The 119,500-nt window shown below is 39.1% G+C and overlaps 14 protein-coding genes, 1 non-coding gene and 1 pseudogene across 15 annotated transcripts; 5 read left to right on the top strand and 11 right to left on the bottom strand.

Annotated features, from left to right (window-relative positions):
* Positions 1-1,464: 1,464 nt before the first annotated feature.
* fer1l6 (fer-1 like family member 6) lies at positions 1,465-25,916 on the top strand. Its single transcript, XM_054615423.1, has 46 exons — positions 1,465-1,499; positions 2,546-2,631; positions 3,583-3,694; positions 3,956-4,010; positions 4,384-4,515; positions 4,618-4,680; positions 4,951-5,029; positions 5,148-5,304; positions 6,122-6,308; positions 7,113-7,214; positions 7,340-7,430; positions 7,603-7,720; positions 7,829-8,054; positions 8,722-8,830; positions 9,530-9,764; positions 10,750-10,870; positions 10,962-11,062; positions 11,949-12,051; positions 12,306-12,425; positions 12,811-12,963; positions 13,542-13,713; positions 14,197-14,321; positions 14,764-14,898; positions 15,014-15,163; positions 15,264-15,374; positions 15,820-15,880; positions 16,279-16,379; positions 16,645-16,870; positions 18,019-18,167; positions 18,261-18,383; positions 18,467-18,509; positions 19,115-19,159; positions 19,877-19,974; positions 20,123-20,251; positions 20,344-20,484; positions 20,702-20,829; positions 20,932-21,102; positions 22,293-22,447; positions 23,457-23,599; positions 24,023-24,111; positions 24,219-24,317; positions 24,514-24,634; positions 24,714-24,834; positions 24,922-25,079; positions 25,159-25,259; positions 25,736-25,916. The coding sequence occupies exons 1-46, from the start codon at positions 1,465-1,467 to the stop codon at positions 25,914-25,916; spliced, it is 5,661 nt and encodes a 1,886-aa protein (XP_054471398.1).
* A 2,021-nt stretch (positions 25,917-27,937) lies between these two features.
* si:ch211-67e16.4 (uncharacterized) lies at positions 27,938-37,493 on the bottom strand. The gene is made up of 10 exons (XM_054615602.1): positions 37,310-37,493; positions 34,785-35,268; positions 34,435-34,584; positions 33,331-33,581; positions 32,519-32,668; positions 32,055-32,142; positions 31,456-31,661; positions 30,475-30,561; positions 29,939-30,017; positions 27,938-29,567 (listed from the first exon to the last, which is right to left on the bottom strand). The coding sequence occupies exons 2-10, from the start codon at positions 35,227-35,229 to the stop codon at positions 29,275-29,277; spliced, it is 1,749 nt and encodes a 582-aa protein (XP_054471577.1). The 5' UTR covers positions 35,230-35,268; positions 37,310-37,493; the 3' UTR covers positions 27,938-29,274.
* A 2,410-nt stretch (positions 37,494-39,903) lies between these two features.
* LOC129104988 (uncharacterized protein KIAA2012) lies at positions 39,904-50,219 on the bottom strand. Its single transcript, XM_054615848.1, has 23 exons — positions 50,109-50,219; positions 49,661-49,792; positions 49,341-49,484; positions 48,504-48,693; positions 48,028-48,179; positions 47,699-47,891; positions 47,455-47,522; positions 47,159-47,369; positions 46,346-46,516; positions 45,501-45,671; positions 45,174-45,296; positions 44,951-45,025; positions 44,183-44,250; positions 43,773-43,845; positions 43,489-43,709; positions 43,007-43,140; positions 42,730-42,919; positions 42,424-42,578; positions 41,359-41,746; positions 40,885-41,093; positions 40,633-40,805; positions 40,247-40,466; positions 39,904-40,078 (listed from the first exon to the last, which is right to left on the bottom strand). The coding sequence occupies exons 1-23, from the start codon at positions 50,217-50,219 to the stop codon at positions 39,904-39,906; spliced, it is 3,747 nt and encodes a 1,248-aa protein (XP_054471823.1).
* trnar-ucu (transfer RNA arginine (anticodon UCU)) lies at positions 41,900-41,990 on the top strand. Its single transcript is given in 2 exon segments — positions 41,900-41,936; positions 41,955-41,990. It is a non-coding gene; the product is annotated as a tRNA-Arg (tRNA).
* A 2,519-nt stretch (positions 50,220-52,738) lies between the features above and the next one.
* LOC129104904 (trace amine-associated receptor 13c-like) lies at positions 52,739-54,912 on the top strand. The gene is made up of 2 exons (XM_054615769.1): positions 52,739-52,911; positions 54,093-54,912. Exons 1-2 carry the CDS (start codon positions 52,739-52,741, stop codon positions 54,910-54,912), a joined length of 993 nt encoding a protein of 330 aa, XP_054471744.1.
* Positions 54,913-57,227: 2,315 nt separating this feature from the next.
* Positions 57,228-59,068, bottom strand: LOC129104847 (trace amine-associated receptor 13c-like). The gene is made up of 2 exons (XM_054615706.1): positions 58,896-59,068; positions 57,228-58,047 (listed from the first exon to the last, which is right to left on the bottom strand). The coding sequence occupies exons 1-2, from the start codon at positions 59,066-59,068 to the stop codon at positions 57,228-57,230; spliced, it is 993 nt and encodes a 330-aa protein (XP_054471681.1).
* A 2,168-nt stretch (positions 59,069-61,236) lies between these two features.
* Positions 61,237-64,470, bottom strand: LOC129104822 (trace amine-associated receptor 13c-like). The gene is made up of 2 exons (XM_054615676.1): positions 64,301-64,470; positions 61,237-62,053 (listed from the first exon to the last, which is right to left on the bottom strand). Exons 1-2 carry the CDS (start codon positions 64,468-64,470, stop codon positions 61,237-61,239), a joined length of 987 nt encoding a protein of 328 aa, XP_054471651.1.
* An 8,442-nt stretch (positions 64,471-72,912) lies between these two features.
* LOC129104987 (alpha-tectorin-like) lies at positions 72,913-84,544 on the bottom strand. The gene is made up of 16 exons (XM_054615847.1): positions 84,535-84,544; positions 81,677-81,745; positions 80,602-80,699; positions 79,238-79,343; positions 78,960-79,089; positions 78,344-78,581; positions 77,775-77,931; positions 76,146-76,233; positions 75,961-76,023; positions 75,546-75,748; positions 75,133-75,267; positions 74,712-74,899; positions 74,258-74,412; positions 73,357-73,602; positions 73,102-73,264; positions 72,913-73,002 (listed from the first exon to the last, which is right to left on the bottom strand). The coding sequence occupies exons 1-16, from the start codon at positions 84,542-84,544 to the stop codon at positions 72,913-72,915; spliced, it is 2,139 nt and encodes a 712-aa protein (XP_054471822.1).
* A 779-nt stretch (positions 84,545-85,323) lies between these two features.
* Positions 85,324-86,558, bottom strand: LOC129104689 (trace amine-associated receptor 13c-like). Its single transcript, XM_054615492.1, has 2 exons — positions 86,395-86,558; positions 85,324-86,143 (listed from the first exon to the last, which is right to left on the bottom strand). Exons 1-2 carry the CDS (start codon positions 86,556-86,558, stop codon positions 85,324-85,326), a joined length of 984 nt encoding a protein of 327 aa, XP_054471467.1.
* Positions 86,559-88,664: 2,106 nt separating this feature from the next.
* LOC129104667 (trace amine-associated receptor 7e-like) lies at positions 88,665-89,897 on the bottom strand. The gene is made up of 2 exons (XM_054615462.1): positions 89,734-89,897; positions 88,665-89,484 (listed from the first exon to the last, which is right to left on the bottom strand). Exons 1-2 carry the CDS (start codon positions 89,895-89,897, stop codon positions 88,665-88,667), a joined length of 984 nt encoding a protein of 327 aa, XP_054471437.1.
* A 2,319-nt stretch (positions 89,898-92,216) lies between these two features.
* LOC129104695 (trace amine-associated receptor 13c-like) lies at positions 92,217-93,451 on the bottom strand. The gene is made up of 2 exons (XM_054615502.1): positions 93,288-93,451; positions 92,217-93,036 (listed from the first exon to the last, which is right to left on the bottom strand). Exons 1-2 carry the CDS (start codon positions 93,449-93,451, stop codon positions 92,217-92,219), a joined length of 984 nt encoding a protein of 327 aa, XP_054471477.1.
* Positions 93,452-97,441: 3,990 nt separating this feature from the next.
* LOC129104734 (trace amine-associated receptor 13c-like) lies at positions 97,442-98,676 on the bottom strand. The gene is made up of 2 exons (XM_054615553.1): positions 98,513-98,676; positions 97,442-98,261 (listed from the first exon to the last, which is right to left on the bottom strand). The coding sequence occupies exons 1-2, from the start codon at positions 98,674-98,676 to the stop codon at positions 97,442-97,444; spliced, it is 984 nt and encodes a 327-aa protein (XP_054471528.1).
* Positions 98,677-101,073: 2,397 nt separating this feature from the next.
* LOC129104681 (trace amine-associated receptor 13c-like) lies at positions 101,074-102,308 on the bottom strand. Its single transcript, XM_054615483.1, has 2 exons — positions 102,145-102,308; positions 101,074-101,893 (listed from the first exon to the last, which is right to left on the bottom strand). The coding sequence occupies exons 1-2, from the start codon at positions 102,306-102,308 to the stop codon at positions 101,074-101,076; spliced, it is 984 nt and encodes a 327-aa protein (XP_054471458.1).
* A 2,317-nt stretch (positions 102,309-104,625) lies between these two features.
* Positions 104,626-105,860, bottom strand: LOC129104461 (trace amine-associated receptor 13c-like). Its single transcript, XM_054615157.1, has 2 exons — positions 105,697-105,860; positions 104,626-105,445 (listed from the first exon to the last, which is right to left on the bottom strand). Exons 1-2 carry the CDS (start codon positions 105,858-105,860, stop codon positions 104,626-104,628), a joined length of 984 nt encoding a protein of 327 aa, XP_054471132.1.
* A 5,794-nt stretch (positions 105,861-111,654) lies between these two features.
* LOC129104460 (trace amine-associated receptor 13c-like) lies at positions 111,655-112,844 on the top strand. The gene is made up of 2 exons (XM_054615156.1): positions 111,655-111,827; positions 112,028-112,844. Exons 1-2 carry the CDS (start codon positions 111,655-111,657, stop codon positions 112,842-112,844), a joined length of 990 nt encoding a protein of 329 aa, XP_054471131.1.
* Positions 112,845-119,378: 6,534 nt separating this feature from the next.
* LOC129104985 (uncharacterized) overlaps positions 119,379-119,500 on the top strand; it is a 2,684-nt pseudogene continuing 2,562 nt past the window's right edge.

Raw genomic sequence — 119,500 nt, 5'->3', positions numbered from 1 at the left:
TACCAGAGGATTTTGTGATTTCATAACTAGTTTGAAAGCTAATCATGGTTCAAAATGCAACTAACCAAAGTCATGTGGAAACTTACAGTGACAGGGGTGTTGTAGTGTAGTAAGATTCTTTTTTTATGTCTGTAAACATATCTGCAGGGGATGTTCAATTGTTTACATTTTTCTGGCAAACAACCTCAGGTGTTTGTGTGAATAATGGCTGGTCAAAGACAGAAGTGATTTTTCTATTCCAACACAAAACCTCTTAAAAAACATCCCATCCCTCTATAGTATTAAGACTTGTCTACATACCAGCTGTTTCAGCTTCGTTTTTTAAGTTGTCTAACTCACAGATTTCAACTGATATTTTGTCAATACTCAACACAGTTTGCGTAACCAAGGGCAGATTATGAGCAAATTGGCCCTTGGGCACAGACTTTGAAGTTATTTAACATCTCTTAGTAGTTGTTTTGTCTCTTTTTGTAGTAATTTTGAGTTTGTTTGGCCCGTTTTTCATAGTCGTTGTGAGTCTATTTTTGTCTTTTTGCAGTCGATTTGCTCCTCTTAGTATTTTTTTGTGTCTCTTTGTAGTTTCGGACGGAGACGGACTAAAGCATTGTTGGTTTTAGTCTTGTCATGGGATTTTTTGATAATAACTAAGACAAAGAATATTGCCAGACTTATTACATCCTTAGTGCTGCTTCTTGTGTATAAGTATTGATCCAATACAGTAAATACCAGTAGCACTTTTAAAAAACTAAATACAAGCATCAGTCCACTCCGTCAACAATGCCATGTTCAACTTCAGTCATATCTGTCTACCGGTATACGTTATATTAAGTTTTAATGTTAAAGGAGTAAGATACTTCCATCATCACTCTCACCTGTAAACTGAACTGAAGGAGAAAACACTGCTGATTTGAAATCCTCTTTATAAAAACATTCTGGCTGTGGAGGCAGCATGAGTAAACAGTTATGTCTACAACTTCCATACGTGTGAATAGCTGTTACATAAAGCCATGAGGGTGGGTCGCTTTTCCTAAAACCACAAACTAGAACAACACTTAAAGAAAAATGAGCCGCTGGAACCACAGCAAGTTAAACATTGGGCCGAGATAGGATCAAAATATTTTCTTTAGAGGAAAGAGCTGAGCTGGACTGTCAGGTTTAAAGGATATTCAAGACTGGATCAAGTTAATTATGTGGGCGAAGGTGTGGAGGGTTTTTCCGTGAGGACGAGTTGAAGGATGTTTCGATAAGTCTTTATTGACAGTGAGTCATGTCAAATGATAAAGGCACAATCTTATATGTTAGTCCGAGCAGAAAGAGATGAGTAGGGAACAAATCCTCTGACATCTTCAAGCACTCAGAGGGTAGAAAGGAACCAGATGTGAGTTGTTTAGATGTAAAGTAAATGACCTGAACCCTCCTGGTGCCTGTAAGTAGAAAAAGAAAACTTATTTGGACTTCAGCAGAATGGATCCCACAGAAAGTCCTAGAACCAAGCAGCGGTGAGCAGTTTAAAGGATTTTTGTTTTGTAATATTTTGTTGCATCTTACTGACTTCTCTGAACAACTTCTGAGTAACATTTAGCGAATCCCTGCAGGATTTATTGTCAGTTAAATGAAATACTTTAAGATTTCAGTTGAAGTTTTATTTCTTCCTGTTCTCAGAAATCGATGGTGGAGGAAGAGTAACACAAAGTGAAAGATGTAAAAAAATATTCAAATAAACAAAAATATAAGAAAATATGGAAAATTTTAGACATGCAATTCTAATGGACACTTACGTTAACATTCTGTTTCACAATGTACTTTATACAATTCAATAAAGTACTTCTCATTAAAATCACAAACACACGGTCATGGTTTATGGCACATGTTACAAAAAAATATTAATTTCAATTGTATTAATCCCTTAAAATGTTTTTATAATAGTGTAATTAAAAAATAACTTAAAGGTTGGTTTTAGAAGGAATACTTGAAGGGAATTTAATCTAATTCATTTTTCCTTTCATGCATTTTTGAGGAGAAACGCTAATGCTTACTGCGACCATTCATAGGAGCAAAATAATTTTTCTGAATCAGAGTTAGTGATCCGAAAAAGTGAATAACATACATACAAACTGACTCAACAAAAAACAAAAAGACCAAAGTCATTTGTCTGGAACAACTCTGTATTATGACTGGGCGAAAATAATTCAAGATATTGATATTGATATTGTAGTGTTAAACAATAGCATAAGTAGCACATTTAAATGAATGCTGATATTGTTAGGCTATATGAGTAAGTTTAGAATTATTCAAATTGCTGATTCTTACAGAATAAAGCCAACATACAATGAATTGTAATTGATATCGGGTTTTTTAAGAGAAAAGTGTTGAATGCGCCAAGTTCTCCTCAATCACTTAAGAACAAATCTATTCGTCTGAGTGTTTCTTGCATGAGGCCCTTTGTTTCATTTAAGCGCTGTAGTTGTATTTATCTCACAGCAGAGAAAGGATTGAAAATATGATTTTCTGACAACTTAAAGTAATCTTCCTCTTCTGTGAGCAGAAAGGCTAAGTTGATGTTTGGCCTGAAAGGGAAGAAGAAGAAGAAAGTCAACACAGACCTGGTCCTGGCAAACAAGGGAGCTGTGGGTGAGGCCTGGAAAACAAACACACACACACACACACACACACACACACACACACACACACACACACACACACACACACACACACACACACACACACACACACACACACACACACACACACACACACACACACACACAATCTTGGTTATATTAACAATGAACAATAGAGTAAATATTCCTGTCATATCACTGTGGCTTAAACTAACCCTTGTCAAACAGTCACATGTTTAGAATGGTGTAACAGCAATTATGGGTCATTTCGAAATTAATTCACCACGGGACGTAATTGTCCCTGAGTGCTAATAAACACCTGTCAAATGATTTTAAAGTCATGTTCTCCTGCGGTTCATAGACTTTTTTTTGGACCTTTTTAAAGAATAAATTTAAGAAAAAAACGGCAAAAAAGATATTGTTGAATAAAGCCAATTGTTTGCCAAGATAATTTGTTAAAATGCATAAAACAATCTCACCGACCTTTCCCACTAATAGGAAGCTCAGAGTACATGAAGTTAGACAGGAACTTGATTTTTCTTGGCTACAAAATAAAGTCTTTTTTTAGACCTGAGAAAAGTTAACTGGAAACAAAAGCTGTGTCCAAAGAAAACATATTTTTCCATATTGCAAGGCCTGTCTCCAACAAAATGATGTTCCCATACAACAAAAACAACACTCTCAGTTATGACCTCCTCTCTACTTGAACTCAAAACTTACTTGTGATACATCAAAAGCAATCGCAAACATCATCAAATTTTGTGTTTTGAACTGTTTCAAACTGCGACAGTAATCTGGGAGAAAATATACTTCCCTCGAAGCGTAAATGAGAGTGGGCTCAGTGGTTACGGTTAGGGTTAGTCTCAAGGAAATGACTGCAAGTCAATGTAATGTCCCCAAAAATGACCAAATGAAAAGTTTGTGTGTGTTTGATGTGTGTTTGTTTGATGTGTGTGTGCAGACAGTGAGGCGGAGGGGCCTTCTGAAGCATCTGCCCTGCTGGAGGGAGAAAACCCTGAGGACCAACCAGAAACCTCTGCAGTCAGAACCAGAATAATACCCAACAATAAAAGGTATGAAGTATTCACATTACATCACTTTAATAGACAGTATAGTGTGGGAGCAGATACTGGATTTATTTTGGAAGCTAAACTGATATGGTTATGTACGTCTTCCAAAGCTCTCTATGCATTAGTGCCTCTTGGTGCAATTGAATACAAGCAGTAAAAGTAAAATATAGTATCTACCAGCATATCAGGATTCATTTGATTTGCTAAAAATAGATACACTGTTGGATCACATTGAGACACTGACCTGCAGTGAAACTTCCACAGGGCCAAACTGAAGACATGCATCCAGAAGAGTGAAGCGAAACCCCAGAGCTTCCAGGTAACAGCATACAAGGACACACAGTTATGGACTATATTTGGGTTGTATTATTATTTCAAATGTAAGATTAAACTTAAGCAATTCTCAGTGGAGCTAGGTGGAGTAGAAACAGCTCATCATGAAAGAAAAATGTAGAAATGATAAGAGAAAACTTGAAAACAAGTGACCATTTTAATGCATGAAGACAAACAGAAATAAAGACAAAACAGCACACATTTATGATGCACACAGTTGATGAAAGACATTCAAATATGTCAAAATATGAAGAACAAATGCATGTATATGTAAAGCATAATTGGCCTAATTGGGTATCATTTCTGATAATATCCTTTTTATCTGTGCAGTGGTATGTAACTTGTTGTCTTGCCTCTAGATTGCCATTAACATCACGGAGGCCAGGCAGCTGGTGGGAGAAAACATCGACCCCAGTGTGGTGATTGAGATCGGTGATGAGAAGAAGCAGACTTCGGTTAAAGAAGGGACCAATGCTCCCTTTTACAATGAGGTCAGAATGAATCCTGAATAACCTGGTTACTTTAATTACTGGATTGACCCCAATTTATTAATATGTGTCCAATTGTCCCTCTTCTCTTCTTCTTCCCATCAGTATTTCGTGTTTGACTTCTTTGCCTATAAAGATGTCTTTTTTGACAAAGTCATCAAGCTGACGGTGAGTAACAAACCCGATAAGATAAGATACGTTTAGATGTAATGTTTGTGATTAGTTAGACAAAAGGAGTTTTTTTCTATTTGTAATGATCTGTAAGTGAAATACATATTGTTTCCATAAAATGTCTGAATGTGTCATCTACAGTCATATTTAAAAAAATGGGAAATTAAACTAAATGTTTTGTTTGCTTTCATGGTCTTGTAGTTTTGGGTTGCCAGGTTCAGTTTCAAGCTTTCGCTCTGTCTCTTCTGCGTATCTCACTCTTTCCAGGTGATGCACTCCAAGATGCTGAGGAGTTTCTCTATTGGGTCCTTTAAGCTGGATGTGTGGACAGTCTACAAACAGCCAGGTAGCTCCGCCTCTTTGTGACATGTCTCTCAGTTTACCGAGAGAAAAGGTTAACAACAAGCGCATTCAGTGCTTCCCATCCAGAGCTCAATCAATTGTCTTATTTCTCGCTCCCTCAGGTCATCAGTTCACCAATAAGTGGGCAATGCTGACAAATCCTGGTGACATTAGCACTGGGGTCAAAGGTTATGTCAAGTGTGACATCAGCGTCTCAGCAAAGGGGGACGCCATACAGCCTGGACCAAAAGCGAGTGATGCTGAGGAGCAGATAGACAAGTATGATATCTTTCTTTTTCTCCTAAATTGTATTTTGCAGTGTTCCTGCTTTGTTAGACTAGTTAGGTGTTCTTGAAAAGGTAACAGAAACAGAAACAATATGGGGGAATTATGTAATAGTAGCTGCAAGGTAGATTCTGACATACAACATCAATAGCATCTTTTGGAACAGTATGCTTTCACCACTCAGTTTAAAATGTCCCACTGTCATTTTAAGCTTCAATTTCTCCTTCTTTGAGAAAAACTTAAATTAATTAAATTAAATTAATGGAGCAATATGGCCAAATAATAGAAGATAAAACAACAGACAACAGCACAGAATGGAAACAAAAAAAAACGGTTCTCACAGTAAGGAAAAAAGGGATTGCCTGTTCGACCAATCTTCCTTTTAAAATCCAAATCATTGTCCTTGTTAAACCGATATGTTTGGATAAATTCAGCAGCATCATAAAACTCAGCTTGAGTCTGTCCCTTAATTTCATTGTTTTTCCTCAAACCATCTAAAAAAGGCAGCCATTTGAGACGTTAACCTCCTAAAGTTAAAGTGATTAGTAACGTTTTAAAATGTTTTTCAATTTAATTTAAATATAGAATAAAAACTAAACTGACGATTAAAGAGATTGAATTTTAAGCAAGTAAAGTTCAGTGCAACCAATTTTACCAAGTTTTACCATGAAATAATCAGGTTAAAAAAATGAATCCTTGTTGGTGGAACCAGTCTTAAAGTCATTAGCCTGGCTTTAGACTTGCTGTAATTAGTTTTCTCTCAAGTTTTTGCTGATCAACCCTGGTTGATAAAAAGTCTTCTTTTCCTCAGGAACCTGCTGATACCAGAAGGTTTTCCCTCCGAGCGTCCCTGGGCTCGTTTCTTTGTGAAGGTGTATCGAGCTGAAGGCCTTCCACGGAACAACTCCAGCATCATGGCCAACGTCACCAAGGCCTTCATAGGAGACAACACCGCCCTCATAGACCCATATGTGGTGGTGGGCTTCTTCAAGCAAGTGGTGGGTTACAGATAGACTTTTAACATTTAGACATTTAAATATATGCTCATTTAAAAACTAATCGGGAAGCTGATCTGAAGCTAACAGCAGCTTGATTTTCCTGTTTTCTGCCACATAAATCACGTTTAAACTAAACATGGTTAATGTTTACATAGATGTCAGTTATTGAAATTGTCTACAAACACATCAACACTGCTCCCAGTAGACCACACACACACCAACACTATCAATTCACTCTTGCAACATCAATGTTTACGGAACTGTGCAATATCAATATTTTCTATATGCAATAACGTGAATTAAACAGTTAGTTTTAACTTATTATATTTTGTTTGCATATAATATTTTGCCTTTTAGTGTTTATTTATTTATTATATATAATTACTCCTTTCAACCCTGAGAAAAGCACAGATCTCATGTCCACTACTTATTTCACAATAAAAGCCCTAAACATACACACTGTAACTGTTCACAAGAGAGAAACTCAAATTCACTCAGAACATTTTGCTAAAAGGAAACTCAATAAAAGCCTGTGCAACAACCTTAACACTGATAATCTGGTCGCTTTCGGTCTATTACATGATTGTTTTATTTTATCTAATCCTCTTAATTATATAGACCTAAAATGCATCACTACTGCATTGTCGTTAGGAAAGGGACTTATTTTTATGACACTTTGTCTTCTTCGTTTTTTTAAATATCAGCTCCAAAACCATCTATTTGCTATAGTTCCACTTTCAGGCACTCATATTTAGCTTTTATTTAAAGTTGTTTAATTGAAGCCTGCATCCCTTTGCCTCTCAGGGTCGAACATCCACTCAGAAGTCCACAGCAGAGCCGGCGTGGAATGAGCAGATCGTCTTCATAGAGATGTTTCCCCCTCTGTGTCAGAGAATGAAGATCCAGGTCTGAGCGTTATTATTATGTGGGAGGTGGACAGACTGACAATCGTCAGATTACACCGCAAATTGTCTCTTATATGTAATCGTACAGGAATATTACAGCATGCTGACTTTTCTCCGCCTCCACAGGTCTGGGATGAGGGGAGCATGAGCGACGTTGCCATAGGAACCCATTACTTTGACTTGAGGCGCATCTCCAATGAACAGGATGGTGACAGAGGTGAGGAGAGACAAAGGGGGGAGGAAGGGAGCAGAGATCAAGTCATATAGAAAGACGGAAGACTTTAGGGGAATGAGAAATATTTAGAGGGGAAATAAGAATCATTGCGGTAATCGTTGGTTTAAACATGATGTTGTTTGTCTCGCTCCATCTTATTCTTTTCTTTCTCCAGGGTTTTTGCCAACTTTTGGTCCTGCATGGATCAACCTGTACGGCTCTGTGAGGAACGGATCCATCGGTGATGACACAGTGGAGCTCAATGAGGGCATCGGAGAGGGCGTGTCCTACAGGTCAATGTTGAATACATTCAATTATGAGGGAAGAAAATGACTTATTTAACTAAATTATCTAAGAACTTACCAACAATACCACACCAACTCATTTCTTGCTGGGGTCAGGGGTCGCGTCTACATGGAGCTGGCGGTGGAGATCCTATCAGGAGGATCGGGCTCGGAGTCCAAACTCAGCAGAGTGGTGAAACCGTTGAAAGATGCCAAAGCGGGAAAAGGTGGAGGGAAGGATGGTAAGACTCCTGCAGGAGGAGGAGGAGCAGCAGCAGGAGGAGCAGCTGATGATGACAAAGGAAAAGCTGCAGAAGTCCTGCCGGTGGAATCTCCTCCTGTGGTGAGAAGGGTTTTTATTTATTATTATTATATTCCTTTATTGATCCCCATGGGGGAAATTCGGGTGTTGCAGCAGCTCAAATACATAGAAAGATAATAAATACACATATTATACAATAAAATAAAAATAAAAAACAAGAATAAAAATAACATACAGTATATCCACATGGGGTGGGGGCTGGTCAGCATAATTTGAGTAACATCCTAAATATTCACCAACATAGAAACCTGATGTAGTATTTTATGAATACTACATGGTTTTGTCACGACAATTGGTTATACATATGACAAGTTTGTGCCTTTTTTGGGGGAAATTTGTAAGTGACTCTAAATACTACAAGACCCATTTTTATTCAAAGAATCAATTCTTTTTCATAATTTCTTACTGTTTGCACTGATGATTCTGAAGAGTTTTGCATCCATAGACATGCTGCAGTTGGTTCAAGTTGAGTTGATTCTGCAATTAATGTTGCATCGTTTGTTTCTGATTGCAGTGACAATCAAAGTTTTGTTACTATGCAATACATGCTGAAAATAATATCACTAAATCCCTCCTCATTCTTTAATAACACTCATCATTCTCAGGTCAGGGATGTTCCTCATTATGACGCACAAAAAAAAAAATCTTCGACACTACAGGTAAATTAATAAATGTTTTCTTTTTCCAGATGAATGCCGACAACAACGAGAGCTTTCTGCTCTTCGGGGCGGTATTGGAAGCCACCATGATTGACAGGAAGATCGGAGACAAGCCAATCAGCTTTGAGTTCTCCATGGGTGAGTCACTAAATAAACTGCTCTCACCCTTTCACCTCCTTCTCTTTACTCTTGTTGCTTTTAATAGAAACACCTCGTGCACTGAAGTAAATATTATACATAACGCTGTCTTTTGAAGAAATGTTCAGTTTCATATGTCTGATACATTTTTTGAGTTGTCTGTTATTTTGCCCACTTTGCAATTATCACTGAAGCCAAGAATAAAAGCACAGTTGAGTGGGTTTAATTCCTAAAACAAGTAAAATGTAAATAGTATGGGCTAAAAATATGTTAAAAATGTAAGTACTAATTATGCAGAATAGCCAATTTCAGAATATAGTAAATTGTATGTTATTGGAGTAGATTTGATGGACTTATTAGAGTGTATTTCACCTAATTTTGCAGCTAGTAATTGTGAGGTTAATTGTAAATCTTACATATACATTTTATTTATACACATTTATTTTATACTGCTTGTGGTAGATTTTGAATTATTATTGATACAATGATATTCAAATATATTTCTTGATAACATTTTGTCTTGCTATCTGAATCTGTACAGTAGCTGTAGTTATTAAATAATTGGAGTGCAGGAAAAGTTAAGTACATGTACCTTAAAGTTGTACTTAAGTACAGTACTTGATTAAATGTACTTGTTGTTTTCCTCTACTACTGTGATGCATAAAGAAACCCTCCTCCTCTCTCTGGTTCCTCCCTCAGGTAACTGTGGTAACGTCTTGGAGCCTCCAGAGAAACCCTCCGTCCCCGTCCCCAGTCCTGCTGTCAGGAGGAGAAGAGCGCTGGAGGTCCCAGACAGCGGTGACATCACCGGCTCCTCCTCTTCTCTCAGCACCTCCCCGACCTCCCCGCTCCTACCCAGAGACCTTCAGGACATGCCCTTCACCTCCAAGTCCACCACGCCTCCGCAGAAACCGCTCATCGTGGAAGGAAACAAGTTGAGTCGCTTTAATGTTTTTTGGGATTCTTGATGTTCTGTTGAGCCTTGAAGGATGTTTGATGTTCTTCTCCTTGTGTGTAAATGATGTACATTGTCTCAGACACTGCTGAAGGAATCACCTCATTTTTTAATGCAATAATTGGCCTTTTAATTGGCCTTTGCTCGGATCTAAAATGATATACCACTGTAGAATTAGGCTGATCTGCATCTACATAAATAAAACCTCATCTGGACTCACCTCTGCAAAGGTGTATCTTTTGAAGCCAGGAAAATACCAAGTGCAAGCAGGTGAACTTCTGTATGATTTAGACTGCATTGCAACTTGTGCTCCAGAACACTTTGCATGGCCTTCAAGCTACTTATAGTCTATAAGTAACATTTTAGCAGAAAAGTGGCCACTGTGACTACAAAATTACATTCTTGACCATTCTTGTAAAACAGTTAACCCAAGATCCACTTACTCACTTAAATTTTTTCAGGCACTTTCCACCACATACTCAAACATGCATTTTCCTGAGCCTTTCGAGGTATAATTAGAATTTCTTGAAGTTTGTTTTTTAGTTGAGAAAGTGTTGTCTATATTGCTCATGAATTCAATAATTTATTTTTTAAGTGTTATTTTGTTATTTTGAGAGTTACAATTTCAATGTAAGTGTTTAAATTCAACTTAAGTTATACAGCATTTAATAATTCGAACTAGATGACTGATGCCTGAAATCAAATCTAAATATTGAATATTATTGATTCCACTAGTTATCGCGACTCTTTTGCATTTAGTTATTAGCAGTCAGAGAAGGGAACAGAAGGGGATTTGCTCCTTTTCCTCAATTTATAGCTAGATGGTCAGTGATGTGATCATGGTGCTTTTGAGTTCCTGTGATGAGGAGCGTTCTTTCTAACTTTACAACATATTGCTCTTTATTGTTTTCTCGCAGTTAATTTTTGTTGATAACCGTGTTTGCATGTATGTGTGTGCATTCAGGTACTACATGTATCTTCCCCTGGAGAAGCAGAAGCCGTGCATCAATGTGCTGAGTCACTGGGAGAACAGAACCTACCGACTCTACAACTCTAACATGCTGGACAATATAGCTGTGCTGTTTGTATGTACACACTCATACTTCATTTGTATGTTCAGGAATTTTTAACAGTACAGTGACCAACTAAAAAAAACTAATACTTATTGTCTTTTAGGAGGAGGGTGTCGCCAGTGCAGCTGAGCTCCACAAGAAGTCAGATCCAGGGGCGGAGCAAATGCTCAAAACCATCCTCAAAGAATTCTGTATGGACGCCAGGTAATTCAGACGATCTAATCAGAACTTAATAACACTGTTTGTGTCTCCTAACAATGGTGGGAATGTCTTAACATCATTGCTTTAGGGGAGACACTACAGGCAAAAACATTTATTTTCATGCACTGGTCAATGTCGAGATTTTGGTCTATTTTGCTTCCATAACATGTCTTCTTTGAGACTTGTGGAAAGAAAACATCCAGAATACACATTCAGGTGTTCATTTTACTACTTTGTTTATTTGCGCTTGTAGATTTCTCCTAAATTCACCAAAAGTTACCATCAGATAATGCCTAATTTCCATATTAACACATAATATTTCCATGAACTAATACAAAATATAATTGATGTAAGTAATCAACAGGTGAAGTTTCATGGTGATATGTTTTTAGTTAATTTTGTTACCCTATTTACCTGAAGTGTCTTCAAATGTATGTAATTCAGCAATACATTTTGATTAAATCCTGATCGGGAAATCTCCACTTCAGTAGCACTTACATTCACCAAACTTTACAGTTCCATTCCGCTCTATATTCTGAAGGTTTTTACACAGGGTTTTGTTCATAAATCATTGATAGCCTGATTTATACAACATTTATTTTGTTACTAAAAACAGTTGATATATGGAGTGATACAAAGAGATATTCAAAATACTCTCTGTAGAAACCTTTGACTTAATGTCAGCAAATGCAAATTAGCACATATTTCATAAGATAATGCATCATTTGCATGTTTAAACGTAACATTTTAAGAAACTTAAATTGCCTAAATGAGATTTTTCAACTGGTGAAGTTTCATATAAGTTACATTTTATTACCCTATTCACCTGAAGTGTCTCCCCTTAAACACTGAAAAGGACTGATAGCCAAACTGTTCTCCGTGTCTGCAGGAGTTTCATAGCAGCAGCGGAGGCCAAGCTGAAGGCAGAGATAAAGTCGAGCTACCTGACACAGCTGGACAGGAAACGCCTCACCATGTGTAAACAGGAATTGGTGGGAAAATATGCTGAAACACACACAAACTCATAATTCTTCCCCGATACTTCTTTGCCATGAGGCCTTAGGCGAAGACCTGTCAAGTTAATTTATTCCTAGTTTTACAGTTCAGTGGATTTATGACTTTGTTATTAATTAGGACTGCCAATGTTTTTTAGTGCCAAATGTGAGACCTTTACAAAAAGAAATCTTTATGAAAGACAACAGTTCACTTAAAATGTGTTTTGTGTGTGTTTGTGTGTGTGTTGCAGGAGAGTATGATAGGAGAGGCCCAGTCGGTGGTAGAGAGGAAGAGAAAAGCTGGTGGTGTGAAAGAGATGCTGCAGCACGCAACAAAACTCACTCAGAAACTACGCTTCCTTGTGGAGGAGGTACGGGACTCAATGTGTGTGTGTGTGTGTGTGTGTGTGTGTGTGTGTGTGTGTGTGTGTGTGTGTGTGTGTGTGTGTGTGTGTGTGTGTGTGTGTGTGTGTGTGTGTGTGTGTGTGTGTGTGTGTGTGTTTTATGCATTAGGGCGGCTGTGGCTTCCTTGTGGATGGAGAGTCTGATGGTGGACTCATGGTAGCTGTGTGTGTGAATGGGTGAATGATATGTAATACACTACTGTGTGTGATGTCTGCTAAATGACTGTGTGTGTGTTTGATTCAAGTACATCCTAATAATTTGTGTGTAAAACATCCCTGTTTTTACTTATTCACCTTGTACATCCAACCTTTTCTGACACACACATGTGCACGCCTTCATCCTCTGCTGCAGCCCCAGCACATGGTGCCCGACGTGTTCGTGTGGTTACTAAGCAACAACAAGCGAGTTGCATACGCTCGGCTCCGTGCCAGAGACCTGCTGTACTCCAGCAGCAAGGAGGCCCGAGGAATCCACTGTGGCAAGATAATAACACTGTTCCTAAAGGTAAACACACACACCCATGACCTAACATTTTAATGTAGAATGAGTACAATTTTCCTAAAAAACTTAAATAACTTAAATAATCCTTCTCAATCATCACTTCCAGTTCTGGTGTCGTTGAGCCGGGGCCAATTTTGAATGTTGTGTTAAAGGGGACATAACATTAAAAAACTATTTTTCTTTGCTTGTGCACATACATTTGGGTATCCTCAACCTGTTAAATAAAACAAATCTGTCAGTATTTTTTGTTGTCTGACTAGATCCAAAAACATGTGATTCAACGAGCCAATCAGAGCAGACTGTACTTAAAGAGACAGGCACTAAAACAGAGCGTTTCAGACAGAGGGTGAATACAGGTATATTCAGAAAGACATTATGAGAAAAATAAGTGTCTTTTGAACATTGAAGTATTTAAACACCTTTTAGTAGAAATGTTAAAATACAAGAATGAACCTAAAAATTATTATAAAATGTCCCCTTTAATAGCAACCGACAAGCCCTACTCATTCTCCCTTTAAGTATTTCTTAATGTAGGAACACTGGCAGAGATAAACAGTTTGTATGTGTTTGAATGTGTGCAGCCTCCAGGGAAGCGTACTGCAGAATTGTCAGTCCAGGCGAAGGTGGATGTGTATCTGTGGTATGGAACCTGTTTGGACTCCGCCCACATGCTGGACGACCTACCTGCGGGGTTAAGTTCGGCCACAGGGGGCGCTGACGCCAGCTGCCCTCCAGCAAGTCTGCTCTGTGCGGGTAAAATATTTCATATCATGTATTTTCTTTTTGTATTCGTTATAGTATTGTGATTTTTATTTTTTTTTATATAGGTGGACACTTTAAATAAGCCCAGTGGGCTTTCTGCATCTTCCTGCACTGTAATATCATTTATCAATGTTATGTTTATTATATTTTTCAATTGTGCAAATAAACTAAACTAAACTAAACTAAACTAAACTAAACTAAACTAAAGAGACAGACAGACCATTACAATCCCTCCATGTTTCTGCCTATTTTTGGCATTTTGTCTTTGACCTTCACACATTGCAAACTGGCAACACAATGTCAACAAAATTATTAATACCTGCTACCAATTCTGTCTCTAGTATTTGCTTCTTGCATTTAAATCATACAATAACTATGGTAAGAGGAAAAATACGTGTTTGATATGTGTGTAATGTGATGCATTAAAGTCACCCTAAACTACATAATATGTTGCATGTTGGTCTGCGTCTCCAGAGCAGCATAAGTTCCAGCTGAGGTGCCACATGTATCAGGCTCGTGGTCTCATCGCTGCCGACAGCTCCGGCCTGTCGGACCCTTTTGCCCGAGTCACCTTTCTGTCACACAGCCAAACCACCAATGTAAGTGTTTGTTTGTGTTCCTCGAACGTCAGTAACGTTTCTATGGGATGCTGATGATTGTCGATGTGGTCAAACTGCAGCTTGTGCCTATAGTTTTACAAGATATTCTTCAATTCATGGAGACAAACAAAGAAAGGCCTCTGGAAATGTAGTGAGGAATGTTGACGCAGCTTATGGAGAAAGGTCAGAATGTAACCTGAGTGTTGATTTGTTAAATGGCACAAAAGAGTACTATAAGGATCATAATTAGTTAATAGTAGGACTTAATAGTTAGTTTATGGTCTTGTTAAAAGTTATTGTTTGATAAATGCTTTTAATTGCATCTTACAGCGAGTATGTTTATGTCTCCTGAGCTGGCACTGTCCAGGTCTTATTTGTGTCTTTTGTGTGTGTGTGTGTGTGTGTGTGTGTGTGTGTGTGTGTGTGTGTGTGTTGCTGTCAGGTGATCAGTCAGACTCTCAGTCCGACATGGAATCAGTGTTTGCTGATGAGCTGCCTTCTGATGAGTGGAGATCTGCAGCACATCCAGGAGGAACCGCCGCGCATTCTCATCGAGGTGTACGACGACGACGCTCTGGTAAAGCTACGTAGATGGATTTATTGATGAATGAATCCAGTAATGGTTTAATGTCTTAGATATTTTGTAGCTTGATAGACCTTGTGACCTCTTCTCTCTGGTTTACCGGCTGCAGGGTAAGGCGGAGTATCTGGGTGCCACAGTGGCGGTGCCCGAGGTCCGTTTGACCTCTGACCCCTACACTCCTCCAACCCTCAAGTACAGCCCGCTGCACTGCGGCAGCCAGCCGGGAGGAGACCTGCTGGCTGCGTTTGAACTGCTGCAGGTCAGTAGACGACCGTTTGGTTTTCCTCACGATGAGGCGGTGTGAAACCGGAATGAAGAATGTAGAATGACAAACACGTATCATTGTGATGAATGTGTAGATCCATGGAGAGTCTGGAGAGCAGAGTCTGCCGGCGTTGGAGAAACAGGAAGGAGGCATCTACACGGTTCCTGCCAACATCAGACCGGTTCTCAGCACCTACAGGCTGGAGGTATGGCTTCCTGTGTTTGTGTGTGTGTGTGTGTGTGTGTGTGTGTGTGTGTGTGTGTGTGTGTGTGTGTGTGTGTGTGTGTGTGTGTGTGTGTGTGTGTGTGTGTTAAAAACGATTTATTTGTGACCCAAAGTTTTTTTTCTGGAATAAAGTTTTGTTTCATCTGTTCCATAAAAAACACAAGTGCCTGTTTTTTTTTTTTCTCTTGAGAAGCTTTCATGCAGCAGTTATTAAAATAGAAATGGTTGTTTTATTTTTTGTATTATTTCTTTCAACATAGCAATTAAATTACACTTTTTGCCTTATAATCCAACCCAGGCACATTGCTATAATAAACCTCTGTGTGTGTGTGTGTGTGTGTGTGTGTGTGTGTGTGTGTGTGTGTGTGTGTGTGTGTGTGTGTGTGTGTGTGTGTGTGTGTGTGTGTGTGTGTTTTGTCCACCAGGTGTTATTTTGGGGTCTGAGGGAGCTGAAGAAGGTTCAGCTGCTGTCTGTTGATCGCCCACAGTACACACACACACACACACACAAACACATATAAACACACACACACACACACACACACACACACACACACACACACACACACACACATTTGTTTGACCAACAAAACACAGGTATCATCACACACAAGACTGTATGCTTACGGAGTTGTATTCCTATATCATTCCATAACAGTCCGAGATAAAATCCTGTATACTGTCCCATTATGATCCTCATTAAAATCCCCAAATATCACAAATACAGATTGTATAAATGCATAATCACTTTCTGTCCTTATACCCTTGGTTTTTATTCATATTCAGAACAAAGTGGAAGAAACCTCAGCAAGGATCCTTAATGGGAAACAGGATCCTAACATCCAGTTAAATTACTCATTAATCACTCCCCTCTCTCTTTCTCTAGGTCTTCATCGAGTGTGCAGGTAAAACATTGCGTTCCTCCGTCATTCAGAAGTACAAGTCCAACCCAAACTTCACCACGCTGGTGGATGCCATAGAGCTGGTAAGACCAATACAGCATTAATAGACCTTATTGATCACCTTGTGTCTGAATGAGAGCAAATTCCTGCAGGTTTTATAAATCTTATGCAAAGCTGATAGAGAGCATATTAATGCCCATGGTTTGGAATTAAATGTTCAATAAACACATGTCACAATGTATTTGCTCATGTAGTGGACTATATAACAATCCCTGGATGGAGTCTGACTGAATCAACACATTTATTGGATAATTAATGGAATTTTGAATCTTCTCTGCCGTCCTTTAGGAGTTACCAGAGAACGAACACCTCCACCCTCCTCTCAGCATCACCGTTGTGGACTGGCGGGCGTTTGGTCGCAGCACGTTGGTTGGAAACCACATCATCAACAACCTGAAGGCCTTCAAATACACTCCACCTCCGGCCCTGCCTGCTCCCATACAGACACACGAACCACCCAAAGTCACAGAGACGCCCGGACCTTCACTGCCACCAGAGCCACAAAGCACTGAGGGTAATACATGTGTGTGTCTGTGTGTGTGTGCTTTGCTATTATTAGTATGGCCAACAATTACTATCACATTTTCCTCCTGTTTCCACTTGTCCGCTGTCTATTGTTATGATTTGAAAGCAGACAAAAAGCTGCAGTAACATACAGTGATTTTACGGCCAGATTCAAAGCCATCTTTTCATATTTTTACATAAAATAAAATAAATTCAAAAACTCTTTTCAAACATACGATACAGTATACTTTCTCGTCCTTCATAGGAAAATTATCTTAGACTCAAATGCTGCATGCATGATAGTCATAATAAAAAAGAAACAGAGAAACAAAGGAACATGTATTAAAACACATCACAACCACACATTACACATTTTACACATATTAAATAAACACCAGTAAGAACAAGCAACATATTGCACACTTGAAGGAGATGTTCTTAGACACTAATATACCAGGTACTCAGAGCAAATAAACAATATAAGTATAAAGTAGTCCCTTCACTAGATATTTTTTTTTTGTCAGTATGCCTAAAATGATAATGATGATAATAGAGTGCTGCAGGAATGAGTCTTAAAACCCAGAACGAGTCAGCGTTATTGCACTTATTGCACACTGTGTGGCTTGATGTCAACGTGTTTTTGGTTAGAAGTCAGAATAAGGTCTGTGGTTAACACAAGCTCAAGAGATTTTAACGTTTTGTACTATGACATAGCAAAATGTCATTAAAAACCCCTCACGAATTTTGAAGCTTTTATGTTGCTGACAAATATCTAAAAGAGACCACAAAACTTCATCACGCCAACCAGTCATCATTGTGTTGACTCGTGCTCATGCTATCTCGATGCAGTTTGTTTATAGACTAACTTTTTAAGTTCTGCTGAATGCATTCATGCCCCAAAAGCCATTAAAGTGGGGTTCACATGTGAATATTATCTTGCTGAATAGTATCATAAACGTTTGTTTGCCACAGATCTTATTTTCATAATGCCATATTCCTAAATCCAATAGAAAAATTCTAATATTACTTTTTCGATAACTTCTGTGTTGGCCTTCAAAAACACGTCATCCCTGCAGAACTCAGTTAATAATCCTCCTATCCAGTGGCCCCACTGATCTTGTCTCACAGGAAGATCGATCTTTGTCTTTCGTCCAATAGGACTGTACCAATCCGCTGGAGACACCAGTTTGTCTGCAACACTAACAAATCAAGATTTCCTCATCACCGTGGAGGATGAAGCCCCGCCTCCACCTCCAGCCCCACCCACACCAAAGGAAGAACCCAGGAAGAAAAGGGTGAAAGCTGCTGCATTTATAACTAAATAAATAATTAGGTTCCTATGGATCCCATATATCAGTGTCTAACTATTCTTTGCACGTGCATGTATTTCTTAAATCCAGGACAGCCAGGCAAAGAGCACTCGTGGTCGTTCCACCAAGCGGAAGAAGAGGACCATCGCTGACGAATCAGCAGAGTGTGTCATCGACTGGTGGTCCAAATATTATGCATCTGTGGAGAAACAGGTAGATCTGATTCTTTGAGTCTTTTCTTCAAAAGATCTGAAACATATTTAAATTTGTTTTAACTTGAACCTGTTTTTTTCCAGGCCAAACAGGACGGCTCTCCATTCCCCGAGGTCTTTGATAAAGGTAAGAACTCCACTCATGTGACATTACATATGTTCTCTGAAAAAGTCATCTGCAATGATATTTAAAAACAAAGGTAATTTCTCTTTCATTTTGTCTCAACTGACCTTTTGTCCTGAATGCAAAAATGTGTTCTTGCTGGCCTGAGTTGCTTGAAAATCTCTCTTTGATCACTCATTAAAGAATCTGTTGTCATTGACTTGCAGTTATGGTTATTATGTTGAAGTCTTTGCGAACAGAAAATAATGATCTGATCAGGGAGTACAGTTTGCAACTATTTGATGCTTCAGCAATTGTCTGATTCCAGAAACATTACATTTAGTAAATGTCGAAATCTTGATAATAGCTGTATTAAAAGTCAGTATAGTGGATTAATGTCACAAAATAGGAATGAATTACCATAAAAAAGAGTCGGCGAAGAAAAATAAATTTGCTGTATTTGTATTATTCAGGTATTTTAGCGTGAATGGACATCTTGCAGAAACACATGTTACTTTTACTACAGATACTATCAATTTAAGTCTGATATAAATATGTGAGTAAAATGGTCTCAGGAAGGGTTATCCCATTATTTTCCCCACACACACGCACATTGTTGTGCATTGCAGCTTCGCCGTACCAGGGCTTGCTCAGCGATGGAATAGACTCCTTAGGTAAGGAACAAAGATGCTTAAAATGCAGCTAAAACAGTTGTGTCATTAAAGTTAGAGTGTGGGACTTTCACCTTTAAATAAACATCCGTTACATTCAATTATCAATAATAGAATTACTCTCACTGCCAGCAGGAGGAGACAAAAGTTACACTCTAGCTTTAAGGGACATAAAGCACGTTCAAGCCATTTCTACCCTTTGTTAAAGGAAATCTTTTGCTTGGTAACCTGTTTACTGAAAACTGGAAGCTGTGGTGACGGACTGCATCTTAATGGTTTTTGTGGTACTACCATGTAGATCATTTAGGATGCCTTGCAGCTACCACTGTTACCCTCCTGTGGTGGAGGCCACCTTATGATGGGGGATCAGTGTGGTTTTCTTTAATGTTCTGGTGGGCAGCATGTGAAATGTTTCTGGCAAATCCTCCGGTAAGGACAGAGAGATTTAAGTGGTAACAATTGACACATAACAGGGAAATCTTTCATTTTGTGTGTTTCTTCTGGTGGAGATGAGGGCGACTGGGTTTAAATGACAGACGTCACTCGTAGGTTTCTAAATGGCAGTTTGCAGCATGGCGTTTCTGGTGTGTTCCCCACTATTAAGCGCTTTGACAACACAATGCAAAAAAATAAATGTTTTTGCTTTCTCTTTACATCTATGCCACAGTGCTTTGTGTCAGTGTTGACCACTGAAAACATCTCTTGATTTTGTTCCATCAGTCAGCAGCGTCTCGGATGGAGACAAGAAGAAGAAACAGAAAGGAAAAGGAACCCTGGAAGCAAACCTCGGTCCGGCTGCTAAATTAGCCACACTCAAGGTACTCTGTGCACAAACACTGCAGGTTCAGTAAGACCACAGCAAGACTCTCTCTGAAAGAGCGCTCCAAGAATCAAAGAGTCAATCATGTTGTTGTTGAGTGAAGTATGGGATTCTCAAATGAGCATTAATTGATGATCTCTGTGCAGCTGTACAACAAGGAGCTGGAGGCAGAGTTTGGCCCTTTTGACGATTGGGTGAACACGTATGAGCTTTTCAGAGGGAAAGCCAACGAGGAAGAGGGGGCGACGGAGGAGAGATTCGTTGGCAAATTTAAGGTGAGACGTTAAAGGTTGAATGTCCTCTATGGGAACCACTGACATATCATCGCTATTGATCTAATCCACTGTGTGCGTTATCTTCTCTGCAGGGCCGGTTCTGCCTGTATAAACTGAATGAGAACAACGAAGAGGACTGGGACGAAGACACTGACATCGGGGACTTCAGAGTCAACAGAGGAATCCCTCCCAATGGACTGCTCCAAGTCCTCATAAGGGTTTACATCGTCTCTGTGCGTCCTCATTTCTAATGTTCTTTAGACGTTAAAAGTGTTTACTATGAATGTTCTTGCACAGCTGTTGAGGGCATCTCAGCATAAATGTACCTAATATGCAGTCTGAAGAATTAAGTCTGTTAATGTTACGGAAACCATGAAATCCCATACATACGGTTCAAATACAGAACCCTAAACTATATCAACATGTTAAAGTTCTCTCCTCCCCCTCCAGGCGTCTAACCTGCACCCGGCCGATCCAGACGGTAAGGCGGACCCTTACATTGTTCTCCGACTTGGCAAGGACGAAATCAAAGACCGAGACAACTACATCCCCAAACAGCTGAACCCTGTGTTTGGAAGGTGCTTGACCAGCTGACTATTTCTGTGTTTTAATTCCGAGCCCCGGTAGTTTCATGTTTTAAGCCTGACAAAGAGCTTCTCCTTTTTAAATCCTGATTCCAGATCTTTCGAGATGCAGGCTTCATTTCCCAAGGAGTCTCTGCTGTCGGTGGTGATCTACGACCACGACTTGGTTGGAGGTGACGACCTGATAGGAGAGACTCGCATTGACCTGGAGAACCGGTTCTACAGCCGACACAGAGCCACCTGTGGACTCCCTACGGAGTACAGCATGTGAGTCTGGGCTTCCTGCTGCTGCCTCTTTATTTATGGTTGAAAGACAAACTTAGAACAGCTATCGCTTTGCAGCAAATTTAACGGAGACCACTTCGTCATCTCTTGATGAAGTTGGAGAAAGGCTGAGGAGCAAGTCCATTTAAACACAAGCTTTACATAATGAAAATGAATCAAGTTTGCAAAACTAAGACTCTTTTCAGCTATTGATTGTAAAGAAACTATGGGTTTAACTACAGACTGGTTGGGCTGGGAACCAGGCAGCTAAACCACATTAGACCTCCACCCAAGGCAGAAAAAAGCAACAACATGTTTTGTTCGTAACTTTAATATGTCTAGTTTTTTAATGGATGGTTGGATACAAATATTTTACTATAAATTTATAATTTTTTTGGTATATGTTTGGATCCAAACCGAAAATTGTGAAAATGTAGGCTTCTCCAAAAGGGAAAACATCTGTCTCATCACATGAATCTCTAGAAATAATGATCACAGTGTCACCAGATTTAGACTGGATGTTCACAGACAGTAACTGAATACATTAAAGCAACTATTTCATCAAAACCTTCGGCCATCTATGAAATGCATTTACTTAATTTCATATGAATTACAGGCGGAAATTATTCAGGAAATAAAAAATCCAAAAAGTCTGTATATGTATGTCCGTCATTATTAAGATAAGGAGACCAGTTTCCAAAAAGTACTTTATATGTCCTGAAGTCTGCCATCTTATCGTATAAGTAATAATAGGACAGATGTGAAAATATAATTTAATTTAGAAACAGCTAGGCACCGTCAGATGTCGATCATGGTTAGCCTTAATCCTTTTCTACAAATCTTTTAGCATGACTTTTACAGATTAACTGAGAATCTAAAATGATCCCTAAATACTTATGTTACTTGTTCAATAAGGAGTTTGCCTTAATTCTAACATTCAAGGATGCTGTTGCAGGTTACTTACAACGTTTGTGATCCAGAGTTATGTTTTCCACTTGGTTCATTTAGGTTGAATACTCATCCTGCTGGTTGGAGTAACTCTTAATTAATACCCAGTTCATCTCTCTGCTCTTATTTGGTTCATTTTCATCTGATCAAACACGTTAAAGGAGGACAAACTTAAAACGTTGTCATTTCCATGATACTAAAACAGGTTACTGTGCCTCCTCTGCTGTTCCCTGTTTGTCTGGTAGTGACGGGTATAATGCCTGGAGAGACTGTCTGAAGCCGTCAGAGCTGCTGTCTAAACTGTGCAGAGACAACGGTCTGGACGAACCTCAGTTCAGACCAGGACGCATCACTGTGGCTGACAAAGTTTTCATTGGAAAGACGTGCTTTATGCACGAAGGTAAAGACGAGACAGACTGCTTATTGCTCTTGGTCTTGCTCCATTTAGCATTGATAAGCACCATATAAACATTTAATACATGCTTTATAACACACCATAAACGATGCAGACAAATGCACTGTTATTCTGAATAGTCATCTTTGTAGTTCAATGTCAGAGCCATTCTGTTTTAATGTTTCAAGCATAGAGCTGTCCTTCCGTTCTCAACTTTTTTATTGTCGTACCATTATATTATTTTTAGTTCATTTTAATAACATAATATACTATGACTTTTTATGACATAATATACTATGACTTTTTTCATGATTTCTTAATAAATACTATACTGACTTTATCATGAATTTTTACGACATACTATATTATGACTTATACATTACTTTTTATGACTTACTATACTTTGACTTTTTAAATCTTTTATGACATACTAAACTGTGACTTTTATTTTTACTTTTTATGACATACTATACTATGACTTTTTTATGACATACTATACTATGACCTTTTTCATGACCTTTTTATGACATACTATGCTATGAATTTTTATGACATACTATACTATGACTTTTTATGACTTATAATTCTATGACTTTTTACGACATAGTGTACTATGACTTTTTTCATAACCATTTTATGACATACTATACTATGACTTTTTTATAACATACTTTTGCTTTATTTACCGGTTGTCCGTCCCATTATTTTTAAGGCTTTATCTCAGGAACACCTGGAGTGACATCATTTTGCACAAACGTTCACTTGGACGCAATGATGAACTGACTAGTTTTTAATGGTCAAGATTACTGTTACCTCACAAAACACTTTTGTGGCCATAACTCAAGAAGTCTTGTGCTAATTCTGGAAATTTCACCGAAAATGTCTAAAGGGATAAAATGATGAATGGATGACTTTTTGGAGAGACATGGACGTTAAAAGCAACTGGTCGTCGGAGGCCTACTACCATGAGGTAGACCTACTTGATGATAATCTTGTGTTTTGTAACATGTCCCAGATGAGCCGTTGGAGTCCTATGAGCACTTGTCCCTGAGGATCCTGCATCGTTGGTCGGAGATCCCAGTTGTGGGATGCAAAATGGTACCAGAACACATTGAGACCAGAACTCTGTTCCACAAGGCTCGGCCTGGCATGGACCAGGTAATTTTCCACACTATACACTAATTATTTTTTTACAAAACTTTTCTTCAGACACTAGAAAATAATTTTGCCTTTGATTGTCTTCAATATTTCTATCTGTTCCATCAGCCTCAATCTTTCAAATTAAAAGCTTAATTTAAAAAAAATGAATCTGATACAAAAAATAAAAAAAGGAGATGAACAATATAGATTTAAAAAATGGTAGATTGACTTCAAACTCACTAATAAAATATTCTGCTTTTATTCTGAAAAACCGAGGCAAATACAATAATTCTAATAGTAGCAGAGCACAATTAGAGACAGAGAATGCTAATATTTTTATAGTTGTTCAGTAGCAACATTTCTCTTTGCAGAAGCTTCTTTTCAGCACCAACTCAAGACAGGAAACAGTTTTTGATTCTTCTCTTGTGTTTGTCTGTGAAGGGTCAGGTCCAGATGTGGATAGACATGTTCCCCATGGACTTACCTCACCCGGGACCTTCAGTGGACATTTCACCTCGTAAACCAAAAGGGTGATTGCTGTTTTCTCAGTACCTGGGGGTTAATCTTTTAAGCCTTCATTCAACAATATTTGTTTTTGAAAAAAGTGCGTCTAACACTCCAATGTGTGTTTATTCAGGTACGAGCTGCGTATCATCATCTGGAACACAGAGGATGTGATTCTGGAGGACAGCAGCTTCCTGACCGGTCAGCAGTCCAGTGATATCTACATCAAGGGGTATCTACAAGATCTATCTCTATCTGTTCCAAATGGAGATGTTTGGCAGACTCATAACTTGCTTTTAATTTGCCGATTCTAACTATTACATATTACCTTTTGCAAAAATAAGTTGTTGGCCTACTACTTTTCCCTTCGTTTTGATGTCGTTAAAAATCTCTATGTAAACACTGCCACTGTTGATCTTTCTCTGTAGCTGGTTGAAAGGTTTGGAGGATGACAAACAGGAGACGGACGTCCACTACAACTCTCTGACTGGAGAGGGAAACTTCAACTGGCGCTTTGTGTTCCCCTTCAGCTACCTGCCTGCTGAGAAGGTACCTGAACGCTGCTGAAATAAGTAAGACCTGCAAAACGATATCACATTTCCTATCTTTTCTTCTCTCTCTCTAACAGGTAATAGTGGTGAGGAAGAAAGAGCATATTTTCTCTCTGGATAAATCAGAGCAGAAGCTTCCTGCTATCCTCAGCCTGCAGGTCTGGGACTTCGAGACGCTCTCCTCTGACGACTTCCTCGGTAGGTGTGACTGCTTCTAAATGCGTTATCTGTGTTTCTATATTTGTATGTTTGACTAATACAGGTGTGTTTGTGTGTGTTGCGTAGGCACGGTGGAGTTGGACCTCCACTGTTTCCCCCGAGGGGCAAAAACGGCAAAGTCGTGCAAGATGGACATGATGACGGACGGGACGGAGAGGATCTCCATCTTCCAGCAGAAGCGAGCGAGAGGCTGGTGGCCCTTCATCAAGTCTGGAGAGCTGACGGTACGTACACCACACACTGTACAAACTAATTAGTTGAGACTTTTGATTGATAGGTGTGGGTGCTCTCTGTCTCTATCAGGGGAAAGTGGAGGCGGAGTTTCATCTTGTGATAGCTGAGGAGGCCGAGAAAAATCCTGTCGGCAAAGCCCGCAAGGAGCCGGAGCCGCTGCCAAAGCCAAAGTAAGAGTCTGGCATTACTCTCTCTGAACCAAATCAAGTCTGGTGTGTGAGTTCTCTTTTTATGGTGTGATCTTCAGAGGTAGGAGCTCATTAGATAAGATAATCCTTTATTAGTCCAATAGCGAAGAAAACAAGTACAAAAAACGAAAAATACAATATATATTTAGTTTGAAAGGTTTGATATACTGTATATTATGGCACATATGAGGTAGGAAATAGAAAGTCTTTCTATTGCACAGAGTATTTATATTGCTCATACAGACATTGATATTGATACTGATATTGCACATGAATGAATAAGTAATTTGCAGGGGTTTTATAAGGTTTGTGCTGTCTTTTGGGAGCAATCACGAGGCACAGTGTGGGCAAATGTGACTAAAAAGATGTTTAAAACCAGAAATAAACACTTCTGAAAATATGAATGCTGCTAAATGTACTCCTGAATAAAAGGACATAATTTCTCGCTTCTCTCACAGTCGTCCGGACACCTCCTTCTCGTGGTTCGTCAATCCATTCAAGTGTTTCTTCCACTTGGTGTGGCGGAACTACAAGAAGTACATCATCATCGCCCTGGTTGTCTTCATCACAATGCTGTTCCTCGCTCTGCTGTTCTACACGCTGCCGGGAGCAATTTCTCAGAGGATCGTCAGCGGATAACGCACAATCACAGAGAATCACACTGTAGTTCTGAACATCTACTCAAAGTCATGGATTGGATGGACTTTTAGATGATGCAATTTCCCCTCAATATGAACAGGAGGGATGAAGATAACTTATTTTGAAGGTTTCTACATATATATACACTTTAAAATAATGTTTATGTTTATAGGAGAATTAGTTTATTAAGTATAAGATTCTGAATGTTAAGGTGTTTTTATTTGAATGCATGAGTTTACAGTTGGTCTCCTGATCCGTATCAGGTGCTCTCTTTTTGTGTGTAGGGATAAGGTGTTTGTCAGTTTAAACGTGATGAAGATCCACCATGAAATGAAACATTGTCATGTATGCTCAATAAATAAGCGATATAAAAGTTTTAGCATGCAAGACTTTTTGGATTTCCTATAACTCTAGAGGGAACTAATTGTGATGTGCACTCTGTTCATCCAAAGCTATTATGAGACTCCATGACTTTTTTCGACATATTATTGTATGACTTTTTTTGACATACTATACTATGACTTTTAAAAAACTTTTTCGACATACAATACTATGACTGTTGTCAACGTACTATAATATGACTTTCTTTTTGACTTTTTTCGACATACTATAGTGACTTTTTTTCGACATACTATAGTGTGACTTTTTTTCGACATACTATAGTGTGACTATGGTGACTTCGGGAGCAACTTGGGGTTATAGTGTCTTTTTTGCCCAAGGACACATCGACTGACATACTATAGTGTGACTTTTTTTTTTCCACATACTATAGTGTGACTATAGTTTTTTCTATAGTGTGACATACTTCCACATACTATAGTGTGACTATAGTATAACTTTTTTTTTTTTCGACATACTATAGGTGACGACATACTTTTTTCCACATACTATAGTGTGACTTTTTTTCGACATACTATAGTGTGACTTTTTTCGACATACTATAGTGTGACTATAGTGTGACTTTTTTTTTTTCGACATACTATAGTATGACTTTTTTTTTTCTATACTATAGTGACGACATACTATAGTGTGACTTTTTTCGACATACTATAGTATGACTTTTTTCGACATACTATAGTGTGACTTTTTTTCGACATACTATAGTGTGACATACTGATAGTGTGACATACTATTTTTTCGACATACTATAGTATGACTTTTTGTGACTATTTTTCGACATACTATAGTGTGACTATTTTTTTCGACATACTATAGTGATGACTTTTTTTCGACATACTATAGTATGACTTTTTTTCCACATACTATAGTGTGACTTTTTTCGACATACTATAGTGTGACTTTTTTCGACATACTAGTGTGACTTTTTTTCGACATACTATAGTGTGACTTTTTTCCACATACTATAGTATGACTTTTTTCGACATACTAGTAGTATTCCACATACTATAGTATTTTTTCCACATACTATAGTGTGACTTTTTTTCGACATACTATAGTATGACTTTTTTCGACATACTATAGTGTGACTTTTTTTCGACATACTATAGTGTGACTTTTTTCGACATACTATAGTGTGACATTTTTTTCGACATACTATAGTGTGACTTTTTTTTTTTTTCCGACATTATAGTGTGACGACATACTATAGTGTGACTTTTTTCGACATACTATAGTGTGACTTTTTTCGACATACTATAGTGTGACTTTTTTTCGACATACTATAGTGTGACTTTTTTTTACTATCATGACTTTTTTTTTTTCCTATAGTGTGACTTTTTTCCGACATACTATAGTGTGACTTTTTTCCACAGGATGAGGACCGTCGATGTTGGCCCTCATCCCCTAAAGTGTAGGTGTACTATGAAGGAAGTGCTTTACTGCCAGTAGGACCAGGAGGGTTGATTAGAGCGACCAATAACTCTTTCAACGTACTGCAGTGTTGTCTTAACATACATAAAAAAAACTGAATTCATACTTTTAGTTTATTTTCATATTATCTGTAAAGGAAGAGTCAAGCTTTGTGAAAATAAAAGTTCAACACAGGGCTTATTTCAGCTGCATTTATTATAGCTTAACAGGTTACCAGGCTTCTCATTTGTATCTGGTGATTATCAATCTTCAGTTCATTCTTGCCCAACTACAAACATTGTATAATTGTTCTCGTCTGCAGCCTTGACATGTTTCTGGTAAACCACTGTTACAATTGGACAGCTCATTCTTTCCAATAATTAAAAGACAGTAACATGCACACTTAGAAAAATAATGATAAATTGTCCCTGTTGCAATGCATTTCTAGCCAATCAAACAAGGATTTCACTTTAAAATACATCAGCAGAGATCATGTACAGGGATAAAATATCCTTTTGAAGGTTTCTACATATGTACACATTCAATTCATTTACATGTTTTCTGTGTATAGAAAAATTGGTTTATTCTCAATGTTGTAATGTTTGTGTTTGAATGCATGAGTTTACAGTTGTTCTCCTTACAGTGGATGTTATGTGTAACTGATGTGTGCAGGCAGGAAAACCACCGTTTCGCCCGGCTTTATCTTAGATAAGGTGCTGGAAGTCTTAAAAAAGCTCAAACTGGTAGAATAGATATCCGCACACTTAAACCTACGCAGAGTACACTATATGTGTAACTGATGTGAAATGAGAGTAGGTGATCCATATCAGGTGCTGTCATTTTTTTGTCCGTACATATGGGTAGAGATAAAGTGCCTGTTAGTTTTACCTGATGAAAATTCACCGTGAATTAAGACATTGCCATCCATGCTCAGTAAAGAAGTGAATGAAATTTTAGCGTGCATGTTCTGCTGCTGAAGTTCAGTGTAAGACAAGCAAATCAGTAGGGCATTAAAGAACTTAATTTTCTTTTTTTTTATATATTTGAAGCTTCTATTGATGTTTCAAATTAAGCTTTGAAGGTCCGTCGTCATATTTAATATCATAATCAACCTTTCATTTTTTTCTTAAATTAATTTTCTTAAATGAATGTAAAGTCAGTGCCACTTAAATTTAAAAAAATTAAGCAGACTCTTTTGTTGAATAAAAACATGTTGTTAATTTTGGAAATTAACACAAATTTTCACTTTTCAAGCCCCCACTAGAATATAATTCTACAAAAAGTATAATACTACTCATAATGGTGGAGCTTAATATTTTTCTGCAACTGTGCAGAAATACAGGAATAGACAGAATAAAAAACGATGCGCAGCATCCAAATGTTGATTTAGAATTTGATTGATGACATAATGAATGAAGCTTCAAGCTATTAGGAACTGCCCTGCAAATCTGACTAAAAGTGTCAATGATTGTGTTTTTTTTTTTACCTTTCCTGAACAACAACATTGGCATATTTGACAAACACATTCTTAAAAATGATGTTAAACATCTCACTGCAAGATATCGTTGTCGGTCAGAGTGATACTGTGCTGCAATAGGCTGACCTGTGGGTAAGAAGAGGATGATGATGAGGATGATGATGATGATGATGATGATGATGATGATGTCACAGTGTGCTGATGTGGGGCGAAGTTGTGGCCTCGTATAAGCAGAGAGGAGGAGGAGGTGGAGGGTATGAAGGGTAGAGTGGCAGAGAGGCTGTTTGCTGCAGGCATGTTGTTGAGGAAGCTGTTGGACTGAGGCAGCGCTGAGCTCTGTCTCTGCTGACTGCTGGAGGTGGCAGCTGAAACACAAGTAGCAAGAGAGAAAACAATTGTTTTATATTACTTAAACGTAGATTGCCTTACACATTTCATACTCTTTCATTTATTACACCCAATGTCAAAAGGTGTCTAGTTTTTCATGTGAACATAACTTCTGAACAAATTTCCTAAATCGAAAAGATTGTGAATCAATATAGTTATTCAATGAAAACAACAGCCTCACTTATAGGTCAGGCTGTTATAGGCTGTGCATGTTGCCAAAGTGCTCTGCTTTGGAAACAGAATTCAAACCTGTGTGACTGAGGAACGATACAGGGAGGTGACAACTGGAACAGAACAGTTTAACAGAAACAGTTTGAAAAGCAGAAGTAAGTCAAAGGTCTCTTCTTACCACAAGTCACTCTGAACTGCTGATTCTGACTGCTGATAGGAAAGCCAGATTGAGAAAGTCCTGCAGCGCCACCTAGAGCCTAAGAATGGACAAGACAAAGAAGATAGGCTTATTGGCAACGAAGGTTCTTTCTATGTAAATTATACTTGTAGGTTAAAATGAGGTTTGTGGGTAGCAGCTTACTTGCTAATTAATCAAAACTAAAGCATGTAGCGGATACTGTGCACTAAAAGTGGGGATCTGCTTCTTCTCCTTTAGTGACAGTATTACTTACTAGGCCACTGACAAGCATAAGGTAAAGTCCCATAATTACAACTCTTACACAGAATTTGCTCAAATGAATCCCTGAATGCTTCATATAAAATCAAACAAAAACACATTTTCAAGTCAACTTCAACGAGAGTTCTGAGATCTAGAAATGTCAATCGCCTGAAGAGAAAACAAACGTATTAGGACACTCCCTCGTGTCAGGGACATTGTCTTACTCTACATCATATACTCTTCTCTGTGATAAAAAAGACAAAATCATTACTGACATGATCCTGGTCAATACAGGCCTGGAGTTTCCTTTTTGCCCTCCACCGGGCCACCCTCAGCCTGGTCTTCTCTCGACGCTCTCGCACCTTCAACACAACAAAACCATCATATTTTACATTAAATGTAGGCCACTGTAAGACGGCACTTTCATAGTAAATGTCACTTTAAGCTCTATAATCTTTAAACATTTGAATAAGTATATGACACAGATTATTATCAGAACAGACAGTTTCGATTCAGCTGTTATATTATATATAACAAGAAAATTCAGTTACCAAATGTATTGTTGAAATTGTTTTGGCCCCCAAAAAAAGAAGAATTAAATGATTAAAACGTTCATTGAGGGAGAATACTGCTGACACTTGGATTTTAGAATTTGTTTTCCAGTCCAGAAGAGTGTCAGTGACCCTCCATCATTACTGATCCACAATAATGTAAATGGTCTTTTTTTGGGGTTAAAGAAAAACTTTGGTATTGAAGAAGTTTAAACTGGGATTTGTTCATCTTATACACCACTAGTGCTAACCCTAGACTAGTTAGGCTTTGCTAAAGCAACATGCTGCCTGTTATTTCCAGCTTAGTAAAGACTGCATTATTGTGCACTTGACACTGACAGGAAAATGTTTCTATTTAATTCTGCACACAATCTAATGCTAAGCTTCCAGTTTATTTCTTCTATTCTTATTGAACTGATGCTCAGAGGGATCATTGTCTCTATCTGCCCTTTCAATTGTCGGTCTGATTAAACCACTTATGAGCGTTTTGTTCTTACTGTACAAAACAAACCATTCATTCAATACAACATATATTTGTAAAGGGGATTTACTACCACGCAAAAGCATGTAATACCAATTCAAAAATATTTACTAGTCATATAGGCCATCTAACTGTATCTTATCAAGCTGATTCCAAACTTTTGAACGATAGTGTATGTAGAATATGAAGGACAGAGTCTGCTATGAACACTACGGTTTACTAACCAGATCAGCCAGCAGCGGCTGAGGCAGCGTCTTCTCCAGCTCTCTGCGTCTGTTGATGCTCCGTCTGCGGAGCTCATTCCTTCGCAGCTTGTATTCTTCGTATAGACTGAGATCTTTATTCCAGGTCCGCACAGCCTGGCGAGGCGGGATGCCGGACGACAAAGACACCATCGAATGCAGGGAGGCCACCGGCTGAGGCATCAGATCTGAGGAGCACACACGGAGGGGTTTGCATTGGTGGGGCTGTTTTAACAAATGAAAGTCCAGACTAGAGGTAGATCAACATACTCAGGTTGCAGATCTAAAAAAATCAATGTTGGCCTCATCTTATTAAAGCCTAACTAGGGACAAGGACTGCAAATTAGCTTTGGCTTGGAGTCCTACATAGACTGCATCGGTTGCACTTTATTTAAATGCAACAATGCCTTCATGTGAATATCAAAGCAGTGATCAATACTGCTTGTTTGGCCAGGGGGAATACATAGGGGAACCACATAGTTTTAATCAATATTACAAATGCAGCTTTTACTACTAAACAAACCAAGCGTTCTACACTCAGAAGAGAACATCTGCACACACTGACACACAGATCTACTCACAGTTGCTTGGTCCGGCTGAGCTGAAGGCTGCAGTGTGATTTCTCTGGCTTACTGGAAGTGCTAAACCCTCTGTCATTGACCTTTGGGCCTGGAAAAACAGAACAAAGCATTAATTCTCTTCCACAGATTGTTCTGAACAGTTATTCAGTGCATTCCCCACATTATCACATGTTGTGATCAGGTATCTTATTTCCTTTAGTTTGATTTTCTATCCAAATCAAGAATTAATTCTGTCCGGTGGCTGCAAAGCACTCCCATGGGTGTAGACATGTATGAATCTCTGTTTGATCATTAAATGCTGGTGCAAAATGGTTGGTGCAGAAAGACAGAAACAATTTAAACTACCAAATAAACTGCGTAGACTCACTCTGATCTTTTTTTTTGCAAAACTAAAATATCTTCTGTCACAAGAACTCACGTGCTGACTTGGTATTGTCAGATTTGATATTCAGCTCGAGCCTTACCTCCGACTCTGGAAGATGATCCTGCTGCATCTGGCAGTCCAGCAGAAGGCCGGCCATCACCTCCTGCACTTCCTCTGGTTCCTCCTTGATACAGATCACCTCCTCTTCCTCCTGCTCCTCCTCCTCCTGGACCTCCAGCTTCACCTGCACCTTCACCATTGGATTATTATACAATTGTATATTTTAATTTAATTTATTATATATTATACTATATCATATTTGATTTTCTACATTATATTGCGGTATTATTTATTGTTCATTGCTGTAATATACAATATATTATGTTATACTATTTCACTACATTTCACCTTATGTTGTTATATCCCATACTATATTATATAATTGTATACTTTATCATACCATATTATGTTAATATGTTAATCTGTTTTATTTAGTTTATTTTCTGTTATAATTGTATATTAATACAGACAAACAAATAAAGTATCATGACTTAATCACAGCATATATTAGTCTGTTACTAGACTGTCTGTCCTCCTCTGGGGATCAGTAAAAGCTTATCTGAATGGAAAACTTTACAGAACACATTCTACCGTTCAGCTGACATGGGATCAGTTAACAATGACAGAAAAGAACAATGACAGAAAAGCAGCAAATCCTAATATTTGAAATGGTGAAAGAAAAAAATGTGGGGAATTTTTATTCAATAAATGACGCTTAATCAATTATTAATATTGTTGCCGTGTTCTTTGCTGTTGATTGAATACTACTATAATTTCAGCAAAATGTGTAACTAAATACAAAATCCTCTCTAAAAGCACTTTCTTGGCTTTTCTTTTGAAGTGTGTTGTCACCTGTGGAGCAGAGGAGGGCAGAGTGGAGCTATCGGCCTGGGTGGAAACGTCAGGGGACAGCGAGTCGGCTGACTGCTGCCCCGGATCCAGAGTGAGGGTCTGGACCGGAGAAGGGACCGGAGGAGGGACCGGAGGAGGGACCGAGTCAGCGTCCACGCCTTCAGTGTGTGGCCGCAGAGTGAAGGTCCACTCACAGTCGTCGTCCTGATCCTTGATCTGAGCTGTGTCTCGCTCTGCGGGACAGAACGAAACTGCACAAACACAGCGTGTTTAAAAGGATACGCTGAGACAACAATGATATGTTGTTAATGTGTTTGCAGCTGACTCTACAGTTTCCTGTTCACCATGCAGAGTAAGCCATCATTTCAAGGCCAAATCCAGCATCAATATTCTTGAGCTAAAACAGTTTTCCATTTTTTACACAAACAGATAAAACATTTGTGATTATTATATTCTATGCTAGAAGCACAGGTAAGCTGTGAAAACATTTAATAAATGATAAATGACCCATTAGCATTAGCTGTTGATGACTAGAGGCAGACGCTGACATGGATTTAGGAAGTGAACATTTTCCTGCATAAAACAAAGATTGACATTTAGATTTTTATGTATTTCCATCTAAGTCTTACTTAAGGGAGAGGTGGAAGAGCTACTCAGATCTTGAACTTATCCAAAAGTAGAAATACCACAGTGTAGAAATGCTCTATTACAAGTAAAATTATTGCATTCAAAATGTACAAAAGTATAAACATTAACATATACTTAAAGTGCCAAAAGTAAAAGTACTCCTTATGCAAAATGGTCCATTTCAGAATCATTTTAAATTATATTATTGGATTATAACCACTGATGGGTTAATGTGTACATCGGTTTAATGTAGAAGCTGGTAAAGGTGGAGCCAATTTTATCTGCTGGGTAACTTGTTAATTTCCCCCCCGAGATCAGTACAATTTGGTCTTAATCTATTGTATTACATCCAATTTATTTGTTGAATGTATTTTGTATTATTAATCTGAATCTGCAAAGAAGTAAAAAAAAGAAGTATAAAGTAGCAGAAAATAGGTTTGCTTGTACTTAAGCACAGTACTTGGAAAAACAATGTACCTGCACTTCCGTCCAGAGAATCTGTTTGTGTGTTCGCAGAGAGTGAGACGGGCAGCAGTAGGTCCGACGTGTCACAGCCGGCCACTCCCACATCTGAATTACTGGGCACTCTGAATGAATGCCTGCTCGTGCTGTGTGTAGTGGTGCATTCTGGGAGTGCAAAAACAAGAAGCAGTTAGACTATTTGGAGTGGACTATGGATGTACGATCATTATAAAAGAAACCTCTGTAAAACTATTGACGAGACATCTTGAACTGCAAACCAGGTCAATTATGAGTCTGCTATGATGAGTTTTTGACCTGTGCAGTATTTATGTGAAGCAGGAGTCGGTCATCTCCGTCGTCTCTACCTTGATTGCTTCCTGTCAGAGGCCCCTCAGAAGTCCTGGTCTGAGTCAAGCATGATGGGGAGGCCTCGGTGGAGGAAACACCTGCACCATCTCTCTGTGCTTGAAGAAAGGTGGACGGGTGGATGCGGACCAGAGCGGAGGCGGAGGCCGAGGCTCTCTGCTGCAGCTCCTCCTCCACTCCCTGCCTGTAGTACTTCAGCTTCAGCTCGGTGTAGCGCAGCTTGGCTCGGATGTTGTCGTTCTCCTTCTCTTTGTGGGCCTTTTCCCTTTGCAGCGACGCAATGTCCCTCTTCATCAGCGCCACTTGGGATTTCAGCTCCTCAAATTTGACTCCGACCACTTTGAGCATCTCGGCCAGCACCGTCTCCACTGCCCCGTTCACCGCTCGCTCCACCACGGCACCCATCTGGCCTCGGATCAGCGTCACGGCAATGCTGACATCCATTTTGAGAAGACCGCTGACAAGACCTCTTCAAAGTTTTACCTGCATGCACAATAACATCACAGTTTAGAAGTGCAATATAATAGTTATGCAGCTCTTTGACTTGTCGTTTTTCATTTCTCCATGCATCGGTGGAGTAAGCAGATTCAAACAACTCTTTGTCTACAACTATGTCACTCAATCCAACTGCCCACATAGAAAGAGAATAAAAACAATATTATAATACAGAGAAATAAAACACATCGTCTCAAGTTTTTGTTTAAGATTCTACATACAGAATTCAAAGAATACAGCAGCAACCAATAATTTGCAAGGTTAAGAAGAGCAGAGTGAAGTTGGTTGTTGTAATCAGAGTTTCTTTGTGTTTTTATAACACGCGTCGTCCGTTCATTCATTTTAATGTAGCCGTCAATCTGTTGTGCCCTGCTGGCTCTGAACTGTATTTATACAACTACTATCTCTTATAATATGGAGCTTTCTTCCTATTTTCATTCCAGAGCGTGGTTTTTCTATTTCATAGCATGCTTGCACAGGTTTCCTGCTCTCCAGCTTCAACCCATATCCTCACTCCTCTAAGTGCTATATTGAGCGTCCTGTGGAGGGAAATTAGATAAAATGCTGTCCATGTCAGACCTAATAAAACATCTTACTTCCTATCTCCAGGCCATGGTCAAGCCCTACACCCCCGCCCGACCACCTCGCTCTGCTGCCTCGGGGCGATTGGTTGCCCCGTCGCTCAGAGATCGACCCGGTCACAGCTTTTTACTGTCCTGGCCCCTCAGTGGTGGAATGAACTCCCCACTGACGTCAGGACAGCAGAGTCGCTGCCCATCTTTAGGCGCAGGCTGAAAACTCACTTAGCTCTTATTGTATTCGTATTAGTTTGTTGCACTTATTGTATTCATATTAGTTTGTTGCACTTATTGTATTTATATTAGATTTTTGGAGTTTGTTGCACTTATTGTATTTTATAGTTTGTTTCTGTACTTTTGCTCTGATTTATGCTCTTAGATGCTTGTTTAAGAAAGGAGATGCACTTATGACTTCTGGTGACTAGTAGTTCTCTTGAATACCTATGTTGAATACACTTCCTGTAAGTCGCTTTGGATAAAAGCGTCTGCTAAATGACTGTAATGTAATCTTAATACACCACAGACTCTAAGTACATACGACACCCAACCTTATGGAGGAAATAACAATGGTTAAATAAATGACAATGGCTTATAATAGAAACACGCTTTATAATGTGTTCAGTTCCTAATATACACCTGATTACAGCCAGAATAACAGGAAATATCAGATTTATACTCTGTATTATCTGCAATACAATAGTAATAATAGTTTCTGTCTGTATATATAATATTTCAGTTACTGTGGATTCTGTTTTTTATTTTTACTGATTCTTTACTGTTTTTTATTGCTCATTTGCTTATTTATAATACTCATTTTTGATCTTGTCTTTAACTATGTACATAAGACACACAACCTTATGGAGGAAATAACAATGGTTACATAAAAGACAATGGCTTATAATAGAAACACGCTTTATAATTGTTCAGTTCCTAATATACACCTGATTACATGGAATAACAGAAAATATCAGATTTATACTCTGTATTATCTGCAATACAATAGTTATAATAGTTTCTGTCTGTATATATAATATTTCAGTTACTGTGGATTCTTTACTGTTTTTTATTGCTCATTTGTACTTTATATTGTGTTATATATATATATATACATATATATATATATATATATATATATATATATATAAAATATATATATAATATAGAAAAAATATATATATATAAAACAGGTAAAAGGTGACACTTTGTATTTGGATCAGCTCTGAAAAAAAACAAAAAAACAAAACAATGTTATTGCTGCAAATCAAAACAAATGTACACAGGTTGTTGGAGGCTATACTCAGTCACATGACAGTGGTGACGTCACAGACTCGACTTGTAGTTCTAACTTGTAACTTGTAGTTCTAACACTCATAACAAATCAAAACAACCTGGAGTGACTCTCTCTCTCTCTCTACCTGACACATTCAGACCACGTTGGACGTTTGACTTACCACGTGTTCATGTGAGGGAAGTTATCTGGATGCTAATTGAGCTAAGCTAAGCTATGCTAAGCTAACGTTAGGTAGCCGCAGCGCTGGCTAGCTGTTGTTTAACGATGTTTAATGTTGTTTCTTCAACACCCAGATTGTAGTTTTATCCTAAAAGAAGAGTTCCTCTCGACAGAGGATATGTCCGAACAACAGTGTAGTTTCGCCATAATAACAGCTGACTTCCGGGTTAGGAAAGTGCTTCCGGGTTAGGAAAGTGCTTCCGGGTTGTCTGTCCGGGAGATGATCACTCTGTTAGGTTTTTGGTGACTTTTTTATTTCTTCTTCCGGTCTACATGATTTCTACATTGTAGATTAATATTGAAGACATCCAAACTATGGAAGTCTTCTTTTATATATATATAAATGTATGAATATGTATAAATGTATATGTATTATATATATATAAATGTATGTCTTCTTTTATACAGAACCAGTCAAAAGTTTGGACACACCTTCTCATTCAACTACTTTGAATAATCTAAAATATAAAACATATTCTGGTTTGTTGAGCATTTGTTTGTTTACCACATAATTCCACATGTGTTCCTTCATAGTTTGGATGTCTTCAATATTAATCTACAATGTAGAAAAAAAAAAAAAATAAAAAAAAAAAGATAAACCATTGAATGAGAAGGTGTGTCCAAACTTTTGACTGGTACTGTATAAAAGAAGACGTATATTTATATATATATATATATATAAAAGAAGACATACATTTATTTATATATACAAAAGAAGACATACATTTATATATATATATTTATATAAAAGAAGACATACATTTATATATATATATATAAAAGAAGACATACATTTATATATATACAAAAGAAGACATACATTTATATATATACAGTACCAGTCAAAAGTTTGGACACACCTTCTCATTCAACTACTTTGAAGAATCTGAAGAAAGATTAATATTAATCTACAATGTAGAAAAAAATAAAAAATAAAGAAAAACCATTGAATGAGAAGGTGTGTCCAAACTTTTGACTGGTGCTGTATATGTGTGTCCCTGGAGTCCTTGTGCTTTCTCGCTTCGCAGGTTCCCAGGAATCGGGGTTAAATTTGGACTGTCATCGCGCCACATGCTGAGGCCCTGCTGACACCCACTGCTACTACCACTATCATCATTAGTCGCATTACTATTATTATTCCCTGTACTATTACGCTTATTAACTTTGCTTCTACCCTGGAGTCTTTGTGCTTTCTCGCTTTGCAGGCTTCTATAAATCGGGGCTGTACCTGGACTGTGGTCGTGCCTCCTGCTGTGGTCCTGCTGACACCAACTGCTACTACCATTAATATTATTAGTCACATTACTATTACCTGTACCATTGAGGTACAATCTCTCCCTCCTTCTTTATGTATTAATCTCCTATTTATGCACATTACTGATTTTGCTTCTTCCCCGGAGTCCTTGTGCTTTCTCGCCTCGCAGGTTCCCAGGAATCGGGGTTAAATTTGGACTGTCATCGCGCCACATGCTGATGCCCTGCTGACACCCACTGCTACTACCACTATCATTATTAGTCGCATTACTATTATTATTCCCTGTACTATTACGCTTATTGACTTTGCTTCTACCCTGGAGTCTTTGTGCTTTCTCGCTTCGCAGGCTTCTATAAATCGTGGCTGTACCTGGACTGTGCTCATGCCTCCTGCTGTGGCCCTGCTGACACCAACTGCTACTACCATTATTATTATTAGTCACATTACTATTACCTGTACCATTACACATATTGGCTTTGCTTCCACCCTGAAGCCCTTTTGCTTTCTGGCCTCGCAGGTTTCCACGGACCGTTGTGGTCCCTGGACCGTGGTCGTGCCTCCTGCTCTGACCCTGCTGACACCCACTGCTACTTCGATTATTATTATTAGTCACGTTACTAATACTATTCCCTATATCATTATTTCAATTCTACTATAGTCATTGCTGCTTTTATCAGTATTCTTAATGTTTCCTTCATTACTCTGCTTACTACTCTGACTATATGAATCATTTATGTCATACATTGAATGTGTTTTGAATTTGTAATTTGTGATTCTGGGCTATACAACATAAACTGAATTCTTTCTTTATTCCATTCATTTTGTTGTTTAAATATTTATTTTCTGTTTTGTAGTTAGTCTTATAAACAATTCATTTATAAAGAACTTGATAATTAGATTTGTGTAAATTAAATAATAAGTCACCATTGATTATAATAACATTTTGAGTTTTGCCCTGGTGTTCCAAATTGGGTAGCATCCTAAATTTAATCTAATGTTCAATTCTGATGCTTAAACTAATTGTGTCTTATAGCTGAAGCTGAGTGCCAATATTTTTCTTCTCCCTTTTACGCTATTTCATGGGTTTATGATTCATAATTGAATATATGAATAATTGTCACATATTTTGTCATTAATGAATCACTAAATCTGCTACAAGCAACGACGCTACAGGATGGAGTATGGATGTGATTCTTGTCTCCCATTTGATTTGATGATTTTTAATATTAAGTGAACCAAAACAAATATCTTGCAACAAAAGTCATGTTTTCAAATGGAGGTTAAAGGTCAGGGGTGATTGTCTCAGCTTCAGTTGGATTTAGACCCAGTAGCTGTAACAAAGTGAAGTAAGAGTAGATCCACGGTCTGGAGATACCCTGAGTTTTCTCCAGACCTCCAGCCTCCAACACGAGACCCCTTTTAAAGGCCAACTGCTGGTGCAACAGCGCCATCTGTCTGCAGGAGGATAGATGAAAGAGAGACACAGAGAGAGGGAGAGCTGGTAAATGTATTTCTCATTTAATTTAAGTGTTTCTGAAACATTCTTCTGAAACATCTGAATGTTTAAAAATATTATGACATTTATAATAGTCCCAGTTTAAGGAGACAGACACATTTATATACCTTTCAAGCAGCACAGCCTGCAGCCTTGCCTCCTCTGCAGACCGCAAGGCGGCCTCCTCTTCTCTCCTCTTACGCTCCTCTTCTTTGATCCTCCTCTCCTCCTCCTCCTGCTCCTTCCTACAGAGGTACTCTATCCTCTCACCCTCATCCATCTCCTGTAGCTTCTTGCTCTCCTCCTCCTGCATCCTCTCCTCTTCCAGGCGCAGGCGCTCTAGTTCAGCTGGAGGGGACAAAATGTCATTTGTAATACATTTTTTTTTAAATGGTCAGACATTTCAACATTGCTAGATAATTAACATTTAACATGAGTTGGTTGTAAACTATATCTTCGGCTGACTTTTTTCATTCGAAAATCTTGGCCCTTTTTCTCCTCCTCTCACTCTCACCTTTCCTCCTCTGTTCTTCCTCCTCTCTCATCTTCTGGAGTCTCTCCATCTGTCGCCTCTTCTCCTCCTGCCTCCTCCTTTCTCTTTCTCTTTCCGCCTGTTCCCGCCTCCCTCGCTCCTGCTCCTCTTCCTCGAGTTTCCTCTTCTCCTGCTCCTCTGCCAGTTTCTTCAGCCTGGAGATGTTAAAATGAATATTCATGAAGTGGCTGTTGTTCTATTGTTTTAAGGACAGACTCTTTATAGTGTTAGTACCTGAGATTCTCAGCCCTCTTCCTCCTCTCCTCCTCCAGCTCGCTTCTCATCTTATCCTCTGTCTGCTCCCTTTCCTGCTGCTTCCTCTCCTCTTCCTCCCTCTCCCTCCTCTTCCTCTCCACCTCCTGCCTCCTTCTCTCTGCTCGCTGGGCCAAACGCAGAGCTGCAGCCTCCTCTTCATCCTCCTTAGTCCTTCTGGGTCTGTAGAACTAAAACACACACACACACACAGAGTCTAAATATGAACAATTACTTTTAATTATGATTTAATTGTGTCCTTTAAAGTGGTTGTCTTATTAGAATTATGGCACAATGCAATGTTTAACATATTAATTAAAATAAAGGGAACTCATTTATTTTGAAATATGAAGAACTATGGTATTATTGCATTACCAAAAATGATGTATTTATAATTAGACAGACCACTGATGTTATATCATTTAGACAGCGTTAGAAAGGTTACTTCCTACTAACCTCTGGCTTCACAGGGTTCAGCATCAGCTGTTCCTCCGTCACCATGATAGTTGAACATGACGACATGCGGCCATAAGATGAAGCGAGACCCATGGCGCTGGCAGGAGCTGCCTCCTCCTCCCAGGAAGAGGCAGCAGACCTCCTCCAGCTCCTCTGGTTGAGGCTGGATGCAGCAGCACTGGACCTGAGCGAGCTCACTGATCGGACGCTGCTGTGTTTGTCAGAAATGGTGTGAAGACCCTCTGTGTCCGTGTCCTCCTCTGAATTAGTTTTTGTATCGTTACTGTGACTTTGTGTTGCAGAGGATCTTTTGGAGTTTATTATGTGAGACTCCTCTTTCATTTCCTGGCTGATTTCCACCTCCTCTTTCTTTAGGGGGTCCTCTGAGAAAAAAGAGGAAAAGTGAAAAAGACAGGACAGGAATGCACAAAAAAAAAAGACATGCAACACATCGAAATAGACTTAACTGTTTCTAAAAAGATGGCTATATTTTGAGAAAATATGTGAAATGATTGGTTTGTACACACACACACACGCACGCGGCTCTGTAGCGCAATGGACAGCGCATTGGACTTCTAGCATTAACTGATCAAGCAATTCAAAGGTTGTGGGTTCGAGTCCCACCAGAGTCGATGATTGTTAATTATTTAAGAATTGTATTTGATGATATTGGAGTAAAGTTCGTTTAAAAAACATAATAAGAACGTTGTTAGAGGTGTGGCTCAGGGTCGTTCTTCATTCAGAATAATTAAATCCCCCCTAACAGTTTGTCATTTGGCTTAACCCAAATTTGCATCCAAAGGCTGTGCCATCGGTGTGTGAACTGTTCACACTATAGCCCTGATAGAGGGTGGCACCACCCTTGATTGACTTTTACTTTTAGTATTGGACACGAACATCGATCTCCTGGGTGAAAGTCCTGTGTTTGTTTGACCCATCTTCCTCCCCTCCTGCCTGCCCTGTGTGGACTTTATACTACATCAGCTGCTCTTACTGTCTAATAAATGATGCGGTTGGGTTTAAATTGCAGTTAGTTGCATACAGACGCTGAATGTTTGCAATGTCTTACCAACGACTAACTCTTTTTTCTTCATCCTTCCTCTCCTCCTCTTCCTCCCTGCAGACTTTTCATTCTGCCTCCCAACTTCTCCGCCCTCGTCTCTTTCCTCTTTCATCTTCACTTCTTCTCTCTCTCCTTCCTTGTCTGTCATCCTCTTTTTCTGAAGGACAAGAAAGTCATTGTAAAGCTGAATGGCATCTAATTTCATGCATTGCTTTAGATAAATACAGGTGTTCCTACTCGGTGTGTATTTAACACATTTAACAATACTTGACATGCTTTATACACAACAAATGTCAATGAACACTCACCACAGAAGGGAGAGCAGAATGAGTCTCTGCTGCCTCTTTGTTGATATGCTCCTCTGGTTTCTGGCTCCTGACTGATTGAGCATCACTTACACTTCCTGTCTTTTGCCTCTGTCGTTTTCCTTCTCCCCTCGTCCTTGATGACTTCTGTCCATCTGATGCTGCACTTTTCCCTGTTTTCATCTCCCTTTTCCTAAACAAATGGAGGACATGGGTATGGAAGAGTTTGTGCTGCTTGTTACTCACATTTTTTAAGAGTTTTTGAGTACTGGTAGTTCACCCTGTGGATGTTGTAGCTTCCTCAACGTTCTTCCTTTTTGTATTCTTCCTCCTTTTGTCCACAGCGTCCCCAGTTGGTACTTCATTCGGGCTGATGCTCTGATGGCTAAATGATACACCATCTTTAAACAGCAGCTTCTCTTAGGACAGACAGACAAACTCCAAAAACCTTTACCTTTCATTTATCTTTTGGGGAACAAGGCTGAGGGCTCAAGAGTTTAGACGATGGCCGGCAAGTCAATTCAGCTGACCAGATAAAACTGAAATAATTATCTGTGCTGCCGAAGAATAAAGGCTCAATGCTCACCTTGATTCTTAGTATTTAATACCAATAATGTTCTGAGAAGACTTGGTGTAGTCACTAACAAACACAAACCTTTAGGCTACATTTTTTTCGAGTTATCTGCTACTGAGAGAATCTGACACATTCATACATTTATGTCTTGATTAAAATACAGACAATTAGTTAAATATGAATAAAACCAACCCTGGCTGACGTGATCCAGACAAATGGCTACTCAGTCCTGTACTGCTCTGCTCTGCCTCTTCGTCCTCCTCTTCTGCCTCAGTGTGGCCTCCTCTTGCCTCTTCTTTCCCTTCCTGCTCCCTCAGAGGAGGCATCCTAATATTGTGTTTTGCGTCCTTTCCCAATATACCCGACACTGCCTCTGCACCCTTTGTTTTTTTCTTGGTCACAGCCGCTGTAACGACAAAAAAGATGTTTGGTTAAATTCATTCTAATTCTAATTATGTTAAAATAAGCAGCAGAGATTTACCTGGGTCTGTGTGGCTGCTGGGTGAGCATTCACCAGTCTCTGTTGATCTGTGAAGATCTAAGAGCTGGTTGGAGAACTAAATAAAAAAAAATAGTGAGACATATTGAGTAGACACTGTTGTGTAGATGCTCAAAAATCTGAATAATCAGATTTTGGAGTATTGGGTTCATTTGTCTTGACTAAGTATCTCAGTGTTTCGATTGAATACATAACATTAGCCATGTTTTAAGTGCTACTGTATTGGATCATCATAGTTTGACTAGAAAGTGACGCCAAGTGCTTCTGACAAAGTGATGAGATTGTGTTTGAATTTTCCACCTTTCCCCGATTTCGTGCTATGCTAGGCAAACACATGCTGAACAGTTTAACCTTTAAAGGTCATTCAAAAAACAACAAATCACCTTGTGCACAGACTGATGGTGCTGGATATCACCCACAGGAACATCTGCGTTCAGCTCCACCTCTCCCTCTGCATGAATCAATGAGCAGGCAATGGTTAGAGCAGGGAGCAAACACAGCAAAAATAATTCAAAACAGAAGAAAATAGCACAGCAAACAGGAAAAATGTTGGACAAAAAAGAACAAGCTGAGAATCCAAATCACACGTTTCTTGACAGTGTAGCTGCGATGAAAATGATACTGTTATAGTGTCTGCTGTCTTTAGGAGGGTAGATGTTTCTAGACTAACTGATATCTAACAACTAAATACTAAATACTACGAACAGATCAGCTCTGTAAAATTGTTGAAAAATTGCAAAGGGAATCTGATATATAATGCAACTAATAAAAAGGAATTATTGATTTATGTAAAATAGTCATGTACTCATGAGCCAATTTAAGCCCAATGACATGACATCCAAACCTAGGAAAAGCAGGTTGGAAGCTACGTGTGCATTTGCTCCACCTGTGCAAAGTCTATTTTTTTGGATTGACACTGGAAGTCCATCTCAATGAATCTTAAAAAACAAAGGACCTCAATGACATAAACCATGACACGGTTTCCATTGCAATCTATGCAGATGCAGAAGTACAGACTGAGACTGTTTCATAAGCATGAAGTACAAGCCAACAGAGAGACATGGAGAACTTGTTAAGATGGCATTTATGTCCAACTGCCACACATGACAAAATAACCAAATGTACAAATTACCACAATAATGTGTGCAGACCTATATGTGTGTTTTCAGGCTGCAGCACAATGACCCAGGGTAACTTCTCTCCTTCTGCAGACAAAACCTGGAGAGCTGAGAGACAGAAAGACTCAGTTATTGATAATTACTTATAATTACTTATTTAAACACATGTTGAAACCTATACGTCTCTCCTCAAGATAAAGTGTGCAGCTTTAAGAACTTTGAAGATGGGAGTTTTGTTGGCTCATTGACTGTTTACCTTGCTCCCGTGTATCACCATCAATATGAGATGGGTCCTGGCTGTTGTCGTACAGCGACAGTTGAATGATCTCCCCATCAGGACCCAAGATCAGACTGCCAACTGATTTGTCATTCTGCAAATCTGACAAAACACAGCAACTCAAAAAGGAGGTGAACCTGTAACCACATATGCATAGTAACATTTTAAAAAACGTTAACTTAATGGAAAGAGGAGGTTCATATCTGTTTTACTAAGAACTCCACTGTAGGTCAGGGGATTCATAGAACCCGTTAAGTAAGAACTTGTTAATTACATGTTGTATCACAGTAATTAAGCTTCCCATACCTCTCAGCTCCAGAGGCAGAATGCCCCTAACCACGCCTCTGTTAGCATCGCTGGATTCACAGGCATCCTGAAAGTCGGACAGTCGGTTCTGTAAGAAGGCCAAAGAGCTCTGTTTGCCCGGGCCTTTCCGTCCTGTGACCCAACCCAGCACTCCTACTGGAGGAGGAGGCTCTGAAGGAGAAGACAGTGTGACGGACATGAAGAACATGGTGAACTTTTGCAGAAAATACACTCTAACTGTAGTGCATCGCTTGGGATGTAGCCCAGTCGAGTTTGTGCTTTTCATGCAATACTCAAAACGTGCAGAAAACTTTGCAAAGGAATGTGTAATAGTATCATATTTGCTATTATATTTGTATTCATAGAATACATTGCTCTGGTTTATGCTTTTAGATGCTTGTTTAAGAAAGGAGATGCACTTATGACTTCTGGTGACTAGTAGTTCTCTTGAATACCTATGTTGAATACACTTATTGTGAGTCGCTTTGGATAAAAGCGTCTGCTAAATGACTGTAATGTAATGTAATGTAATGTATTTAGAAAATCGATCATATAAGGATTGTTTTTCAGGGGAGCTCAGTGGTAAAGTCTTGCTTTTGCACATGTAAGGTCCTGTGTTCTTTAAAAATATTTTAAAAGATCTTTAGAAAAAGAGACATTAATCACAAATCAAACAGCATGAGGACGAAAATAGAATAATAAAAACATGAATAACCGAAATCTTAACAAAACTAATGCTAAAAACTACATACTGCTTCATTGGAATTTAATTTTGGGATCTATAATAGCGCCATCTATCAATCTAGACAGCAGTGTAAAGTATACAGTATGTGTGTGTGCTGTACCTTCTCCTGGCTCCAGCAGAATCATAGAGCCTTTCTCAGAGGGTCCTCCTCCTCCTCCTCCTCCTCCTCCTCCTCCTCCTCCTCCTCCTCCTCCCTGCCCTACTATCTCTTTTTTATGATATTGTCTCTCTGATTTTCCTCCTCCTCCTCTTTGCTGCCCATTTATCTCTCCTGAAAGACAGAGGAAGATGTCCGTTTTTACAAAGTGGAGATTTTTACAACACTAAATTGGAAGAGATTCCACAACACTCACTTTCTTATGGAGAGAGTAGTTGTTATGTCTCCCAGTAACTGCAAGGTGTATCTTTTAGCGTCATTAGATATTTTCCATTCGTTCTAAACTGAGATTTTGGACACATGTAATTTTGTCTTCTATGAAATGTGGTACATTGCATTGTGGGATTTTTAGGCCTAATAACATTGCAAAACTATGAAAATAACTCAGGGTTGTAAAAAATAAGTGTCCATAATTCAAACTTCACACATGAGATTTATCCCAAAGTAAGAGCTCTGATTACACTTCCTCCTAATAGTAACGATGGTTACAAAATTGTAACCCTTGTTCTATAAGCACAGGCGGAGCTCTCTACTAGACACATGGTTAATGATGTCCTCCTATCATGAGCAAGCATTTGCCCAATGAAAATTTGGATAAGCATAGCCAGCCAATCAGGACGTGCCTACCTGAATATGTGCGGACCCCCCAGTATATAAAGCAGCATACACCACTGTCTGTGGTCATACGTGAACTATCCTATAATGGTATCTGTGTGTGTGTGTAGTCTTCCTAGAGTAGACGTGTGTCTTTGTTACCCTCCTTTCCTGGAAACAGCAGAGGGAGAATCAGAGGCTGCTGATGGAGTCTGTTCAGATTTTCTTGGGATTGAACGCTATCTGCCTTTGTTCTGGCATCCTGCTGGGTCTGAGCCTTGGTGGCCCACTCGGGTCCAACGGTATGACTCTCTGCTATGGGAGGTAAGCGCCTTGCATGTTGTTCATCAGTGCTGGGGCCCTCCCATCTTGACTGAAACATTCAATAGGGGCATGTCTGATATTTGGAAGTTTTGCTCTCAGAAAATGCAATGCCACATACTGTACTACTGTCTTACCCTGTCTGTATTCTCCAAACAGGGTCTATTAGAAACTGGATGTCCCACTGTCAGAGGAGGAAGGAGGCCTGTTTGTGGGGAAGACAAACAGAGCATCATGGTTATCAACATACACTGTAGAGGAGAACAGTTTTTAATTGACATACTGAAGAGGAAGGTGAGTACATGTCGATAACATGACTTACATTCAATCACATTGGTTTGGGACATATATTTTTGGGATCAAGACACTCCACACACACACCTTTCCTCACGTGTCTGTTCCCATTTATCAATCGTTCATAGTTGCCTTCATCATTGGTAGTTCCATTGTCTTGAATGGAACAGCCTTCATCATCTGTCATGTCTCGGACCCAGTTCATGTCTTGATGATGGAGCTCTCCTCCTATACTGTGGTGTTTTGTCTCAGTATGCTGCAGACTCATGTCTTCGCAAGTCTTGAGTTGGAAGGAAAGACATTTGGACAATACATTTCGCAACATAGCATCTTTAAATCAATTCACATACATTTTGAAAGTTAAAAAGGGCATTAATAAATGTCTATAGATATAACTTCAGTCAGTAGCATGTCACCTGAGGCTTCTCTGGTTCTTCAGGGGTCACTGCTACATAGTGTACCCAGGGCTGAGGCTCCGTCTGTGGAGTTGGAGTCCTGGAAGTGCAGGGTATCTGGACAAACAGATCCAGCCTGACCCTTTTCTTGTTGCCATGCTCCTCATCTTCATCTGCAGAGACGCTTAATTTCAAGATCTAAGCATACTGGTTAGCACTCAAAAAGTTTTGGAAGAGTTGACTTGGTCGCATTCATCCACTTGGTTAGTTTAATTTCAGTAAAAAGCAAAGCAGGATTGTAAACAAAAGCAACATGACTCCAAAGTGGCTTTTATAGATGGATTTTTGCATTACATGTTGCATATTTAGTTGTTTTTTACATCAATTTTTTTCTGTTTACTTTGCTCACAACAGCACTTAAAAGAGCCTCTTCTTTTTTTGGACTTTGAATCCCTACTTATATCAATTTGTATCAACCCATATGCCCTTTTTTATACCTTCAAGTTGATTCTCCAGTTGTGCAGTGCTTCTCTCTGCAGGAAGCCACTGGGGGTTCAACTGTGTGAGCATCTCTGGACGGGGCTGCCCTTGTGTCGTGGGCGACGCAGGACTGGGATGATGGAGGCCTGGAGCAAGAGGGGGAATGAGAGGAGGAAAGGAGAGCGGACCGAGTCTGGAGGTGGTGAACTGAGGGAAAACGAACATTAGACCTGCATGAGTGCATTTTTGGCCCCAAGAAGGGAAAGAACTCCAACACAATCTGACACATGCACAGGTCTAACATTTTATCGCCTTATGAAGCTTTTAGAGTTAATAAGCTAACAAACAAATGTCTATTTTCACATCCACGACACAAAGAGCAACATTATAATCCAATTATGGTTATGGTTCCAAACTGCTAGCAAAGGATGGAGACGTTTGTAAGAGGACTGACAAGTAAAAGTTGACTGTTCCATGTAGGAGAAAAAGTTTAGCTTGTTTGCTAAAAGAAAACATCCTGCTGCTGCTGGAAACAGGGTTGATAAGAGAACTGATACCAAACCATAAACATGTTGTAAATCCAAAACAATGAGCTAAAAGAGGCTGAAAAGCTTTTCAAAACTGAAAAGATGGGTGAAGATTTTCAGTAGATTGTCACTGTTGGCAACGTCTTACTCTATGTACTGTAATTCAATGTTCATATAAATTAATATTGATTAATGAAGCTTTACTTTTCCCAAATATATAAACAATTAATAATTTCAACTGGGCCCATATTATAATGAATTATAAAGTCACATGTCTGAATCGTTGACATACAGAATCTTTCTTTTGATGTAGGACGGGCCCTTTACCTGAGTGTTACTGTAGCTCAAGATGGCTGCCGATAACTCCTTGACGGTGCTCAGCTGTCCCACTTGTTGAGTGTACTGCCGAACAACCCTTTGCTTTCTGTCTCTGGTCTCTGAGTGAAAACTGGTTTCCATAGAAACCAAGTCCTGGAGAGAGGAAAAGGTCAACCTGAAAGCGCAACTCTTGGTTTCTGTTTGTTTAATGTAGCTCAATGAAGTTTTCAGAAGAGGCAGTTGTTTCTGTCTTATAAACTGTGCCTGGACAAATTTCCTTTGTAACTTTATGGCCATAACTGTGTATTGGCTTGCATACACACAGATACCTGGGAGTACAGGAGAAGTGGCCCTCTTCTGGTGCTGTAGGTCTTTGGAAGGGCTGACTCTGCCTCCACAAGCAGATGGCCGCTGTTGGACAGACGCAGCAGAGAGTCCTGAGACTTCCAGATGTAGTAATCCTGTTGGTTGATGGATCGGTTGTATTGATCATTCATTCATTCACTCTCTGCTTAGGTAGACATTTCTCCACAATATCATTAGATAACAAATAGTTGTTTGCTGCTATCTAAGTGCTCTGACTTTCAAATTTAGTTTGAAAGTCAGTTAGTTTGTTGTTTGACATAAATGTGAGATTGAAATGTAGATACATTGCATAACAAAGACAAAATATCAGCAACAAACAATCTGACCGGTATGAAACTTATGCAAGTTATGTCATTGCTAATGTATTCAAACATTAGAACTGATACTATTGCAGCCTTTGCGAGTGTATACCTGAGGTGTGAAGCAGACATCCAGCCGTCCGTCATGTCTCCCCCTGTTTCCATTGGACGAGACGAATAGACCACACCCCCGACTCAGCAGGGACAGAGGCAAATCCTTCATGGTGTCTTATCGTCCTGGAGGATGGCCGAGTCAAGGAGGACAAGGCAATTAGGTTATTCCTCAGATTTCAAGTTAAGAAAGGTAATGGTGATAGTTTTATTTTAAACTGAATTGATTTGGTAAAACTAAACTTGACTATTTTGGTTAAGTTCGGTTTTCTTTTCTTTCTGAGTTTGTGTTGTGTTTGTGTTATTGTGTTTGGGTTCAGATATGCATGTAAATTAAGGGCTCTTAATTGCCTGTAGCTGTGAGTTAAATCTTTTGAAGTATGTGTTGGTTCTGTGAGAGGCCGGAGTTGTATCCTGCTTCTAGAAGGCCACTGCAACCATAGATGATGCATACATGTTGAGCATAGCTATGGATTTAATTCCAGTGAAATGCATTTCTTATTCACATGTTTTGTGAATGTTGAGCTATATGAATAAAGCTTATTCTCGCTGTTACTCTTGATGTTCTATCTTGTTATCCATAAAAAAGCGTTTTTCACTGGACTGCGACTACGATAAGAGCTTACCTTTAATGGACTCTGGGAACAAATAAAGTTTAAGATAGAAAAAGCATTTGGCACGAATGCTGAACTATACTATAACATGAACAATATTGCCTTTATGCAGAAACTGTATATAAAGCAGATAGCACATGGAACACAGGAGGCAAACTTCCAATACAATGTATTGAATATACATCAGAATAAAATGTAATTCCTCAATCACCAACATTAGAAGGAACAGTGAGAAGGTCAAGGATTAGAGCCCTAAAAAAAAACCTAGAAAGAATTGCATTGAAAAAAGTAAATTAAGTAAGGAAGGGAGATTCAAATTTTGTGTGTCGTTATATTTGGTTAACCTTTATTTAACTCCCTGCCAAATCTTCCTTATCCTGATCTTGTTTAACAGCCGAAATACGCAATAAAGAGACAAAAAACTGGACGTACCTGCTGTCTCCCTTAGAAAGACTGCCCTATGTGTGTATGTGTGTGTGTGTGTGTGTGTTAAATCCCTGTTGCTAGGTTGAGTCGGTACTTTGTGTTTCTGTTGCCTTGGCTGCACTGACATATATTAGAACACACACACACACACACACACACACACACACACACACACACACACACACACACACACACACACACACACACACACACACACACACACACACACACACACACACACACACACACACAATAAAGGAAAATAAGACTTTTAAATGTTGCCTCCAGCCTGGGTAACACAGTATACTAACACACAGTACTCCGAGAACACCTCATACAAACCAGGGCCTTTTTAAAATCTGCGGTGACAATAATTCTGTTGGTCTTCACCAATGCTTCATGTAGCATTGGTGTGTTCACCAGTGTAACCCTGACAAAAGGGTTACAATTATTAAAATTAAAATTAAGTCCCAATAAAATTAAAATAAAAAAGTATTTCGTTTAACAGCATGTGGCTGCTTACAGCACCCATAATCTACATTTCAGAGTAGATACTGCTATCTGCTGGCTGTAAGTAGTATCACTTTGGAGTTACTTAAAATGAGAGCAGGGGAGCTTTTCAATAACTTAGAGACACAGACATTTCACATGATATCTGAACAAATGCAGTTTAAAAAAGAGAAAGTTGTTTTATTGGTATAAATATTTGTGTAATATTGCATTATTATTTATTATGCAGTACTTGCCCTTCTCAAAACCTCATTTGCTGTCTGCCAAATCGTAATAATTACGCAACTATCTACTGCTGCAACTTTTGTTCTGACCAGAGTTGTCAAGTCTGCATTTATGATAAACAGAAGTAAGAGGTATTTCGATCAGCTGCATTTAAGCCCTTCCTTTTGGTCCAAAACCTCAGAAATTCCTTAAAGGTCAGACTGGTTGTGGCAAGGGAAAACTGAGATGGTGGGATGCTTGGGTAGTCTGATTAATTCCAATAGCCCGCTGCAGATATTCTTGACCTTGAATGCCAGAGCCTGCATAGCTTGGTGCTTGGTGCACTACCTAGCTCTAGTTCCTAATGAAGTGTGGGAGTGGGCCAGTCTAAGATACCATGATCTGAACAGAAAACAGCAAGCCTGGAGTCAGAGCAGGGTAGTTGTTGAGATTTCTGAAAAGTTGTTTTCATTCATTTAAACTGTACATTTAACTGCTAGGTACTGTAACATTCATGGTTTGTGGTAAAGTAACGTTTGCACTCATTCGGTAGTTGCTTATCAACAATAATATTTTTAAATAAAGATGCAGCATTTTGCGAAACATGCTCTGATCGTGTCTGATCAGGGCCTAAAACTGCCTTGATGTAATTTATAATTTCAGATTTTTGTTAAAACTTAAAAAAATTCTCAACAGAGTTGATGTTCAATCTGGTTCAACTTGCTCTGAATGTATTTCATTATCAAATCACTCTCTTGTTTGTTCGGTCATGGGAATAGAGGGAGGGGCGAGATAATATCGGCTTTATGACCGGGAACTTTATTCAGAAAGCTGCCAGAGCTCAGCAGCCTCTTGTCTCCCTTTCTCCTCTCTGATGATGGAGACACTGGAAGGAGCTGAACTCTGCTTTCCACATCTACTCAACACCTCCTGCAAGAAGCCAACGCAGCATCGGGCTGAGACCATATTCCTTTACATCCTTCTGTCTTGCATAACTTTGCTCACTGTGGCTCTCAACCTGCTGGTCATCATCTCTATCTCCCACTTCAGGCATAAAAGATAAACTTACAAGCATATCATAGAATATTCGTTACTTCAATATCAAGCACTTCATTTTACAAGAGTTAGGGGAAATGGAGATATCGTTACATTAACGCATTTATTTTTAGATGATATGTTCAAACTTTTTATTGTACTGCATTCAGCACAAAATATACGTGATTATTAGCACTTTTATTACTATAATTGTGCAACCATGCATGTGTATGCATTAATGATATTAATGTTGGAATCCAAGCTAGTGCATGCGCTCTGACCTCCTCCTCTACCACAGACAAACATGGAGCAGTATACAAAAATGGTATTTACTGCATCTGTTGTCATGTCCAGGCCATTCATGAGGACATCCTGGTTATTTTTATTAATGTTTGTATTTGCACATAAAAACATATATAAAAAGACAGTAGGCAAAAAAAAATTGAGGAGAGGTTAGAAGTCAAAAATGTCTAATGAGGATATCTTCCCTGATAGATATCAATAGTCATACTTTAAAAAAGAAAAGAAAACGGTTAGAAATATAATCAGTGAAAAAATTGATAGAAATGTTCAATATACATAGAACTTTATGTTTACAAGTTAAGATACACAGAGCCATATGTGTTATAAATATTTGCTTATTTGAAAATATTACTGCATGTTCTGTATGCATTGTATCTGGTCATATTTAGTTGACAGGACCATTCATAATATATATATTATAATGTTTTTTGTGAATTCTACAATTGCTTTATATTATAATATGTTCAGTGAGTCATGTCCAGGCCATTCATGAGGACATCTTGGCTATTTTTATTAGGCTTTATTTGCACATAAATATATATAAAAAGACAGTAGGCAAAAAAAAACGAGCATTGAGCAGGAGAGGTTGGAAGTCAAAAATGGCTTATGAGGATATCTTCCCTGTTAGATATCAATAGTCATACTTTAAAAGAGAAAAGAAAATAATTTAAAATATAATCAGTGGTAAAACATTTATAGCAATGTACGATTTACATAGAAGATTTGTTAGAAATATTTGCTTATTTGAAAATATAACTGCATATTCTGCATTGCATTGTATCTGGTCATATTAAGTTTACATGACCATTCATACTTTATATTATTAAGTTTTTGTGAATTCTATAATTGCTACATATGATATTATTTTAAATGATGTTATTCTTCCTCTCCAGGCAGCTCCACAGCCCGACCAACCTCCTCCTCCTCTCCCTGGCTGTCTCAGACCTCCTCGTCGGCCTCCTGCTGATGCCGGTACAAATCCTCCTTTTAGGGGGTTGCTGGTTTCTGGGGAGCCTGATATGTGGACTGTTTTACTACGCCTCTTTTATCCTTACATCTGTCTCAGTAGGCAACATGGTGCTCATATCAGTTGACCGATATGTGGCCATTTGTGACCCTCTACATTATTCCACCAAAGTCACACAAAGAAGAGTTAAAATCTGCGTTTGCCTGTGTTGGATTTGTTCTGTTTTCTATAATGGTGTGATTCTGACTGACTTCTTGAAACATCCAGATAGATATAATTCCTGCTATGGAGAGTGTATAGTTGTTATCAACTTCATAACAGGAGCTGTGGATGTGTCGATGACCTTTGTTGGCCCCATTGCTGTCATCATAGTTCTGTACATGAGAGTGTTTGTGGTGGCTGTGTCTCAGGCTCGAGCCATGCGCTCTCATATTACAGCTGTTAAACTTCAGGGTTCGGTTAAAGTTACCGCCAAGAAATCGGAGCGAAAAGCAGCCAGGACTCTTGGCATCGTCGTGGTTGTGTTTCTAATATGTTTCTGTCCTTATTTTTATCCCTCTTTTGCGAGCCAGGAGATGTCAACCAGTGTGGCGTTTTCAATTTTTGGGGTCTGGTTACTTTATTGTAACTCCTGTCTAAATCCAGTGGTATATGCTTTTTTCTACCCCTGGTTTAGGAGATCTATTAAACTAATTGTTACTCTTCAGATACTGCAGCATGACTCATGTGATGCCAACATACTGTAGGGATGGATGTAGAGTGAATAAAATGATGGAAATGTGTTTTTGTTGCAACTTCTCCACCCACTAAATGCTGATGGAACAAAGGACAACAAAGAAAAACAAAGTAAATTAAAACACTAACTGACTGAAGAGTCTGCTCTTAATTAAGCTATATTTAAGCACAGAACCTTTATCAGGGTGTTTTATCTGCTAAATAAAGATCAGATTCTTCCAGCAGGTCGCTTTGCCCCAAAGACTTTTCTGTTTTTTAACAAAATAGAAATATTGTGTATGTCTTTGGGTGACTGAATTCAACAACCGTATATCAGGAAAATCATTTCAACACCCTGAACTTGCAAAAAAAAAAACTCAAGCAAAGACACTGTTTCATCTTGTTTTTTGTCAATTGTTTCAAAATCATCAAGCACCGTTAAAGTGTAAAAAATAAAGAAATAAATATGTGACACACTGCAATGAAATTAAAGCATAACACTTTGAATTGATTATGTCATTTTTTTATTGATTGAAATGATGATTACCTAATAATTAATATATCATTTTATATGAACTAATGAGCAGATAAGGAATACATTATAATGTAAAAACAGTCATGTAAGTATATTATCATGCTGATAACACACATACTGAGAGCCTGACCAGGCAAACTCTCGTTCTAGAGATAAATCTCGAACTTAGATAAATAAATTAATTCTATTCACCTGTCAAACGTTCTCTTCTTAAATGAGATCCAGAGTCGTGGATGCTACTGTTTGTCTGGATCATTTTAGAAGCAATCAGTCTGATTGATGTTGACATATAGCAGGCTGCATAGGGATTTATAAAAATAAATTGCTCAATGGCAGGCGTTTGCAAGTTTTTATGAATCAAAATATTTTTTGGCGTACGATTTTGTGCATTTCCTCATATGAACGTATGCAAACATTAGAGTGGATCCTATGCCCTGTTTTATGAATGAGACCCTGAGTATCCAAGAAGAGACAATGTTCTGCTTTAATCCAGGTGTTCACTGGATCAAATGTGTCCACAAACAGTTGCAGCCTGTTGCGGCTCTGGTTGGCCGTCATTTACAGTGTAACACACTTTCTATTCATATTTGTGTATAAATGTTTTGCAGTTTGTATAATGAAAACTGCTGGGCATTAGTAAGCTATTAAAAAACATTCTTGTGGCAATTGCTATGGACTAATAATTGTCTTTTAGTTCTAGAAAACACCTGGAAATTTTATCATTGAGGCATTCAGGAGTTCAATAAGTCAATGATCCTAATTCAGTGTTTCGTCTTTAGAAGTTGTCATGACATTTAGAGTAATGATCCATTAGAACAGAACTTAATTGTCAAAAAACTGGAAAATTGTTTGTTTACCAAAACATTAAAAGAAAAAAAAATGTACCACTGAGATGAAAAATAAATAAAATAAATACAAATTAATTATAGAATACACTACAGTACAAATGTTAACTTAAAGACAAAGTATGAGACTTTGGAACACAACACAAAATACTGTTTCACATAATAACACTTAATTAAACTGATATAAATAAATATCTTCGGCCCTTTTATGTAGAACGAGAGTTTGCCTGGTCAGGCTCTCAGTATGTGTTATCAGCAGGATAATATACTTACATGATTGTTTTTACATTATAATGTATTCCTTATCTGCTTATTAGTTCATATAAAATTACATATCAATTATTATCACAGAAAATGATCTGATAATTCTGTCATTAATTATTAGGTAATCATCATTTCAATCGATAAAAAAATGACATAATCAATTCAAAGTGGTATGCTTTATTTTCATTGCAGTGTATCACATATTTATTTAATTATTTTTTATGGGTTTACCCATATCACTAACGGTGCTTGATGATTTTGAAGCAATTGACAAAAAACAAGATGAAACAGTGTCTTTGCTTGAGATTTCTCTCTGTTTGTAACAGGATTTAAAGATGTGGTGTTTTAAAGAAAATGAGTCACATAAATATGGAGTATAATATATAGCATTAGCCATGTTTAGCAAACTTCAACAACATGAAGAGAAAACAACTACTTTTTTTCAAAGAGATACACAATATTTTTAACAAAACAGTGGTGAAAACAATCTGCTGGAAGAATCTGATCTTTATTTAGCAGATAAAACACCCTGATAAAGGTTCTGTGCTTAAATATAGCTTAATTAAGAGCAGACTCTTCAGTCAGTTAGTGTTTTAATTTACTTTGTTTTTATTTTTTGTCCTTTGTTCCCTCAGCATTTAGTTGGCTGGAGAAGTTGCAACAAAAACACATTTCCATCATTTTATTCACTCTACATCCATCCCTACAGTATGTTGGCATCACATGAGTCATGCTGCAGTATCTGAAGAGTAACAATTAGTTTAATAGATCTCCTAAACCAGGGGTAGAAAAAAGCATATACCACTGGATTTAGACAGGAGTTACAATAAAGTAACCAGACCCCAAACATGGAAAACGCCACACTGGTCGACATCTCCTGGCTCGCAAAAGATGGATAATAATAAGGACAGAAACATATTAGAAACACAACCACGACGATGCCAAGAGTCCTGGCTGCTTTTCTCTCCGATTTCTTGGCGGTAACTTTAACCGAACCCTGAAGTTTAACAGCTGTAATATGAGAGCGCATGGCTCGAGCCTGAGACACAGCCACCTCAAACACTCTCATGTACAGAACTATGATGACAGCAATGGGGCCAACAAAGGTCATCGAGATATCAACAACTCCTGTATTGAAGTTGATAACAACTATACACTCTCCATAGCAGGAATTATATCTATCTGGATGTTTCAAGAAGTTAGTCAGAATCACACCATTATAGAAAACAGAGCAAATCCAACACAGGCAAACGCAGATTTTAACTCTTCTTTGTGTGATTTTGGTGGAATAATGTAGAGGGTCACAAATGGCCACATATCGGTCAACTGATATGAGCACCATGTTTCCTACTGAGACAGATGTAAGGATAAAAGAGGGGTAGTAAAACAGTCCACATATCAGGCTCCCCAGAAACCAGCAACCCCCTAAAAGGAAGATTTGTACCGGCATCAGCAGGAGGCCGACGAGGAAATCTGAGACAGCCAGGGAGAGGAGGAGGAGGTTGGTTGGGCTGTGGAGCTGCCTGGAGAGGAAAAATAACATAATTGAAGAGAATATCATATTTAGCAATTGCAGAAGTCACAAAAACATTATAATATAGTATTAATGGTCAAGTAAACAAAATATGACGGGATACAATGCATATAGAACATGCAGTTATATTTTCAAATAAGCAAATATTTATAAAGCATATGGCTCTGTGTAGCTTTACAATATTATATATTAAACATTTCTATCATGTCCTCATGAAAGGCCATGACAACAGATGCAGTAAATTTTTGTATAATGCTGTATTATTGTCTGTAGTAGAGGAGGAGATCAGAGTGATTGTAGTCGCTTCGATTACAACATTAATATTATTAATGCATACACTGATGGTTGCACAGTTAACAATTATACTAGTAGGGCGGCTGTGGCGTAGTGGAGAGCAAGGTAGTTCTCCAATCAGAGGGTCGGTGGTTCGATACCCGGCTTCGGCAGTCGATATGTCCTTGGGCAAGACACTTAACCCCAAGTTGCTCCCGGTGTGGACTGGATGTTGCATGAATGTTAGTTAGAGTCTGATGGTGGCACCTTGCATGGTAGCCTGTCATCAGTGTGTGAATGGGTGAATGATATGTAATACACTACTGATTGTAAGTCACTTTGGATAAAAGCGTCTGCTAAATGACTGTAATGTAATGTAATGTAGTAAAAGTGCAATTATTCATTTGTATTTTATGCTGGATGAAATACAATTAAATAGTTTGAACATCGAATCTCAAAAACCTGCGTTAATGTAACAATATCTCTTTTTCTTTAACTAAACTGAAGTGCTTGATATTGAGATAAAGAAAATGATGTGATATGGTTGTAAGTTTAAGTTTATGCCTGAAGTGGGAGATAGAGATGATGACCAGCAGGTTGAGAGCCACAGTGAGCAGAGAGATGCAAGACAGAAGGATGTAAAGGAATATGGTCTCAGCCCGATGCTGCGTTGGCTTCTTGCAGGAGGTGTTGAGTAGATGTGGAAAGCAGAGTTCAGCTCCTTCCAGTGTCTCCATCATCAGAGAGGAGAAAGGGAGACGAGAGGCTGCTGAGCTCTGGCAGCTTTCTGAATAAAGTTCCCGGTCATATAGCCGATATTATCTCGCCCCTCCCTCTATTCCCATGACCGAACAAACAAGAGATTGATTTGATAATGAAATACATTCAGAGCAAGTTGAACTCTGTTGAGAATTTTTTTAAGTTTTAACAAAAATCAGAAATTATAGATTACATCAAAGCAGTTTTAGGCCCTGATCAGACACGATCAGAGCATGTTTCGCAAAATGCTGCATCTTTATTTAAAAATATTATTGTTGATAAGCAATTACCAAATGAATGCAAACGTTGGTTTAACACAAACCATGAATGTTACAGTACCTAGCAGTTAAATGTACAGTTTAAATGAATGAAAAACAACTTTTCAGAAATCTCAACAACTACCCTACTCTGCTTCCAGGCTTGCTGTTTTCTGTTCACATCACGGTATCTTAGACTGGCCCACTCCAGTGCTTCACTAGGAACTAGAGCTAGGTAACTAACCCCTTCTGTGCTGTTTGGTAGTGTTTGGTATTACAGGTATGAAGTTTGGAAATAGCAAAGTTCGGAAATAAAGCTAGTGACAGCTCTCACACAATCACTCCATACATTGGATCCATTCTAATGTTTGCATACGTAAATATGAAGAAATGCACCAAAACACACGCCAAAAAATATTCTGATTCAGAAAAACTTGCAAATGTCTTTCATTGAGCAATTTACTTTTATAAATCCAAATGCAACCTGCAATATGTTAACGTGCTTCTAAATGATCGAGATAAACAGCAGTATCCAACACACTGGATCTCATTTAAGAAGAGAAAGTTTGACAGGTGAATACAATTTATTTATCTATTCAAGTTTGTAATGAACTTGGCCGTTATTATGATTAGGGCTCATCAAGAGGATATGGAATGATTGTGTAAGAGCTGTGACTGCCTTTATATCCGAACTTTACTTAGTTACACAATCCTTATGTGCAGGTGGTGAAGATTTACCAGGTGAGGTGACTGGAAAATCAGAGTGTGTGTCACCATGGTTACTCCAGTAAGCTTTGATACTTGCATTTGATAGCTGTTATCGGTTTGTCTGTGCACAGTATGCTATATCTGTCCCTGAATAAACCATAAATGAATCAATTAAGTCATTCTCACTGCAGTAATTTCACTCACACAAAAACTAATATTGTTATTGGTGACATATGAACAGTATTAGGTGATTATTGAAACAATGCAAGTGAGAATTAGTGTACGCTGCAGGTCCTCAATCTGAACTGAGTTTGGGCAGGCATTCCTAAAGGACACATATATTGGTATATATTTGTTGGAAGACAATTTCTGGTTTCAGTTATTCTAATGGATTGACTGGAGCCAAATCACAGAGAATATACATGTGGTATAAAAGTATTAAAGAATCAAGTTCTTTAAAAGTTTTGTGACTTTAGGTCGCTTTAATTCAGCATATTGACAACATCCAGGAAATTAATTTCCCCCTTCAGAGAAAAATAATGGTTTTGGTCTCCCCATCACTGTCATTCTCTCCAATATGTCAGCCATTTTTAGCAGTTGCTTTAACTAAATGATTGAATGTGACAACTAAAATATGAGATTGCATGGCACAACCTAAAACATTATGACAATAATAGGGCCAAATAATGTCCCAACATGACAACAGCCCTTTAACATAATTAATTACAGCACTCTCCATAATAGCAATTATAATTGTCTTCTTGTTTAAAAAAATCCCTTGGCATCCGAGAAAATCTGTGAAAAGCAGAAAATATCCAACACAGACAAATGCAGAGACTAACTCTTTTCAGAGTGACTTGGAATAAACATTCCAAGTCATTTAAACACTCATGTTTAAATGACTGTGTTTGTGTTCTTGTTTAAATTATTATTACCAAAGTATTTTAATCACAATCTACAAGACCAGTTGAGGTTTCACATAAAGATGTTAGTGGAAATATAAATACATCAGGGATGAAAATTGATTGCAGAATGTTTGGTAGACCCAAGATTAATATAGATAAGAATACAATTAAAGGACAACTTTCTTCACTTGATCCAAGAACAACACAATCTATAACATTTCTCTCTTTCATAAATAACATCTCAGTTTTAAGACAATATTTAAACACCCCTGTGTGTCAGAGTATGTTAGCATCACAGGAGCCAGGCTTCAGAATCTGAAATGTCAGGATGAGCTTGATGGATTTTCTGAACCAGGGGTAGCAAAAGGCGTAGATGACGGGGTTCAAACAGGAGTTAAAATGTGTCAGCCAAATCTCAAATGCAGCAGAAGAAGCATCAACTGAAGTTTCTTCGCCTGCCATCGTGGGGAAATAGTATGGACAGAAACAAAATAGAAAGACAAGGATAACAAAACCAAGAGTTCTAGCTGCTTTCATCTCTGTTTTTTTCACAGTTACACTCCTCGATCGTTGGACTGTTGAAGCAATATGAGATCGCATGGCTCGAGCTTGAGACACAGCCACCACAAACACTCTCATGTACAGAACTATGATGACCAGAATGGGTATAGTAAAAGTGACAATGAGGTCAACAACTCCTGCAATATAATTAATGACAACCACACACTCCCCTAAACAGGAGTTAGACCTGCCCGGTTTATACAGGTGATCATGTAGAAGTAAAATCCTGTAGATAACTGACCAAATCCAACACAAACAAACACAGTTTTGTACTCTTCTCTTAGTGACTTTGGTCGGGTAATGCAGCGGGTCACAAATAGCGATATAGCGGTCAACTGATATGAGCACCATATTGGCTACCGATGCAGATGTGATAATGTAGTCTACAAAATAATACAGCGTGCACAGAATGTCACCGAGAAACCAGCAGGCATCTATGTAGATTATTTCAACGGGCATCAGCAGGAGGCCCACGAGGAGGTCTGCGATGGCTAGAGAGAGGATGAGGAGGTTGGTGGGGCTGTGGAGCTTCCTGGAGAGGAAGAATAACATCACTGGAAATATTACAATATAAAGCAATTGTAGAATTCACAAAACTTTATAATATAAAGTATGAATGGTCAAATAAATATGACCAGATACAATGCATACATAATATGAAGTTATATTTCCACTTATGGCTCCTTGTATCTTAACTTGTAAACATAAAGTTCTCTGTAAAATTAACATTTCTTTTACCTTCTACCTTTTTCTTTTCTCATTTTAAGTATGACTCATGATATCTAATAGGGAAGGTATCCTCATTAGACATTTTTGACTTCTAACTCTCCTCTCCTCACCTTTTTTTATTACATCAGAATAACATCATTTAACATATAATTATATGTGGCAATGCAAAAGTCATAAAAACATTATAATCTGTAAAAGTATGAATGGTCAAAAAACTAAATTTGACCAGATACAATGCTATATAGAACATGAAGTAATATTTTCAAATAAGCAAATATTTATCACACTTAAGGCTCTGTGTAGCTTAACTTAAATTGTACATCACTCTCCATTTTTAGCAGTTGCTTTAACTAAATGATTGAATGTGACAACTAAAATATGAGATTGCATGGCACAACCTAAAACATTATGACAATAATAGGGCCAAATAATGTCCCAACATGACAACAGCTCCTTTAACATAATTAATTACAGCTACACACTCTCCATAATAGCAATTATAATTGTCTTCTTGTTTAAAAAAATCCCTCGGCATCCGAGAAAATCTGTGAAAAGCAGAAAATATCCAACACAGACAAATGCAGAGACTAACTCTTTTCAGAGTGACTTGGAATAAACATTCCAAGTCATTTAAACACTCATGTTTAAATGACTGTGTTTGTGTTCTTGTTTAAATTATTATTACCAAAAGTATTTTAATCACAATCTACAAGATGCACATTCTAACTCTCCTCTCCTCACTTTTTTTTATTACATCAGAATAACATCATTTAACATATAATTATATGTGGTAATGCAAAAGTCATAAAAACATTATAATCTGTAAAAGTATGAATGGTCAAAAAACTAAATTTGACCAGATACAATGCTATATAGAACATGAAGTAATATTTTCAAATAAGCAAATATTTATCACACTTAAGGCTCTGTGTAGCTTAACTTAAATTGTACATCACTCTCCATGTTTAGCAGTTGCTTTAACTAAATGATTGAATGTGACAACTAAAATATGAGATTGCATGGCACAACCTAAACAAACCATTATGACAATAATAGGGCCAAATAATGTCCCAACATGACAACAGCTCCTTTAACATAATTAATTACAGCTACACACTCTCCATAATAGCAATTATAATTGTCTTCTTGTTTAAAAAAATCCCTCGGCATCCGAGAAAATCTGTGAAAAGCAGAAAATATCAAACACAGACAAATGCAGAGACTAACTCTTTTCAGAGTGACTTGGAATAAACATTCCTGTCACATTCCTGAAATTGCATGGCACAACCTAAAACATTATGACAATAGGCTCTGTGTAGCTTAACTTAAATTCACTCTCTGTTATTTAACTGTTTTTTTTTTTTCGTTTTAAGTATTACTATTGATATCTAACAGGGCAGGTATCCACATAAGACTTTTTTGCCTACTGTCTTTTTATATATATGTATTTATGTACAAATAAAAAGATTAATAAAAATAACCAGGATGTCTTCATGAATGGCCTGGACATGACAACAAATGCAGTAAATAAAAATGTTGTACACTGCTGTATGTTTGTCAGTGGTAGAATAGGAGGTCAGAGTGCATGCAGTAGCTTTGATAACAACATTAATATTGCTATAAATAGACTAATGGTTGCACAGTTAACAATTATAGTAATAAAAAGACAATTATGCACGTGTATTTTATGCTGGATGCAATACAATTAAATTGTTTGGACAGCTAATCCCCAAAAATGCGTTAATGTAACAAAATCTCTGTTGACCTAACTTTTGTGCTTGAAATTGAGGTAAAGAATATTCTATGATATGATGAATGTCATCACTACACGTACTTTAATCATAAAGCCATTAAAAAAAGTAATACAGTTCTTTAAATGTATTGCACCGATGTGTCTGAATGCAAGAGGGAAAAGGCAAAAAAAAAACATTGTTTTTATCACACTGTAAATCAATGTCAAACAACCACAACATAGTTCCAGTGTCCACGATAAAAACAATTTTTCTCATTGTTCAGGTTATTTCATAACATTTTAGATTATTTTATGAACCTGAAGTGGGAGATGGAGATGATGACCAGCAGGTTAAGAGCGACAGTGAGCAGAGAGACGAAAGACAGCAGAACAGAGATCATCATGACCTCAGTGTGTGGATGTGTAGGCTTCCTGCAGGAGGAGTTAAGATGTGGAATGCAGAGTTGAGCTTCTCTCAGGGTCTCCATCGTCAGAAAAGAGAAGCTGCTGAACCCTGGCAGCTTTCTAACCAGAACTTTCTGTTGCACTGTTCTTTTATCACTTCCCTCCTTCTCCACGCTACAGCTAATGTTTTCATATAGCTTGGGAATGATTTCCCTCGTCCCACAATTTTTACATCATACCGTTTAATTTATCTCTTTATTTCTCTATCTCAACAGTTTCTGAGTTATTTCCTAAAGTAATATTCATCAGTTTCTTGGCCCTGGAGGCAGAAATCCATAACAACCTTAACATTGCATACATTTCATATATTATTACGAACCAAAACTATGAGGTAAAAGACACCGAAATGCTCTTTAGAGATGGGGGGATGTAGAGTCCGTTGAGTATTCTCACTGGTTTCGTCACTAAAAGCTTCACATAACACATAGGAATGGAATCAAGTGTTCATATAAAACATGTTATAAGCGGTTCCCCGAATGATGTCTGTAGTTTGGAGAACAGGAACTGGTTGGACAAAGAAGAGGATCTGATGGTCCAACTTGTTTTGTCTTTCTGTTTGGTCTTGCAAGTTTTCCTGTGTTGCTGTTGAGTTTAATTACTTCCTCAACAATGGGGCCATGTTAGACTGCTGCCTGTATGTAGCTGGCAGACTAAAAACAATTTGAGTTTTTTGCCCTGATTCAACTCATATCTTGTTACCTTTTTCAAACATAGGGATAAAGCCTGGGGCAAATTTGGCTCGACTAAAGACTCTGCTGACTGGGAAGCCCACAGATATTTGAGGAACTTATACAAGACCAAAACAAGGAATGCAAAATCAGACTACTATAAAGCCTTTCTCAGGACTTTCATAACCCTGAAGTGATTTCGAATCCACTGAGCCGTATTCTCAATAAAACGAATAAAAGCGTCATAATCCAGATAACAATTAATAATAAAATGATTTCTGATTCTTTGCTTAATTCCCATAACTTAAATGAATATTAATCTTCTATTTGTAGTTCCCAATATTTTCATTCCTATGGAATGGCTGTGCCTACTGATTTCATCTTGCTATTTTTAAGTCAAGAGTTAGAGGTATTGCTGGTCCAGATGGATGGAAGCCAAATGTGTTAAACTTGCTGATCATGTATTAATGTATCCTCTTGCAGATTTATTTATTTATTCTCCATATACCTGTTCAATTCCCCCATATGGAACTGTGTCAGAGTTACCCTCTTTCAAAGTTGGAGATCCATCTGATGTGAATAATTATCGACCAACCTCTATTGTTTGGACTATTGCTAATATCTTATTTAACATCCTCCAATATTTGTCAGGTATTACAATCCTTAATCTTTTGTCACCTGCAAAAATGTCCAGTCATTTAGTCAGCAGCAGCAAAGGAAATAAGTAAATAGACTACAACTAGTTCAAAACAGAGCTGTCAGATTTGCACTCCAGTGCTCAATATGATTAAATAAAGCATATATGCACTCTCTTCTGTCATGGTTCTCAATCCAAATGAAACTCCACTATAACCTTCTCATGCAACAGATATAAACATCACACATGCTTGCTCAGGTCACATGATACCTCAAACCCGAAGAACAAACCTCATGAAACGCACGGTTATCTACTGTTCAATAATAACTTGGAACTCAATACCTCCTCATTAAACTTATATAGTTGACAAACTTTTCATTTTGAAAACAATTAAGGCTCATCTAAGGCCACTGACCTTATGACTAGAACTCTACACTATATTGACTTTGTAGACTCCTCATCCTACTTTGAAGAAGTTATGGTGGCATAATGTATAAGGTTGGTTCTGATACTATAAATCCTAGTCTCTGACTGTACTTTGTATGTGACTTTACAATTTGGTCTATGCTGACTGTACTGTGTTAACTGTATGTTTTACATCATGTTTAATATAAATTGTGATTTGTCCTCTTTGTGGACCCCCAGAAAGATTAGCGGCCGCCAAGGCGACAGCTAATGGAGATCCAGTTAATAAACAATTTAGGAAAATAAACAAATGTTGCCAGGTTTCAGCTGGAACTTCTATAGTTGGAAAAATGAAATATTTCTGGTAACTCCAACTTGGAAATACGACTCAGAGGATTAACATTTGTTTCCCACTCAGTTTGTCATAATAAAAGTTTGAGCGATATGATGTGAAAGCAGAATTAGGTTTGCACTAGATTAGACACTGACACTAGTGACCTGACAGCTACAACAACCCGTAAACTAATTTCCTGCAGTTGTGGTGTGAGCAAATTATCATCTTACAAAATGTAATATTTCCCAAATCACATTTTCATGATTACGAGATTAAAAGTGCTGCTCGAGTATAAAGAATGTCTTAACAACAAGGATGGTTTTTTTCCCGATGATTAGGCCTCCACAGCTAGGTAACAAATGCATATACACTGGGTTTAATGTCACAGAATTAATAAATTAATTGCTTTGCTGTTTTTATGTTATGTTATCAAGTATTTGTATAAGCACAGTACATTCACCAATAAAAAATATCCTTTTTGTTTCTCAGAATTATAAAAATATTGCATTTTTTTCTGTGATTTGGGTGATCAAATCCTTTCGATGTTCATGTGTCGGGGTTTCAAAACAAAAGTTTAGTCATGAAAGAAGAAATAATCTCAGTAAAAAACAACAACAACAACCTCTGTTTACTTTGAATCGTTGGTCTATTTCGCAATGATTGCACCATGTGTTGATGTTAGGAGCTTTTTTTGTTTTTTTCATCTCACAGTCACACCTCTGATTGCTCTGATGTCATCATGCGACACTAATGAATGCAGGTGTGAAAATTGTCAGAGAGTTGCTTAGCCCATTGGGTCTTAATAACACCATGTGTGTGTTTGTGTGTCATGACCATAACAACGAGACCAAGCTCTGAAGATTTGTACAGAGAACGGATATTTTCCAGACTGAAACAAACACGCTGTGATGACCCCTCCTCTCCACTAGGGCTCTGTGTCCTGTTTGCTGGCTCTTCTTCGTATTTCAGGATGTTGTTGTTTGATTTGAGGCTCTCTCTTCCTTGTCTGACACGGCTGCTGTTTGGTTTTGTTTGCCCCACACATGCTGACATTACTGATTACTGACTCCCCATGTTTGTTTAGTTAAATTACGATTATTCTTTAAGTAAATGTGGTTATTTATTACGTTTACCTCGTGGTCTCCTATTTATGTTGCAGCCTTTGAGCCGGGTTGTAACACACGCGTAAGATTGCATATGGACATGACATTGTCTCATTTCCTATTCCTTGATCAACAATTTAAAATGATTATTATCATATGAGCATTGATTACATTTAGTTTCAGCTCCAGTGTGGGATCGCACACGGCCACAACAAATACTCTCATATACAGAACTATGATGACAACTACATCAACAGGCCCTGTAAGGTCGACCAAACACTAGCCATTGAAGGAATTATGCTCACTGTATTGCAGGAATACTCACTGCACTACACATAGTACTGCAATGATACTCACTGTACTGAATTAAAACAAACAATTTGTTATGATTTAAAAAGTTTTGTCAATATTAACAGATTAGATGATGTTCTTAAGGGCGGCATATGATCCCAGTCTACACTACCGTGGGTTATGCTGTGTTTCACATAATATAGAGGAGTTAGAGAGTTCTGGAAAGCAGAGTTCAACTCTCTCAAACTGCATCACTGGACAGACGAGACGGGGAGAAGCCGCTTAGCTCGTGCAGCGTTCTCACCAAATGTTTCAGTCACACAGCTTATCTACCCATCTACATTTAATGATGTAACACATTGAAATTTTGTCACATAATTTGAGCAGACTTTGCCAGCACAGTAATGTAAACGAGTTGAGATAAGTTTGATAATGATGAGTTAAACCGACAAGGCAGGTCTGAGATATCTAAAAATGGCAACGCATGGTTCACACTCAAACATTCATAAATTAGCTGCAATTGGCTCCAGATGCTGTAGCAGGATACAATGCATCCACAATCACTTGACATAAGGGGTTAGAATCTAACATTTTTGGTTCTTCTACAAGAGCGTCTGATACAGGCTTGGGAGTCATGTAAATATACAAATAAATACCCATGTTTACAATCATGCTCAAAAGTATTTATGAACTAGAAAGGCTGATCAAGATACACTTGTTTAAATGCTAATAAAAATAAAAACAATGTGTGAATAATGCCTTGTTCACATTATTTTTCCAGAATTTGTAGAACAGGCAAAACCCGTGTCATTATTTCACCTTGTATTTAACTAGCAAGGACCACACCATCAACGGAATGTGTTTTACAATGTATTAGTGAAACATGAATGGAGGGCGAGGCTTGAACATGAACTTCGTCTTTTCGGTCAAATGAGTTGGGGGGGGAACTTTGTCGGGGAATCCGCCGTGGTGACCGGGCAAAACGAACCCCCCAAAATCCCCAATTACTTGAGATAGGATTGAGCTGATTGGAGATCCTTGAGATTTGAGTGGATGTAGAGGTGGTACGCTTGAGAGGACCTGCGTCTCATGATTTGGATGAGGTGTTCTGGAATGCCATTACATGAGGCTGAGGTAGTAAGGCTACGATCCTAATGGAGTGTCCGGAGAAAAGGGCTGGAGAAATAACGGACGAGGAGAGAATGTCGTAGAAGTTCTGATGGAACCAGAATCTAGTAGCTACTTGGCCGCATTCTATGATGAAGAGTGGATCTGTAAGCTCTGGGATTTCCAGAACTGCAAGTAGCTTAAAGGGTCTTGAATGGCTCAGCTGTGACTTCATTTTGAGGTAAAAGACTAATGTGGGTTGGCCTACTTGATTAGTTTTTGTTCACTTTGAGTAGAATGTCATGGTGTCTTCTCAGAAATAAGATAAGTCAGATATGCAGGCGTGGCAGCATGAGTCGAAAAGAAGGGTTTAGGCAGTAAACTCGGAGCATCTGTGGAAACCAAAAAAGGCCGGGGAGAAGATAGCTTCTAGGGTTAAGGTAATGTGAGGATTGCTGTCCAGAGCGGATAGTGAGGATGCAGACGGACAGTAAATCAAAAGTGAGGTGAAAGCTACGAGGATTTTGTTTGTGCTGTTTCCACAAAAGATCTTTAAGAAGTTTGTTGAAGCTTATTGAGGATGATTTGAGGCCAGGCATTGGTCGCTGGTTAAGAGTCTGGAGAAGAAGCTTACCCTGCTAAGGTACACTTTGATGGTAGGCGTTTTGATGGCCATCACAGAATGAGCTATGGTAACAAGAAAGGTCATGGAGACCAGGTTGAACAACGGGAATGTTATGTTGTATTGGTCGTGGAAGTACTGGAAGCGAGGATCGAGTTTCGTGAGCTGATGATCAGAGGTAAAAGGGTGGATATTACAGGTTGAACGTCAGTGCCGAATATGGAACAACAAAAACAACAAAAAAGTAATATTTCCAAATCTCATCATGATTACAAGATTGGGAGTGCTGCTCGACCATAAAGAATGTCTTAACAACAAGGATGTTTTTTTCAGATGATTAGGCCTCTACAGCTACGTAAGAATGTACATTTAGTGTGTTTAATGTCACAGATTGTATAAAATCATTGAGTTGCTGTTTTTATGTTATGTTATCACATGTTGTCTTTTTTCTTTTTCAGAATTATACTAATATTGTGTTGTCTGTGATTTGGCTGATCAGATCCTTTAAATGAAGATCATATGTGTTCATGTGTCGAGGTTGCATCACAAAAGTTTAGTCATGAAAGATGAAATAATTTCAGTAAAAAACAACAACAACCTCTGTTTACTTTGAATCGTTGGTCTATTCAACAATATTTACATAATGTGTTGATGTTAAGAGCTTTTTTCGTCTCACAGTCACACCTCTAATTGCTCTGATGTCACCATGTGACACTAATGAATGCAGGTGTGAAAATTGTCTTTGCCAGAGAGGCACACAGCGACAGTTAATGGGCTACACGCCGAGAGTTGTTCAGCCCATTGGGTCTTAATAACATCATGTGTGTTTTTGTGTGTCATGTCCATAACAACAAGACCAAACTCTGAAGATTTGTTAAGTGAACAGTTATTTTCCAAACTAACACAAACACGCCTAATTGTGTATAACTATAAAAACACAAAACTCATGTAATATTCCCATACATTTTTTTATTTCTTGTACACTATCATAATAAAGGTAGTTAAAGCATACAGCATATTTTTGTTTTGTTGAGGCCACAGACCTGTGTGTGTTTTAATGTCAATTAGTTCCCACATTGATTGCAGGACCTTGCAATTTTGTCCAAACCTGGTCAGAACAATGTGGAAGTCCAGTTAAGTCCTTTAAGGGATCTAACAATCACAACAAAAGTCTACAGGAACATGGTAGGACTGTCACCCTCCCTCTCCAAATTGATAAAGTTAATGGTTTTGCTTGCTCCAGGTGCTGCTAATCAACGTGTACCCCTCCAATGATGTAGCAATCATTTTCACCAATTCAGGGGAATAAACCCTAGAAGACGAAACAAGACTTAAGAAATTTAAGGCTGGATAAAGATCAGTGTGTCCGTCTGGTTATTACAATTACATGTGCTGGTATAGATTCAAAGCAATGATAAGCAATCCCAGACTCATAATCAGCGCCAAAGCAGGAATCATTTTGAGTCTTGAGCTTGTTGGTCAGCGGAATCTCGATGGAAACCTAGGAAGGTAACAAAATCCAAGTCGTGGTTAGTTGTTAATTCCTATATAATACATATGTGTCTTCTCCAAAATAGGAGCAAAATAAACAAATATGGAATGAAAAGCAGGAACAAAAAAGTTTCTTTGTTTGTATGATTTCTAAGGTCTTTGGTTTGTTGGTAATTTCCATCATCTAGTCATCTGCCACGACTCAAGCCAAACTTTCACTTGTCTTGATTTTTTTCATAGCTTACTCTTATAAACAATTGAACATAGTGGTGTGCTAGATGTCTTTTTTTCCCATTTTGCTCACTCAGGGTACGTTTACTGAGCACATATGCTCATTTAGCAGTGGCTTATTGGGGCTGGTTTATTCACTTTTAAGACTCCAGACATTTTGTCTTATGGGGGTTCCTGTCCAAAATTGAACCCAATCAAATCAACTTAATTTGAAAATGTTCTGTTAAGTTTTTGCAGTTTGCCTTTTGTGTGTTTGGCAGTAAACATCTACTGTAAAAAAAAGATAATGAAGATGCCAAGTCGTCATGACTGCAAAAACTAGGCATATAAATGTCACATTGTTTCTTTACATGTGCATGATATGTCTCATTGTTGTGGTAGCACTATCATGAACTTTTTACTTTTCTCTTTAAATCGCAGTTTTTTGGGGAGTAACCTGGATGTACACTTTTCTATGTGCCATGCTATAATTGGTGCACTCTGGACATGGAGGGGTGCCTCCCTTTCTTGCTTGTCCTAATTGAAAGAGCAGGTGTGTGTGATGCAGTGGATATAGAAGACTGAATGCATGTTTAACTTATGGAACCTTCACCTGTTCCCAATAACCCTTAATGGTTACAGAAAGTGAGTAATGCTGTCAAAAGGAAGGCCTTGTGAGTATTCGGTTGTTTCCCCTTCATAAACCACTTAGACCACCCAAATTAAATATAGAGAATATATCTGCAACTACATTGTACACTTGAATTTGGGTACCATCTGTGCCAATAGAAATGATTTTAGGTAATTGTAAAGCTCATTTTGTTATTGTTAATTCCATCTAAAAACAACTCTTTTCAGCTTTGTTTAGAAAAACCAATGAACCAGACCTCTATACATGTTCCCATTCAAACGACTTTTGTTTTTACGTGGAAGGCTGAGGACAGGCTCTTAGATGCTGTAGGAGAAGAGTGTGCAAATTCTCCTCCATACCATGCAAATTAATAGTGACGTGTGGAATTGACCCAGAAATGATTCAGAGACAGTGGAGTAGCTATTAGAAGGGTTGATATGCCCTAGAACGTAACCTTTGAACACAAAACAGCTAGGGTAAGACATGGTTTATGGTTATGAACCTGTAAAGTGAACTCAATTTTTTTCTATCCTTTCACTGCTGGTTCCCTGAGTTTTGGTTGTCGAGTGATATGGTTTATACTGTTAAAATCTGTGGAGCTTTAGCATGTTGTTAATCCTCTAGTATCTTGGTGTTTGAGTTGAGTTTTGTTTTGCACATCTTTTCTTTTCTTTATTAATACACACATGATACTTTAATAATATAGTTGTTTTAACATACTCTTATTTGTTTATTTATATATTTATATTTTTTGCCCCAATCAATCACCTAGCCAAATTCCTTGTATGTGTATCATACTTGTTAATAAACAGCTTCTGATTCTGATTCTGGTTTTGGCAAAAATGGGCTTTTAGCCGAGCTTCTTCCTGTTATGTGGGTGTTTAGGATGAATATGTTGCTACATGTTTAACACGTCCTTATCTGTTGGTTGTTGCGATTTGCACGTAGGTGAGGTGCACTTACCTACTAAGTCCAGGCCATGCTGATGAAGGCAGGGTTTTCATCCTCATATGTTGACATGGCAGATCTACGCCTCCTCCCAGCCTGGTTGCACAGCTGTGAAGAAGATAAAGGACAGAAAAATAAACATTCTTACAAATTTACGTTTATGTTTATTTGTGGATTTACGTGAATATATTCAGGATCTGGGCATACCGGGGCACAGGCATTACTCTGCGTCACACAAAGCTCTACTTTGCAATGCAAGTAGACTCCACCAGTTTTGCCAGAGAACTGGAATGTGTTGAAAGAGAAGTAGTTGGACGTTCCCAGTCCATTTCCCTCCACCTTCACCGTCTGGTCAGCAGGGTTAGGGCAGCTATTCAAACATTAGAAAGCAGACATGTAAGGGACTTGCCAAAAACAACAAAAAAGAGGTTTAATCGGAAAGATCATCTCTGTGTGGCTAACCCTTCGATGATGAGGTCATATCTCAGGCCTCCAATTGGCGAAGGCTGATCGGTGGCCCAGCAGGCGTCAGTCACAACAAGGACCATATTTTCATTCAGCCCATCCGTCTTAAGCTCCACCCAGATTTTCTGGTCCAGTTTGATGTCGGTGCTTGGCTGGATGGCAATCATACGGTCAGCGTTGGTGTAGGCCTTCATGGTCAGATTGTAATTCCATTCTCCAGAAGTCATGTTCTGGATCACAGAGCTGCAAAGCAAAGATACTTCCTAACTATACAAGCACTCTGACTGCGTTTTAGATAGCAAACGTTGTAGATAGAACCTGGCTCTGTTTTAGTACCACCTCGGTTGTGGGTCCAAGCAAACTGGGCCGATACTAGATGGCGGATTTAAAGCACTGCAGAGCACTGATTGGTCAGAGGGATTCGTGACTAGAATTGTCACTAGAATTGTTACATCCTGCACATTCCACCTATTTATAAGTAGCCAAGGTACCATCAATTGCAACCGCATTTTATTTTTGACTTGACATAGATTTAAAAAAATGTCATCCCCCCAAAACTACAATGTACACTACGCTGTATAACCAACAAAGTGCAGACATTCCTCTGTTTGGTTGCCAATGAAAGCATTTAGCGAGGGTCCCGTTGAAGATGATGTCAAGGCAGTTTCATGTAGTGATGCTAGAAAGGTCAGCTCAGAATCCTGCCTACACTGAGGGGGTACTATCTGCAGTGGAAAACGAACAAAAAGGACTTGGTACCAAAAAGGAAATCGAGTCGAGCTGAGCCGTTGCTTACTGTTTAAACACGGCTAAAAAAACAAGTGAAGCTCAGTCAGCCTCCTCTTGGTATCAAAAATATGACAACTCTGTAGCTACACACTGTTCTCCCACCACACACCTGTGTTTGATTTTAATGGCCAAGGTCGTGACATCCGGCTGATTGTAATGACAGGAGAAGTCAATACGCACTGGGCTGTGACGGTTGATCAGGCCAGACGTGGAGATGTTCCGTGTCATGATGGTGTTCTTGTAGATAATTTCACTGTTGTTTGCCTAAATGGTCACATGCAGACAGATATTGTCAATGCACATTCAGGTGCAGCTAACAGTGCATTCAATTTTAGATTCTACTCAATGAATATGAAAGTTTTAGGCTGCAACATTTGATGTACGGTATAAAATGCAACAATAGACACATTTTACTAGATCACCAACTTTTTAAAAAAATGGGGCCATAAGTCAATCCTACAGTGCGCTTACCACACCCCTGCAGAATGATGAAAAACAGTACATCTCTAGTGTAAAAGGGATTTGGCTGCTTCTTGAGAGAAAAATGAATAGAAGGTACCAACCGTGACCACTGTACCACAAGTGTTGCTGCCATTGTAGTTGAACATCACCATGTGGGTCAGGTTGTCCATTTCAGCTTTGCAGGCCTGGTCATTGAGGTGTAAGACAGAATAATCGATGCTCTTGTCCTCCAATAGACAATTAGCCAGAATTACTGAAGCAGAACTCTGCTGGCAGACCGTCGGCTCACCTAAACACCCGTTACAAAAAATTAGCCTTTTCCAGACAACATGCAACAGCACAGATGAGGATGAGGCAATCATAAATGCAACATTGAAAGACATCTTTTAGGAATTTTCATAGTTTCTTAAAGGACAGTTTTTCCATAAATCTGAAACAGCTCACCCTTTGAAAAATCCCTCAAGCCTAAAATGAAATAGCAATTGAGACAATTGTGACTGCATTGTGTCCTAGCTGACTCACCAAGTGTGCCTGTCGATCTGTACTTGGAGGCAAAAATGGCCCGACAGAGGCAGCTGGGTTCCCCAACATTGCGCTCACCACAGAACTCATGAGCACTGCAGAACCTGTCCTTACAGAAGGTCCGAGGGACAGCAGCTGAAAACACACATCAAGACAACCTGCCGGTAAGAAAACAATGCCTTCCAATTTTAATATGATTCTTCCATACAACTGACTGGTATCAAACAAAGAAATCGGCCACTTTTTTAAGCATACATGACTTGATAAGATCCCCTGAAATTTGCATAAAAACAATATCTACCCTAAAGATTCATAAAAATGTGCCTAAAAAGATATAGTAATAGATAATTGATTTGTTTATTCAGGTCATCTTGAACATAACCAAAGATAATAATAATAAAAGACAGACTTACGGCAGCTGGTCGTTGTCCTCCAACTCTCCATCGTAATATTGCTGTGGAGGCTGCAGGCCCTGGCGTAGGCCTCCAGGAACTGGCACTTGAGACCATCCACTGCAGGGTATTTGCACAAAGTGTTAGTGCAGGCAGTTATGAAGGGCTCTGGGTTGATGTGCTCATTGCAAGCAGTGAAGGGAGCCTGCTTCAGGAGATTACACCTGTTTAAGTGAAAATGTGGCATGGAAGTTTAGTCATCAAGGACAGTAAGGCACATGTTTAACAGAATCGACAAGATAAAATTGGTTGAGGTGTAAAAGTTCAAAATGTATCCCTGGTTAGAAGGCACCACCAAATGATAAATGTGGTGAGCGTGCCATAGAGGTTAATAAAGCCTGCTTATAAGTCAAAATTGAGTTTAATTTGTGTTTACCATTCAGTTGTAGTGTTGCAGTTGATTGTACTGTCAGCAGCGTCATCATACTCTGTCTCACAGCTATGGGACAACAAACAGCAAAAGTCTGTTCAACAACTCAATAATTAAACTCCAGTATATTTGAAACCAATTCAATCAAAATAGAAGTAGTAGTCAATTACATATTGTGTTTGAGGTCTTACCCGGTAGACCAGTGTCCAGTAACCCTCTCGTCATTCAAAGAACTCGTGGAATTGCCACATAAACCATCCACGGCTGCTTCACTTGGTCCTGGCCGGTTTAAGAAGAGAATGTGTGACAGATCAATAAACTTTTACACTGGACAAGCACAACAGCACACTTAAGGTAGCTTTGGCGGCTGTGGCACATGAGGTAGAGCGCTTGACCCGCAACCACAAGGTCGGTGGTTCAAACCCCTCCACAGGCAACATGCCGAGGTGTCCTTGAGCGAGACACCTAACCCCAAAATTGCTCCCCGGGCGCTTCATTGCAGCCCACTGCTCCTCTGGGATGGGTCAAATCCAGAGAACTGAATTTCCCCATTGTGGGACTAATAAAGGCTTACTTATTATTATTATTTATTTAATGGTTTTAATTTAAGATTAGGTCTACTAGTAGGGTGAGTACATCAATACCTAAAGTAGTTACATTACAGATCTTGTTTTGGTTAGCAATATTGGAATCTATAGAATTAATACCAAAAAATAAAGTAACTAAGGGGCCCTCTCAAATTACTTCATAGTTCAGATAATAAACACAAACATTTGAAGCACAGTTTTGTAATTTGATAAGCATGTAATAAGTAATAAGCAGAAATATAAAAGATAGACTTTACGTTTGGAAATAAATTAAGTGGTAATAGAAATGTATTCAGAAGGAGCCCATCTATCATACATTTACCTGCTACATAAAGATACATGGCTATTCCCTATATGTTACTATATTTCCCGCTTTTAGTAATAATATAATCAATTTGGTCCATTTCTACTTACATTACACATAAATATCATCATACTTTTGAATCACTACTTGAAAGTCTATTTGTATGCAGATGATACCATCTTGAATGTCTCTGGCTCTGCTGCAAACCATGCTGTCTCTGGCTCTGCTGTCATCTTTCTTTGAGGCTTTACAATTATCACTTCCTAATCACAGACTAGTTTTACATTCAAATAAGACCAAGTTCATGGTATTCTCTACATCCAAGAGTGTCTCTAAATGTCGAGCAATTCAAATTTTAAATGATACCCATATCATTCTTGCTGGTTCATACAGAGACTTATAAATTTCGACTTGACAGCAGACTGTGATTCTAGATTAATGTTTTACATTTGATTGAAGATCAAAGTAAGCTTTCTGCTCTATTTATCATTATTTAAGTGTTGTGTTTTATCACTAAATTCCTTACACATCAGTGCTCTCTGTAGCACAAAGGTGGATTAGAGTAGAATAAATAATCATCTTGTGATATTTATCTATAATGCTACCACACAATTCTGCTCTCATTCACATAATTCTTGTAACTACTTAATCCTAGATATAACATATGTATCCACAAATCTTGGCAGACAGTGTTTTATGACTCTTGATGAATGCTGTTGTCCTGGGTTTTTTGTGTTCTTTTTCTGGTTGGTTGTCTGATTATGTTATGTTGTTCTAAGGTATATCAGATCAGAAGTCTGGTAAACCATTTTTTAAAGTCTCTACGCAATCATTTTCTCTTCTGTGGGTATTACTTATGAACAGATGAAAAAGGTTTTGTCAAGATAATCTTAAATAAAAATGCCTTTAGGTTTAATTTTTTTTTGTACCTGTCGTGTGGATTAATGTGGTATAGCCATCAAAGAGGACAGAAACAGTGTAGTTGGAGGCTGACATCTTAGCAGTGACTCCTGTCTGGTCCCTTGAGAGCTCCACACCATGGACCACCTGAGCTGTGGCGTTGAGCATCAGCACTTTGTCATTCAGCTTTATCACAGCGGATGAGCAAAGCGAAAGAAGAAACACTTACTCAAACACCACAAAGACACAAATTAGTCATCATATTTTTTGGAACAAATGTTGCTTCACATCATAAAGCATTTGGTCTGCCATCAAGAGGTTGAACATAAGAAATCCTTTGTTATTGGCCTTGTGCGGTCCAATTTAAGGTTCACTATCAGTGTTGGAAAAAGAGTTGGAGAGAGTAGCAAAGCTACAATATACTGTGTTACAAAAGTCAAAGTCCTGCATTCCAAATGTTATTAGTAAACGTGCAAAGGTATTGGCATTAAAATATATCAAAAGTACCAAAAATAAAAGTACTAATAATTAAGATGAGTAAGATCAGCAAATGATGAGATCTACATTACTCCAGAAATTGTGGCAGTGGGTAACATACCTTAACCCTGCCACCTTGTTCCAGGGAAATCTGAACACCTGGACCCTCCAGCATCACACGATCCAAAAAACTAACATCTTTACGTCGTCTTTCCTGGAAAACCCCCAGCATCCGCAAGCCTGGGAACGATAAGGACCCCATCAGAGTGTAACCACACCGGTCCGGGACAGAGTGAACTCTGCCAACGAAATCGATGACAGTAGAGCCGGTCACAGAGCACATGGCGTTCAACACGCAACTACACGAGGAGGGGAGAGACGGATACAACAGAAAATAAATGTATTAGCGTTTGGTTAAGACTGAAACACTTGAAGGACTCAAGAGTAAAAAACAAATCTGAACAAAATTATAAAAATAAAGGAGAAATGCAAAGACATTTCATATAAAGTCAATGCAAAGAACGTTAGTTATAAACCATTACTCCAGATGCTATGAGTATTGGCATATTCCTCTAAGAGCACTTTGGTTTATACCCAAAGCGCCTGGGCAGTATTGATAATACGTTCCTTTGTGCCATGCCCAGGCCTCTCTTACATCCGCACTTGCGACATATAAGTGCTTTTGTTCTGTAATTTTTGAGGGAAATTTTCTTTGTTTAATTTCTTCAAATACTTACACCCCATTGCCTTGGCAACGCTCCATGGGACCACAATCACTGACGGCAGTAGCGACTCCGCTCACATCACAGGTTACAGTAGAGCATATATTTGGGTCACTCACTGTCGTATTTGTCTTATAAACAAAGCCTAGGAGTTAAGAAAAATGAGCTTAAAATGTACGACTTTACTCGTAGATCTTTTAACTGTAAACCAATTAAATAACAGCTATTCAATGTATTCCAATTTTGCTTTTTAAGACAAAATTTGCACTTTAGGAACCACTGCATTTACTTACCTGAGAGTCTGCATCCGCTTACATCTGTGATTACGCCATTGATTGTATCAGCTGTCTGGAATTTCTGTTTAGAAACTGTAAGACCATCGACTTGTGCATCAGCCTCCTGGAAATTGCCAGAAAAACATAATAACTGTGTAAAACTATTGTGTAATGGTTGTACTCATGAATCAAGGTTCATGAGTCCAAAATGAACAGTCCCATCCTAAATAAAACTTGTGTCCAGAATCAAAAAGCATCTAAGTTGTGCCGACAATGGTCCTTAGATGGAAAGGTTTTTACATTGTGTCATGTTTTGCATGTGAAATAAATGAATTATTTTGCAACTGAGGAGTCTCCTCTGCTTCTTTTATCAGTGTGATATTCCCTACTTTATGTGGATTGCCTGAGTGCCTTGTAATCGACCAGTGTGGGATACTGATTGAGCTGCTGAATTGGGACGCAGCTTTTGATCTTCCTCATTATCCTCCGACTCACATCACACTTTCCAAAATACATCCGTCAAATCATTCATATTTATCTTAATAGTATACTTACAACATCAACATTTTGGTACCCAGAATATGTCCTGATTGCCAAAATTGCTTGTGTCCCAAAGTTGCCAAGTTCAATTTGTTCAATCTGACAACAGATAATGGATACAAAGACACAGACTTTGAAATATCACTTTGCATGTTTTATTCATTTAACATGAAAGTAACATTTGTCAATAATAAAACTGAAAAACACTCACTTGGGATTGTTGACTGTCTTTTAAAGTTATTATGTTGACACATTTCCCAGCATTCTTAAGGTTTGGCAGAAGTGTATGAACCCCAGATCCAGTGGGTATGTGTTTAGTAAGTACTGCCAGGTTACCTCTGTCAGCTGTCCCTCCAGACATCAAAATACAGTCATTTTTGATTCCAGGTTTGTATAAACCATTGAAGCAAACTGCAAATCTGTTTGTATCAAAGGCCAGCTGTTAAAAAATCACAGAGACCATTGGTGGATTAATTAAGTTTCAGGGCCCCCCCGTGGCCTTCACCTACAAAATCATTTTTTTGTCTTTGCGTCTTATTTTCTATTGTTTAACAAAAGTGAAGATGTTAGATCATTGTTTTATATTTGTACGTTACATTGTGGCTTGAGTATGTGCACATCCCCCCAAGGTGTGACCTTTTCACTCGACTCCACCCCCTGCACATGCAATTTACCCATCGGCAGAAAGAGATATATCTTGGTCACATTTTGCAACTCATGACTCACTGGTGTAGCGTAAACATCGTCATTTTCTAGTCCATGCCAGTTCCCACGTACTGAGTCTTGTTATCAATGCATTGGAAAAGACCAAACACAAAGTTTAAGGCATTTATATTACTCACATAGACTCTGTCATATTTCTGCCCATAATAGGTGATGGGGCAGGACGTAATGTTCATCTCTCCAGAACTGGTAAATGTCTGGTTTGTTGCATCAGTACCTGAATATACGGAGACACATTGCACACAAGTTAACATTTTGTGTAAGTTTGTTATAGTTATATGCATAAATGTCCCTTTAATTTGAAAAAAAAAAGATCCTATCTCCATGAGAATATCTATACCAACCAGGGTGTTTACATTGGCAGTGCATGTGCTGCAATTGCAATGGGGAGAGAGCAGACCCAACAACAAAGGTATGTGCATATATAAATAAAGCAAACCTTTGCCTTGGTATTCCCCTGTGTTTGAAGAAAATTTCACATCATTATTCAAAGGTTGTCATTTGTTGTATCAACGCTCATAAAACGCAGACCCATCTCCATTATGTTTTTTTGTGTGTAAAATATAATTTCTAACAAAAGTAAATGCTTAGTACTTACTACGCTTAATTATTATTATTTTTTTAATTAAATAAGCAATTTCTTGTTTTCTTAATTTTTTTGTCATATTCAATGATGATTGCTGGAAAAATAAATGCATGTTGATGTCCAATGTGAAGTCTCTATTTGATCATAGGAAAAGACGGTATATACGGTATATAGTTTAGGTTCAAAATTTGCCAAAACTGCTATTTGCTGAGCAAATATGGAAGCCAAGCAAGGAGTCATGCCTTTTGAACATAAAAGCGACTGACTAGGAACCTTCATCATAGCGTGCACTGTGGCCCGTCGTAATTACCTTATGGCACTGGATACCAGTCTCATATTTGCTACATATGCAGCTAGAGTCGGCAATTGGTTAGCTTAGCTTTGCATAAAGACTGGGAAGATGGTGAAACAGAATCTGGCTACTTGTACCTCTAGAGCTCACTTTATTAAAATGTCACATTGCCATTTTAATTGGAGGGATGTGCCAAACAATTTCTTGGAAGCGCACAATAACTCCTTCTGTCCATATTTGTACTAGCCATACAACTAAATAGATGCAGGGTGAATAAAGTCAGGGAGGCTGTGTTTGAGTTGTGAAGCCTTCTTACCTTCCAGCAGGCTGAGTGCAATCAGGTAAATTATGAAGCAGAACATGTTGGCGGTCCTCTGACTGGGACCTGAAACACAGATGGAGTGGACAAAATTTAAACTTATACGTACAGATAATGTTCTAAGTTCTCTCAAGCTAAATATGTAGGCAATATTCAAATTAGATTGTTTTCTTCTCACTTACTCTTTGAACTTAAAATAAGAAAGCATTTATTTAAATATCTTCTTTACGTCAAGGGTCATATGTATTGTTATATGTGCGTTTGCATTGTGAATAAATTCATCACATTATACTCTTTAGAATAGCTTTAAGAAAATTTCTCAAAAATACTTTAGTCTCAAACCAGTTAAAATAACTTACATGTTTAATTTCCTTTCTGTGTATACATTCTTATTTTTAGTAGATTCTGTATTGCTGTTTATCTTTGTATTTTGTTTTAAGAATTTTTTTTTATTTTTTGTCAAAATTCAGCTACACTAAGAGCCGTTGCATGTGTCTGAAAAATTACAATTTGTGAAGACAAGATGCGAGCCAAAATGTTCGAGCTTTCCTTACCCCGTGTTTAAGGAGAAGTTTCTCTTGGATGCTTCAGTGCTCAGACTGTCTGCCTTGCTTCTCTGTTGGGAGGACACTGCACCCTCTCTATATTTATAATCATCGTCCAGAATCCTGTTGACTCGCCCGGCACAGTGAAAGAATTACCATTCCTGTAACCAGTTGTCCTCTTCAAACTGGCTTCTGTCACGAAACATTCCAGTTTCCAAATACTCTGTAATTAACTGAGAGATACTGATGCAGACTGTGATAACTACCTGAGTGCAACAACATATTTGCCTTATTTAGCATGTGTTAGAATCTGTTATTTATCCACTTTATCAATACGTTGTCTGTTGTAACTGATCGTGAGTAAGTTTACCCCAAAATCAAAAAAATATATTTGTCCTTTTACCTGTGGTTTTTCAGGTGTATGTTCATGCAACTCAAGACAAGTTCATGTGGGTTATCTTAAGTAACCAGGTTTTTATTTTTTCTATTCGAGAGAAGGCTGACACCTCTACAGCCAATATTTCTAACACTAGGCATCTCACACCAAAACAAATCTAGAATGATAAAAAGCACTAAAGGGGTAAGGAAAAATATGTATTTTTGATTTTGAGGTGAACTGTCCCTTTAAAGAGCCTTATATTTATTGAAAATCATAAAACATAAATTAGATAATAGATAATACAGAACTGTTATGGCCTCTGTGTGAACTTTTGCCAATGTATTAATTAGTAATTGTTGGTTAAAGGTTGGGTTTAGGGTCAAATAGGTTTATTTGGTTTGAAATAATAAGTCTGTGTTATGTCTATATTTAGTTTTGAAGTACACATTGCATGTGTGATATATGTAACTGGTTGGACATGTGGCGTGTTTAAATAAGTTCACAAACAAAGGAAAAACATCCTAAAGCTAAACAGTGCAGATCTAACCAAGAGAGATGTGGTCTGGAATGTTACAGTGCAGGAAAGAGTTTGACAGTTCTATTGCTGAGGTTTTACCTCCAGGGAAGAATAGACAGATGTAAAGGCCAGGTGTGGCCAGTCAGTCACAGACTGAAGACCAAACAATAGCAGTACCAGTTTTAGAGAATTACATCACGTCACATAAGAACGCACAAACACACATGGAGCTCAAATTCCAGTTAAATTGACATAATTGCAAACAATTTTCATGGATGCATTGAGCTACTTTTGACTCAGTAGGACTGACATTCCTGTTTTCCACAATCCTTTTAAAACTGAACTTTACATTGGGACATGGAAGGAGAGCTCAAAGTTAACATTCTATGCAAAAGAGCATCAGTTCTACTTCGAGCTTACTCCAGATGTCTGAGCTCATCACCCTTTATCTAAGGCTGAGCCCAGCCACCCTACGAAGGAAAAAGCTAATTTCAGCTGATTGTATCAGCGATCTAATTTTTCTGTCACTACTCAAAGCTTATGACCGTAGCTGAGGATCAGAATGTAGATAGACTGGTAAATCAAGAGCTTTGTATTTTAGGCAGAGCTCCCTCTTCACCACAGCGGTCCAGCACAACACCTGCATCACCGCAGACGTCGCACCAAACTGATGGTCCATATTCCCACTACACATATACTATATATATATATATATATATATATATATATATATATATATAGTTTTTTGGGGGAAAAACAATAGAACAGAACAACATAGTCACAAAACAGCATTTAATTTTCTTCATTTTAATGTGCAACATGTCAGTATTTTCAGTTTTTAACTATATTTTGCCAAGCTGTTCCAACTATCGAGTTTGCTCCAGTGACTAACTTGTAATTGGAAACAATAAAACCTCGATGAAAAACCAAAGTCAGTCATGGTGTTCCACAAGGGACTGTGCTAGGACACATTTTAATCACCATATACTGTACATGCTTCCTTTAGGGAATATTATCAAAAAACACTCTATAAACTTTCATTGTTATGCAGATGATACCAAATTATAGCTATCGATTAAGCCAGATGAAGTCAACCAGTTTGCTAAACTTCAAGCTTATCTTAAGGACATAAAAACTTTGATGACCTTCAACGTCCTGATGTTAAACTCAGACAAAACTGAAGTTATTCTGCTAGGCAAAGAACACCTCAGAAATCAATTATCTAATAATATAGTTTCTTTAGATGGCATTGCGCTGGCATCCAGCACTACCGTAAAGAACCTGGGGGTTATCTTTGATCAGGATCTGTCCTTTAACTCCCAGAAAAATACATTTCAAGGACTACCTTTTTTCACCTACGTGCACATTACTGACTTTTCTTCTTCCCAATAGTCTTTGTGCTTTTTCGACTCACAGGTTTCCATGAATCGTGGTTAAATGTGGACCCTAGTTATGCTGTCACCTACTGCTACTACCATTATTATTATTAGTCACATTACTATTACTATTCCCTATACCATTACTGCTCTTATCATTGTTATTATTCTATGATATTCATTGCTGCTGTTATTATTAGTAGTCTTGATTTTTTCCACCATTATTCTGCTTACTACACTTATTATATAAATCACTTATCTCATATGCATTGTGTGTTTTGTAACTCTGTTATGTTGTTCATTCTGTACACATGACATCTTTTGCATGTCTGTCCATCCTGGGAGAAGGATCCCTCCTCTTTCGCTCTCCCTCATAGGTTTCTTCTTTTTTTCCTCCACGTTAAAGAGTTTTTTTACTGGAGTTTTTTGTGCCGATTTGAGGGTCCTGGGACAAAGGATGTCATACATTACATTATACATTACAGTCATTTAGCAGACGCTTCTATCCAAAGCAACTTACAATAAGTGTATTCAACATAGGTATTCAAGAGAACTACTAGTCACCAGAAGTCATAAGTGCATCTCCTTTCTTAAACAAGCATCTAAGAGCATAAACAAGTGCAAAAGGACAGTGCAGAAACAAACTACGAATACAATAAGTGCTAAGTGGAAGGCTCAGGGTAGTACTTCTTGAAATATGTGCACAGATTGCAAAGGCGTCTCAGACAAATTTGAAGTTTGTGATTTTGAGCGATACAAAATAAATGTAATTCAAATGAATCCAATCTTGACAATGAGTTGTATTGATGTTACTCATAAGTCTGTCTCTACAGTATATTAGCATCACAAGAGCCTGGCTGAAGTACCTTAAGGGTGACTATGAGTTTAATAGATTTTCTAAACCAGGGGTAAAAGAAGGCATAGATCACTGGGTTAAGACAGGAGTTGAAAAGCAGCAGCCATACTTGAAAGTTTGAGGATAAACTACTGTCTTCAATAACCTCACCTGTAAAGGATGGAGAGTAATATGGACAAAAACATATCAGAAACACAACCACAACAACACCAAGAGTCCTGGCTGCTTTCATCTCAGATTTCTTAGCAGTTACACCCACTTTACGCTGTACTGTGAGTGCTGCTTTGTGGAAGCGCATGGCTTGAGCCTGAGACACCGCCACCACAAATATTTTTATGTATAGAACTATGATGACAGTAATGGGGCCAATAAAGGTAAAGACAAAGTCGACAGATCCTGTGATGTGGTTAAGAAAACCTGCACACTCTCCGTAGCAGGAATTATGCAAATTACGTTGTTTCAGAAAGTCCATCAAAATGAGGAAATTGTAAAATACAGAGTAAATCCAACACAAACAAACACATATTTTGGTTCTGTCTAGAGTAACTCTGGTGTCGTAACGTAGAGGGTCACAAATAGCCAAATAACGATCAACGGATATGAGCACCATATTTCCAACCGAAGAAGAAGTAATGATGAAATTTATATTATTATACAGGAAACACATGAAGTCACCAAGGAACCAACAATTCTCTGTTAAAAGCATTTCAACAGGCATCAGCAGGAGGCCAACAAGGAAATCTGAGACAGCCAAAGAGAGGATGAGGAGGTTGGTGGGGCTGTGGAGCTGCCTGGAGAGGAAGAATATTAACACTTTTTAGATTTTTAACAATGGAAGCTTGTCACTAACATCAATGAATGCATTCTTGAGAACATGCTCTAAATATTTTGTCACGTAACATTATATTTGAATACATAATATTTTAAAGTTAGGGTTTTTAAAACAAAGTTATATTATTAACTAGAATATTCACATTTCAAGGAAGATATTCATGTAAATTGTCAGAAAATGAATAAATTTATGCTGATAGTTAATATCTGCCTGAAGTGGGAGATAGAGATGATGACCAGCAGGTTGAGAGCTGCAGTGAGCAGAGAGATGAAAGACAATAGAAGGTTAATGAGCATGCCGTCGGACTGAGGTTTCCTGCAGGAAGTGTTGAGGAGCAGTGGAAAGCAGAGTTCAGCTCCTCCTGGAGTCTCCATTTTAGGAGAGAGGGGGTGAGAAGTTGCTGAGTTCTGGGAGCTCTTAGACTATAGCTCTCTGATAAACAGCTGATTCATCTCTCCTACTACTCCAGTGTCTTATCTCCAACAGAGACTAAAGTCCCTCCGCTGTACTTTGCTTCATGTCGTCATCTTCATCTCAGTCTTCATCACTTCCCTTCATCTCTCACTTAGCATATTCTGTCTCTCATTGTTAATTATGTCATCAACTCAATAACAACTTTAGCTATCTTGATTAGGGTTACCACTTCATCCCTGCTCGTAAAGGAGATTTGTTGTACATTTTAGACTACTGATTGTAGGGAAATGTAATATGGAAAACAATAGGTTAAAATCATGTCCGTGGGTATTAGTAGAAATTATTTGTCAGACAGTAATACATGGGAATCAGGTTAAATGTTGACATGAATGATCCACAGTACAATCTTAAGATACAGAAAAAGGCTAAAATGATCACAAAACCTCTGAAAATGAACATTGACAATGTTTAATTAGAGAATTCAGATATAATATCAATAATAATAATAAAACATGAATATTTACTTTCATTAAATAGTTCTCAAAGTCACTTGACATGGTAAAGACAGAAACAATAAAAGCGATAACAATTTAAAAAAGGCAGAGGGATGACAAAATACAAATACAAAACAAAAACAATAAAAACATACATCACTAGCATCACAGTTTGAACGCTGATTTAAATAGATGAGTTTTAAGTGCAGTTTTGAAAGTGGCGAGTGACTGGGAATGTCTGAGGTGTTAGGGTAGAGAGTTCCAGAGCGAGGGGCCAGCAATGGAAAAGGCCCTGTCCGTCCAGGTCCGGTGCTTGGACTGAGTAGGGAGGGGTGTCGGTGCCGTCGGTGGATCTGAGGTTGCGGGTTGGAATGTGTCGGTGCAGGAGGTCCAAAAGGTATGAAGGGATCAGGTTGTAAAGGCTGTGTATGTAATGAGGAGACTTTTTAACTGTATTCTTTGTTGTATTTGGAGCCAGTGGAGGTTTTGAAGGACTTGGATGATGTGATCTCTAGTGCGGGAGTGGGAGAGAGTAGGGTTAAGATTTTCCTTTTTGATAGCGCTTATAGTTAGGGCTGGCTGAGGTTTGCCTTGGTCCAGCCCCTAAATATGCTTCTATAGGCCTAGACTGCCGGGGTCTACATAGGATACACTGAGCTCCTCTCTCCTCTTCTCTCTCTCTCTATCTTTATGTATTCATGTCCCATTTATGCACATTAATTACTTTACTTCTTCCCCAGAGTCTTTGTCCTTTCTTGCCCCACAGGTTTCCATTAATCGTGGTTATATGTGGACCGTTGTCGTGCCTCCTGCTGTGGCCCTGCTGACACCAACTGCTGCTTCCATTATTATTATTAGTCACATTACTATTACTATTCCCTATACCATTACTGCTCTTATCATTATTAATATTCTACAAATACATTGCTGCTGTTATTATTATAAGTCTTAATTATTTACATCCTTATTCTTCTTACTACTCTTATTATATGAAAAGTTATGTCATATACATTTAATGTTTTGTAACTCTGTTATGTTGTTCATTCTGTACACATGACATCTATTGCATGTCTGTCCATCCTGGGAGAAGGATCCCTCATCTTTCGCTCTCCCTCATAGGTTTCTTCTTTTTTTCCCCTCCCCGTTAAAGAGTTTTTTTACTTGAGTTTTTTGTGCCGATGTGAGGGTCCTGGGACAAAGGATGTCATACATTACATTATACATTACAGTCATTTAGCAGACGCTTCTATCCAAAGCGACTTACAATAAGTGTATTCAACATAGGTATTCAAGAGAACTACTAGTCACCAGAAGTCATAAGTGCATCTCCTTTCTTAAACAAGCATCTAAGAGCATAAACAAGTGCAAAAGTACAGTACAGAAACAAACTACGAATACAATAAGTGCTAAGTGGAAGGCTCAGGGTAGTACTTCTTGAAATATGTGCACAGATTGCAAAGGCGTCTCAGGCAAATTTTGAAGTTTGTGATTTTGAGCTATACAAAATAAATGTAATTCAAATGAATCCAATCTTGACAATGAGTTGTATTGATGTTACTCATAAGTCTGTCTCTACAGTATATTAGCATCACAAGAGCCTGGCTGAAGTATCTTAAGGGTGACTATGAGTTTAATAGATTTTCTAAACCAGGGGTAAAAGAAGGCATAGATCACTGGGTTAAGACAGGAGTTGAAATACAGCAGCCATACTTGAAAGTTTGAGGATAAACTACTGTCTTCAATAACCTCACCTGTAAAGGATGGAGAGTAATATGGACAAAAACATATCAGAAACACAACCACAACAACACCAAGAGTCCTGGCTGCTTTCATCTCAGATTTCTTAGCAGTTACACCCACTTTAAGCTGTACTGTGAGTGCTGCTATGTGGAAGCGCATGGCTTGAGCCTGAGACACCGCCACCACAAATATTTTTATGTATAGAACTATGATGACAGTAATGGGGCCAATAAAGGTAAAGACAAAGTCGACAGATCCTGTGATGTGGTTAAGAAAACCTGCACACTCTCCGTAGCAGGAATTATGCAAATTGAGTTGTTTCAGATGGTCCATCAAAATGAGGAAATTGTAAAATACAGAGTAAATCCAACACAAACAAACACATATTTTGGTTCTGTCTAGAGTAACTCTGGTGTCGTAACGTAGAGGGTCACAAATAGCCAAATAACGATCAACTGATATGAGCACCATATTTCCAACCGAAGAAGAAGTAATGATGAAATTTATAATATGATACAGGGCACATATGAGGTCACCGAGGAACCAACAATTCTCTGTTGAAAGTATTTCAACAGGCATCAGCAGGAGGCCAACCAGGAAATCTGAGACAGCCAAAGAGAGGATGAGGAGGTTGGTGGGGCTGTGGAGCTGCCTGGAGAGGAAGAATATTAACACTTTTTAGATTTTTAACAATGGAAGCTTGTTAGTAACATCAATGAATGCATTCTTGAGAACATGCTCTACATATTTTGTCACTAACATTAGATTTGAACAAGTAATATATCAAGTTAGATTTTTTAAAACAAAGTTATATTATTAACTAGAACATTCACATGTCAAGGAAGACATTCATGTCAATTGTCAGAAAATGTATTAATTTAAGTTGAGATTAAATCTCTGCCTGAAGTGGGAGATAGAGATGATGACCAGCAGGTTGAGAGCTGCAGTGAGCAGAGAGATGAAAGACAGCAGAAGGTTAATGAGCATGCCGTCGGACTGAGGTTTCCTGCAGGAAGTGTTGAGGAGCAGTGGAAAGCAGAGTTCAGCTCCTCCTGGAGTCTCCATTTTAGGAGAGAGGGGGTGAGAAGTTGCTGAGTTCTGGGAGCTCTTAGACTATAGCTCTCTGATAAACAGCTGATTCAACTCTCCTACCACTATAATGTTTTATCTCCAACAGAGACTAAAGTCCCTCCCCTCTACTTTGCTTCATGTCGTCATCTTCATCTCAGTCTTCATCACTTCCCTTCATCTCTCACTTAGCATATTCTGTCTCTCATTGTTAATTATGTCATCAACTCAAGAACAACTTTAGCTATCTTGATAAGGACTACCACTTCATCCTTTCTGGTAAAAGAGATTTGTTGTACATTTTAGCCTACTGATTGTAGGGAAATGTAATGTCACCTTTCTGACGGGGAAGGGAAAGGAAGCTAGTGCGGGAGGTGGAGTGGTACCAACTAGATATAGTTAGGTGGGCTCAGCTTAAAGCACAGCCATGTCCATACGTAGGGTTTAACTGTAGAAATACAGAGGGGGTATGCCAGCCTGAAAACAATTTGATTTCCCTGATCTGAATTTGTGCATATTCAAATATTTGAAGAAAAAAACAATATGCATAACAATAGGTTAAAATCATGTCCGTGGGTATTAATAGAAATTATCTGTCAGACAGTAATACATAGGAATCAGGTTAAATATTGACATGAATGATCCACAGTACAATCTTAAGATACAGAAAAAGGCTAAAATGATCACAAAACCTCTGAAAATGAATATTGACAATGTTTAATTAGAGAATTCAGATATAATATCAATAATAATAATAAAACATTAATATTTACTTTCATTAAATAGTTCTCAAAGTCACTTGACATGGTAAAGACAGAAACAATAAAAGCGATAACAATTTAAAAAAGGCAGAGGGATGACAAAATACAAATACAAAACAAAAACAATAAAAACATACATCACTAGCATCACAGTTTGAACGCTGATTTAAATAGATGAGTTTTAAGTGCAGTTTTGAAAGTGGCGAGTGACTGGGAATGTCTGAGGTGTTAGGGTAGAGAGTTCCAGAGCGAGGGGCCAGCAATGGAAAAGGCCCTGTCCGTCCAGGTCCGGTGCTTGGACTGAGTAGGGAGGGGTGTCGGTGCCGTCGGTGGATCTGAGGTTGCGGGTTGGAGTGTTTCAGTGCAGGAGGTCCAAAAGGTATGAAGGGATCAGGTTGTAAAGGCTGTGTATGTAATGAGGAGACTTTTTAACTGTATTCTTTGTTGTATTTGGAGCCAGTGGAGGTTTTGAAGGACTTGGATGATGTGATCTCTAGTGCGGGAGTGGGAGAGAGTAGGGTTAAGATTTTCCTTTTTGATAGCGCTTATAGTTAGGGCTGGCTGAGGTTTGCCTTGGTCCAGCCCCTAAATATGCTTCTATAGGCCTAGACTGCCGGGGTCTACATAGGATACACTGAGCTCCTCTCTCCTCTTCTCTCTCTCTCTATCTTTATGTATTCATGTCCCATTTATGCACATTAATTACTTTACTTCTTCCCCAGAGTCTTTGTCCTTTCTTGCCCCACAGGTTTCCATTAATCGTGGTTATATGTGGACCGTTGTCGTGCCTCCTGCTGTGGCCCTGCTGACACCAACTGCTGCTTCCATTATTATTATTAGTCACATTACTATTACTATTCCCTATACCATTACTGCTCTTATCATTATTAATATTCTACAAATACATTGCTGCTGTTATTATTATAAGTCTTAATTATTTACATCCTTATTCTTCTTACTACTCTTATTATATGAAAAAGTTATGTCATATACATTTAATGTTTTGTAACTCTGTTATGTTGTTCATTCTGTACACATGACATCTATTGCATGTCTGTCCATCCTGGGAGAAGGATCCCTCCTCTTTCGCTCTCCCTCATAGGTTTCTTCTTTTTTTCCCCTCCCCGTTAAAGAGTTTTTTTACTTGAGTTTTTTGTGCCGATGTGAGGGTCCTGGGACAAAGGATGTCATACATTACATTATACATTACAGTCATTTAGCAGACGCTTCTATCCAAAGCGACTTACAATAAGTGTATTCAACATAGGTATTCAAGAGAACTACTAGTCACCAGAAGTCATAAGTGCATCTCCTTTCTTAAACAAGCATCTAAGAGCATAAACAAGTGCAAAAGTACAGTGCAGAAACAAACTACGAATACAATAAGTGCTAAGTGGAAGGCTCAGGGTAGTACTTCTTGAAATATGTGCACAGATTGCAAAGGCGTCTCAGGCAAATTTTGAAGTTTGTGATTTTGAGCTATACAAAATAAATGTAATTCAAATGAATCCAATCTTGACAATGAGTTGTATTGATGTTACTCATAAGTCTGTCTCTACAGTATATTAGCATCACAAGAGCCTGGCTGAAGTATCTTAAGGGTGACTATGAGTTTAATAGATTTTCTAAACCAGGGGTAAAAGAAGGCATAGATCACTGGGTTAAGACAGGAGTTGAAAAACAGCAGCCATACTTGAAAGTTTGAGGATAAACTACTGTCTTCAATAACCTCACCTGTAAAGGATGGAGAGTAATATGGACAAAAACATATCAGAAACACAACCACAACAACACCAAGAGTCCTGGCTGCTTTCATCTCAGATTTCTTAGCAGTTACACCCACTTTACGCTGTACTGTGAGTGCTGCTATGTGGAAGCGCATGGCTTGAGCCTGAGACACCGCCACCACAAATATTTTTATGTATAGAACTATGATGACAGTAATGGGGCCAATAAAGGTAAAGACAAAGTCGACAGATCCTGTGATGTGGTTAAGAAAACCTGCACACTCTCCGTAGCAGGAATTATGCAAATTGAGTTGTTTCAGATGGTCCATCAAAATGAGGAAATTGTAAAATACAGAGTAAATCCAACACAAACAAACACATATTTTGGTTCTGTCTAGAGTAACTCTGGTGTCGTAACGTAGAGGGTCACAAATAGCCAAATAACGATCAACTGATATGAGCACCATATTTCCAACCGAAGAAGAAGTAATGATGAAATTGATTATATAATACAGAGCACACATATGGTCACCCAGGAACCAACAATTCTCTGTTAAAAGAATTTCAACAGGCATCAGCAGGAGGCCAACGAGGAAATCTGAGACAGCCAAAGAGAGGATGAGGAGGTTGGTGGGGCTGTGGAGCTGCCTGGAGAGGAAGAATATTAACACTTTTTAGATTTTTAACAATGGAAGCTTGTTAGTAACATCAATGAATGCATTCTTGAGAACATGCTCTAAATATTTTGTCACGTAACATTATATTTGAATACATAATATTTTAAAGTTAGGGTTTTTAAAACAAAGTTATATTATTAACTAGAATATTCACATTTCAAGGAAGATATTCATGTAAATTGTCAGAAAATGTATTAATTTAAGTTGAGATTAAATCTCTGCCTGAAGTGGGAGATAGAGATGATGACCAGCAGGTTGAGAGCTGCAGTGATCAGAGAGATGAAAGACAGCAGAAGGTTAATGAGCATGCCGTCGGACTGAGGTTTCCTGCAGGAAGTGTTGAGGAGCAGTGGAAAGCAGAGTTCAGCTCCTCCTGGAGTCTCCATTTTAGGAGAGAGGGGGTGAGAAGTTGCTGAGTTCTGGGAGCTCTTAGACTATAGCTCTCTGATAAACAGCTGATTCATCTCTCCTACTACTCCAGTGTCTTATCTCCAACAGAGACTAAAGTCCCTCCCCTCTACTTTGCTTCATGTCGTCATCTTCATCTCAGTCTTCATCACTTCCCTTCATCTCTCACTTAGCATATTCTGTCTCTCATTGTTAATTATGTCATCAACTCAATAACAACTTTAGCTATCTTGATAAGGACTACCACTTCATCCTTTCTGGTAAAGGAGATTTGTTGTACATTTTAGCCTACTAATTGTAGGGAAATGTAATGTCACCTTTCTGACGGGGAAGGGAAAGGAAGCTAGTGCGGGAGGTGGAGTGGTACCAACTAGATATAGTTAGGTGGGCTCAGCTTAAAGCACAGCCATGTCCATACGTAGGGTTTAACTGTAGAAATACAGATGGGGTATGCCAGCCTGAAAACAATTTGATTTCCCTGATCTGAATTTGTGCATATTCAAATATTTGAAGAAAAAAACAATATGCATAACAATAGGTTAAAATCATGTCCGTGGGTATTAATAGAAATGATCTGTCAGACAGTAATACATGGGAATCAGGTTAAATATTGACATGAATGATCCACAGTACAATCTTAAGATACAGAAAAAGGCTAAAATGATCACAAAACCTCTGAAAATGAATATTGACAATGTTTAATTAGAGAATTCAGATATAATATCAATAATAACAATAAAACATTAATATTTAATTTCATTAAATAGTTCTCAAAGTCACCTGACATGGTAAAGACAGAAACAATAAAAGCGATAACAATTTAAAAAAGGCAGAGGGATGACAAAATACAAATACAAAACAAAAACAATAAAAACATACATCACTAGCATCACAGTTTGAACGCTGATTTAAATAGAGTTTTAAGTGCAGTTTTGAAAGTGGCGAGTGACTGGGAATGTCTGAGGTGTTAGGGTAGAGAGTTCCAGAGCGAGGGGCCACCAATGGAAAAGGCCCTGTCCGTCCAGGTCCGGTGCTTGGACTGAGTAGGGAGGGGTGTCGGTGCCGTCGGTGGATCTGAGGTTGCGGTTGGAGTGTTTCAGTGCAGGAGGTCCAACGGGTATGAAGGGATCAGGTTGTAAAGGCTGTGTATGTAATGAGGATAATTTTGAACTGCATTCTTTGTTGTATTGGGAGCCAGTGAAGGTTTTGAAGGACTGAGGCTGATGTGATCTCTAGTGCGGTAGTGGGAGAGCAGATGGGTAGCAGAGTTTTGGATCTATTGTAGTCTGTTGATGATTTTGGTGAATGTGCTGTACAGGGGGCTGTTGCAGTAGTCCAGTCGAGAGAGGTGATAAAGGCATGGATGGGCAATGTTTTTTTTGATGAAAGAAGGGTGGTTCTTGTGATGTGGTTGATGTGGCATTCAAAGGAGAGGATGAGATCAAAAATGACACCAAAGTTACCGATATGTGTGGAAACAGGAACAGTCGTGGCATCGATGCACATGGAGAAGTTGTGTTGGGATTTGTAGTGATTTGCGGCCGATGATGAGGATTTCAGATTTTTCGCTGTTGGGTTTGAGAAAGTTGGCTTGCATCTAGATCTTTATATCTATGAGGCAGTTGATGATGGTGGAGTGGGTGGCGGGAGTGACGGATTTGGTCGAGATGTAGAGTTGGGTGTCATCAGCATAGCAGGGGAAATGGAGACCATGGTGGCGTATGATGTTACCAAGGGGGAGCAGGTAGAGGATGAAGAGGAGGGGACCTAGTACCGAGCCTTGGGGGACACCTTGGGAGACTGGGGCTGTGTCAGAGTTGAACTGTTGGTGGTCGGAGAGGTATGATTTCAACCAGAAGAGGGCTGTGCCAGTGATATAGAGGGAGGACTCAAGACGGTAGAGGAGGATGGAGTGGTTGATGGTGTCAAACGCTGCACTCAAGTCGAGTAGTATTAGGATGTTGAGGGATCTGAGGAGACGGGTAAGTTGGTGACTTTATATAGGGCGGTTCCTGTGCTGTGATAAGATTTGAATCCCGATTGAAATGGTTCTAGTTGGTTGTAGTCCAGGTGAGCTTTGAGTTGGTAAGCAACGGTGCGTTTCAGTAATTTAGACAGAAAAGGGAGATTGAAGATGGGTCTGTAATTGTTGTCATACCCAAAGCTTATGACCGTAGCTGAGGATCAGAATGTAGATGTACTGGTAAATCAAGAGCTTTGTATTTTAGGCAGAGCTCCCTCTTCACCACAGCGGTCCAGCACAACACCTGCATCACCGCAGACGTCGCACCAAACTGACAGTCCATATTCCCGCAACATATATATACTGTATATACCACTTTTTAACTATATTTTGCCTAGTTGTTCCATATATCGAGTTTGCTCCAGTGACGTAAACGTAAACAATGAAACCTCGATGAAAAACCAAAGTCAGTCATGGTGTTCCACAAGGGTCTGTACTTGGACAAATTTTATTGACCATATACATGCTTCCTTTAGGGAATATTATCATAAAACACTCCATAAACTTTCATTGTTATGCAGATGATACCAAATTATAGCTATTGATCAAGCCAGATGAAACCAACCAGTTTGCTAAACTTCAAGCATGTCTTAAGGACATACAAATCTAGATGACCTTCAACTTCCTTATGTTAAACTAAAACAAAACGTTAATTCTGCTAGGCAAAGAATGCCTCCAAAATCAATAATCTAACAATATAGTTTCTCTAAATGGCATTGCGCTGGTATCCAGCACTACGGTAAATAACCTCGTAGTAATCCTTGATCAGGATATGTCCTTTAACTCACAGAAAAAAAGACATTTCAAAGACTGCCTTTTTTCACCTACTTAACATTTCGCAAATCACGCAAATCTGGCTCAAAATGATTCAGAAAAACTAGTTAATGCATTTTTTACTTCTAGACTAGATTACTGCAGTTCCTTATTATCAGGCTGCCTTCCTAATCCTTCTCCCCACCTTCAAAGTGCTATTTGGCCAGGTACTGTCTTATCTAAAGGAACTTTCATATTTCCCAACTAGAGAGCTGCGCTCCCTGAATGCAGGGTTACTTGCGGTTACTAGACTCTCAAAAAGTAGGAAGGGATCCAAAACCTTCAGTTATCATGCTCCTCTTTTGTGGAACCAGCTACCAGCTTCAGTCGGGGGGGCGGACACACTGATGAATTTTAAGAGTAGGCTCAAGATTTTCCTTTTTGATAGCGCTTATAGTTAGGGCTGGCTGAGGTTTGCCTTGGTCCAGCCCCTAAATATGCTTCTATAGGCCTAGACTGCCTGGGGAACTACCTAGGATACACTGAGCTCCTCTCTCCTCTTCTCTCTCTCCATCTTTATGTATTCATGTGCCATTTATGCACATAACTGACTTTGCTTCTTCCGAAGAGTCTTTGTGCTTTCTTGCCTCAGAGATTTCCATGAATCGTGGTTATATCTGGACCGTGGTCGAACCTCCTTCCGTGGCCCCAATGACACCCATTGCTACTACCATTATTATTATTAGTCACATTACTATTACTATTCCCTATACCATTACTGCTCTTGTCATTATTATTATTCTATGATATACATTGCTGCTGTTATTATTAGTTATAATTATTCTGCTTACAAGTCTTATTTTATGAATAATTGATATACTTTGGATTGATTATTTTTTTACTCTGTTATGTTGTTCATTCTGTACACATGTCATCTATTGCATTTCTGTCCATCCTGGTAGAAAGACCCCTCCTCTGTTACTCTCCCTAATAGGTTTCTTCCTTTTTTTTTAGGGGAGTTTTTTGTGCTGATTTGACGGTCCTGGGAGAGAGGATGTCGTATGTGCACATTTTGCAAAGGCCTCTGAGGCAAATTTCTAATCTGTGATTTTGGGCTATACAAGATTCATTTTAAAGAAATTGAACTAAATTTTGACAATAAGTTGTATTGATGTTACTCATAAGTCTGTCTCTACAGTATATTAGCATCACAAGAGCCTGGCTTAAGTATCTTAAGGGTGACTATGCGTTTAATAGATTTTCTAAACCAGGGGTAAAAGAAGGCATAGATCACTGGGTTAAGACAGGAGTTGAAATACAGCAGCCATACTTGAAAGTTTGAGGATAAACTACTGTCTTCAATAACCTCACCTGTAAAGGATGGAGAGTAATATGGACAAAAACATATCAGAAACACAACCACAACAACACCAAGAGTCCTGGCTGCTTTCATCTCAGATTTCTTAGCAGTTACACCCACTTTACGCTGTACTGTGAGTGCTGCTTTGTGGAAGCGCATGGCTTGAGCCTGAGACACCGCCACCACAAATATTTTTATATATAGAACTATGATGACAGTAATGGGGCCAATAAAGGTAAAGACAAAGTCGACAGATCCTGTGATGTGGTTAAGAAAAACTACACAATTTCCGTAGCAGGAATTATGCAAATTAAGTTGGTTCAGAAGGTCCATCAAAATGAGACAATTGTAAAATACAGAGTAAATCCAACACAAACAAACACATATTTTGGTTCTGTCTAGAGTAACTCTGGTGTCGTAACGTAGAGGGTCACAAATAGCCAAATAACGATCAACTGATATGAGCACCATATTTCCAACCGAAGAAGAAGTAATGATGAAATTTATAATATGATACAGGGCACATATGAGGTCACCGAGGAACCAACAATTCTCTGTTGAAAGTATTTCAACAGGCATCAGCAGGAGGCCAACGAGGAAATCTGAGACAGCCAAAGAGAGGATGAGGAGGTTGGTGGGGCTGTGGAGCTGCCTGGAGAGGAAGAATATTAACACTTTTTAGATTTTTAACAATGGAAGCTTGTTAGTTACATCAATGAATGCATTCTTGAGAACATGCTCTAAATATTTTGTCACACAACATTATATTTGTAGACATATTATTTTCAAGTCAGGATTTTTAAAAGAAAGTTATATTATTAACTAGAACATTCACATTTCAAGGAAGACATTCATGTAAATTGTCAGAAAATGAATTAATTCATGATAAGAGGTAATCTCTGCCTGAAGTGGGAGATAGAGATGATGACCAGCAGGTTGAGAGCTGCAGTGAGCAGAGAGATGAAAGACAATAGAAGGTTAATGAGCATGCCGTCGGACTGAGGTTTCCTGCAGGAAGTGTTGAGGAGCAGTGGAAAGCAGAGTTCAGCTCCTCCTGGAGTCTCCATTTTAGGAGAGAGGGGTGAGAAGTTGCTGAGTTCTGGGAGCTCTTAGACTATAGCTCTCTGATAAACAGCTGATTCATCTCTCCTACCACTATAATGTTTTATCTCCAACAGAGACTAAAGTCCCTCCGCTGTACTTTGCTTCATGTCGTCATCTTCATCTCAGTCTTCATCACTTCCCTTCATCTCTCACTTAGCATATTCTGTCTCTCATTGTTAATTATGTCATCAACTCAAGAACAACTTTAGCTATCTTGATTAGGGTTACCACTTCATCCCTGCTCGTAAAGGAGATTTGTTGTACATTTTAGACTACTGATTGTAGGGAAATGTAATATGGAAAACAATAGGTTAAAATCATGTCCGTGGGTATTAGTAGAAATTATTTGTCAGACAGTAATACATGGGAATCAGGTTAAATGTTGACATGAATGATCCACAGTACAATCTTAAGATACAGAAAAAGGCTAAAATTACATTACAAACAATTTGACGCTTTTATCCCGACTTACAATCAGTAGTATATTACATATCATTCACCCATTCACACACTGATGACAGGCTACCATGCAAGGTGCCACCATCAGACTCTAGCTAACATTCATGCAACATCCAGTCCACACCGATGGCAAGCCTTCGGGAGCAACTGTTAAGTGTCTTGCCCAAGGACACATCGACTGCCAAAGCCAGGTATTGAACCACCGATCCTCTGATTGGAGAACAACCTTGCTCTCCATACGAAAAAGCCACCCACCTAAAATGATCACAAAACCTCTGAAAATGAATATTGACAATGTTTAATTAGAGAATTCAGATATAATATCAATAATAATAATAAAACATTAATATTTAATTTCATTAAATAGTTCTCAAAGTCACTTGACATGGTAAAGACAGAAACAATAAAAGCGATAACAATTTAAAAAAGGCAGAGGGATGACATTTTAACAGCAATATACAAAACAAAAACAATAAAAACATACATCACTAGCATCACAGTTTGAACGCTGATTTAAATAGATGAGTTTTAAGTGCAGTTTTGAAAGTGGCGAGTGACTGGGAATGTCTGAGGTGTTAGGGTAGAGAGTTCCAGAGCGATGGGCCAGCAATGGAAAAGGCCCTGTCCGTCCAGGTCCGGTGCTTGGACTGAGTAGGGAGGGGTGTCGGTGCCGTCGGTGGATCTGAGGTTGCGGGTTGGAATGTGTCGGTGCAGGAGGTCCAAAAGGTATGAAGGGATCAGGTTGTAAAGGCTGTGTATGTAATGAGGAGACTTTTGAACTGTATTCTTTGTTGTATTTGGAGCCAGTGGAGGTTTTGAAGGACTTGGATGATGTGATCTCTAGTGCGGGAGTGGGAGAGAGTAGGGTTAAGATTTTCCTTTTTGATAGCGCTTATAGTTAGGGCTGGCTGAGGTTTGCCTTGGTCCAGCCCCTAAATATGCTTCTATAGGCCTAGACTGCCGGGGTCTACATAGGATACACTGAGCTCCTCTCTCCTCTTCTCTCTCTCTCTATCTTTATTTATTCATGTCCCATTTATGCACATTAATTACTTTACTTCTTCCCCAGAGTCTTTGTCCTTTCTTGCCCCACAGGTTTCCATTAATCGTGGTTATATGTGGACCGTTGTCGTGCCTCCTGCTGTGGCCCTGCTGACACCAACTGCTGCTTCCATTATTATTATTAGTCACATTACTATTACTATTCCCTATACCATTACTGCTCTTATCATTATTAATATTCTACAAATACATTGCTGCTGTTATTATTATAAGTCTTAATTATTTACATCCTTATTCTTCTTACTACTCTTATTATATGAAAAAGTTATGTCATATACATTTAATGTTTTGTAACTCTGTTATGTTGTTCATTCTGTACACATGACATCTATTGCATGTCTGTCCATCCTGGGAGAAGGATCCCTCATCTTTCGCTCTCCCTCATAGGTTTCTTCTTTTTTCCCCTCCCCGTTAAAGAGTTTTTTTACTTGAGTTTTTTGTGCCGATGTGAGGGTCCTGGGACAAAGGCTGTCATACATTACATTATACATTACAGTCATTTAGCAGACGCTTCTATCCAAAGCGACTTACAATAAGTGTATTCAACATAGGTATTCAAGAGAACTACTAGTCACCAGAAGTCATAAGTGCATCTCCTTTCTTAAACAAGCATCTAAGAGCATAAACAAGTGCAAAAGTACAGTACAGAAACAAACTACGAATACAATAAGTGCTAAGTGGAAGGCTCAGGGTAGTACTTCTTGAAATATGTGCACAGATTGCAAAGGCGTCTCAGGCAAATTTTGAAGTTTGTGATTTTGAGCTATACAAAATAAATGTAATTCAAATGAATCCAATCTTGACAATGAGTTGTATTGATGTTACTCATAAGTCTGTCTCTACAGTATATTAGCATCACAAGAGCCTGGCTGAAGTATCTTAAGGGTGACTATGAGTTTAATAGATTTTCTAAACCAGGGGTAAAAGAAGGCATAGATCACTGGGTTAAGACAGGAGTTGAAAAACAGCAGCCATACTTGAAAGTTTGAGGATAAACTACTGTCTTCAATAACCTCACCTGTAAAGGATGGAGAGTAATATGGACAAAAACATATCAGAAACACAACCACAACAACACCAAGAGTCCTGGCTGCTTTCATCTCAGATTTCTTAGCAGTTACACCCACTTTACGCTGTACTGTGAGTGCTGCTATGTGGAAGCGCATGGCTTGAGCCTGAGACACCGCCACCACAAATATTTTTATGTATAGAACTATGATGACAGTAATGGGGCCAATAAAGGTAAAGACAAAGTCGACAGATCCTGTGATGTGGTTAAGAAAACCTGCACACTCTCCGTAGCAGGAATTATGCAAATTGAGTTGTTTCAGATTGTCCATCAAAATCAGACAATTGTAAAATACAAAGTAAATCCAACACAAACAAACACATATTTTGGTTCTGTCTAGAGTAACTCTGGTGTCGTAACGTAGAGGGTCACAAATAGCCAAATAACGATCAACTGATATGAGCACCATATTTCCAACCGAAGAAGAAGTAATGATGAAATTTATATATATGATACAGGAACACATATGGTCACCCAGGAACCAACAATTCTCTGTTAAAAGCATTTCAACAGGCATCAGCAGGAGGCCAACGAGGAAATCTGAGACAGCCAAAGAGAGGATGAGGAGGTTGGTGGGGCTGTGGAGCTGCCTGGAGAGGAAGAATATTAACACTTTTTAGATTTTTAACAATGGAAGCTTGTTAGTAACATCAATGAATGCATTCTTGAGAACATGCTCTAAATATTTTGTCACGTAACATTATATTTGAATACATAATATTTTAAAGTTAGGGTTTTTAAAACAAAGTTATATTATTAACTAGAATATTCACATTTCAAGGAAGATATTCATGTAAATTGTCAGAAAATGAATAAATTTATGCTGATAGTTAATATCTGCCTGAAGTGGGAGATAGAGATGATGACCAGCAGGTTGAGAGCTGCAGTGAGCAGAGAGATGAAAGACAATAGAAGGTTAATGAGCATGCCGTCGGACTGAGGTTTCCTGCAGGAAGTGTTGAGGAGCAGTGGAAAGCAGAGTTCAGCTCCTCCTGGAGTCTCCATTTTAGGAGAGAGGGGGTGAGAAGTTGCTGAGTTCTGGGAGCTCTTAGACTATAGCTCTCTGATAAACAGCTGATTCATCTCTCCTACTACTGCAATGTCTTATCACCAACAGAGACTAAAGTCCCTCCCCTCTACTTTGCTTCATGTCGTCATCTTCATCTCAGTCTTCATCACTTCCCTTCATCTCTCACTTAGCATATTCTGTCTCTCATTGTTAATTATGTCATCAACTCAAGAACAACTTTAGCTATCTTGATAAGGACTACCACTTCATCCTTTCTGGTAAAGGAGATTTGTTGTACATTTTAGCCTACTGATTGTAGGGAAATGTAATGTCACCTTTCTGACGGGGAAGGGAAAGGAAGCTAGTGCGGGAGGTGGAGTGGTACCAACTAGATATAGTTAGGTGGGCTCAGCTTAAAGCACAGCCATGTCCATACGTAGGGTTTAACTGTAGAAATACAGAGGGGGTATGCCAGCCTGAAAACAATTTGATTTCCCTGATCTGAATTTGTGCATATTCAAATATTTGAAGAAAAAAACAATATGCATAACAATAGGTTAAAATCATGTCCGTGGGTATTAATAGAAATGATCTGTCAGACAGTAATACATGGGAATCAGGTTAAATATTGACATGAATGATCCACAGTACAATCTTAAGATACAGAAAAAGGCTAAAATGATCACAAAACCTCTGAAAATGAATATTGACAATGTTTAATTAGAGAATTCAGATATAATATCAATAATAATAATAAAACATTAATATTTACTTTCATTAAATAGTTCTCAAAGTCACTTGACATGGTAAAGACAGAAACAATAAAAGCGATAACAATTTAAAAAAGGCAGAGGGATGACAAAATACAAATACAAAACAAAAACAATAAAAACATACATCACTAGCATCACAGTTTGAACGCTGATTTAAATAGATGAGTTTTAAGTGCAGTTTTGAAAGTGGCGAGTGACTGGGAATGTCTGAGGTGTTAGGGTAGAGAGTTCCAGAGCGAGGGGCCAGCAATGGAAAAGGCCCTGTCCGTCCAGGTCCGGTGCTTGGACTGAGTAGGGAGGGGTGTCGGTGCCGTCGGTGGATCTGAGGTTGCGGGTTGGAGTGTTTCAGTGCAGGAGGTCCAAAAGGTATGAAGGGATCAGGTTGTAAAGGCTGTGTATGTAATGAGGAGACTTTTTAACTGTATTCTTTGTTGTATTTGGAGCCAGTGGAGGTTTTGAAGGACTTGGATGATGTGATCTCTAGTGCGGGAGTGGGAGAGAGTAGGGTTAAGATTTTCCTTTTTGATAGCGCTTATAGTTAGGGCTGGCTGAGGTTTGCCTTGGTCCAGCCCCTAAATATGCTTCTATAGGCCTAGACTGCCGGGGTCTACATAGGATACACTGAGCTCCTCTCTCCTCTCTCTCTCTCTCTATCTTTATGTATTCATGTCCCATTTATGCACATTAATTACTTTACTTCTTCCCCAGAGTCTTTGTCCTTTCTTGCCCCACAGGTTTCCATTAATCGTGGTTATATGTGGACCGTTGTCGTGCCTCCTGCTGTGGCCCTGCTGACACCAACTGCTGCTTCCATTATTATTATTAGTCACATTACTATTACTATTCCCTATACCATTACTGCTCTTATCATTATTAATATTCTACAAATACATTGCTGCTGTTATTATTATAAGTCTTAATTATTTACATCCTTATTCTTCTTACTACTCTTATTATATGAAAAAGTTATGTCATATACATTTAATGTTTTGTAACTCTGTTATGTTGTTCATTCTGTACACATGACATCTATTGCATGTCTGTCCATCCTGGGAGAAGGATCCCTCCTCTTTCGCTCTCCCTCATAGGTTTCTTCTTTTTTTCCCCTCCCCGTTAAAGAGTTTTTTTACTTGAGTTTTTTGTGCCGATGTGAGGGTCCTGGGACAAAGGCTGTCATACATTACATTATACATTACAGTCATTTAGCAGACGCTTCTATCCAAAGCGACTTACAATAAGTGTATTCAACATAGGTATTGAAGAGAACTACTAGTCACCAGAAGTCATAAGTGCATCTCCTTTCTTAAACAAGCATCTAAGAGCATAAACAAGTGCAAAAGTACAGTGCAGAAACAAACTACGAATACAATAAGTGCTAAGTGGAAGGCTCAGGGTAGTACTTCTTGAAATATGTGCACAGATTGCAAAGGCGTCTCAGGCAAATTTGAAGTTTGTGATTTTGAGCTATACAAAATAAATGTAATTGAAATGAATCCAATCTTGACATTGAGTTGTATTGATGTTACTCATAAGTCTGTCTCTACAGTATATTAGCATCACAAGAGCCTGGCTGAAGTATCTTAAGGGTGACTATGAGTTTAATAGATTTTCTAAACCAGGGGTAAAAGAAGGCATAGATCACTGGGTTAAGACAGGAGTTGAAAAACAGCAGCCATACATGAATGTCTGAGGATAAACTACTGCCTCCAATAACCTCACCTGTAAGGGATGGAGAGTAATATGGACAAAAACATATCAGAAACACAACCACAACAACACCAAGAGTCCTGGCTGCTTTCATCTCAGATTTCTTAGCAGTTACACCCACTTTACGCTGTACTGTGAGTGCTGCTATGTGGAAGCGCATGGCTTGAGCCTGAGACACCGCCACCACAAATATTTTTAAATAGAGAACTATGATGACAGTAATGGGGCCAATAAAGGTAAAGACAAAGTCGACAGATCCTGTGATGTGGTTAAGAAAACCTACACACTCTCCGTAGCAGGAATTATGCAACTTAAGTTGGTTCAGAAGGTCCATCAAAATGAGACAATTGTAAAATACAGAGTAAATCCAACACAAACAAACACATATTTTGGTTCTGTCTAGAGTAACTCTGGTGTCGTAACGTAGAGGGTCACAAATAGCCAAATAACGATCAACGGATATGAGCACCATATTTCCAACCGAAGAAGAAGTAATGATGAAATTTATATTATGATACAGGGCACATATGAGGTCACCGAGGAACCAGCAATTCTCTGTTGAAAGTATTTCAACAGGCATCAGCAGGAGGCCAACGAGGAAATCTGAGACAGCCAAAGAGAGGATGAGGAGGTTGGTGGGGCTGTGGAGCTGCCTGGAGAGGAAGAATATTAACACTTTTTAGATTTTTAACAATGGAAGCTTGTCAGTTACATCAATGAATGCATTCTTGAGAACATGCTCTAAATATTTTGTCACGTAACATTATATTTGAATACATAATATTTTAAAGTTAGGATTTTTAAAACAAAGTTATATTATTAACTAGAACATTCACATTTCAAGGAAGACATTTGTGTAAATTGTCAGAAAATGAATTAATTCATGATAAGAGGTAATCTCTGCCTGAAGTGGGAGATAGAGATGATGACCAGCAGGTTGAGAGCTGCAGTGATCAGAGAGATGAAAGACAGCAGAAGGTTAATGAGCATGCCGTCGGACTGAGGTTTCCTGCAGGAAGTGTTGAGGAGCAGTGGAAAGCAGAGTTCAGCTCCTCCTGGAGTCTCCATTTTAGGAGAGAGGGGGTGAGAAGTTGCTGAGTTCTGGGAGTTCATAGACTATAGCTCTCTGATAAACAGCTGATTCAACTCTCCTACTACTCCAGTGTCTTATCTCCAACAGAGACTAAAGTCCCTCCCCTCTACTTTGCTTCATGTCGTCATCTTCATCTCAGTCTTCATCACTTCCCTTCATCTCTCACTTAGCATTTTCTGTCTCTCATTGTTAATTATGTCATCAACTCAATAACAACTTTAGCTATCTTGTGTATCGTTGTTTATGACTACATTAAAATAAAAATATTGCTTACGATAAAAATTGCGGGGCACCACTTCTGAATAGAAGAAATAAAAATAAAAATACCATCAATAATTTGGTGATAAATTATCCTGTCTCAATATCTCAGCCGTAAGTCCTGATTTCAGTGACCTCATAGTTCCAACCTTTTGAATCAATATGACAGACAACGACTTGGCGATATATGGGTAATTTATTAAAAAGGGAATTAAATGAATGGATGACAAGATTAATAATGAAAGAACAATACAAAACATGAATGAATGGGTTTCAAATAATCAGGCAATATTATACATATAAATAGTGAAGAAAAGTTGAGGTCTCCTCTTTCTCCTACCTCTGCTCTATCTGGTCAATCTATATTATTATTCAGAGCTTCTATATCTCCTACACCAACTCTGGATCACAGTACGGTTGAGATGTTCCTACTTTGTGCCGAGGGGTCCAGATGCCTTTTGCGGGTCTCTGCCGTTGCTTCAGCGGTCCTGGGGGTATCAGCTCTGCCGTCGGACTCTCCGGTCCGTCGGAGGTGAAGAGGGTGAAGTGGACCTGTGGCTCTCAGCTGGCTCTCAGCTGGCTCTCAGCTGGCTCTCAGCTGGCTCTCAGCTGGCTCTCAGCTGGCTCTCAGCTGGCTCTCAGCTGGGCTTCTCTGGCCTCAGTCAGCAGGCAGGCAAAAGTCTCTGAATTCTTTGTGTCTTGCTTCAAGACGGGCGTTGGATCCGGTCCGGTGTGTGGAGAGGGATATAGCTCTGAATAGTTTGATAACTGAGGCTACTTGTTGATAGTCTCCAACTAATCTCGTTTTGGCCTAAACGATAATAATTAAAGTTGATGTCTCACGAGATCAACAGATGTTCACTAAAAAAAAGGCTTGCTTAAAAGAATGATTCAAAGATGCTCCAAGGAGTTTGAGGAGGAAAAATACTGGCAAAGCTGCTGTTCTAAAACAAAATAAAAAACACTTAACAAGACGCCTAACACGGACAAAAACGAAAAGGACAAGAGGACAAGAAGAATAAAAGGAATAAGAGAATAAGAGAGTGAACAAAGCAAATCTCCTGGTTTTATCTGTTCAAGATAGGTGTCGGGTCCCAGGTTGTGGCTTGATTTTATGGCTTCGTTTTTGTCAAGATTTGGGATTCCTTTGTCCCTAGTGTCGGCGGTCTTGTTTAGTAAATTGACTAATCTAACATTTTAAACAAATAACCCACATACTTTTCTTCACTATGAGTTTAAGAAACCTTACACACTTGTACGGATACAGAGATGGAATTTCAGTTACATACATTTGGTATACAGGATTAACAGAGGTCATGCATGTCCGATATGTGTTATTTCCAATTGACCACTGAAGGGCAATATGGTCACATGATGAGTCCGATCTGAAATATATGAAAATTAATTTAACTCTGTTTTCCACTCCACAACTATGCGAGAAAGACGCATTATGCTGAAATCAAATGGGAAATTCTTTGGTTGGGTTTATTAAATGTTTCACAGACTTGTGCAGTACTATACAGGGATACAAGGAATAATTGCAGAGATAGGTAGTGTGGTTCCTGTTCTCTTGAGCCAAGGAATTTATTGCTTTGACCTCTGTTAGCTTTTTGGTTTAGTTCCTGGCGAAAGGCATGCTTGAGTTCATCCCTTCATGTTTGCTTTTCCAGATGTCGCGTTATCAGCTAGAAAAGAGAGGGGGAGGTGTGGAAGAAGGTTATTCATTGTTTCGTATTTCCCGGGCTGACTTGAGATCTTCCTCTCAGCCTGTGGAGTGTCAGCATTGATGCCTTTATGGCTGAAGAGAGGGGGAGAAGAATGCTTAAGTGTATTGAAACCTTCTCTGTAGAGATGAAATACCAGAAAGGGGGGGGAAATGAATGTCTCGGGTTGTTAGTCACTTCAGGCCTCTCCACTCTCGCTACAATTGATAAGGACTACCACTTTATCCTTTCTGGTAAAGGAGATTTGTTGTACATTTTAGACTACTGATTGTAGTTACATTGTAGGGAGATGTAATATGGAGAACAATAGGTTAAAATCATGTCCGTGGGTATTAATAGAAATGATCTGTCAGACAGTAATACATGGGAATCAGGTTAAATATTGACATGAATAATCCACAGTGCAATCTTAAAATACAGAAAAAGGCTAAAATGATCACAAAACCTTTGAAAATGAATATTGACAATGTTTAATTAGAGTGTTCAGATATAATATCAATAATATTAATAAAACATTAATATTTAATTTCATTAAATAGTTCTCAAAGTCACTTGACATGGTAAAGACAGAAACAATAAAAGCGATAACAATTTAAAAAAGGCAGAGGGATGACATTTTAACAGCAATATACAAAACAAAAACAATAAAAACATACATCACTAGCATCACAGTTTGAACGCTGATTTAAATAGATGAGTTTTAAGTGCAGTTTTGAAAGTGGCGAGTGACTGGGAATGTCTGAGGTGTTAGGGTAGAGAGTTCCAGAGCGAGGGGCCAGCAATGGAAAAGGCCCTGTCCGTCCAGGTTTGGTGCTTGGACTGAGTAGGGAGGGGTGTCGGTGCCGTCGGTGGATCTGAGGTTGCGGGTTGGAATGTGTCGGTGCAGGAGGTCCAAAGTGTATGAAGGGATCAGGTTGTAAAGGCTGTGTATGTAATGAGGAGACTTTTGAACTGTATTCTTTGTTGTATTGGGAGCCAGTTGAGATTTTGCAGGACTGGGCTGATGTGATCTCTGGTGCGGTAGTGGGAGAGCAGACGGGCAGCGGAGTTTTGGATCTATTGTAGTCTGTTGATGATTTTGGTGAATGTGCTGTACAGGGGGCTGTTGCAGTAGTCCAGTCGAGAGAGGTGATAAAGGCATGGATGGGCAATGTTTTTTTTGATGAAATGAAATTATTTGGGGCCAATGATGAGGATTTCAGATTTGTCGTTGTTGAGTTTGAGAAAGTTGGCTTGCATCCAGGTCTTTATATCTATGAGGCAGTTGGTGACGGTGGAGTGGATGGTAGGGTTGATGGATTTGGTGGAGATGTAGAGTTGGGTGTCATCAGCATATCAGGGGAAATGGAGACCATGGTGGCCTATGATGTTTCCAAGGGGGAGCATGTAGAGGATGAAGATAAGGGGGCAGAGTGCCGAGCCTTGTTGGACACCTTGAGAGACTGAGGTTGTGTCAGTGTTGAACAGTCCATATTCCCGCTACATATATATATATGTAATGTAATGTAATGTTGGGGATGTGTGGGTAAAGGCCAGGCTTTTTGAGGATAATTGTGACAGAGGCAAGTGGAGGGCCAGTAGACAGGGAGGAGTTGATGACAGAGATAAGAAGTGGACAGAGGGCTGGGAGACAAGCCATGAGTAAACTTGAGGGGATGGGTTCCAGGTCACAGGTCGGAATCTTCATGCCAGACAGTGATTTGTTGAGATCTGGGGGGAGATGAGGGAGAACTGGGACAGTGAGCGGTAGGTTAGGGGGGGTTTTGACAGTTACAAGGTTGGGATATGGCCAGTTGGTCGTAGATGGTCTAAATTTTTTGCTTTGCAGAATATAAGGTGAGTAAGGAGAGACATTTCTCTACTGTGAAGTAGTGGGTAAGATTGTCAATGGGTTTGAGGAGTTTATTCATAGTGGATAATGATGGGGTTTGCGGAACCAAAGTGGATGATGCAAGAGTAGTAGGTGGAGCATGTGGTATTGAGAGCTAGTTTGTATTGCTGTATGTACTCCTTGTAATAATCCAAACTTTAATCCAAATAAATACTCACTGTTATAATATGTACGGCTTGTCCCTTTCTCTCTCACTTGTCTCTGCAGCCAACATGTATAAAAATAATTTACTAAAATGATATTTTCTTTCTCTATTTCATCTTTGTGCTTGAGTTTGCCTGAATTTTAGAAATATGTGTTAAACATTATATAAACGTAAGCAAAATATGTTTTTTCAAAAACATATTCATACCATAACAATATGTTATTAACCAATAAGTATGCTAGGTGTTTGTTTTGTTAAATTCAGCCTATAGTTTCCACTGTAAAACCCAAACAACACTTATATTTCTGTAGTAATCACACTTGAATTTGACCCAGTGAATTCTTACTGTGTAGAATTGCATGATTCTAATCCTATCCTGGTACAGTGACCAGAACCTGCTCTACCCCCTTTCATCTCCATCATTGATTGATAGTTGTTTCACTTGTGTCTGTCTCAGTGAACAAAGTAAACACATGGCCGCAATGGCTTTGAACTACATGCAGTTATCTGACTCATGCTTCGCATGGATTCAATTGCATGCCCAGTATCCTCAAATTGTTGGCATAATCAAAGAAACAAGTGGTGAGTATCGTTTCTGTAAGCACAAGATCATCAACTTCACTACGTCAAAACCCACATACACACAAACATACTGAAGCAATACAAAAAAAACAGATAAGCATGGTAATCTTGACATTGTACAATTTCTTTGTTGCTTTGAATTCAAGTAATATTGAGTTTTTTAGACCAAAATGGTGGGAACCAAAGTTTTAGAGAGGGGACTTATCTGGACGGACTCTTTAGTTCTGGTGGGGGTCTAAAACACATAGGCAATGATAGAAAACCTGAAAGGGGTTGATTGGGATGAATTGTTTGCTGGTCTGAACATGATTGCTGCTCTGTTACTGGACTTCTCTGCCAGTTATGGATTGGCCATAAAAAAAACAGGTTAGAGCATAGTGTTATTCATGAGGTCTTTGAAACACCACTGACCAAGCATCTGAATTTGAAGGATTGGGAGTGAAAATGTGTTGGAGGGAGAGTGGGACACTTAGGAGTCTAATAGAAGAGCTAATTGGCAGATTAACAAGAAGGGAAACAGGACATCCAGCCAGACACTGGGACAAGTGACCAGCTGAAGATCCACCTAGCTTTTGCAGCAATTTGGCCTGTAGGTGCAGTGACAAACTGGCAGAGGTAGTTGACTGGAAACCACAGCATGCGGCCAACTGGAGATCAGAAACATATGAAGGGGTTTTCTGACCAGGGATCAGAGACAACTTTTGAGGTGGGCCAGCAGGGAATCAGTGACTGGAGGGGCTTCAGTTCAACGATACATGACAGAACTCAGAACTTATCTAGTTAAACCTCTTTATGGCAAAAAGTTCGACATCTATAGTTTATCCAGGTTCATGGCATGAGAGCAACCAAAAGCGTTGTCTTCTTATTGTCCTGGTCACGACTATCCCAAAGAGAACACTCTGGCTGTGTTGTAATGAGCCTTGCTGTTCCCCATTGCAGAGCATGATGACAATTGTAACTCTTCAGAAAAAAGTAAAAAAGAGGAGGGAGTGGTGAAAGACAGGGAAAAACCCAATGAAGATAGATGAAACAGTAAGGGAGAAGTTCAGTCACTCCCACTTAATAAAGTTTTTCCCAGGGTATAAGAGGAAGGAGGGATGTGCAGGAAGAAAAAAGAATAATCAGATGCATGGCAAGCTCAGCAGCATCTTGTCTTCTTAGCTCTGAGAATGAAAAGCCTTGAAGAAGCTGAACTTTGCTTTCCACAACTCCTCAACTCCTCCTGCAGGAAGACCATGCGTCCTCACTCTGTATCTATGCTCACTTACATTTTACTGTCCTCCATCTCGCTGCTCACTGTGACTCTAAACCTGTTGGTCATCATCTCCATCTCCCACTTCAAGTATTCAAATGTTTTATCAATTTATACAACTGGTAGCTTTACAGAAAGAAAGAGTTAATGGAACAGAACATTACTAAATATCATCTCTGACAGTTAAAGAAATGTGTTTTTGTGTTTCAGTCAATTTCAGTAATTTGTCTCTTAATATGATGATTGCAGCTACCAATAATGATAAGTATGTTGTTCTCTTATCTTTCCAGGCAGCTCCACACACCCACCAACCTCCTCCTCCTCTCTCTGGCTGTATCAGATTTCTTCGTTGGCCTCCTCATGTTCTTTCAAATTGTGCTCATAAACGGCTGCTGGTTCCTCGGTGACCTCATGTGTGTTCTATATTATGTTCTCGACTATATTATTACCTATGCCGCTATAGAAACCATGGTGTTCATATCAGTTGACCGATATGTGGCTATTTGTGAGCCTCTACATTATTCCACCAAAGTCACACAAAAAAGAGTTAAAGTCTGTGTTTGTCTGTGTTGGATGTTTTCTGCTTTCTTTAGCTGTCTGCTGCTGAAGGATAATTTTGAACAACCAGGCAGGTATAATTCCTGCTTTGGAGAGTGCGTCATCGTCATTAACTACATCGCTGGACGTGTAGATCTTTTTTTGTCCTTTATTGGTCCTGTCACTGTCATCATAGTTCTGTATATGAGAGTATTTGTGGTGGCTGTGTCTCAGGCTCGTGCCATGCGATCTCATACTGCAGCTTTCCCTCTCAAGTGTTCAGTGGGTGTAACTGCTAAAAAATCTGAAATGAAAGCAGCCAGGACTCTTGGTGTTGTTATTGTTGTGTTTTTATTGTGCCTCTGCCCATATTTCTGTGTTTCACTTACAGGACAGGACACCTTGCTGAATGCCTCATCAGCTGCCTTTGTAATATGTCTGTTCTATTTCAACTCCTGTCTTAACCCAGTGATCTATGCCTTTTTCTACCCCTGGTTTAGAAAATCTATCAAGCTCATTGTTACACTTAAAATACTGCAGCCTGCCTCAAGTGAGAACAAAATAATGTAGAGAGACACTGCATGGTGGCTGAAATTAGATAGAAAAATCTCCTTGGTCACACTGGTGAGAATTTAATGAAGATGTTAAAGTCTTGGTACAATGACATTTGTTTTAAAACTTTAACATGCAGATCATATATTTGTCTTTACATTGTGTACTTTTTCAAGGCAGGGAAGCAACTTAGAAAACTACTACTACTCTACCTACTCTAGAAAAGCTGTTGCCTGACTCCAGTGAAGTCAACATATAACAAATAAACTGAAGGATCCTTGGACAAATATAGAAATGCTTTTTTCTTTTTTTGGATTGCATTAGGTCTGAAGTTTCACTATGTTACTCTGTAGCTAAAGACCCAAATGGGTAATGCAAATCTCTCTTTCCTGTTTGGAAAGAGGATACTGTCCACATCCTTTCAAGGGGCCTATCGGGCTTGAAGGTATGGGTTGAATCAAAAAGGTATTTTACTGAAGCGGACCTTCAGTACACGAGAATTCAGTACAAATTACGGCTAAGTTATCTAAAATCAAAAGGTTAAGGCATAGTCAAGAGGAACAGAAGTAAGGTCTAATATCAACGTTAAATACATGAGAAAAAACGCTGCAACACTAGACAAGGAAATACTCAGACAAATGGGCAACAGAGAAGCTAAGCAGTTAGGCTAAACACACAGGGGTGGTAGGGTAAAGAAGTATAGGTGCAACTTATCAGGGCAGGGCAGGCAATCACACAGGTGGGAATCACACAACAACAGGAAGCAAACCTATCCTTTAGCAGGGAGGATCATGATACTTGTATTACTTCTTGTGTCCTTATTACCAACTCTGCATGTAGCTTTCATAAAGCCTTCACCAAAATCCAAACATGTCTACAGATGATCTTCTAAATATCTTCAACTATACAATCAGAGGTGTACTTGACTTGATAGAAGCTGCAAAAACCAATCTCGCAGCATGTCTTGCTTAATAATAACACCAGAGAATAAAGTCAGTATCTTCAAGTCTAACAACATGGTTCTCTGCAGGAAAACTGTGGATAGCGCCCTCTGGGTTGGGAGTGTGTCATTGTCACAAGCAGTGGTTCATTGCACCAAGCGAGGGAGTTTAAGTATATCAGGGTCTTGTTCACGAGTGAAGGTAAAATGGAGCGTGAGATGAACAGGCAGTTTGGTGCGGTATCAGCAGTGATGAAGGCATTGTACCAAATCATTGTGGTGAAGCCAGAAGGCAGAGCTCTCGATTTACCAGTCCGTCTATTTTCCAAGCCTCGTTGTCATGTGCTTTTGGTAGTAACCAAAACAATGAATACATGCCGCCAAATTGAACTTCCTTTGTGGTGGCTGTGTCTCAAGCTTGTGCCATGCGATCTCATACTGCAGCTTTCCTTCTCAGGTGTTCAATTAGTGTAACTGCTAAAAAAATCTGCATTGTGAGGAATTAGTAACATGTTAAAGTCTTCATACAGTGACTATTGTAAAAACACTTTTACATGCAGATGAATTTCGTGTCTTTACAATTTTTACTCTTTAAATGCAACAGTGAAGCAACTTAGAAAACTAGTACTACTCTAGCTGCTTTATAAAATCTGTGGCCTGATTTCTGTGAGGCTATCATATAACAAACAAGTTAAAGGATACTTGGACTAACATAGAAATGTTGTTTGCATTTTTGGATTCAAACAGGTGACTCTGTAGCTAATGATGGACACTTTCTCAACAGTAAATCCTGAATTAAAGAAGCTGTAGAAGTTTGGCTATATATCAAAGTTGACTTTCAATGCACAGTTTTAAATCCTGACAAGAGAAATAGTCAAATACTAATTACCTTATGCATTACAAGAATAATGACGAGCATCCTGATGAATAACATTATTTAAATGTCCAGCGGAGATAATGTTATAAAACACACAGATACATTAATTATGTCTCTCTTTCCATGTCACTCTCTTATCTGCACATTTCTTTATTCTAAGTGTGGTTTTGGTCACATTTCCTCTCTCTTTTTCCTGCAAAACAGAAGGCTACAAACTTCGCCTTAGCAGACGTAATAAATGTTAACAGTCCTCGCTCTACACAAATCAGTTCCATTTGTATTTTATTTTATTGGTTACACAATAAACCCTAGCTCAAAGCTCTTTAACGGTGTGTTACACACAAAAATACCCACAGGTCCAAAAGCAGTGCTTACAAGGGAGTTTTTGGGGGCATGATCCCAGAAAAAAAAACATGATTTCCTTGATCTAGATATGTGCATTTATGTTGTAAAAAGAGGTTTTAAAACCATGTCCGTGGGCATTATTATAAATAATTTGTCAAGCTGTAATACATGAGAATCAATGTGCAATGAATGATCCAAACTTTAATCTAAAAAATACTCACTGTTATTATTAATATTTACTGCTTGTCCCTTTCTTTCTCACTTGTCTCTCCAGCCAACATATATAAAAATAATTTACTGAAACAATATACGCCTTCTCTATTTCATAGATGTGTGAAAATGTGTGTTTTCAATAACATATTTATACAGTAATATTATGGTATTACCCTATAAGTGTGCTAGGTGTTTGTTTTGTTAAATTGAGACTATTGCTGTACAACCCATACACCATATATATTTCTGTGGTAATAACACTGAATTTGACCAGGTGAGTATTTACTTCTACTGTTTAAGCGGATATTCTCTCATTTACTTTATAATGCCATTGCACTCCTTTCTGTTCATTGAGTTAGACTATTTTCTAGTCGCACGTGTCCGAGTTCTCAATTTGCAGGTGTAACGGACCGTTTCTCAATCTCCCGGTCTAATGGATGGTGTTCTCAATCTCCTAGTCTAACAGCAGCACAGGGGCCCCACAAGGAACCGTTCTGGCTCCTTTCCTCTTCACCATTTACACCTCGGACTTTACACACAACTCTGCTAACTGCCACCTGCAAAAGTTCTCTGATGACTCTGCAATCATCAGCCTCATTTCCGCCAGTGATGACAAGGAATACAGGGAACTGAACCAGGACTTCATATGATGGTGCCAGCGGAACCGCCTCCAGATCAACTCTGGTAAAACCAAAGAGCTGGTGGTGGACTTCCGCCGGGGTAAACACTGTTCTCCGGAACCAGTGAACATCCAGGGAAAGGATATTGAGATTGTGAAATCTCGTGAAGTTTGTGAAGTACCTGGGTGTTCACTTGAACAATAAACTGGACTGGACTGATTACACAAATGCACTTTATAAAAAGGGTCAGAGCAGACTCTATCTGCTGAGGAGACTGAGGTTTTCAGAGTGCAGGGAGCACTCCTGAGGACCTTCTTCAACTCTGTGGTGGAAGGAAGAGACTCAATAAACTTGTCAGGAAGGCTAGCAGTGTCCTGGGGTGTCCACTCGATACGGTGGAGGTGGCGTGAGACAGGAGGATGATGGCCAAGCTATCTTCCCTGATGGACAACCTCTCCCACCCCATGCGGAACACCCTGGCAGCTCTGTGCAGCTCCTTCAGCCATCGGCTGCTTCAAACCCGGTGTTTTTTTTACTATGTACCTTGTTTGCACTATATCTATGCTGCTGTAATCCTGTAAATTTCCCCGCTGTGGGACTAATAAAGGATTATCTTATCTTATCTTATCAGACCGTTTCTCAATCTCCTGGTCTAACTTGACCGTTTTCTCATTTCCTGGTCCAACATGAAAGTTTTCCATATTCCCCAGGTCTAACATGAATGTTTCTCATTTCCTGGTCGGAATGTGACCCGGTCCCGAAGACCCAATTTCTTATTTCCTGGTCGGCAGTGACCTTGTCTGAGTGACCCAAAACTATTATTTCCTGGTCTAACATGACCTGATCAAGAAGGGTCACTTTTTTCAATTTCTGGTCGAACATGACCAGGTCTAACATGACCGTATTCCCATTCCCGGGTAAAAACTAAAAACGAAACAAAAATGACTGGCTCTGCTTTATCCGGTCTCCGGGGACTCTTCCGGTCTCTCTCTGGTCTTACTCTACCCCGCTATTCTGTTTTGCGGTCTTAGCTACCAACAATCTCGGCTGAGATCTAACGTGACCATAACTATCCTGTTCTGTGGTCTGACATGACCCACAACTGTCCTGTGCTGCTGTCTGACATGACCCACAACTATCCTGTGCTGTGGTCAAATTTGAACCACAACTGTCGTACGCTGCGGTCTAACATGACCCCTACCTATCATTTTCTGCAGTCTGTCGAGACCCCTGCTATCAATTCCGTGATCTGTCAAGATCCCACCAGACTTTAAATTGGTCTATCTAGACCCACACTATCCTGTTCTTGTCACAGTCACACCTGTTCACTCTTCCTGCACTATTTCTCTCAGCTCACAGCCCAGCCCCCGCTCTCTTACCACACTCTCCCTCACTCACCTAATCAGCCTCATGCAGTGCACCTGTCTGCCACACCCACCTCGTTAACACAATCCCTCTCACCTGCTCACTCTGCTGCACTACTCACCTCAGTATAAATACCCCAGTCTCACACACACTCACTGCCAGATCGTTCTCTGCATTATGCCAGACCTTCCAGCGTTATTCCCCGGACTGATTTCCCGTTGCCGACCCTGCTTGTTTGGACTTCTCCGCCTTGCCTCTGCCCCGGTAACTGACTCAGCCTTCCGTCCCAGACCACGGTATTCCTACCTTGCCTCTGCCCCGGTTAACCGACTCAGCCTTCTGTCCCTGACCATGAGATTTGCCTTTGCTTCTTTTGGTTTCTGTCTACCTGCTGTTTGTTCCGATTTGAATAAAGCTCCTGAACATTACTCTGTTTCCTGGTCATACTGCACTTGGGTCCACACACCACCCGTTACAGTACGATCTGGCCTGAAAGGGAGGCAAGGAGGCATTCAATAAATCCAAGGCTATGTCTCTGCCTCCTCACCGTCCATATGACTGTGCCATCGACCTCCATCCGGGTACCTTTCCACCCAGAGGTCGTTTATTCTCCCTGTCCGTGCCTGAAAGGGAGGCAATGGATAAATACATTAATGACTCTCTCGCGGCTGGTCTCATACGCCCCTCGTCATCTCCTGAGGGGGCAGGGTTTTTCTTCGTGGGTAAGAAGGACAAGACCATCAGACCCTGCATCGACTACCGGGGTTTGAATGAGATCACCGTCAAGAACCGTTACCCATTGCCTCTAATCACTACTGCATTTGAGCTCCTCCAAGGCGCCACCATCTTCTCAAAACTCGACCTCCGCAATGCCTATCACCTGATTCGGATTCGAGAGGGAGACGAGTGGAAGACAGCCTTCAATACCCCGAAGGGGCATTACGAATATCTAGTAATGCCCTTTGGGTTGACTAACGCTCCCGCCGTTTTCCAGACCTTGCTAAATGACATTCTCCGGGACATGTTGGACCGACATGTTTTTGTTTATCTGGACGACATCCTCATATTTTCCAAGACCAAGGAGGAACATATACACCACGTTCAGTCTGTCCTGCAACGTCTTCTGGAGAACTCCCTGTATGTGAAGGCTGAGAAATGCGAGTTCCATGTGACCACCGTTTCCTTCCTGGGTTACATTGTATCGGGCGGAAACATCAAGATGGACCCTGCAAAAGTCGCCACCGTTACATCCTGGTCCATTCCTGAATCCCGCAAACAACTGCAACGCTTCTGGAATCCTGCAGCCGAAGAAGCTTTCCAGACCCTCAAAACCAGGTTCTCCTCAGCACCCATCCTCCAAGTCCCCGATCCGGATCGACAGTTCGTGGTGGAGGTGGATGCCTCCGACGTGGGAGTCGGGGGCGTTCTGTCCCAGCGCTCGGCCGCCGATCAAAAACTGCATCCCTGCGCCTTTTTCTCCTGTCGGCTTTCCCCTGCCAGCGGTAAAGCTAGCCCTGGAGGAGTGGCGCCATTGGCTGGAGGGAACCAAGCTACCATTCCTGGTATGGACTGACCATAAAAACCTGGAGTACATCCGCACCGCCAAGAGGCTCAACTCCCGACAGGCCAGGTGGTCCCTCTTCTTTACGAGGTTCCACTTCACCCTTTCTTATCGTCCCGGTTCCCACAACATCAAGCCCGACGCTCTCTCCCGCCAGTTCCAGGAGGTGGAGGAACCTACCCCGGGTCATCTCTCCATCCTTCCGGACTCCTGCCAAGTCGCGGTCCTCACCTGGGAGATCGAGGAATCCGTGAGAGCCGCGACTGAGGATCAACCCGGTCCCAGCGCCTGTCCTCAGAACCGCCTGTTCATCCCTCAAGCTCTTCGGTCCGACGTTCTCCAATGGGCCCACTCCTCTAAACTTACCTGCCATCCGGGCATCCAGCGAACCCAAGACATCCTGCGACAGCGCTTCTGGTGATCCTCACTCCCCGAGGACACCAGAGAGTTCGTCAACGCCTGCCCGATCTGCAACCAGCACAAACCCTCTCACCAAGCTCCGGCTGGTCTCCTGCGTCCTCTTCCAGTACCCCATCGTCCTTGGTCACACATCTCCCTGGACTTCATCACCGGGTTGCCCACATCCGAAGGCAACACCGCCATCCTGACGGTGGTTGACCGGTTCAGCAAGATGGCCCACTTCATCCCTCTGCCTAAACTCCCGTCTGCCAAAGAGACAGCCGAACTCATCTCCATCCACGTCTTCCGCCTACATGGGATTCCGGTCGACGTCGTCTCTGACCGGGGTCCCCA

The sequence above is a fragment of the Anoplopoma fimbria genome, chromosome 16 (assembly GCF_027596085.1).
Source record: "Anoplopoma fimbria isolate UVic2021 breed Golden Eagle Sablefish chromosome 16, Afim_UVic_2022, whole genome shotgun sequence".
Lineage (NCBI taxonomy): Eukaryota > Metazoa > Chordata > Actinopteri > Perciformes > Anoplopomatidae > Anoplopoma > Anoplopoma fimbria.
Note: the sequence above shows the minus strand (reverse complement) of the source record. Positions and strands in the feature narration are given on the sequence as shown.

Excerpts from the sequence above, each read along its gene's own strand:
- fer1l6 (XM_054615423.1), top strand. The coding sequence starts at position 1,465 with ATGGATCCCACAGAAAGTCCTAGAACCAAGCAGCG. Across the intron at positions 5,030-5,147 it reads GACAGTCTACAAACAGCCAG|GTCATCAGTTCACCAATAAG; the intron begins GTAGCTCCGCCT and ends TCGCTCCCTCAG. Across the intron at positions 25,080-25,158 it reads TCAAGTCTGGAGAGCTGACG|GGGAAAGTGGAGGCGGAGTT; the intron begins GTACGTACACCA and ends TGTCTCTATCAG.
- si:ch211-67e16.4 (XM_054615602.1), bottom strand. The coding sequence starts at position 35,229 with ATGGATGTCAGCATTGCCGTGACGCTGATCCGAGGCCAGATGGGTGCC. Across the intron at positions 33,582-34,434 it reads TTCTCTGGACGGAAGTGCAG|TTTCGTTCTGTCCCGCAGAG; the intron begins GTACATTGTTTT and ends GTGTTTGTGCAG. Across the intron at positions 29,568-29,938 it reads GCAGTTCAGAGTGACTTGTG|CTGCCACCTCCAGCAGTCAG; the intron begins GTAAGAAGAGAC and ends CTTGTGTTTCAG.
- LOC129104988 (XM_054615848.1), bottom strand. The coding sequence starts at position 50,219 with ATGAAGGATTTGCCTCTGTCCCTGCTGAGTCGGGGGTGTGGTCTATTC. Across the intron at positions 43,710-43,772 it reads CACAGACCCAGGTAAATCTC|CAGCGGCTGTGACCAAGAAA; the intron begins TGCTGCTTATTT and ends TTTTTGTCGTTA. Across the intron at positions 42,920-43,006 it reads GAAGCTACAACATCCACAGG|GAAAAGGGAGATGAAAACAG; the intron begins GTGAACTACCAG and ends CCATTTGTTTAG.
- LOC129104904 (XM_054615769.1), top strand. The coding sequence starts at position 52,739 with ATGGAGACACTGGAAGGAGCTGAACTCTGCTTTCCACATCTACTCAAC. Across the intron at positions 52,912-54,092 it reads ATCTCTATCTCCCACTTCAG|GCAGCTCCACAGCCCGACCA; the intron begins GCATAAAAGATA and ends CTTCCTCTCCAG.
- LOC129104847 (XM_054615706.1), bottom strand. The coding sequence starts at position 59,068 with ATGGAGACACTGGAAGGAGCTGAACTCTGCTTTCCACATCTACTCAAC. Across the intron at positions 58,048-58,895 it reads ATCTCTATCTCCCACTTCAG|GCAGCTCCACAGCCCAACCA; the intron begins GCATAAACTTAA and ends TTTCCTCTCCAG.
- LOC129104822 (XM_054615676.1), bottom strand. The coding sequence starts at position 64,470 with ATGGAGACCCTGAGAGAAGCTCAACTCTGCATTCCACATCTTAACTCC. Across the intron at positions 62,054-64,300 it reads ATCTCCATCTCCCACTTCAG|GAAGCTCCACAGCCCCACCA; the intron begins GTTCATAAAATA and ends CTTCCTCTCCAG.
- LOC129104987 (XM_054615847.1), bottom strand. Across the intron at positions 76,024-76,145 it reads ACTGGACACTGGTCTACCGG|CTGTGAGACAGAGTATGATG; the intron begins GTAAGACCTCAA and ends GTTGTCCCATAG. Across the intron at positions 73,603-74,257 it reads GCCATTAAAATCAAACACAG|CTCTGTGATCCAGAACATGA; the intron begins GTGTGTGGTGGG and ends TTTGCTTTGCAG.
- LOC129104689 (XM_054615492.1), bottom strand. The coding sequence starts at position 86,558 with ATGGAGACTCCAGGAGGAGCTGAACTCTGCTTTCCACTGCTCCTCAAC. Across the intron at positions 86,144-86,394 it reads ATCTCTATCTCCCACTTCAG|GCAGCTCCACAGCCCCACCA; the intron begins GCAGATATTAAC and ends CTTCCTCTCCAG.
- LOC129104667 (XM_054615462.1), bottom strand. The coding sequence starts at position 89,897 with ATGGAGACTCCAGGAGGAGCTGAACTCTGCTTTCCACTGCTCCTCAAC. Across the intron at positions 89,485-89,733 it reads ATCTCTATCTCCCACTTCAG|GCAGCTCCACAGCCCCACCA; the intron begins GCAGAGATTTAA and ends CTTCCTCTCCAG.
- LOC129104695 (XM_054615502.1), bottom strand. The coding sequence starts at position 93,451 with ATGGAGACTCCAGGAGGAGCTGAACTCTGCTTTCCACTGCTCCTCAAC. Across the intron at positions 93,037-93,287 it reads ATCTCTATCTCCCACTTCAG|GCAGCTCCACAGCCCCACCA; the intron begins GCAGAGATTTAA and ends CTTCCTCTCCAG.
- LOC129104734 (XM_054615553.1), bottom strand. The coding sequence starts at position 98,676 with ATGGAGACTCCAGGAGGAGCTGAACTCTGCTTTCCACTGCTCCTCAAC. Across the intron at positions 98,262-98,512 it reads ATCTCTATCTCCCACTTCAG|GCAGCTCCACAGCCCCACCA; the intron begins GCAGAGATTACC and ends CTTCCTCTCCAG.
- LOC129104681 (XM_054615483.1), bottom strand. The coding sequence starts at position 102,308 with ATGGAGACTCCAGGAGGAGCTGAACTCTGCTTTCCACTGCTCCTCAAC. Across the intron at positions 101,894-102,144 it reads ATCTCTATCTCCCACTTCAG|GCAGCTCCACAGCCCCACCA; the intron begins GCAGATATTAAC and ends CTTCCTCTCCAG.
- LOC129104461 (XM_054615157.1), bottom strand. The coding sequence starts at position 105,860 with ATGGAGACTCCAGGAGGAGCTGAACTCTGCTTTCCACTGCTCCTCAAC. Across the intron at positions 105,446-105,696 it reads ATCTCTATCTCCCACTTCAG|GCAGCTCCACAGCCCCACCA; the intron begins GCAGAGATTACC and ends CTTCCTCTCCAG.
- LOC129104460 (XM_054615156.1), top strand. The coding sequence starts at position 111,655 with ATGAAAAGCCTTGAAGAAGCTGAACTTTGCTTTCCACAACTCCTCAAC. Across the intron at positions 111,828-112,027 it reads ATCTCCATCTCCCACTTCAA|GCAGCTCCACACACCCACCA; the intron begins GTATTCAAATGT and ends TTATCTTTCCAG.